General features: G+C 45.2%; 1 protein-coding gene across 1 annotated transcript; it reads left to right on the forward strand.

The window, feature by feature from the left end:
• Window positions 1–19,594: 19,594 nt before the first annotated feature.
• Window positions 19,595–95,763, forward strand: MMRN1 (multimerin 1). The gene is made up of 8 exons (XM_056855646.1): window positions 19,595–20,094; window positions 42,035–42,154; window positions 46,903–47,009; window positions 61,842–61,958; window positions 64,047–64,220; window positions 77,316–79,304; window positions 90,860–91,006; window positions 95,262–95,763. The coding sequence occupies exons 1-8, from the start codon at window positions 19,595–19,597 to the stop codon at window positions 95,684–95,686; spliced, it is 3,579 nt and encodes a 1,192-aa protein (XP_056711624.1). The 3' UTR covers window positions 95,687–95,763.
• Window positions 95,764–144,179: the final 48,416 nt, after the last annotated feature.

A 144,179-nucleotide genomic window follows, 5' to 3' on the forward strand; every position in this document is an offset into this window, starting at 1 on the left:
AACCAAACCCAGCACATATTTTGCTTTGGGTCTCGTAACGTTTCTCTATACAGAGCTTTACTGGAATTGGAAAGCATTTTATTTGGGAGCGGGGAAAGGGTTGTTTTCCTTCTATTTGACATCTCATCGTTAAATGTAGTTTCATTAAAGTGGCTCACTTGGAAAGGAATGCAGTTTTATGGGGGCTTTTCAGTTAATCCTGAGCATTACAGCTTGAGACAGATACGTGATAGATTTAGGTCATTCAACAATGTTCACACCGCACTCATTATTTTTCTGAAATGAGATTCCTGCAGAACATGGGCCAATTCTTGTGATTCGGCTATAGGGGAGAGGTCACATCAGAGGACCATACGACAGCCTTTTTTTATGCGCCACTCACATGACCCCCCATGTAGTATGCTTCCAGCTTATGCCACCACGCAGGCAGATCATTGATACGAAGCATTGATGCGGCCAGCAGTACGCAAAGGCCATTTCGATAACCTGTCACGTGGCAGCCATATTGTGAGAACTGGACCGTGCTGCCTTCACTCACATGACTTGGGGGTTCAACAGCGCAGATAGAGATGGACTAAATTAAAGCACAATTGTATGCCTCTTATTGGACAATACTGCACTGCAACTGGAAGACCATATACCTGAATACTTCCACATTTTTTTTAAAATCAGGGGTAAAGCCTTGAGCTTGATAGCGTAAAGGGAAGGGTTGCCAGGTCCCTCTTCGCCCCCAACGGGAAGTTTTTAGGATGAGGCCTGAGGAGGGCAGGGTTTGGGGAGGGGAGGGACTTCAATGCCTTAGAGTCCAATTGCCAAAGCAGCCATTTTCTCCAGGTGAACTGATCTCTATTGGCTGGAGAACGAAGTGATCATTCTATTGAGAAGAAAAAAACAACCAATTTGAAGAGGAAGATTTGAGTCCACTTGCACTTTAAAGACCAACGGAGTTTTTCCAGGGTATAAACTTTTGAGAGTCAAAGCTCTGTTGATGAAGGGAACTTTGATTCTCAAAAGCTTATACCCTGGAAAACCTTTGTCAGTCTTTAAGGTGCTAGTGGACTCAAATCTTGCTCTTGCCAGCATGGTGTAGTGGTTAAGAGCGGTGGTTTGGAGCGGTGGAGTCTGATCTGGAGAACCGGGTTTGATTTCCCACTCCTACACATGAAGCCAGCTGGGTGACGTTGGGTTAGTCTGTTAGAGCTCTCTCAGCCCCACTTACCTCACAGGGTGTCTGTTGTGGGGAGGGGAAGGGAAGATGATTGTAAGCCGGTTTGAGTCTTCCTTCAGTGACAGAGAAAGTCGGCATATAAAAACTAACTCTTCTTCTTCTTCTTCTTCTTCTTCTTCTTCTTCTTCTTCTTCTTCTTCTTCTTCTTCTTCCACCAATATGGCTACCCACTTGAAACAATCTTTTTGAACACACACACAGACTCTCTCTCTCTCTCTCACACACACACACACATACACATGCAAATTTAAGTCCATTGAGGATGTGATCCAATTTATTCTGCACCCATATTTACTGTTGCTTTCCAGGCTCACTTCCTTCTAGCTATGAACAAACAGAACAAACCTCACATCTTTATAGACTGACATGACTGTGACTGGAATTACATGAGTTTTCACTGAGGATAGGCTGTTGTAGTGGCAGGGTTATGTCACCTACTCAGACATATGAATCAATAAAAACCAACTCCTCCTCCTCCTCCTCCTTCTTCTTCGAGTAGGAGAACCAGCGTGGTGTAGTGGTTAAGAGCAATGGTTTGGAGCGGTGGCGTCTGATCTGGAGAACCGGGTTTGATTCCCCACTCCTACACATGAGCGGCGGAGCCTAATCTGGTGAACTGGATTTGTTTCCCCACTCCTGCATATGAAGCCAGCTGGGTGACCTTAGGCTAGTCACTCTCGGCCCCACCTAACTCATAGGGTGTCTGTTGTGGGGAGGGAAAGGGAAGGTGATTGTAAGCCGGTTTGATTCTTCCTCAAGTTGGCATATAAAAACCAACTGCTCCTCCTCCTCCTCCTTCTCCTTCTCCTTCTTCTTCTTCTTCTCCTCCTCCCCCAATATGGCTACCCACTTGAAACAATCTTTTTGAACACACACACAGACACACGCTCTCTCTCACACACATATGCATATTTAAGTCCATTGAGGATGTGATCCAATTTATTCTGCACCCATATTTACTGTTGCTTTCCAGGCTCACTTCCTTCTAGCTATGAACAAACCTCACATCTTTATGGACTGACATGACTGTGACTGGAATTACATGAGTTTTCACTGAGGAAAGGGCTGTTGTACTGGCAGGGTTATGTCACTTACTCAGACATATAAATCAAGGATAGCAGCCATAGCAGAGATTCTGAGGGCACTTTCACACATGCCGAAAAATGCACTTTCAATCCACTTTCAAGGTACTTTGCAGCTGGATTTTACTGTGTGAATGGCAAAATCCACTTGCAAATAATCATTAAAGTGGATTGAAAGTGCATTATTTGGCATGTGGGAAAGTGCCCAGGCTGTCTCTCAGAGGTTCCATATTTTATGGAAGTGCACTTCTTGCAATCATTTTAAAGCCAGGCAAAGAGGCTTTAAAATCAATATTTTTACCAGTGCGATCCTAAACAGAATCCCACTCTTCAAAACCCACTGAAGTCAATGGGCTTAGAAGGGTGTTACTCTGTTTAGGATTGCTCTATCCGTCTAGTGGGAAGCCTTGGTTACTTTTTTCTTACTACTTGTGCTGAATGCCATCTACTCAAGAGAACAACATATTAAGGTGTTATTTCAAAGCGTCAAGAGCACATCTCTTGGCGGAACTCGGCACCCTGAAGATAATGATGAATCATGGGACAACTGCTTGATGAATCAGGAGTTTGTGCTTTTCTTTCAAAATGCTGAAAGCAACAAGAGGCAGCAAATTGCCGGAAGAACTCATCCCCCGTCCACGGCCTCATAATCAAAAGTGTCTGGAAGATTGTCATGGAAAGATGCAGAGATGCTTTGACTGCTCAGCAGTGTGGTCCTAAGCACACTTACACCCTTCTAAGCCCTTTGACTTCCAGTGGATTTAGGAAGGTTTCACTCAGTTTAGGATTGCACTGTAAGGCTGAGAAATTCCTCGAGATTTGGTGGAGCAGCCTGGGGGGGGGGGAGTTTAGGGAGGGGAAGGATCTCAGCAGGGAATAATGTCCCAGATTTAATTCTCCAGAGTAGCCATTTTCTACAGAGCTCTGCCATCTGGAGTTCAATTGTAATTCCAGGAGATCTCCAGGCCCCATGTGGAAATTGGTAAACCTACTGCACTGTTAATGAATTTAGGCTAGGGTTGCCAACCTCCAGGTACTAGCTGGAGATCTGCTATTACAACTGATCTCCAGCCGACAGAGATCAATTCCCCTGGAGAAAACGGCTGCTTTGTCAATTGGACTCTATGGCATCGAAGCCCCTCCCCTCCCCAAACCCCGCCCTCCTCAGTCCCAAAAGCCCCCCAATGGTGGCAAAGAGGGACCTGGCAACTCTATCCCCTCTGGGGGTTTTTAAGGCAAGAGAATGCAATTTAATGGCACTCTCCAACACCAAGAACAGTCTGTCTTGCCAGTTTGTAAAACAAAAAAAGTAAGGTGATCAGAACTCTTTGTATTTTGCTGTCAGCATAGTTCAGCAACAGATGTTTCTGTGCTTAATGATACGCTACTTACAGACAAAAACTATTTGCAAGATTCAGACAAAAATGCTGAATGCGTAAGGAAACCAAAAATCTATATGCACGGGTTGAACTGAAGACTATTTCACTCCAAACGTTCTTCACATCATTGCGGAAAGCTGTCTAAAATGGCTTATATTTCCGCAACTGCTGTCAGGCTGCAACTAACAGGGATCTGGATTTCTCATCCCTACTGTTTTGATCTCCAGATCCCCACTTTGACCTTTGTTTCTGTCTTTTTGTAAGCTCTCTTTTTGTTCCCTTGCACTGAATTCTTCCCATAAAATGTGTGCATTTTCCAACGTGATTTATGCATCAATAAATCAGCATTATGTGCATATCATTCATATAAATGTTATACACTGTGATTTAAGTACCCTGTGAATTGCACATAAAAAGTGTATAGGGTGTGTAGAACGGCACAAACCAAGTGGAGAACCAAACCATTTAGGGGCTTATAAATGAATATAAACAGAAACGAAATAGGGAATATTTGTTCAGCTCTAACCACAGAGCAACTGCTAAAATTGCAGGAAGGCACAACAGTTCCCTTGTTTAAAAATTAAAGCATGTTTAATCTCACAATGGATCTGGTTGTGCTTATTATAGCACTGCTGCAAGTCAATCATATTCAGTAACTTTTACTATCCGGATAGACAGATCTCCTAACAACCACAAAATCGGCCTCCAAATGCAGAGACAGTGATTTTCGAGGAATAAGCACCTGAAAATGAAGACCGTCTCTGGTAAATAGGAACATGTTCTTCATGTACTAGCTCAACAATAACATTTTATTGTGATTTTTATTTGCCAGTCACCGGATAGTGCTAGTTAATCGTCCCTGCCACATTTTCCTCCAGTATGCCTTAGGCTAGTTCTACAGTCATTGTTGAGAGCCAGCATGGTGTATTGGTTAAGAGAGGCATACTCTAATCTAGAGAACCGGTTTGATTCCCCACTCTTCTACATGAAGCCTGCTGGGTGACCTTGGGCTAGTCACAGATCTCTCAGAACTCTCTCAGCCCGCATGGAGGCAGGCAATGGCAAACCACCTCTGAATGTCTCTTGCTTTGAAAACCCTACAGGGTCGCCACCATAAGTCAGCTGTGACTTGACGGCACTTCCCACCACCACCGCCTTTGTACAGCCCTGTGAGTTGGAGCATGGTGGCCCTTTAACTTAGTGGGAACGTTCCCTGGGGGCTGTTGCTCTGAGGACCACTGATGGCCAGGTGCAAGCTGAGCCAAGTGTCCCTTGTGGTGCCGGCAGTGCGCAGGATCCGTTCGGCTTGGATCCCTGTCCATGACAACGATTGCAGTGCTTGTGGCTCACCTAGGTCCAAGCCCAGGAGATCCACCTTGCTTCAGAGGTGCTTTAATGTCCCAGTTTGCTCCTGCAGTGAGACAGCAAAAGCCAGACTGCTTCCAGCTGCAGCCAGGTTTGCTTGTTTTCAGAAAAAGGATACAGGAGGGGCTAAGACTTGGAAGAATAATTTGAAAATGGATAATTGTTTGTGTAGGGTTTTTTGTTTTGTTTTTTGTTTTGTATGAATGACTAGGATAGTATAGTGGTCGGAATGACAGGCAAAGGGTCTGATTGGAGGATATGTTAAACATGTCCTGAGCAGACACATGGAAGAGCAGTAAGAGAAACAGCTCTCCTCCACTAACCTTTACAGCTAAGGAAAGTAAGTAGGGTGGAAGTAGGGTTGCCAACCTCCAGGTACTAGCTGGAGATCTCCTGCTATTACAACTGATCTGCAGCCAATAGAGATCAGTTCCCCTGGAGAAGATGGCCGCTTTGGCAATTGGACTCTATGGCATTGAAGTCCCTCCCCTCCCCAAACCCTGCCCTCCTCAGGTTCCATCCCAAAAACCTCCTGCTGGTGGCGAAGAGGGACCTGGCAACCCTAGGTGGAAGGGAGAGTGTTGGGTTTTGGATAGCGAGTTTCATTGTATTTCAGTCACTCAAGGGTTAAACTGTTTGTAACCAAGCTGACCAGATCAAAGGTGATGTAACCTACAGTATGTGTCAAGTACCTATTGGTTAAACAGGACAGTTGTAAAAGTATTTGCATACTAGGAGCTTCTTCTTTGTTTAGCAAGGAGAAGCCATTGCCATTATACTTTAGATTTGACCATGTGAAGATGTAAGCTATAGAACTCCCAGCTTCTGGGACGTGATAGGAAACTTAGAATGTAGTAAGAGATTTGTTATTTTACATCCAAGTTACCCTTCCTTGAAGTTAGTAAGTAAAGGTGATTTTACTAAGAGAAGAGACTGCGAGTCTTTATTGTGTGCGTGCAACCTTAATTAGCTTCTACCGCTGATTCCATTAATATTCAACGATCCATTTCCTCTAACAAGGGTAAAATTCCCATCAGAGGGAATGTGAAACTCCTCCTGCCGCTGTGCAGGCTTGGGAGTTGATTTGCCCCCCCCCACACACACACACACACAAACATGGTTCTCCCCATGTTTAACTTATTGTCTAATCATATCCTAGGATTTGGGAGACACAAGTTTGAATCCCCACTCACAGGGTAGAGTAGCCAACCACCAGGTACTAGCTGGAGGTCTCCTGCTATTACAACTGATCTCCAGCTGGCAGAGATCAGTTCACCTGGAGAAAATGGCCGCTTTGGCAATTGGACTCTATGGCATTGAAGTTCCTCCCCTCCCCAAACCCCACCCTCCTCAGACTCCGCCCCCAAAACCTCCCACCAGTGGCAAGGAGGGACCTGGCAACCCTATCACGGAGTACCTTGGGGCTTTTCAAGCCTTTTTAAATGTGTGTCTGTTCAGGGTTTTTTTCATGATTGTTGCCACCCAACAAGAGCCATCCCCAATAAGCTCAGCAGCCCCATCTCCTTTGCATCTTTCTGGCCATGAGCTTCTGGTGAAAAGGCCGAATGTATTCAAACCCAGCATTTATTTTCTCATGAAACATAATCATCGGGGGAAGGTCATGAATGAGGCACCTGCCCGAAGGAAGCTTCACAGTACATTTGCAACAAATCACAAGGTGAAAATTACAAAGGTGATAACTGGCTATTATGTCCATCTTATCTTTCACCTTCCAGACAGAGGCAACAGTAACTTGTTTTCTGTGAGGCTGATGGACTCTTCTAATTTATTGATGCTATTCATCTTCCTGCTCTTTGTGCCCTCCGTGCACTTCAGTGGTTTCAAGGAAAGTTAGTCTCGACTTATTTACAATGTTTGCCATTTTGAAAACCAGGTGGCACGAGCAAACCCTGGGAGACTGGAAGTGGATTTGGAATACAGCTGCCATTATGAGTTAGAAAACTCATATTCCAAACCGAGCAGCGAATGTCAGAGGCATCCCATTTCCCTTGTAATAGCTGACCACTCAGGAAGCACTAGAGCGACTCGCCTTTCTAACTTGCTCTCAGTTAAAGACACTGAGCTAACTTTTAAAATGGCCAAATTTGGATGGCGAATTATGAAGGCTAGACGAGCATGGGTCGACCCCAACGAATGAGTTTTAACTGTGTTCTAGTTACGCTTATGTTTTTAATAGTTCCCCTACGAATGTTTGATTATATATTTATTGATGTATTGATGTATATAACTACTATTTTTATTATGTAAAAATTTTTTATTGTTGGTCTGGGACTGTATTAAACATTTCGATCACTAGTAGGGTTGCCAACCTCCAGGTAATAGCTGGAGATTTCCTGCTATTACATCTGATCTCCAGCCAATAGAGATCACTCACAGGGTAGAGTAGCCAACCACCAGGTACTAGCTGGAGGTCTCCTGCTATTACAACTGATCTCCAGCTGGTAGAGATCAGTTCACCTGGAGAAAATGGCCACTTTGGCAATTGGACTCTATGGCATTGAAGTTCCTCCCCTCCCCAAACTCTATGGCATTGAAGTCCCTCCTCCTCAGGCTCCACCCCAAAAACCTCCTGCTGGTGGCAAAGAGGGACCTGGCAACCCTAATCACTAGGGAAAGCTTGGAACCACATATAGGAATTCCGCCACCATTATAAAAAATTCCCTTGAAATTCCTCAAACTCGTGAAGTTTATTTTATTTATTTAATTTTCAGATCTGCAGTCCGCCCTCTCCAGCAAGCCAGCTCAGGGCGGATAACAGCATTTAAAACCTAACAATCGTGTCATAATAACAATAAAACCATCAATAAAATCCAACCTTAAAAACAGTGATCAAAGAGGGCGCAAAAATCTTGCTCTACTATAACAGCCTGCACAGGCGGCTGCCCCTCAACTAAGCCGTTTCAAATACATGAAGGGGGAAGGGTGGGGAGGCCAGTACAGATGGTATTCGTGGCTGCCTTCAATTGTAGGCCTGGCGGAAAAGCTCTGTCTTCCATGTAAGGATGAGGCCAAATCTCAAAAGCTTGCTGGTTTGATTCAAATATTCTCCATCTGAATATCCCTTTTTGCTTCTCCCTTATGAGTAGACCCATAAATCTATAGTTCCGCACTTTCTATGTTCTCACAAATTTCCCCACAAAAGTATGCATTTTCAACATTTTTGGTCCATCAGTGGCATATGACTTTTACATAAATAGCTTAAAATAGTGTGTGTGTGTGTGTGTATAAATGGCTATAAAATGACGTTAAAAGAAACAATAACGGCAGTAATGGATACAAGGCAGATCAAAACTGATGACCACATACCGAATCCAAAAGAAACAAAAATGGCCGTTATCAGCTCATTCCACATTCTGTGACAGCTGTCAGATTTAAGATTAGGACCTCAACAGTAAGACGGAGCGAGCCATCCTCCAGGCGGGAGGCCAGAGGGAAGTGGCGAAGACAGGGTTCAGAGGAATGATCAGGTTCAGAGGCACCCAATGGCCGAGAACATGCAAGCAAACAAGTCAAACTGGGGAGGAAAATATGAATCTGCAAGTTCATCTCACTAGCAGGCATTGGTCAAACTGAGGAGTGGGCACAAGAGCCAGGTAGAGAAGTGCAGGTTCTCTGGCTTACCTGAACTAGTGCTGAATCATCTGGTGGTGTTTTCCATGCTCCCTGGCCTGGATGGCCAAGGCTAGCCCAATCTCATCAGATCTTGGAAGCTAAGCAGGGCCACCCCTTGTTAGTGATTGGATGGGAGACTCCCAAGGAAGTCCAGGGTTATTATGCAGAGGAAGGCAATGGCAAACCGACTTCTGTTGCCTTGAAAATCCTACAGAGTTGCCATAAGTCAGGTGCAACTTGATGGCCCTTTTCACCACCAGATGGCTTTTCTGGACATCACAGTCCAATGTCTTCTGTTGACTCACTGCCTTGTGGAAGTCAGATGCTGGAGCCTCATCATCAGCGCCCCCAGTTTGAGACCCCTGAAACTTTAAAGAGACCTACACATGTTCAAAACCCTTATGAGAAATGTTGCTAGCCTTATCCAAATCTTTCAGCTTCCCTCGAAATTCCTCTAATGGTTGGCTGAAGCAAATATTTCTAATTTTAATGCAAATGTTGTTTTAGGTGAAATCCTATCATTGTTCTAAAACACTTCAAGGTCCCAAAATCGCAGCAAGAAAGTTAAGAATGTGTTTAAATCTCTCTCTTTGGAATTAATAGGATTAAAAACTGAACAGCTTTTGGCTGGATTTGCCTCCTAACTTTAATAAGCAACCTATATGGCAAATAAAATCAATACAGAGTATTCATGCCAAGACGTAAAAAAAATATGTATTCTGTGTAATACTCTGAAGTGGTATCCAGAACATTCTTATTGTCATTTTGCAGCCTGTCCCTTAATGCAGGAATGTACTTAACTCTTATTAAATTGAATATTTATGGTCTTAATATTTGTGAGAACTGTCAGCTGCAATAATGCAATATACAGTGGCTCAACAGGGGGAAAAAGCCTTCATTGCAAAATAAGATGAAGAAAATATTGAGACATTAAGAGTAAGGGAAGTTGCAATTACAGACTGGCAGGCAATATCACAAACAACTGGTGAGTCGCAGAAGTTATGAATAGTGCGAAGAATGCTAGATATTGGTTGTAAGAAAGGTTATTTACACAGAAGTAGCAATACACCACTGAGGTTTCAGCCAAGCACAAAGTATAGCTTAAGCCCTTGATTTCAAGAGGCTTAACAATGCCATCCTAAGCAGGTCTTTGCAGAATCCTATTCAGGTCTATTCAATGGGGTTGATTCCCAGGAAAAGGTTCTTAGGATTACACTAACAGCGCATTCCTGAGCTGCTGGCGTGCGGGGACGGAGGGGAAGAGGCGCAGTTGCGCCTCCTCCTAACCCGTTTCCCACATGCCACCAGGATGAAAAAAGCCTTTTAAAGGCTTTTTTTCATTTTCACTGGGGCTAAAAGCCCCATTGAAAACAACAAGGCTGCGCCTGCTAAAAAGCAGGCGCAGCAACCTCGTCCTGACCACAGGCGTCCAGGGCCGAAAGGGCATAGGGAGCTGTCTAATGGCAGCTCCGCCCTTGGGAATGCCCCTCCATGCTGGTGCCACAAGTCTCCGCTGGCATTTACGCGGCAGGGAGACTGCGCCTGCTGAGGAGCTGCATGCAGCTCCGCGGCGCTCAGGCGCCGACTGAACTGCTTTCACCACCAGCATAAGTGCGTCTTGTGCCATGACTAGATGCACTTACGCTGGTGGTGAGGTCACACCTCCTCTTAAGGGGAATCGTCCCGAAGCCTCAGGAATGCACGGTAAGTGTACCTACTTATATGTTGCATTGTAATAAGAGTGGCCCCATCTCATACATAACTTGGAAGCCCATTACCCATGGATAGGAAAGTTACTTAAGGAAGACTAAAGTTTACTGAAAAATCTGAAATCTATAAAAAAAATACATTGGAACATTAAAAATCCCCAAAACAATAAAAACAATTGGTTCTTGTAGGTTATCTGGGCTGTGTAACCGTGGTCTTGGTATTTTCTTTCCTGACGTTTCGCCAGCAGCTGTGGCAGGCATCTACAGAGGAGTAACACTGAAGGACAGTGTCTCTCAGTATCAAGTGTGTAGGAAGAGTAATATATAGTCAGAAAGGGGTTGGGTTTGAGCTGAACAATTTCTGTAGTTTTAAGAAAAGAATGTCCACTGAGCTCTCAGTGGCCCTTTTGCTGGTTGCTAGGCAACCACAACAATATTGCTAAGCCTTCCAAACCTTGATTTCGGGGGGGGGGAAGCCATGGGTGGTAGCAGGGATGGACTTGGAGAGAAAACAGCCACCACCCCCACCCTTGTCATGTCCCAATGGAAAAAGTCCTGCCAGGAATTGTCAGAGGCTAGCTACCCACACCACTCAGCCTAGCCCAGTGGTGGTGGCCACCGCACAACTGGGTTGCCCTGGTAGTGACCAGCATGCAACTGGGCCTGGCCCAGCAACAGCAGCCACCCTGCAGCTAAGCCTGGATGGGCAGCCACCATGCAACTTGGCCAGATTTTTCTTGGGGAGAGTCTGCCAGGCGGAGGAAATAAGGGAAAGTGGAAGGCAAGAGAAAGATAAAGGTAGGTTGACTGATGACTGGGAAGAAAGCAGGAAATGGGGAGAAGCTATGGGGGCTGCCAGGAAAGGGAAACAGGAAATAGTGAGGGAGGAGATACAGGAGAAATGAAATGTCTCCTACTAGTCTTCGTGGGTCTCCTCCTTGTCTTTCCTCTAATAACGAGATTCCACTTTACATGTAGATGCTACTCTGTTAGAATTTTGCACGATTTCCCTTCAAATGTTGGAGGGTAGATGGTTAGGGGGAATACCTTTCATGCAAACATCTTGCATCATTTCTTTCCCGGAAGTCTGGCCTTAAGTTCTCTTTCTCAACCTGTAACTAAATAGTCTTAAGAAATCCTGTGCTTTTATTCTTCAAGTGTTGCAATGCTACAAGTCATACACCATATATTTTCCCAGCCTCTTGAATAAATTGAAAATTACTCACTTCTCTTTTCGTGGAACCGAAAAGGTCTACATCGTCTCAACACGTCATACTGCCACCAACTCCTAGTCGCAAAACTATCACTTTCCCATTTTCTTTGTCCTTGACATTGTGACATACAGTTTCCACTTTGCCTTCCTCGATCTTGTTTGGTTGCAAGTAAACACATGTTTGGTTACAAACAGTGAACGCGAGCCAAGTGCCAGAAGGTTTACCTTACAGATGAACAAGCCAAGGGTCATGGAGTAAAACTCTCCATCCCTGAGTGAACTCAGGTTGCTGCTTTTCCCAGAATGCATGCAAAGGGAGATGGGAGGCATGGCACCCTTGCTTGGGGTTGCCAATCTCCAGGTACTGTCTGGAGATCTCCTGCTATTACAACTGATCTCCAGCCGATAGAGATCACCTGGAGAAAATGGCCACTTTGGCAACTGGAGTCTAAGGCACTGAAGTCCCTCCCCTCCCCAAACCCTGCCTTCATCAGGCTCTGCCCCCAAAACCTCCCACCGGTGGCGAAGAGGGACCTGGCAACCCTACCCTTGCTCTCCACAAGGCAGGTTCTTCCTAACGGCAACCAAAAAAGGCAGCTGTGACCCAGCAGGAAGGGCTTCACGATCCACCTAAGGGTCCTCACCCATGTGCTGCAGACCACTGTGCAGGGCCACAGTTGTATACTGCAGCCACATGCTCTAACCACATTCAGACTTGATTTCTGCAATACGTTCAGTATGGGAGCTGACTTGGAACACTGAAAAATTACTGCAATGTGATTCAGCAAGGTCGTTAACCGCCAAAGTACATGGCTTGAATCCAGTGGAAGCTTTCCGCATGTGCTAAAGTCCTTGCACAGGCAGAAGTGTGAAAAAAAACATTGTTCTAAGTTAAACACAGATTATCTCAAACTTGCCTATCCAGTGGTGCAAATTCTAGGCGTGATAACGTACAGGTATTGCACAAGATGTGCAAGCAGAACTGTGCTACGTCTATTTCCGTTTGCTCATCGCTGGATCCAAGCCTATATTGCACCGGTCTTGAAGGAGTTAAAATGGTTGCCAATCTATTTTGAAGCACAGTTTGAAGTGCTAAAGCTTACAGATGTCTTAGATAGAAGAAGAAGAAGAAGAAGAAGAAGAAGAAGAAGAAGAAGAAGAAGAAGAAGAAGAAGAAGAAGAAGAAGAAGAGCTGGTTTTTATATGCCGACTTTCTCTACCACTTAAGGGAGACTCAAACCAGCTTACAATCACCTTCCCTTCCCCTCCCTACAACAGACACCCTGTGAGGTAGATGAGGCTGAGAGAGTTCTAACAGAGCTGTAACTTGCCCAAGGTCACCCAGCTGGCTCTGTGTGTAGGAGTGGGGAATCAAATCCAGTTCACCAGATTAGCCTCAGCCGCTCATGTGGAGGAGTGGAGAATCAAACTCGGTTCTCCAGATTAGAGTCCACTGCTCCAAAGATAGATATGACTTTCTACAATAGAAACCTGCCCACACATTAAAGTCAGGATTAGAGGTCCTGTAGATCACAGCATTTACAGAAGTGAGAATGTGTGGTGACACAGAGAACAGGGTAGTTTTGGTGGTGGTACTCCCACTGTGGAAATCCCTTCCTGGTGCCTTTGTAGTTCAATTTTAGGCAGCAAATAAAAAGCAGTCTCATTCTGCCAGTCTTCAACAATCAGTTTTATGGAGATACGATTCTTACTTCTTCGTTTAATTGCTTGAGATTTATTGCTTAATATTTTTCTACTGCTAATCTGAATTTGAGAGCTAGAGTGGTGTAGTGGTTAAGAGTGGGGGACTCTAATACGGAGAACCAAGTTCAATTCCCCACTCCTCCACAGGAACCCTACTGGGTGACCTTGGGCCAGTTACAGTTCTCTCAGAACTCTCTCAGCCCATGCGCAGCCAGGCAATGGCAAACCACTTTTGAACATTTCTTGCCTTTAAAACCCTACGAGGTTGACCTAAGTCAGTGGTGACTTGATGGCACTTTCCACCACCAATCTCAATATAAATTGCTGCTGTTTCTGTTTTGTAGAATCATAGAGTTGGAAGGGCCATCAAGTCCTACCCCCTGCTCAATACAGAAACAGCCTAGAGTATCCCTGACAAGTGTTCATCCAGCAGTTGTTTGAAGATGGCCAGAGAGCTCACCACCTCCCTAGGCAGCCGATTCCACTGCTGAACTACTCTTGCTCCCAAAAAATTTCCTAATGTCCAGCCAGTACCTTTCTGCCCATAATTTATACCAATTATTGTGACTCTTATCCTCTGCTGCCAACAGGAACAGCTCCCTGCCCTGCTCTAAGTGACAGCCTTTCAAATACTTAAAGAGAGCAATCATGTCCCCTCTCAACCTCCTCCAGACTAAACATCCCCAAGTCCCTCAGCCTTTCCTCGTAGTGCTTGGTCTCCAGGCCCTAATCTTCCTCATTGCTTCCCTCTGCACCTGCTCCATGCTATCCACATCCTTTTTGAAGTGAGGCCTCCAGAACTACACACAATACTCCAGGTGCAGCCTGACTAATGTGGTGTACAGCAGGACTATGATATCTTGTGATTTGGATGCTTTGTCTCTGTTGCTACACCCCAAGATCACATTAGCCTCTTTTGCCACTGCTTCACACTGCTCCTATTCAGCTTACAGTCCACCCGTACCCCTAGATCTTGTTCACGCACAGTGCTACCCAGAAGTGTATGCTCCATCCAGAATGCACGCTTCTCATTTTTGTTACCCAGATATAGAACTATGCACTTGTCCTTGTTGAATTGCATCTTGTTCACATCTGCCCACTTTCCCAGTGCATTCAGATCTCGTTGAATTCTATCTTTATCTTCCGGGGTGTTTGCTACTCCTCCCAATTTGGTGTCACCTGCAGATTTAATGAGTTGTCCCTCCACCCCCTCATCCAAATCATTTATAAAAATATTGAAAAGTACTGGGCCTAGAACTGAGCCCTGCAGCACCCCACTGGACACCTCCTTCCAATCAGATGAAATGCCATTGACAATGACAGCTACTCTTTGAGTGCAGTTCTCCAACCAGTTCCCTATCCATCTACTATCCTAGAGACTAGTCTGCAATGCTCCAGCGTACCTATCAGAACATCATGTGGAACACTTTCAAAAGCATCGTGCCCCTTGATCAACTAGCCAGCAGTACGAAGGAGACTTAGAGTAGGAGAGCCAGCACGGTGTAGTGGTTAAGAGCAATGGTTTGTAGCGGTGGACTCTGATCTGGAGAACCAGGTTTGATTCCCCACTCCTCCCCATGAGCGGCGGATGCTAATCTGGTGAACTGGATTGGTTTCCCCACTCCTGCATATGAAGCCAGCTGGGTGGCCTTGAGTCACTCTCAGCCCCACCTAACTCACAGGGTGTCTGTTGTGGGGAGGGGAAGGGAAGGTGATCGTAAGCCGGTTTGATTCTTCCTTAAGTTGGCATATAAAAACCAACTCTCTTCTTCTTCTTCTTCTTCTTCTTCTTCTTCTTCTTCTTCTTCTTCTTCTTCTTCTTCTTCTTCTTCTTCTTCTTCTTCTCACACAATATGCACTTGCTGTTCCAACAGATATGAAGGAACGGACAGCTTCCAAAATTATTGTTGATCTGCCATCCTTAAATACCAGTGTGGCTGGGCTCTGACTTGAGAGTTCCATTACGCACAGCTCTCTACTAGACAGCGGGGGCACCCTGTTTCTGTTACCTACATAGCAATTATCCTTTTTGTGGAGGTGTCTTTCAGGCTTGAAAACTGAAGCCCTTTGCTTTCGAAAGTACAGCGTAACAGAAACATAAGCAGCGTTGTACGTCTGGGTCATCTGACACCGCCTTGGCTTCCTTCCAGTTCTGCCCAGAACATTATTGACTGCTACAGCCTTAAGTTTGCACAGCAGCTCCGTCTGACTAATCTGAGTTGTTTATGTCTCCTACAGCATTTGCCTTCTCTTGAGGAGGGTCTCTAATGAGATGCTGTCAGCTTCAGAGATGTAGGGGATCTTTATGCTACCAGCAGATAAATCAGGAGGCTACTTGAGCAGCTGAGGAACTTACTCAGAGGAGATGTTCTTTTTTTCAGTTGCAATTAGTCAAAGGGCAGCAAGCAACATTTGGCAGAGCCACACACATATCCACACACACACATATCCATATACACCTCCTTCATTTTGTAGTTAGGATAAACATGGCTAACATTCAGTGTTTTCCCTTTTGGAGTTGCAGGCACCCCACTACATTGTGGAACCTGAGGCAGAAAATTTAGCTGGCACCCACACCACCACATGTACCCACAGATATAAAAACGTATACATGTGTTTCAACAAAAACGGGTGCAATCCAGAGGTCCCTCTGTGAAAAGGGCACCATTCGAATGTTGGGTAGAATGGCTGGGTAGAATGTTGGACTAGGATCTGGGATAGGGTTGCCAATCTCCAGGTGGGGCCTGGAGATCTCCTGGAATTATAACTGATCTCCAAACTACAGAGACCAGTTCCCTTGGAGAAAATGGCTGCTTTGGAGGGTGGAGTCTATGGCATTCACCTTGTTGAGATCCCTCCCTTCCCCAAACCCCACCATGCCCAGGCTCCACCTGTAAATCTCCAGGAATTTTCCAACTCAGCATGGGCAACCCTACTCTGGGAGACCCAGGTTCGAATACCCACTCTGCCATGGAAGTTTGCTTGGGCCCGTCACACACTGTTTCTGTGAGAATAAAATAGAGGTGGTGAGGACGGCGTAAACTGCGTTGTGTCCCCAGATAGGCAGGGTATTAATGAAGCAAATTAACAAAATAAAGTCATTTACTTCTGTGCTACACTTTCTCCACCAACTTATCAAAAACCAGAAAAAATTATAATCCAAAACCATGACATTTAGAGGAGCATGAGATCAGTTTTTGAAAACATTGTAATTGGACCCCAAATATGCCATCTCTCTGAGATGGCCTCTTCATGCTGCCTTAAGGTGAACAAAAAGTCAAAATGAAAAAAATCAAAGCTTAAGGCAGCCCCCCCACCCACTGGAGCCCTGGTGAGGTTCCCCTTGGGCTCCAATGGAGTCAATATTTTTCAGATTCCTGAAAAAAATTGAAAGAATCCCATACCGGTATGGGAATTTGGGAATATTTGGAAATTTTGGGCTCCAATATACCCGAATACGAATTTCCCCCCCAATTTTTTTTTTGTACACCCCTAGTCAACATATCTCAAAAAAAGGACATTGCAGAGCTGGAAAAAGTACAGAAGAGGACAACCAAGATGATTATGGGGTTGGAGGACCTTTCCTATGTATTTTTAGTATTTATTATTTATTTATTATGTTCTGCCAGGCTTAGTGCTGAGGGCAACATTCCTCCTTCTGTTGGGCAGATTGACTTATAACTCTCTGAGATCGTGCCCACTGGCTTACTATTTAGCACATTGTGTTTTATATGCTCCCTCCCTTGCGCTACGGTTGGCAACCATGTTTTTTCTTCTCTCCCCCATCATTTTCCCAAATGTTTGGGGAGCAGAATGTTCTCTGTTTGAAGGCTGCTTTGGCCTGTCCCATCAGATTGGCTGTACAGCTGCTTGCCTGAAATTGGATTTTAAATCTGGTTTTATTATTAATCTATGCTCAATTATTATGTATTGTTTTTCTTATGTATGCACTATGCATATTGGAACTTGTTGGAAGACACTCTGAGCCTCACTTGGTGGTAGTGGTGGGGGAACAGGATATAAAATGAATGAACAAATAAATAAATCTACTCCCTCTATTCTAGACTGTGGCGCACCCTGTCAAAAATAACACAGCAACCAAGTCAGAAAAAATGATATGGAACTCTGAAATTGGATTAAGCCATCTTACCATGACAATACACATAAGCAGCCATTATTATTTTGAAATGAATTCTTGCAGATGCTCAGGCACTTGTTCTGTGTGTCTGGAATTCAGCTGCTCTGAGCCTGGCCTTGGCTGGGGAGGGCGGGATAGAAATTTAGATGATAGATAGATAGATAGATAGATAGATAGATAGATAGATAGATAGATAGATAGACAGACAGACAGACAGACAGACAGACAGATGATGGATGGATAGACAGATAAATAATTCATAGATATTAACTGAGAGCCAGCATGGTGTAGTGGTTAAGAACAGTGGTTTGGAACGGTGGAGTCTGATCTGGAGAACCAGGTTTGATTCTCCACTCCTCCACATGAGCGGTAGAGGCTAATCTGGTGAACTGGATTTGTTTCCCCACTCCTACACACGAAGCCAGCTGGGTGACCTTGGGCAAGTTACAACTCTCTTAGAGCTCTCTCAGCCCCACCTACCTCACAAGATGTCTGTTGTGGGGAGGGGGAGGGAAGGTGATTGTAAGCCAGTTTGAGTCTCCCTTAAGTAGTAGAGAAAGTTGGCATATAAAAACCAACTCTTCTTCTTTTTCTTAACTTCTAATTTGCTACTGCTCACTGTGAGTGGTATCATCACTGAACGTCCTACAAGCCACAATTACAGAAACAAACAACCTGAGACATAAAATTAGCACTCTATACAAGGCAACAGCATAAGAGTGACAGAGGCCTCGGAATCATTTTGCTGCTGGTAAGTTTACCCCCCGTGGCACAGAGTGTTATGCCGCAGTACTGCAGTCAAAAGCTCTGCTCTTGAACTGAGTTCGATCCTGACGGAAGTCGGTTTCTGGTAGCCGGCTCAAGGTTGACTCAGCCTTCCATCCTTCCGAGGTCGGTAAAATGAGTACCCAGCTTGCTGGGGGTAAAGGGAAGATTACTGGGGAAGGCACTGGCAAACCACCCCGTAAACAAAGTCTGCCTAGTAAACATCGGGATGGGACGTCACCCCATGGGTCAGGAATGACCTGGTGCTTGCACAGGGGACCTTTTCCTTTAAGTTTACCCCCACACATGTACCCTGCTGGTTGCCAGAAGGCACCTGGCAACCCTATCTACAGGCCCCAACTGGAGGTTGGCAGCCCTAAAGACCTGTTCATACTAGGGCATGATACAGCAGCATCATATACCATGGAATGAATTTAGGAGCCATGACTTGTGGTTTCCTCTCAGTTCTCCTACACGTGGTGCCCAGTTTGGATTAGGCCCATGGTCATGGGGAGAAGGGGCTTCAGTCTCTCCTCCCCCCACCCACCATTTACATGCCTTAAATGGTCCCAGGGAGCTATTTGGGTTTCCCCAATGGCATGTGAGGATCAAGAGGAAATGCAACTCACATCTGACTGAGAGACCGGGGAGGGGAAGGGGGACCCAGACACAACCTCTGTAAACCCTAATATGTGGATCAGCCTGCGACAGTGACAGGAAGAGACAGGTGAAAACAGTAGACCCCATCCACTGATGCAGACAGGTCTATTCACATTGAAAAACACAACACTGACATGCTACAATATGAGCAGGGCTGCAGCAGAATCACCATGATACTGAGAAAGACACATAACAAACCATTAAAATATGTGTCATTCTGAAGTCGCCAACATAGTGACATAACTTTATGGCCTTATCCAAACAGATTTCGGTAACCAAGTGGCACATTTGACCGATCTCTCGTGTTCTCTGTTGCCGATCAACATGAAAAGGAAGTTACTCAGCGATTCTTCGTCCCCACCCATCCCCCTTGAGCTGCTTTCAGTGACAGTATATTTCCATGTTCACATTATGCCGTTATTCCCCATCCTGTAGCTTCCACAAAGACTCTTTGCTTCTCCCTAAGGCATTTTGGCTCCACATTTCCAAAAGGGCACAGGTCGCCGAGGGATCCGCAGAAACAGGAAACGAAGCTTCCTCGGTCCGGTTTGAAACCCTGAAACCTGTTTCCTTTCTCTGCCGCAGATAAAAATCACCGGCAAGCTGGGCACATTTCAGCAGGTTCCCTGCGAAAGCAGCAGCTGAAGGGGAAGAGACGGCACGAGCCTCCTATGAAGAATACATGAGAGACGTTGCCCAGCTCTTACTAACCATGAGAATGAGGGAGGTATACTTGGTGCTGTTTTTAATGTTCTTGGGATGGGGAAGCCCAGAAGCCAATACAACTATCCGGGCCGAAACGAGCCACCTTAGCTTGACTTCTACTGAAACGCAGAACTTCAGAGATGGAGTGGCAACCCCTGCCCTTCCCACCGCAGAAAATCCAGCCGCGTTGGCGAACACGAGCCACGAGGAGGGGGTAAGACCTCCGCTACCCACGAAGGAGTCTCCCGGATTACAAGCTCTGCCAGCGACACAGGAGAAGAATCCCTCGACCCCTACGAATCCCAAAAGAGGGATCAATGGTAGCGGCATCCCAAACGCTAAGACGCAAGCTCTCCTTAACAGTACAGGGATACCTGCGCAAAGCCAACCTAGGAAAGGCCCTCTTCAAGGCGAAGGTCCTAGAATCCAGAAAGGAGCTACAGGGAACAGATCTTCCAGGCAATCGGACTATAGCAGCAGCAAAACGCCCAGCTTTGAAACGACCAGAGGAAAGTAAGCAGAATCCCCTTTTTCTTTTACTGTTTATCTGCTCTTTGGCCTTAGGAACATTGTTCAGAGAAGTCCCTGGAAAACTCTTTTGGAGTTTAGAGAGGACTAGAATTCATGGGCGAAATGATCATCCCCCCACAAAGCCCTTCTCTCTCCTCCCTTCAGGGGGAGATGGTTCATAAGAAACCCTCAGGGGGCATTCAGTGGATGGAGGGACTGTTGTCTTCTTCCTCACCTCAGGCAAAATGGTTTTAAAAACAAGACTGCTGAAATTCCTCAGGATAGACAGGGAAGGAGAATTCCTCGCCAATATCATTTAGCCTAAAATCACCATCATGTACTTATCACCTTATCCTGATCTGGATGGCCCAGGCTAGCCTGATCTCATCAGATCTCAGAAGCTAAGCAGGGTCAGCCCTGCTTAGTATTTGGATGGGAGACCACCAAGGAAGTCCAGGGTTGCTGTGCAGAGGAAGGCACTGGCAAACCACCTCTGTTCGTCTCTTGCCTTGAAAACCCCATAAGGGGTCGCCATGAGTCGGCTGCGACTTGAAGGCACTTTACACACACATATACTTATCACCTTACTCAAGGCTTAGACTTTTACATCTCCCCAGTGGAGTGAAAGACAAGGCAGCTTCAGGTCATCTGACCTGTTCCCTCCCCAAACCTGCTTCTGCCACCGCTGGGAGGTTTTGGGGGCGGAGCCTGAGGAGGGTGGGGTTTGGGGAGGGGAGGGACTTCAATGCCATAGAGTCCAATTGCCAAAGCAGCCATTTTGTCCAGGTGAACTGATCTCTATTGGCTGGACATCAGTTGTAATAGCAGGAGATCTCCAGCTAGTACCTGGAGGTTGGCAACCCTATCCACCTCCCTTGGTGTGGCCCGCAGGGCCTAGTCTACAAATGACACAGAAATAAAGTGGCAGCATGCTGAGGCAGTGGAATGGACGGTACCGTTTCAGACTGCACAGGGGTGAGCACATTTTTGAATGCTTTCCCATGTTAACAGATCCTTGCAAATAGAAAAGACAGAAGGCAAAAAAGCCAGGCTAGAATTCTTTTCCCATTCAGTGCTAGTTTTCTGTTTGGAGGGAGTTGGTTTGTTTGTTTTGTATTTTAAACAAAAAATGACAAAGCATTGCAAGCCAGAATCCACCACCTGCACTCTGAAATTAAAACGCTTAGGGCTGTTTAGCTTGGAAAGAAGGCGGTTAAGGGGAGACATGATAGAGGTCTATACAATTATGCATGGTATGGAGAGAGTGGGCAGGGAGAAGCTTTTCTCCCTCTCTCATAATACTAGAATGTGGGGTCATATGCTGAAGCTGGAGGGTGAGAGATTCAAAGCAGATAAAAGGAAATATTTCTTCACACATCACACAGTTAAATTGTGGAACTCCCTGCTCCAGGATGTGGTGATGGCTGCCAACTTGCAAGGCTTTAAAAGGGGAGTGGACATGTTCATGGAAGAGAGGAGTATTCATGGCTACTAGTAAAAATGGATACTAGTCATGATGCATACCTATTCTCTCCAGGATCAGAGGAACATGCTGAATATATTGGGTGCTGTGGAACACAGGCAGGACAATGCTGCTGCAGTCGTCTTGTTTGTGGGCTTCCTAGAGGCACCTGGTTGGCCCCTGTGTGAACAGACTGCTGGACTTGATGGGCCTTGGTCTGATCCAGCATGGCTTTTCTTATGTTCTTATGTAAATGGTGTTGTCCATTCTGTCACCTTTCCTCTTTCTTTCTTTCTTTCTTTCTTTCTTTCTTTCTTTCTTTCTTTCTTTCTTTCTTTCTTTCTTTCTTTCTTTCTTTCTTTCTTTCTTTCTTTCTTTCTTTCTTTCTTTCTTTTCTTTCTTTCTTTCTTTCTTTCCCACCCTTCCCAGCCAAAGGCCAGGCTTAGAGCGGCTTTGTAGGGTGAGGCACTATAGCTATAGTGGAAAACCTCCTGTCCTGGGCCCTGCTGATCCTACTGCTGCTTGAGGGAGCATTGGGAGCAAATTCAGGGGTGAGGGGTCTCAGCTTCGTACCTTTGCTGCAATGTCCCTTCCAGAGAGAGCCTGAAAGAGCCATCACCATGTCAGGTTGATGCTCTAGGATTTACACACAGTGCTATGGTAAAAATATAGAAGTTGGGGTGAATCTTAGAGCATCACCCTGAAGTGGTGACATCACTTCCAGGTTCATGCTGGAAATGACGTAGTGGCATCAGCACAATATTGATTGTCAGGACTCCATTACCACCAGCCCTGCATATCCTGGGGGTTGCAAGTGCTGACCAGGCAACCTCATTCTCTGCTATGCGCACACCAAGATCTCAAGAGTGCTGCACAATAGATTGGGGGGGGGGAGAGGGGACAGAATAGGGGAGGAACAGGTGGAAAGTATGTCAGTTGCCTTTTCTCCCACCTCAGTAAAAAGATCCATGTTGACAGCCAGGTTACAAGGTGGTAACCTACTTCAAACTCATTACTACTGGATTTACTTTCCAAACAACTGCTCTTTAGAAAGCTATGAACTGGTTTGACACAGTCTTGTCCTTAACAGTGACAAGACTGAACTTATTTCCTTCTAGGGTTGTCAACCTCCAGGTGGTGGCTGGAGATCTCCTGCTATTACAAGTGACCTCCAAGAAGATTTCCTTCTGTTATTTTAAATGAGCCAAACTTTCTTTTCAATGTCTGTGTTCTTAATGAAGCTTTCCTGGACCACGACTGCAATCCTGAGTGCATGCTCTAGCAAATAAGCCCGAGGTTTACTTCCGAGTGACCATACGTAGGATCCATCTGTATGACATGAGAGGTCCCAAAGAAAAACCTTTGGAAACAATTATTCCAGTTGGCCACATTTGGAATACATTTTCCTAAATAAGATGAATGGCAACTAGGCGCCAGCATGTAGCACAAAATGACAGAATTAAGGTATTAGTTCAGATGGTGTGCACAGGGACAATTTGTACCAATTAAAAAGGCATTGAAATTCTCAGCTTCCCCCCACCCGTGCTGTTTTTCATGCTAAAGTCGTAACAATTGGCTAGCATGATATTGCAAAGATACATTATGAACTAAACTGAATAAAATGGGGATGGATATATATCAATTTTTTGGGGTGAGTGCTAGAGTGTTGCCTTGGTGTGATGCTGGGACTTCCGGGTCATGCCGGAAGTGACATTATCGCGTGGCAGTGACAACTTTTGCCCCCTCCCATGGTATATAACTATTTCCCCTAGAAATAAGGACTGTAGCTCTGTACAGATGACATTATGTGTGCTGAAATCAATACGCATTGAGGAAAATCAGGAATGAACACACCAGCCTGGCCCTCTGCCTACATGGGATTTAAATCACACATTGAGCTGTGCGTGCATTGAATGTAACATGAGAATTATTCAATGTAAAGAAAAATCAGGTGTACACGGTACACGGATTGTATGGGTGTTCACTGTACCCTGTGAACAGGGCTTCCGTCTTGAGTTCCATGGAAGAAAAGTGGGGTATAAGTGAAGTAAATAAGTCTCCCCCCCCCCCGTATTGTGCAACAAGAAATGTTATATAACTTGCAGCTGTTAAATCTGAACTTTAAATAAAGATGCTATCATGCTAATTGCTGAACATATAAACAGCAGCTTCATAAAAAAAACATCTAAGTACCAGCTTTCCAAAACACCCTCATGCAGGGAAGATTAGTAGGTATCATCATGACATTGTGTGTGGCTGTTCAGCATAGGAAACACGGCATCGAGAAGACTCTAAGTGGCCTCTCAGAACTCTCATTAGGAAGAAGGGGAGTCTGTGAATTATCATGGGAAATGTCTACTTTCTCGCTTTTGGGCCAACATTACCACTGTGGGGCTCGCATCACATGCTCGAGAGCTGCTGTCCTAATGGAGATTACATTTTGCTCTAGAATCTGCAGTCAATCTTCCTCCTCGTTTCAAAATGCTAATTATGTTGTTACTTATTGGCGGTTCTCTGAATGTCTGTGACATTTCAGTCACCACACAAAGATTAAGAAAACTTCAACCCCTCACATTATCCTTTCCACCTGCACAGATAAGCCTCTTGTGAACAAAGGGTCTTGCCGTGCTAGGAACCCGTTCCAAGGAGCTCTACCTAGCTCATAAAAGGTTGCACCTGCTCCATCTTGTCCCATTTGCGATAGATGGCACCTTACAGATGGAAATGTAATAAACGCTTCAGAAACTTAACGCGCATAAAGCCCTATGATAAACACAGCCAATAAAAAGGAAATTCGGTGAAGGGCCTTTCTTAGTTTCCGAGAAATGGCTTCTTAAATAAGATTGCCACCTATTGGGAAGCGAGAGCAATGGAGATAGTAATTTTCATGCCAAGGAGTCTTAAAACCTGCCTGCTTTCCTCAGTATGAGTGGTATGCCAATGCACAGACTCGATTCCAGGAGGCACTCTTAAGCCTGCTTCAAGTGTATGTACTTATCTCTTCAAGCAGCATTTGCTTACAACTCCCACATGAAATCCGGCAGTGCAGTAATTCACGGCTGTGCTGTTTACAGAAATCATTTCCCTTGGGTTTCAAACCACTGTGTGCTGTTCTCCTCAGCAGGGCCATAGCCAGTATGGAGCCAGTGGAAGCACAGTCCTACCTAGCACCCTGCTTTGCCGGATTGGAGCAATTTTCAAAATTTAGGCTTTTCAGCTGGTGAACACATGAACACATGAAGCTGCCTTATACTGAATGAGACCCTTGGTCCATCCAAGTCAGTATTGTCTACTCAGACTGGCAGCGGCTCTCCAGGGTCTCAGGCAGAGGTCTTTCATATCACCCACTTACTTAGTCCCTTTAACCGGAGATGCCAGGGATTGAACCTGGGACCTTCTGCATGCGATGGTGCCAAGACTACTTCAGTTTCAAGAATCAGAGCTTGTTTCGAGATTAAGATACTTCATCTTAAACTCTACCTCCAAATGTGATTTTGTGTGTGTGTGTTTTCCTGCCAAGAAATAGCTGTCTTATGGCGACCCGTTAGGGTTTTCAAGGCAAGAAATGTTCAGAGGTGGTTTCCTATGACACTGACCCTTGCTCATCCCTAGTTTTATCAAGCCTGCCCTTCATTATATACTTTATGTCAGAGTTTGTATGATTCTGCTTTTCTTTCACAAAAGAGAAAATCTGAGTGGTTCACAATATCAACTGTAAACAGAGGCCAGTGTCGGAGCATTGACGTCACTTCTGAAAGTAACATCATCACGTTGCCGATGACTGCACGGATGCTCTGGTATCTGGGCAAAAACTCTATAGCAGAAGCTGTTTTTACCATAGAGTTTTGCCCAGAGTGACCCTGTGGTAGTCAGTGACATGATGACATCACTTCCGGAAGTGATGCCTAGGCTGGCCTCCATTTATAGCTAGTAAGTTCCCCATGGACTGGCTGGATGGCGCTGGAGGGGAGCTCAGAGCAGGTTTCCCCTGCCCTCAGCGGGGGAAGGGCAACCCTACCATGAAGTACACTGAATGACTTTATGCCAGTAGTTTTCTCTCAGCCTGGCCTTTCTTATAGGGTTGTTACATGTATGGAGACGGGAAGAACCATGCACCCTTAAAGTACCCTTGAAAAGATTACGGAGATGCTGAATGTGAATCGTTTTGACCCCTGGCAATGCACTATAGGGCTGTTGGGGAAAAAAAATTCAGGAAAATTCGGGTTCGGGTTTATTGGCCTCCCCCCCCCCCCACGCAGGAAAACCTGAATGCCGAATTTCCTATACCGGTAAAGGTAGGAATTCGGCTTTAAATTCAGGATTCCCGAAAAATTCAGCCATTTAAACCCATTAAACCCAATTTGCAGTTTTTGTGGCTCCTGGGGGAACATTTTTGCAGGCAGAAGTCCCAGATTTTCAGGGTAGCTAGAATGGACTCTCCTTGCAAGAACCCCCAAGTCTGGTAAAGATTGGGTCAGGGGGTCCAGAGTTATGGGGTCTGGAAGGGGTCACCCCATCCTCCTCCACTGAAATGCATTGGCAAAGTGGCTGTGTTCAGATGCTTTAGTGTGATCTTTGCAATGTATCTCAATGGAGCAGCCGGGCTTTAAACGGTGGGAAAGTTTGCCCCGTGCCTCCATAGAGTCCCTTCTAGCTACCCTGAAAATTTGGGACCTCTACCTGCAAAAATGCCCCCCCAGGAGCCACGGAAAGATGTTCCTGAAAAAGCCAGCTTTTTATCTGGCTTTTTGAGGAATGGCAAATTCGGCTTTGCCAACCTCCTGGATTTTATGGCCTCAGTAAACCCGAACTCGAATTTTACAGAATTTGCATTTATTCTGTATTTTTCTGGTTCGCTTTTTTACCAAATCAACAGCCCTAATGCACTCTGAGAATACTGGATATTTGACTTGAAAAACTATCTGTAGCAACAACCTTAAAGTAGCAGTGAGGCCAAGGAGATGACCAAAGCCCCACTGTTGAGGATGAGATATCTGTAACCTCCAATTTAGCTCCCATAGCTGGCTGTTTTCCCAAGTCACCCTCCTCCCTATCCAAAGGTGGGGAAGAGGGAGCCCCCCCCCAAAAAAAAAGAACTATCAGGACTAACCCCAGGATCTTTTTCTTGGAGACTAGCCTGATCTTAACAGTCAAGGTACCACAATATGGTTTGGAAATAGCAAGGGAATGTGGCTAGTTCATAGTGATGCATTCATGGTAGGGAGAATACTGCCACAATGAGTCATAGGATCAAAAAAGAAAAACAAAGCTGGACATGAAAACCAAACAACTAACAGTCCAAAAATTATAGTACAAAGTGTCAAGGTCTCAGTTGCTGAAGAAAACAAATATTTTTCCTATTAGTCATGGTCAAATCTGTTTGGGGGCAAAAGACCATTCTCTCTTGGCAAGCCATACCTGAAATCTTACCCATAGCTAACTTTCAGGCTGTAAATGTTTGTCTGGATCACACATGAGTCGTAAAAACTTGTTACTGTTGCTCCCTGGGGCTTCCCTGTACCCATGTGATCAGGCATCATGCTGTGAGTGTTGGCAGAGTAATTACAGAGTAATTAAAGTGTAGATAAAGCTTTATTCAGGAACTAACATATTTGATAGTGAAGAGGAGAGAGAGAGAGTGCCCTAACTATATCACTAGCTGCAAGAGAGAGGCTAGTGTGGAACTTCTGAGAAGAAGCAGGAAATTCCCCTAAGAATAGCAATCTAGAGACAGACAAGAAGCAACACTTAAGGTGCCAACTTCCAGGTGGTAGCTGGAGATCTCCTGGGATTATAACTGATCTCCAGGTGATAAAGACCAGTTAACCTGGAGAAAATGGCCACTGTGAAAGGTGGCTTGTTTGGCATTATACCCCATTGAAGTCCCTCCCCAAACCCCACCCTTCTCAGGATCCACCCCCAAAATGTCCAGGTATTTCCCAACCCGGAGCAGGCAACCGAAACATAACAGGAGAGAAGGTGCTGACCTCACTATCCTATCTAATTGTCTTCTTGCTGCCCCCTGCAGGGTCTTCTCCTCTTCTTTACTGTACACCAGACAGGAACCTAATTTTATACCCCCCTTCTCCATAGAAAAGTATTGTAAACCCCCTGTCCCAAACATTACCAAATTTCGGGGTTCATGCAAGGAGTCCCTTGCACCTTCCCTGAAAATTTGGCAACTCCACCTCAAAAAATTCCCCCTCCAGAGCTCCTAAAAAGGGAAAAGCCTGGGGAAAGCAAAAAAAGAAAGGAAAAAAAGACAAATTAAACCTGAAAGAAGCCAAAATGGCCTTTTTCGGGTTTATTTTCAGTTCAGTAAACCCGATTTGCACAGCCCTAGTGGGAACCCAATTCCCAGGATCACATGGGCCCGGTTTGGATCAGAACTGTGGCAGGCAAGGGAAGGGACTGCAGTCTCAGTGTGGTGTAGTGGTTAAGAGCGGTGGTTTGGAGCAGAGGACTCTAATCTGGAGAACCGGCTGTGATTCCCCACTCCTCCACATGAGCGGCGGACGCTAATCTGGTGAACCGGGTTGGTTTCCCCACTGCAACGCATGAAGCCAGCTGGATGAACCTTGGGCTAGTTGCAGTTCTCTCTGAGCTCTCTCAGCCTCACCCACCTTACAGGGAGTCTGTTGTAGGGAGGGGAAGGGAAGGTGATTGTAAACTGGTTTGATTCTTCCTTAAGTGATAGAGAAAATTGGCATATAAAAGCCAACTCTTCTTCTTCCTCTTCCTCATGGGGGAGGCTATTAGCCTTACTCGGGGCTCCTTATGTAATTAATTTCCCCCAGTGGGGCAGACAGAGCCCTAGCCATTTCGGATCAGTAAAGCAGCGTAGGGGAAGATGGAAGTCTGTTCTCCTCGGTTTTGATCTAAATAGTGTTTCCAGCACTGGCTCAGCAAATGCTGGGGGATTTTGACTGCTATGTCTGGGGAGAACAGAATTTGAGAAGGATATTACACCATTTCCAGGAGATACGCTAGGAATTCCCCCTAGTTTCTATAGTGTTACCCAAAGAGGCTTTTATTTCACTAACAGGAAGGAAAATGTTTTAAAGGTTGAGCGGTTTTAGCAGAGAAAATGACAATTTTTCAGAATTAAAAAAGAATAAGAGCATTAGCAAAACATGAAAGAAAAGATTCTGAAGTGTAAGGATGTGTCACTGGCAACCAAGGTCAAGTTAATTCATGCTATAGTGTTCCTCATTACTGTGTATGGGTGTGAAAGTTGGACAATGAAGAAAGCTGATAGGAAGAAAGTAGAGTCCTTTGAAATGTGGTGTTGGAGGAAAGTTTTATGGATACCACAGACCACCAAAAAGACAAATCAGTGGGTTATAGATCAAATCAGGCCTGAACTCCCCCTAGAAGCTAAAATGACTAAACTGAAGCTATTGTACTTTGGTCACATTGTGAGAAGACAAGAGTCACTGGAAAAGACAATAATGCTAGGGAAAGTTGAAGGCAGCCGGAAAAGAGGGAGACCCAACATGAGATGGATTGTTGTGTCTCCCTGCAAGCATTTCAGCCCACAAGTCTATATTGGACTCAATCATCTCTGAGATTATGATGTTGCTACCAGGGGCCTTCCCAGATCTTAATTGGTTTGTTTGTTTTCTGACTTCCCAGTAAGGAACAGTTTTTAAAACAGTGCTGCGGGGCCCAATTCTGGTCAAGAAAACCATGGCACAGGGGGAAGAAAGGTGTAGTGGTTAAGAGCGGTGGTTTGGAGTGGTGGACTCTGATCTGGAGAACCCGGTGTGATTCCCCACTCCTCCACATGAGCGGCGGAGGCTAATCTGGTGAACTGGATTTGTTTCCGCACTCCTACACACGAAGCCAGCTGGGTGACCTTGGGCAAGTCACAGCTCTGTTAGAACTCCCTCAGCCTCACCTACCTCACATGGGTGTCTGTTGTGGGGAGGGGAAGGGAAGGTGATTGTAAGCCAGTTTGATTCTTCCTTAAGTTGTAAAGAAAGTCGGCATATAAAAACAACTCTTCTTATTATTCCTCTAACCCGAAACAGTGCTGAATGGCATTTTTTTGTCTATATATCCCAGTGCCATTTTGAGTCACCCTGGACCGTGGTGGTCCTGACCAAAACTGGGCCTCCACAGCACTGTTAAAAAGAATCACCCGGCAGTGAGTCCCCACGGTGGACTTGAGGACACAGTCTCATATAGTTTGGCACTGAGATCCACATCTTTGTGATTCTCTGATTAGGGAGCCACCAGGGCAATTGCCACTTGGGGCTTTCCCCATGGTCTTTCCAGCAGGGGCCCACACATATAAACCCATAAATTGCTTTTTCTATGGCAGGGCAATGAAGGGTGTTTGAAAGTCAGTTTGCCCTCACCCTGGGAACTGCGGCTGAGGATGTTAAGCAGCAGGCCTGTTCCCCATCACTTAAGGTCCAACCAGATGTGAAGGGGAGATCACAGATGTCCATCAATCTTTTAAAGACAAATTACAGCTGGATTACAGTGATAAGATCTTCCCAGCATCTTTTAAAGGCTAAATTATAGCTGTGCAGATCCTAACTTGGATCAGCGTCAAAGAAAAAGGTATAGGGGGTTTAACCCTTCCCTGCCTGCATGGCTCTAAATCCATTCCTCTGTACTGTTATTGGTCTTTTAAAGGGGAAAAAGACATCCATCTTTCGATTGCCTTTTTCCCCTTTAAAGGTCTCTAAGGGTGTGGGGGTTGGTCTGCAGAACTTTTGGTTTGCAGAACCTCCCGCCCTCTTATTTTATTTTTGTTTATTTATTTATTTTGGGATTTGTAGCCCGCCCTCCCCGGCCGAAGCCGGCTCAGGGCAGGTAACATCATACAAAATACATTAAATATAATCAATAATAAAAATTAACCAAAAAAAATCTAAGTTTAAACAATAAAATCCCAATTTAAAACTTAAAAACTACAAAAAACTACAGATGGCGCCTAAATACTACTCATGTTGCCGGGTATAAGCAGCAGGTTACCCCTCAGTTGAAATCAATAGTATACCAGGAGGGGGAAGGATAGGGAGGCCAGCAGATGATATTCACGGCTGTCCTCAACCATAGGCCTGGCGGAAAAGCTCTGTCTTGCAGGCCCTGCGGAACTTTTTAAGGTCCCGCAGGGCAGGCCGGTACCAGGGCCAAAAAGGTCCTGGCTCTTGTCAAGGACAGCTGCACACTCTTAGGGCCAGGGACCACCAGTAAGTTGTTATCTGATGACCGTAGAGGTATTCAGGGGGTATACCAGGAGAGGCAGAAGATATGGAAGGTCCCAGGCTGTGTACCAGTCCAAATCAGGTCCCTTGCAGCTGTGATAACGCTTAAAACGAGGCTGGGCAATCAGACTGTGGCTCTCCCAGTGTCTTATTTATTCTGCACCTTAGACGTTTGGCTTTAGGATTTAGGATTGCTTGTGCACCAGATGACAAACTGGCTTTTGGGTCTTTTGTTACTACTCGGTGCCGCTACCATTTGTTTTCATTCTTTCCCTTCCACTTGAAATGAGGCTTTTGTTTTGCAAAACAAAACAAAACAAAGCTTAATGATCTATGTAGGATCATTAGCAGTGTGATGAAAGTCCTATATAAATAAAATAAATGTACAATAAGGGGCAGATTTCCGCCAAGCTAAATTCAGATCTGAGAATCTGGGTCTCTGCCAAAGGGATGCAAAGCAGTGGGGTTTGGCCCCATTTGTGGCAGGTTGGAGGTACTTAACCCTTTCCTCACTCATTTCTTTTCCCTCTTCCAGCCCCGTTCCCCTTCTAAGAACAAATATAGAATCTGCTGTGGGCGGAGGGACATAAGGGCAAATTGGCTGGGTGGGGAAAGGTAAGCAGCCCCCTTCCACCTCCTGCTTCTCCAGTACAAATCACTCCTTCCTCCTACCTTTTCGCAGGTATTCAGACATCAACTTGTTATCCAGTTATTACTGTCTTGAGAATACCTTCTTATTTGTTTGGCAGTTGAAACAATGGCAGAAATTGGGTTTTTGCAAGGTTTGTGGAAATGCATGTGGGAAATCCATCGGATTTTGTATTTTGTGCCATTTGAAAGACTTCTCATGCATATTTCTGTCCCCATGCTGTGGGAAACAGTAATTCAAAAAGAGGAAGACAATTGTATGAACACAGTAGTATACCATTTGCCAGATGGCCGAAATGCTTGTGTTGGGAAATGGTGCCAGCTGCTGGCTGATATTGGTAATACATGAAGCATATCAAATAAATTGTCATTAAAAAAACTAGCATGCCTCCAGTGACTTTAATAGGAGGTGGACATGCAGGAATTAGGCTACTGAAGCTGTTCCCACCCATTACCCCCGTGCCACTGGCTAAATTTCACTGGGTTGGGTCGACTTATAGAAGGGATCGTCCACATATTCTCTGCGTGGCAAAGGTGGTGCAGAAATACTGTTTTTCGCATCCTTTGTAAAATGTAAAGCCTTCCAAATATCAGCTTGGATCCAAAGATGCCCTTCCATCGAAGCAACAATCTAACATTCACAGAAGGAGACTTCTGTTGATGGAAAGACTGCAAGCATGAATGGAAGGTGTCTTCCACTAAGTGGGGGAGACCCTTGATGAACGGAAGATCCTTTTGTGAATAGAAGACCACCTGGATCTTCAGAAGTTTATCTTTGGGTCAAACTACTATATTGTTTTCCCCTCGTGGAATTTTGTTTTCAGAGTGAATGCCTCCTCTGAATCTAAATGAACAAAGGAAATCATTGCTTAATCTTCCTCACAGAAGGCTGAAAAGAGTCTTAATGTTAGTGAAAATGTTAGCTAGTCCCCTGGACATCACGGACCTCTCCTGGAGAGCTAGCTGGCTCAGTATACTTTGCCACTTCAAGCAGGGTGGAGAGGTGGAGAATAATTTGGAAAGCCTTCCCCTCAAGCCCTTCCTAAGCTCTTATGGGGTTAAACATACTGATTCCCCCTCTTCCCTTTTATTAATGCTGGTCTTCAGGCTGATTTTACCACAAACTAAGTAGGCTGAGGCTGCTATTTGGGTTGCCAACTCTTTAAACTGGTCCTTTGGCGGTCCCTTTAATATCTGGTGAAGTTATGAAGCTGCCCTATACTGAATCAGACCATTGGTCCAGCACTGGTCCATCAAAGTCAGTATTGTCTACTCAGACTGGCAGTGGCTCTCCAGGGTCTCAGGTAGACATCACCTACTACCTGATCCTTTTGGGAGATGCTGGGAATTGAACCTGGGACTTTCTGCATGCCAAGCAGAGATGCTCTGCCACTGAGCCATGGCCACAAGTTCTTTAACTCCATTCCATGAAAAGCTTCAACTAAAGATTTGTGCATATTAAACCTCTATTAAAGAGACAGGGCATTTTTTCCCTGGCTAGCTAGCAACCTTAGAGCGGTGGACTCTGATCTGGAGGACTGGGTTTGATTCAACACTCCTCCACATGAGCTGCAGAGGCTAATCTGGTGAACAGGATTTGTTTCCCCACTAGGGCTGTCAAAAAAAAAATTCGGTACAGTTCGGATTCGGCCGAATTTGACCCTTGTGGGTTCGGTACGTGCCGAAGTCCGAACTCCCCCGCTTCGGATCCCCGGTAATTCGGGGGGATCCGGAGTTCGGGGGAAAATTCGGCCCCAGCGCGCCTTCAGAGGGATTCCCTGAAGGCGCGCGGGGGCCCTTTAAACTGATCTGAGCCTCCCACCTGGGAGGCGCAGATCAGTTTAAAGGGCAGCCCGCCCCCCTTCAGCGGGCTCCGCTGGAGAGGCTCGGGCTGCCCTTTAAACTGATCTGAGCCTCCCAGCTGGGAGGCGCAGGTCAGTTTAAAGAGCAGCCCGCCCCCCTTCAGCGGGCTCCGCTGGAGAGGCGCGGGCTGTCATTTAAACTCATCTGCGCCTCCCAGCTGGGAGGCTCAGATGAGTTTAAAGGGCAGCCCGCCCCCCTTCAGCGGGCTCCGCTGGAGAGGCTCGGGCTGCCCTTTAAACTGATCTGAGCCTCCCAGCTGGGAGGCTCAGATCAGTTTAAAGGGCAGCCCGCGCCTTTCAGCGGGCTCCCCTGAAGGGGGGCCGAATTGGCCGAATTTATTCGCGAACTCGCGAACTCGCTGAATTCGGCCCCCCCGGTTGCCCGCCAGTTTTGAGTTCGGATCCGTCCGAACAGAAAATCACCGAATCAGGGGAAATTCGGTTGATTTTCAGTTCAGACCGAACCGAATTGACAGCCCTATTCCCCACTCCTACACGCGAAGCCAGCTGGGTGACCTTGGGTTAGTCACAGCTCTGTTAGAGCTCTCAGCCCCACCTACCTCACAGGGTGTCAGTTGTGGGGAGGGGAAGGGAAGGTGATTGTAGACCGGTGTGAGTCTCCCCTAAGTGGTACAGAAAGACGGCATATAAAAACCAACTCTTCTTCTTCTTATGACTCCCTAGTAAGTTAGTGGAGGTTCCTGATATGCAGCTTTTATCTTCCTTGTAGAGACCATTCTGTTATTATTCCGTCTGTTAATATTCATAGCGATGGCTATATTGACAGCATATTTACTGTTTAACATCCCAATTTCGACTGACGTGCTGGATAGGATCTTTCTTTTAATCCATGTTAATCAAGCATTCCTGGCTCACAAGAGAAACTTGCGGGGGCAAAACTGTCAGCTGATGAGATCGGAATGACCTATTTTGGAATGAATCAAAGGGCAGAGTTCTCTCTGGATTAATATTCAGACATTTTAAAAACACTTTATTTGAAAATGGGCGATGTAACTGTTTCTTACTGCAATGAAACTGTTCCTTATTACATCTCTGTGTTTCAGTAACTGTGTCATTCCAGTTAGCTGTTTCAAATACAATTATGATAATCTCTGGATTTGCATTATGAATTTTAAAAAGTAGGTTACTTGTAAATCACTAAACTGGCCTTATTTCAAGCCTGATATAGATTTTGAAGGTTTATTGGGGAGGGTGGTATTTGTATCATGCCTTATTCTCAGTGCTTAATACATAATGTAATATTCTTAACCAGACTAAACTCTAAAAGATATGCAAAGTATCTATATCTTAAAAGTAAGTTTACACAGTCTGGCTGTGCCATAATAAGGTCTCTGAGCCGTGACTATAATGGGTTGCCATGGGTTAACATGCTGTTATGGAATGTTCACAAACATTTGGGCCCTGATCCAGAGTAATTTCCAATATGTTCAATGAGGCTTACTCCCAATTTTAGTGGCTTTGTTGGGAGTAAGTCCTGATGAATTTAATGAGGCTTAAATAGGTAAAGGTCCCCTGTGCAAAGCACCGGGTCATTCCTGACCCATGGGGTGACATCACATCCCAACGTTTACTAGGCAGACTTTGTTTGCAGGGTGGTTTGCCAGTGCCTTCCCCAAATGAGGCTTACATTTGAGCAAACATATATAAGATTGGACTGTGCATCTGTTGAAGCAGAACAATTTAGCTGAAACTCGCTCAAGTTTCAGTATTTTCTCAATGGAATTTACTCACAACTAACTTTAGCTAGAATGCAATAGGTCATGATGGGTAGTCGTGCTGGTCTGTCAATAGCAGTAGAAAAGAGCAGGAATCCAGTAGCACCTTAAAAAGGTAAAGGTAGTCCCCTGTACAAGCACCAGGTCATTCCTGACCATGGAGTGACATCACAGCCTGACATTTCCTAGGCAGACTATGTTTACAGGGTGGTTTGCCAGTGCCTTCCCCAGTTACCTACACTTTGCCCCCAGCAAACTGGGTACTGATTTTACCGACCTCAGGAGGATGGAAGGCTGAGTCAGCCTTGAGCCGGCTAACTGAAACTTCTGTCGGGATCGAACTCAGGTCGTGAGCAGAGCTTGGACTGCAGTACTGCAGCTTACCACTCTGCGTCATGGGGCAGCTTAAAGACAAACAAAATTTCGGGCAGGGTATGAGCTTTCATGAGCCACAGCTCACGTTTTCAGATAGCAGATATTCTTCAGGTATCTGAAGAAGTGAGCTATGGCTCATGAAAGCTCATACCTTGCCAGAAATTTTTTTAGTCTTTAAGGTGCTACAGGACTCTTCTTCTTTAGCTAGAATGGAATCTCTAGTCACTCAAGGTCAGAGAGGACAGCTTTGGTGTGGGACAGTTCCTTCAGGATGAACAACAACAACAAAAAACCCCTTAACACACAAGGAATCTAAGACCAAGAGGAACTGTATGGAAGAAGAAAGAGAAATGGAACATGGTGGCATTAGGCTGGGAGCTTAATGGGAAGAGGATCTTGGGCTGGGGAGCAAAGGACCAGGGTTCAGGCACCATGGAAGCTGAAGGAAGTGAGACAGAGGAAACCATGGGTGGGCAGCAGAGGAAGGACTGGTGGAAGGAGCAGATTCTGAGGAAATGAGGACCATTGGAGGCAGGAAACCGAGAACAGAAGAACCAATGAGAAGTGGGGGCAAAGACAAAAAATCATACAGGGCTTAGGGCGAGGAAAGAATCAGCTTGGGTGAACACAACTGTATTTTCCCACTTCTTTTCATTTAATGCATTGCTGGGAATATCATTTGCACCCTGCCCATTTTCTTTGGCAGATTTCCTGTTTTCAGTTGTGTTTTTGAAGGCATTTTTGTACCCTACACCACCTTAATATAGCATATGCCATTTATGTGCACAAAACAGCCATAGCAAATTTTGTTAACATGATTGGGGAAAGGGAAAATTGCAGTTTGGTCCAGAGTGCAGAGAAATCATAGAAGAAAGCTGAATTATTTCTTTCAGCAAAATCCCTAGATTGTCCAAACTTGGGAATTTTGGAAATGTAAGGACCGTAGGTGAGACAGCTTAGTGTTTAGCAACATCTCGAAGGCTTTAAGGGATGGGGATATGAGTTTCAAGGATTGATTTGATCTAACTGGGCTGCCTTTCAACAGTAAAAACAAGATGAAACAAAAGGTGCACAGAAAATCTTCCATATGTAAATGGAGTTTATTCAATGGTCATTGAGTAAAAACAAGATGAAATAAAAGGTGCGCAGAAAATCTTCATATGTGTGTGTTTGTTAAGTGCTGTCAAGTCTGTTCCGACTTATGGCGACCCTATGAATCAATGTCCTCCAAAATGTCCTATCTTTGACAGCCTTGCTCAGATTTCGCAAACTGAGGGCTGTCGCTTCCTTGATTGAGTCAATCCATCTCTTGTTGGGTCTTCCTCTTTTCCTGCTGCCCTCAACTTTTCCTAGCATGACTGTCTTTTCAAGTGACTCTTGTCTTCTCATAATGTGACCAACATACAATAGCCTCAGTTTAGTCATTTTAGCTTCTAGGGTCAGTTCAGGCTTGATTTGATCTATAACCCACTGATTTATTTTTTTGGCAGTCCAGGGTATTCGTAACACTCTCCTCCAACACCACATTTTAAAGGACTCTACTTTCTTCCTATCAGCTTTCTTCAATGTCCAGCTTTCACACCCATACATAGTAATAGGGAATACGATGGCATGAATTAATCTAGTCTTGGTGGCCAGTGACACATCCTTACACTTAAGAATCTTTTCTATCTCCTTCATGGCTGCCCTTCCCAATCTCAATCTCCTTCTGATTTCTTGGCTGCAGTCTCCCTTTTGGTTGATGATGGAACCAAGGAATAGAAAGTCTTCAACAATTTCAATTTCCTCATTGTCAACCTTAAAGTTGTGTAATTCTCCTGTAGTCATTATCTTTGTCTTCTTGATGTTCAGCTGTAGTCCTGCTTTGGCACTTTCTCTTTTAACTTTCAGCAGTAGTCGTTTCAAGTCTTCACTACTTCCTGCCAGTAATGTAGTATCATCGGCATATCTCAAATTGTTAATGTTCCTCCCTCCAATTTTCATTCCACCTTCATCTAAATCTAATCCAGCTTTCCTAATTATATGTTCTGCATATAGATTAAAGAGATAGGGAGATAAAATACATCCTTGTCTAACGCCTTCCATATGTAAACAGATTTTATTGATTGAATAAACTCGGTTTACATATGGAAGATATTCTGTGCACCTTTCGTTTTGTCTTGCTTTTACCTTTTCGGGTGCAGCTCAACTGTGCTGCCTTTCTACTGGATGTGTATTTAGTACAGAAATTTACACATCAGCTTCAGCAAAGAAAAATGTATGCATCCTATTCTCAAACTTCATGCATTCAAATACTTTTCAGAGCTCTTTCATTGCTTCTTTCCAAAGTCTGCTCTGGCCCCAATCGCCGACAATCCCTACTGTCTTTGTACAGTGTCTCCAATATCAACTGAACTTGGACACCAACATTATATCCTCCTGCCCCACCATCAAATCTGCAAACTGAAGATAATCCTACTTTGCCACCACACAGGTGCACAGTGGCACTCAGGCCGCTCCAGCGCCACTTGCTGTTTGCCAAAGAAAACTGGCCAACAGTGTTCTCATTTCATAAATCTTCACATGGCTGGCCGTGTGACGGGAACAGAGCAGAACAGTGGCACCTTGCCAGCGTCAACCAGGGTGGTCCAGAGAAGCTGGAGGAATTCATGCTGAGAACTGGCTGCTCCCAAACACATCCGCGCGCAACCAATTAGGGCCTGTGCTGCCAACGGCGCCGTATGTACAGAAGGTACCAAAGTCTGGCCAACCCCTTAAGCCAACAGACGACCCCCACCCCTGCATTACAGCCTCTGAGCCAAGGCTCCTAATATTCTCTTGCTAATGAGAGTTGGGTTTATCGCATTTTCAACCTGCAAGGATGCTCCCGGGGGGAAAAGGGCTGTGTGGTTTTTTCCTTCGATACCGTACTCCCCCTAATTATCAGGTCCGGCTTCAGAGGGCAGTGAGCTCGGGGGCTTACCAGGGTGCCCGAGACGGCTGCTCGCAAATATGTCAGCGTGTAATCAATTAGGGACCGTGCTGCCAACTGCGCCATATGTACAGGAGTCTGGCCAACCCAACGGGCTCAGCACATCAATAGTGTCATAATTCATAATTTGCGGTCACAAGCAGAGTCAGAGGATTCTACCCCAGGTCTCTCCCACGCTAGCTAGCTAGTTCACTGCTGAAGGAAGAAGAAGACGAGTTGGTTTTTATATGCCGACTCTCTCTACCACTTAAGGAAGAATCAAACTGGCTTACAATCGCCTTCCCTTCCCCTTCCCACAACAGACACCCGAGGTAGGTGGGGCTGAGAGAGCTCTAAGAGAGCTGTGACTAGCCCAAGGTCACCCAGCTGGCTTCATGGGTAAGAGTGGGGGAACCAACCCGGTTCACCAGATTAGCCTCCTCTGCTCATGTGGAGGAGCGGGGAATCAAACCCGGTTCTCCAGAACAGAGTCCGCTGATCCAAACCACCACTCTATACCACGCTGGCTCCTTTATCCTCCTTCCCTCAGCCCATAAGCACAGGACATTGGGTTTTTTTTTTTACAGGCTTTGACTGTTCGCTACAGTTGTCAACACGCCTGCAGAAAAAAATGACCTGTCCTTTAAGGAGAGGCTTAGCGTGTGGAAATTGACAGCAGCAGCTTTGTGTGGAATGGAGGTAATTAGCATCACCTTGTAAATTACATCCTGTGAGTTTGTGTGTGCATATGGCCTAGATATGTACGTAGGAAGGCAAAGTTAATTAGGAGGGCTCTTGACAATGTCGCCCAATCCTTAATTACATGTTTGTTAATTTTTATGGATTTTTCATTGTACATTTTTAAACTCTCATTGTAACCCACCTTAAGTTCCCTTTTGGAGAAAGGCACGCTAAAAATACTCGAAAGAGAACGCGTAACATGTATAAGGTCAGACCAATGGCCGAGAGGTTTCATAGTATCATTCTATGGCCTTTTACGCAGGGACGTTTCCCCGTGGTCACCCCCGCTGACTGCTTCCGGGCTTCCATTTGATTATGCCCGTCAGAGGATGCCTCGCTCTCCCCGCGCATTTTGTCCGCATTTTCCAGATTCTGACTAAAACAGCATGTGGAAAATGCGGGCAAAATGCTCTGGGAAAGCAAGGTGTCCTCTGACAGGAAGAAAAGGCATGCATAATCAAAAGGGGGTGACCGCGGGGATACGACCCTGCATAAAAGGCCTGTATCTGTATCAATTGGCCTCCCCTGTTGGACGCTACTAGAGATATATGTCCCCTGCTGTTAGTACTAGTCTTGGGAACTTTTACTCATATGAGGACGATTCCCCTTCTATGGGGAACAACAATATAAGAGGGAATTTTATTATGAGTGCGCCATCTTCGTCTAGGTTTTTAACTGTGTAATATGTATCTACATAGGTTTTATGATTGCTGTATATAATTATATTAATGTGTTCTTGTTAACCGCCCTGAGCCAGACTGATCTGGAAAGGGTGGGATAGAAATAAAATAAAGAAAGAAAGAAAGAAAACTTGCTGGACCTGTATGGATAGTGAAATGCGCAAGACCCATGGGTCAGAATCTCCTCCTGCTCAGGGGGTATGCCGAAAATGATGCCTTTCTGTAATAACCACATGGTTTGAAAAGAGGTCAAAAAAATCTGGTGAGATCTGAGAGGTTAAAAAATGGGATGAGACCTGAGCATGCTCCATAAGGGACAGAATGTTCAGAGCAGCGGAGTGAAATTAAATGGAAGAGTTGGGGAACAAATCAGTTCAAATTCCTGGTTTACTGAATCCTGGAAGGGGGGGATTTTGCAGGATGGCTTTTCCCTCCCCCCCTGCAGTTCTTTAGGGGCCCCCAGTTGTGTGGAATGATTTCACAGCCTCAAACTGAGGACTTCCTCAGTTCTTCTCCCAGACATCCTTTTAACTGGAAATGCTGGAGATTACACCCTGGGATTTATACCTGTAAAGCTGGGATTCTATCACTGAGTTGCAGCCTCGTCTTCCAGTAGAAGTAGGTACACCACCATGTAATTATTTTCCACTAGTTGTATACAGTTTCTCCATAAACTATGCACATTTATGGACATTATTTTTTTTTAATTTCAGAGAAATATATATCTGGATGTAGATTATTACTCTTAAAAAATGCCTAGTTTGCTGCAATCTTGGATTTTCTCTAAAATGCAACTCGGCAGTGCTATGAATTTTTATTATTATTACCACTAGCTCATCTTTATTTTATTCCAAGGCTTGAGTTGCTTCTTCTTACATCAGTGTAAGACACTCACATTCAAATCTCCAGTTTCTTATAGGGAAAGGATGTAAACAAAGCGCCATGCTGAATATTGATTGTTCCATACACATACCAATTAAAAAGAGTTATTGTCCTGCTGACGATCCCCTAGGGTTTGTGCAAAGAATGGAAGAAACATCAGATAAATTAAACAGGAAAAGACGTCTCGGACTCAGAACCCATTCTCTGACCGTTAGAAAGTGGGAGCGTTGCAATAAGGAGTCTTGCAAGGAGTCAGCAACATCTTTATATCTGCCCCATGAGCCAAAGCAGGTGATGGTTTTGGATTGGAAATGCATGATTAGCCACTTGGCAAAAACCCAGACTCTCTAATCCGTGCATGCTGGTGTTATCATGACATGCTGTTCCAGTCTGTGTCTGGCTGTCCAGGCTCTCTTTTTGGCACTGGCTGTTTTAACACATCACTTTATGCCAAGGGCAGGAAGAGAGGGGCTGTGCCTCAGTGGCAGAATGCTTGCTTTGCATGCAGAAGGTCCCAGGTTCCATCCCTGGCATCTCCAGTTAAAAGGATCAGGTAGGAGGTGATGTGAAAAGCCTCAATCTGAAACCTAGTCAGAGTAGACAATGTTGGTTTTGGTAGACTCATCGTTTTACTCACGTGTTATGTGCCATCAAGTCACTTCCAACTTATGGTGACCTTAGGAATTAATGGCCTCAAAAACATCCTATCACTAACAGCCTTTCTCAGGTCTTGCAAACTGAAGGCTGTGGCTTCCTTTATTGACTCAATCAATCTTGGGTCTTCCTCCTTCCTGTTGCCTTCAGCTTTCCTTAGCATTATTGTCTTTTCCGGTGAGTCATGTCTTCTGTTTATGTGACCAAAGTATGATAGCTTCAGTTCAGTCATTTTAGCTTCTAGGAAGAATTCAGGCTTGATTTTTTTTTGTCCTTTTGGTGGTCCACAGTATCCATAACACTCTCCTCCACACCCACAGTTCAAATAAATTAATTTTCTTCCTGTCCCCTTTCTTCATTTACTGTATTTTTATTGAATTGTGTAACCTTGTAATCCACATAGAGTTTTTTAAGAAAGAAAAGAAAAGAAAGAAAAGAAAAGAAAGAAAAGAAAGACCTGTTTAAATGTATGGATGTCTTACACTTACAGGATCAGGAAATTATATCTCTTTTATAGAAGGCACCATCAATAGAGAAGAAATAACTAGCACAAGTCATTAAGAAAACATTTTGCATAGTTAAGACAGAGGAACCAGATTTCTGTAGTTAGCCTAATGTTTTTCGGAAGATGCTTCCTGTCTTTCCCCCCATATTCTAATCATTTATGGTATCAATTGTATATAGACTTAAAAAAAGGTCTTCATTTGTTATTTTCTCTTGTTGCTTACACAGGAATTGGTGCGCTTACGTCCACACAAGGCTGCAGCCCACCATAGTGGTTGACAACGTGGAAAACTATGCATCGGGCAGAACCAAACCTTGTAGCTGGATTAGTGGACCCTGCGGATCAAGGTATATAACATGGTTTACAGCCCACGCGTGCTCTTGAACTGTGACCAGTTAAATTAAGGAAGAAGAGACTTGTGGGAATCTGCTGTAATTTTCCTACCATCTCTCATCATGGAAGTGCGCTATATGGTGAAAAGTGCTCCGGGATTGAAGTTAGGGCGTGGTGTTTGGTGTGCAGCTCAACTGTGGCTGACACCTTGCCTTCTTGCAGAGGGTAGTTAATTGCCCTTTCTCTAAGGAAGCAGAACCCAGAAACTCCCATGTGGCTTATATCGGGCTGCCAACCTCCAGGTTTGGCCTGGAGATCTCCCAGAATTACAGTTGCTCTCCAGGCGACATAGATCAGTTGTCCAGGAAAAAATGGCCGCTTCGGAGGGTGGCCTTTATTGCATCATACCCTGCTGAGGTCCCGCCCCTTGCCAAACCATGCCCTTCCCAGGCTCCATCCCCAAATCTCCAGGTATTTCCCAAGTGATGAGATTCTGACAAGATTGGGCTAGCCTGGGCCATCCAGGTTAAGGCACTAGAAATATACCTCTGTAATTTTGTTTCAGTTTGAGCCAATCAGAGTTACTATATCATGACCTCAGGAATATTGGCTAATGGCGGGAATAGAAATGGTCCCAATTCACAATAGTGTAATAACTTTCCAACAAATGCCAAAAGTCACATCATCCTGAGAACACAGCGAAATAGTAGGGCTGTGGCTCAGTGGTAGAGCATCTGCTTGGCATGCAGAAGGCCCCAGGTTCAATCCCCGGCATCTCCAGTTAAAGGGACTAGGCAAGTAGGTGATGTGAAAGACCTCTGCCTGAGACCCTGGAGAGCCTCAGTCGGTCTGAATAGACAATACTGACTTTGATGGACCAAGGGTCTGATTCAGTAGAAGGCAGCTTCAGGCGTGTTCACATTACAACAAATCAGCTCCTAGAAAAAATGGGACCATTGTGACAAAAAACAGGAGAATGCCGAATTCATGAAGACCCAGTCTGCAACCACTGTTATAACTCCATATACAAATGATGGTGATTGTCGACATTTGTGTAGCGTGGCACTGCTTCTGAGTCCTGGACCCTTATGATTTCAGAGGCAGGGCAGGATCTGTTAGGATTTTTCTGCTCAGAGTTTTACCATCTGGTTCTTCATTCTTGCACTGAAAACTTGGGCCCAGTGGAGATGGCTAGTTGAGCATGGGATGCCAAGTTTAGAAATAGTCTTTGCGCGCAGAACACAGTGGCCAGCTCTCAAATTCTATGGCAGAGAAGGAAAAATTTCCCCCAGTTCTTTCCCTACCTGTTCATTCAGCTTCCTGTTTCCCACTAGGTGGCAGGTTTGCACGCAGATAAAACATGATTGAAAGTCCAGGAGCAATTTAAAATCTAGTCCATCTCCTCTTATAAACCTCAAAACCTTTTCAATCTTCAACTCTCCTCTTTGGTCTGTGATATTCTTCAACCAAGATTAATAGAAAATTTGATTCCAGAGCCGTTCTGTGTTTGAACACGTCTGTTTCTCCGAACATTTTCTCCTTGGAGTTTATTAGTTTGAATGCCGATTTTAACTTATGGAGCTGGGGACGACAGATTTACAATCCATGGCAATCTAAGCGGCTTATTTATTCTTACAGGGCTGGATCTATATGTTAAAGGACTTTAAATGCTAATGAAGGAGGGAAATCCCACTGAAATACTGAGCTGGTAAAAGACTTATCTAAAAATGACATTTTTTTCCTTAGCGGCAAATGCAGTTGCTAAAGATGTGTATTAGCATAAAATATGTGTCACACACGATGCTAAATATATTATTTCCTACAACTGTCAGGACTTTCTATAACATGTGGTATAGTGGTTGAATGCCAGTGTAGTATAGGATTACCAACCTCCAGGTGGGGCCTAGAAATCTCCCAGTATTACAGTTGATTTCCAGACCACGGAGACCAGCTCCCCTTGAGAAAATGGCTGCTTTGGAGGGTGGACATTATGGCATTATATCCCACTGAGGTACCTTTCCTCCCCAAACCCCGCCCTCCACAGACTCCACCCCCAAATCTCCAGGAATTTCCCAACCCAGAGTTGGCAACCTTAGCAGTAGCAACATGCTTTCAAATTTCCATAGAGTTTTGGAGGCGATTGCTAGAGCTGAGGGTCAGTGGGGCCGCCTGGTGGATTGGGCTTTTGACCATCCCCACCGGGCAGTTGGCAAGCCTATTTTGAAGGCAAGAGATGTTCAAAGGCGGTTTGCCACTGCCTGCTTCTGCAGAGCAGCCCTGGACTTCCTTGGAGGTCTTCCATCCAAGTTCTGACCCTGCTTAGCTTCTGAGATCTGACGAGATCAGGCTAGCCTGGGCCATCCAGGTCAGGGCCACCACTTTAGCCTTGATATTTTAACCAGGGATGCCAGTGACTGAATCTGGAGCCTCCTACGTGCCAAGCAAATGCTCTACCTGGGCACCACCCTTTTTAAAAAATTTATGTCAAAAGAGGAACACCATTAGCTGGGCTTGGGGCGGAAAGAAGCTTGCCTCCCAGACCATCTAGGGAGTTAAGATGGTGAAAGGGTGGGGTTCTACTCCCCTCAGCTACATGATGTCAAAAGTCGCCCTTTTTAGATGGGAACGTGACATGGAACAAAGACGGCTTCCGCTGTCACATCTAATTTGGTCCTTCACTGTAATGATGCTCAGCGATGACTCATCTACATGTTGGAGAAGCTGATACACCATAACTGCACTCACTCTTCACCTGCGCTTTTGTGGCTTTTCTGAGGTCCGCACTTCAAAAAGGATGTGGACAGAATGGAGCGGGTGCAGAGGAGAGCGATGAGGATGATCAGGGGCCTGGAGACCGAGCCCTGCGAGGAAAGGCTGAGGGAGCTGGGAATGTTCAGTCTGGAGAAGAGGAGGTTGAAGGGGGGGGCATGATTGCTCTCTTTAAGTATTTGCAGGGCTGCCACTCAGAGGAGGACAGGGAGCTGTTCCTGTTAGCAGCAGAGGATAGGACTCGCAATAATGGGTTTAAATTGCGGGAGGAAAGGTATTGCTGGATATTAGTAGGGGAAATTTTTTTTTTTTACAGTAAGAGTTGTTTGACAGTGGAATCAGCTGCCTAGGGAGGTGGTGAGCTCCCCCTCATTGGCAGTCTTTAAGCAGAGGCTGGACAATCACTTGTCAGGGATGCTCTAGGCTGATCCTGCATTGAGCAGGGGGTTGGACTAGATGGCCTGTATGGCCCCTTCCAACTCTATGATTCTATTATTCTTTCTATGATTCTATGATAAGGAATAAGCCCTGAGTACAAGCAAAACCCTAGAAAGGAGGTCAGTTGTGCTGCTAATGATATGCAGCTCTGGAATCTGGAGTCGGCTTGTGGGGTTTCATTTGAGCAGGCGCGCCGAGTGGACATGAATATTTTGGAACCCAATTTCCTCTTCTTAATGACACACATTTGCCCAGCTACTTATTCACAGTCATGTCAACGCAGAAAGCATAATTGTAGCTACTTAAAAATGAATACTTACCCAGTTTGCTGTCACCCAAGGACACTCCTGCGCATGCATTTTTTCCATGTAGAGAGAAAAAAAATCACAATGCAAATAGTAAAAAAATCTTGTGCAAGGATACCAAGCAAGATGACTTTGTGTGTAATTTGTTTTGGTTAATTCAAGATATCATTTTCTCCCTCTAGTGTCTAATGAGATTTTTTTTCCAAGAAAAAATGAGCATAACCCTTTCCTGTGGTGCTTGTCACTGTCTACTCATTTCTCCTGCAAGCGTCTGCATTCTTCCCCACTGCACATCATAATTAGGGTTGCCAACCTCCAGGTACTAGCTGGAGATCTCCTGCTATTACAACTGATCTCCAGCCGATAGAGATCAGTTCACCTGGAGAAAATGGCTGCTTTGGCAATTGGACTCTATGGCATTGAAGTCCTTCCCCTCCCCAAACTGCACCCTCCTTAGGCTCCACCCCAAAAATCTACCACCGGTGGCATCATGCCTGTTTATTGCAAGCCTCCAAAACTACCCACAGTTATGAAAGACAGTGTCAACAAATGACTTGCGTGACATCGTGGCCAGAGTTTCAGATTAGGATCTGGGAGACCCAGGTTTGAATCCCCACTCTGCCATGGATGACCTTGCGGCAACCACTCCCTCTCAGCCTCTCATATCTCACAGGGGTGTTGTTAGGGTTGCCAACCTTCAAATGGTGGCTGGAGATCTCCTGCTATTACAACTGATCTCCAACCAATAGAGATCAGTACCCCTGGAGAAAATGGCTGCTTTGGCAACTGGACTCTATGGCATTGAAGTCCCACCCCTCTCCAAGCCCCGCCCTCCTCAGCCTCTGCCCCCAAAGTCTCCAGGTATTTCCCAACCCGGAGCTGGCAACCCAAGGTGTTATAAGGATAAAATGAAGGTGGGGAAAACATTGTAAGCCACTTTGGATCCCCGACCCGAAAGAAAATCAGGTTATAAACCACTAAACAAATGAATTAAATTTGACCAAGGTACGATTGCTTCCCTCCTTCCTGATATTAATTTCAGCCGTGCTCCTGAAGTCTTTATTTTCCCTTGCTTTGACATAAGGCTGTTCTGTACAAAGCATCGGCTTGTGGTCTTGTACGAGACGAAATCAATAGGACTTCAAAACTAATCCCTCTGTGGCCTATTACTGATGTATCATCCTATATCCCGTCCATTCATCTGAGACAGACCCCCACTAACATTTTGCCTTTCCCAAATCACCTTGCAGCTCTCACTCAAGGACTCACCAAGCTTACCGGATCAAACACATGATTGTGACTTCGCTGGAGTGGAAGTGCTGCCCTGGATACGGCGGGCCAACGTGCCAACCCAAAGGTATGTGAAACCCGAGAAACATTAACCCTTATTGATGAACAATCTGATGGGGGAGCGGGGCTGCAAGGAAAATATTCATCTAGTTCAGGTCTGTGGAGATGAAGCCAGGAAAACAATTAGTCACGTGGCCCCAGGGAAGTAGAGATGAATACTCTGCAATTAGTAGGGTTGCCAGGTCCCTCTTTGCCACCGGTGGGAGGTTTTGGGGCCGCGCCTGAGGAGGGAGGGGGTTTGGGGAGGGGAGGGACTTCAATGACATAGAGTCCAACTGCCATACCGGCCATTTTCTCCAGGGGAACTGATCTCTATCAGCTGGAGATAGGGTTGCCAACCTCCAGGTAGTTAAGACAATAGTCAGCACGAAGGCTCAAGAATCATTTACAGACTTAAATAATCGTTTATCTGTTTAATATACAATCTAAATGAAAAATACAAACGCATACCCAACCGGAAAAAAAGCAATAAAAAGTCTAGGCATTACTTTCATGCCTCTTTCCAAAATAACCTATGCTATTCTATCTAAACTAACTATCTATACAGATTACTTAATTTGTCAAAACGGAGCCAGTAAGTGTTACAAGAGAGCTGGAGGTTTGTAACCTCCAGGTAGTAGCTGGAGATCTCCTAATCTGTCCGCCCCACCCGCCTCCCAGCCAGCCGTCGGGGCGGGGAACGCCGGCTTGCGCCGTCCGGACGCGCACGCGCCCAGTTGGCTCTATGCGCTCTGCCCAGCAGTGCGACGGCGCAAGCCGGCATTCCCCACCCCAATGGCCAGCTGAGAGGCGGGCGGGGCACACAGAGCCGGCTGGGCGCGTGCGTGTCGGGACGGCGCAAGCCGGTGTTTCCCACCCCGCCTCCCAGCTGGCCGTCGGGGCAGGGAACGCCAGCTTGCGCCATCCTGACGCGCACGCGCCCAGCCGGCATTCGTTCTATAAGACGCATGGACATTTCCCCTCACTTTTGAGGAGGAAAAAAGTGCGTGTTATGGAGCGAAAAATACGGTAGTTCCTTACAAAGAGTACCAGTGAACATCCTAGGGGGATTTGGGGTTGAACCCTGACTACTCCTGATATATCAGGCTCCAGCAGGGGACCCAATTTGTTTGGAACCCAACTGTTCGGCTTTTCTAGTGTGCTGGGTAATGTGACCCTTCTGGTGAAAACCTGCCCAGTTCAAGGAATCGTTTAGTAAAGTAATTACTCGGGGGATATTAAATCACGGCCTCCTGAACGCGTCTTCTTTAAAAATTAATTCACCTATAACAGATTGACCCTTCTGACTTTTTAAGGTGCATCTTCTCTGAATATATTCCAGCCAGAGGGCATACTTTTCAACACGCCGCCCCGCTCCTGTTGAAGTCAAAGGCAATTTATGACTTCGCTTTCATTTGGAGTCAGATTGAGGCAGATGGCATAATGCCACCCAGGCTTCTCGTACCAACCTTGTGTAAAACATTGCCTCTTTGAGGCGTGGAGACCTGTATTTTACGATGGCCCCAGTGATCAAACATATGGAAAACACGCTATAGTTTAGCGTTGCGTATGACTGTGATGGCTTGCTCGTGGCCTTGAAAAATAAGATATGGCATCTACATGCATATTTTAAATGGATGAATATTACAAGAAATGCCATTAGCTGTGGTAGGGAACTCAATCACCAGCAGTAGGGAAGAGGCTGTGATTAAAAATTTATGTGCAGAAATGTAGAAAAGTCACTGCTGCTTTTATCCAAGGGGAGGGAAAGCTTAATACTGGCAGCACTGGAATCCCTGCGGAAAAGAGCCTTTCTTATACATGAGTGAGAGGTGGTGGGGTATTTTGGACTAACTTGAATAGAGTTCTGTTCATCAACCACACCTTTGCCTCTCTCAACTTAGCCAAAGTGAATCTAACAGGTTTTAGGATTTGTGTTTGGGGGTTAGCAATAGAAATACTAAAAGATGCAAAAGTGAAATGTATATGAAGGAGGTGAGTAACTACCACAGAATGAAGAATACACAAGCATCTGTGAAGTGAGGGGGAAATACTGGCTGATCGATAAATTCGACTTGGAGCAACAATCTAGAGACTGTTTTCTTGAAAAGCCAGTAGTAGGGAAGTTTATTTATTTATTTGAAGCACTGATATCCTGCCTTATCTCTGCAGACTCAAGGAGGCTAACAAACTTGCAAAGGAAACAAACATAACAGTCCTATTAACAAGATTTAAAATGCACAGAAGTAAAAAAAAAAAAGCATTGGATTTAAAATGATCAGAATTAAAAATTACAGCCAAATCTGCCAAACTGGTCTACCCTCCTCCAGAATTCTGTGTAATAAAACTCTTTTACCGTCTTCTTTAATATAGTGAGTGAAGGCAACCTCTGCACCCACTCTGGTAAGCAATTACAAAGGACTGGTCCTAGTATCTTAAAAGCCCATGACCTAGCTGTTTATTTATTTATTTAATTCATTTACACCCTGCTTTTCTCCCCAATGGGAACCCAAAGCAGCTTACATATTTCTGCTGCATGGACAGGCCTAAGAGAGGCTGTCTGAAGAATGCAGCTGGAGCATAGGAGCATATCAGGAGATGTATGTTGATAAGGAGGGGCTGTGACTCAGTGGCAGAGCATCTGCTTGGCATGCAGAAGGTTCAATCCCCGGCATCTCCAGGTAAAGGGACTAGGGAAGTAGGTGATGAGAAAAGACCTCTGCCTGAGACCCGGGAGAGACACTGCCGGCCTGAGTAGACAGTACTGACTACAACGAATAATGAAGCTCAAGACAATGTATTCTTCTGGATTGAATAGAGATCTGAGATGCCTGTCTCATTGTGTGTGTGTGTGAAATGCCGTCAAGTCGCAGCCGACTTATGGCAACCCCTTTTGGGGTTTTCATGGCAAGAGACTAACAGAGGTGGTTTGCCAGTGCCTTCCTCCGCACAGCAACCCTGGTATTCCTTGGTGGTCTCCCATCCAAATACTAACCAGGACTGACCCTGCTTAGCTTCTGAGATCTGACAAGATCAGGCTAGCCTGGGCCATCCAGGTCAGGGCGCCTGTCTCATTACCAATGCTAATTCCCCCCTACTATCCCTGATCATATGACACCTTATCCAGTCATACCTTTTTACAAGGCTGACACCTGCAAATGCCATTTACTGGCTTTTGACCTTTACATTGCCATTGTGGGTCTAATTCACTCTTCTCTACTTAAGGATAGATGGATTCACATTCTATCTGTATCTGAATAAGTGAGCTGTACGTCACCAAAGCTCATACCCTGCCAAAATTTTTGTTAGTCTTTAAGGTGCTACTGGACTTTTGCTCTTTTCTACAGCTTGTTTTTAGATCAGGAACATTTCTAAGTTGTGTGTTTTATCTTTAAATTCATGGCTGGTGTCCACAGAAGTCTTCAGAAGTGGTAGCATATCATGCACTTACCTAAACAATTCTACCAATGCAAGATTCCTCTTGGCTCAGGGTGGATTTTTCTGTGTGATCCTGGGGAAAAAATCCCCCTTTACCAGCTCTGACTCTGGCATAGAGCTTCAAAGGGCTAAAGAGACATTTAAGGAAATAATTTATTAAAGGAAGGTGTTCATTATGAGCAGGTCAAAGCTTCTGAATTTTTAAGTAAGAACTCTTCTTCAACTTATACATTCCCAGTGGCTAACAATTAATAAACTAAAATAGGCATGACTCCAGGGTTGGAGAAGTTATGTAGGAGGAAATCACTGACTTCTCGTCTATTTATTTGAAGCCCCACCTGGAAATGTGGCAGATGCATTTCCAAAGGAAGACTGGCTACAGTGCTGCCCTAAAACCAGGTATCTGTCAGAGCCAGTCCAGGCTAGTGAGTGGCCCCACTCAAACCAAGACCTGTGGTGATGTCTCAGGGGCAGACCCTGAAGCCATTCCAGTTTCGGAATCCCTGACAAAGTTCCTGAAGATGTGGAGAGTATCTTATTTTTCTTCTAACTTGAATGAACTTTATAATATTCCCTTCGGGTGGAAATCTCTATGTGCAGGAGTGTGAGCTAACTAAAGGTAAGAATGATTGATGAGAAAGGAGTCTTGAGGTAAGGTGATGCTCATACAATGTAGGCAACCAGATCTGTTGGCGTCTGCTTCCATTTGTATGGTAACGACCTTTTTTGGGATGCCAGGAAATTGTTATTTATGTTATGACTGTATTAATAATGGATGTTATACGGTTCGGGCTGTATTTTTATAGTTCAGAAACAGTACGGCGATGTTTCTTTCCGAGCATGTTGCTCACAAAATGCCAGGTCTCACAGTAATAGCAATGATGTTAAAAATAGCAGGACAGACTTATCAAGTTCAATGTAATGTGTGTTTGTGCATATACGGGTACAGGAGTAGATAGATTTATATTATATTTAGGGCTTGAACCTTAAATTTGATAATCAGCGACAACTTTAACTGGTAAATTTGTGGGACTTGTGAGTTTAAGACACTGTTACTGAAATGAAATACTATTCAAGATGGTAGTTCCTTCTTGCACAGGGGACTTTACCTTTACCTACAATGTTTTGACACAGTAGGCCTGAGAGTTTGCTTTTGGGTTCTTTTGTAAATCTGCAAACATACTTTTTTTCCCCACGGTTTGAGCAAACCTACAGCTTCAGCCTTGAGAAAGATAATTTATGAACCAATGGCTTTATGTCCGGAATAAATCCCAGAAGTAATGGAACAAAGTTTGCAATAGTAATTCTTTGGAATGCTAAGAGGTGTCTAACATCACACCTTTAGAGATAATGAATTAGATGGTTTAAGAAAGCAATGTGAGGCTGATGTAATTGTGTCAGTATAAAATAACCATACCCTTAATCCCTCACCATCTCAAATCTGGGTTGCCGTGAGACAATCTTACATTTTCTGAAAAGGCATGGTAAGAACTTTAGAAATTGAATTTTATCTTTAAATGCAGGATAGGTAGGAGAAGGGATGACTGTATGATTTTATTTATAATCTCATTTACATATGCTAGTGTTTTCTATATAATTGTGATTCTGGTTTATTTAATCTGTTCAAGAGTAACCGGGGAAACCAGCGGGAGGGCTGTTGGGGGCAGCATCCTAGGAGAGACAGAAAAAAAAAACCCTCATCTACACACAGGGAGTTCTTACCACAGAGCTCCTGGTGATTTCTAGAGCTACCCAGAAGTAAAAAGGATAGCTCTAGGAATCACCAGAAACTTGATGGTAAAACTGCAAGTTTCTAGTGATTCCTAGAGCTACCCTTTTCACTTCTGGGTAGCTCAAGGTATTGCCAAGCACTCCATGGTAAGAACTTCATGTTAGTAGATGGGGGCCTATTTTTTTTTCTCCCACTGCTGCTAGAATAAGTGGCAGGCAATGGTACCTGAGAGCAGGGGGTCCCCTGCCCCCACCGGGGACTTGGCAGTCCCAGTAACTACAGTGATTTTTAAAATAAAGTTCATAAAAGACAACATTGAGTGATAGTGGGCTGGAATGCAAGGTTTTCACCAAGTCTTGAAATAAATAAACTTCTGACTTCTTTCTAGTTAAAATACTGGTACCTGTGCTGAATGGTCATTGGAGAGAGTAATCCTTCTTCACACAGCCTTGTGGTTTAGCAGTTAATGTGTTGTTTTAAAACCATCAAAGAGACTTTCCGTTTCCATGAGCCTGTTTTAAGTAATGGAGTTACATCTACGGGTGGGAGTAACACAATAACACCACCACATTTAGCAACATGACACTCCAAAAATATATCACACTCTCTCCCTGGAAATATCTTAGAATTGGGGGTGGCAATTCAGTGGTACCCAATGGCTCATAAATCCAACTTTCTGAGTTGTTTATATGCCCAGTGTGACACCACATTCTTCTAAACGCAGGTTATTTTCCTTCTTCTTGTATTGTTCTTTGAAACATCTCTAAAACTGGCCATAAAATTACAGACAAGCGATTGCTTTGATCCGCATCTGCAATTTTGCCTTTGAGAACTATTGTTAGGAGTAGGGTTGCCAGGTCCCTCTTTGCCATCGGTGGGAGGTTTTTGGGGCAGAGCCTGAGGAGGGTGGGGATCTCCAGCTAGTACCTGGAGGTTGGCAACCCTAGTTCCCATTCCCTCCACAATGTTGTTAAAGGGGGATGTGGGAGAGCCAGTGTGGTATGGAGAGCTGGCATGGTGTAGTGGTTAAGAGTGGTGGTTTGGAGTGGTGGACTCTGATCTGAAGAACCAGGTTTGATTCCCCACTCCTCCACATGAGCGGCGGAGGCTAATCTGGTGAACTGGATTTGTTTCCCCACTCCTACACACAAAGCCAGCTGGGTGACCTTGGGCCAGTCACAGCTCTCTTAGGGCTCTCTCAGCCCCACCTACCTCACAGGGTGTCTGTTGTGGGGAGGGGGAGGGAAGGCGATTGTAAGCCGGTTTGAGTCTCCCTTAAGTGGTAGAGAAAGTCGGCATATAAAAACTCTTTTTCTTCTTCTTAATGAAGGGCATCAGGAGGTGATGGGAGGGACTGTGGTTCAGTGATAGAGCATCTGCTTGGCATGCAGGAGGTCGCAGGTTCAATCCCTGGCAACTCCAGTTAAAGGGACTAGGCAGGTAGGTGATGTGAAAGATACCTGCTGAGGCCCTGGAGAGCCGCTGCTGGTCTGAGTGGACAATACTGACTTTGATGGACCGAGGGTCTGATTCAGTATAAGGCAGCTTCATGTGTTCATGTGATGACATAGATGCTGCAGTCATGGCTGCAGTACCATGTACGCATGTAGCTACTGAATGGAGAGCGGCACTTGGATCTGGCAAGTAACGCCATTGCCTGCACCCATCTGAACATCTCTGAAACCAAACATATTGGGTAATTTCAGAGAAGCAAAAGAGAAGGCTCCATCTGAGCACCTATGCATGGTTCTGCTCTCTATTCAGTAGCTGTGTCTCTACATGGTGGGGTAGCTGCAGCCCCATAGCTAGGGTTGCCAACCTCCAGGTGGTGGCACGAGATCTCCTTCTATTACAACTGATCTCCAGCCGACAGAGATCAGTTCCCCCTGAGAAAATGGCTGCTTTGGCAATTGGAGTCAATGGCATTAAAGTCCTTCCCCTCCCCAAACCCCACCCTCCTCAGGCTCTGCCCCAAAAACCTCCCACCGGTGGCAAAGAGGGACCTGGCAACCCTAGCCATAGCCTCCATTGCTGCCTCCTGATGCCCTCTGGTAAGGGCACCACAATCCCCTCCCCCTTGCAGTTTAGTGGTAGGAGCAGGAATCCTCCTTGTCTCCAAAATACCAGCAGTTGATGGTATAGTTCTCCATGAATCATTATTCACTATAGCACCCAATTGTATTTCTCCATGGCAGACTCTGGGCAGTGCACAAAATGGCTCAAGGGGCCAAAATGAGTCTGAGAAGGAAACTCAAGAGGGTCGAAGCTGAACGGATTATGAAATTTGCAGCATGCCTCAAAATGAACCAGATAGTTGGTTTAATGGAAAAGGGGCAGCACGCGATAGATTGTCTGGAGGGTGCGGGGAGAACACCATCATAATGGCAGTGAATAAATTTGGGAACAAAAGAACGGTGAAAATCCATGGGGGATTTTCTTTATCGCAGGGAGAGTAACTGATTCCCCCATCACAGATTATAACGTCACATCACTGCTTGATAAATCCTTTATAATTAATTGGGAAGAATGCTTGCTTTCAACTTGTGTTGACAGCTATGGCCGTATAAAGATAACACGGCCGCTGGAACAGTGAGTGGCGCTTTCCTCTTACACTGTAGCCCTGCCTGCCACTCTGATAGGTTTGAAGGACAGCTAGGGCTCCCCCAGCCCCTATGGCGCACCTAATTGTTGCTTCCTAGAGTTATGGCATGTAGAACGTATTTGTATTATCTTCAAATGCCACTGTTCGTTCATCACAACTACTAATGGGCATGCATTTTGGATAGACCCATCAATCAGACACAAGTGAATACATGTCCTGACTGCTAACCCTGAGAGCTAGTGTGGCAGAGATAGAATCATAGAATCAAGAAAAAGAAGAGTTGGTTTTTATATGCCAACTTTCTCTACCACTTAAGGGAGACTCAACCGGCTTACAATCACCTTCCCTTCCCCTCCCCACAACAGACACCCTGTGAGGTGGGGATGAGAGAGCTCTAACAGAGCTGTGACTAGCCCAAGGTCACCCAGCTGGCTTCATGTGTAGGAGTGGGGAAACAAATCCAGTTCACCAGATTAGCCTCTGCTGCTCATGTGCAACCCTGCATCACCCTGGGGGTGGTGCCTGGAGAATTTGGGGAGGGAGATTAATCGGGATGTGATTTGGGCTGCCAGCTCTGGGTTGGGAAATAGCTGGAGATTTTTGGGGTGGGTCCTGAGGAGGGTAGGGTTTGGGAAGGGGAGGGACTTCAATGCCATAGAGTCCAATGGCCAAAGTGGCCATTTTCTCCAGGGGAACTGATCTCTATTGGGTGGTAATAGCAGGAGATGTAATAGCAGGAGATCTCCAACTAGTACCTGGAAGTTGGCAACCCTAAATGCATCACTCTATCTCATTGGCTCCCATGCAGACTGTGAAGGCAGCCTTAGAGCCTTTTAAATTTAATTTTCATGCTGTATTATTTCTGCCTCCTCCTGGACCACAGAAGCATTAACTCACTGTACACTGCCTTCCCCACTGATTGATGCCAGTCATTTACAAATTGGGTTACCCTCCTGACCAAGTTGCTTTGCGAAATTGTTACTACTATTAGCCTAGTACCTGGAGGCTGGGCAACCCTAGATGTGATTCTATAAAGTTTGGCCTCTGAAGCTGCCATTTCCTCCAGGGGAACTGATCTCTGTAGTCTGGAGATCTGTGATAACTCTTGGGAGGACTCCAGATCCCATCTGGAGGGAGGCAACCCTACCTCCTGCGGCAGTTCCATAGCTCTGGAGTTTTCATTGAAAAATAGGGATGCCTCTCACCCACATCCAGTACAAAGGCTCCTGCCAATCCTCTTTGGGTCTCCTGCCACTGCTTGAATGAGCAGTGGGAGAAAGTGGGGAGGGAAAATGGCATCGAGCAACACGCAACATCACTTCTGGCAAAAGAAGAAGAAGTGATGTTGTAGTGACACTCTAGGAACTTGGCAGTTTGGAGCGTAAGCTGAGGGTCTTCTTCTAATAGGAGCTTCTTTACCAAAAGCTCAACTGACTCTTCAGGGAATTTACCAAGTAGGGGGGAAATAAGCTTTGATCTAACTTCGTGGTAGAATGGGCAACATATCAGTGCATGTTCGATGGTTTCAATGTCCCCCGTTCCACACGGACATAACCTCTCTGATCTAGGGATCTTCTTATACTTTCCTTCTAAAACAGCTGATGGTAGGGCCTGGCATCTGGCGAGGGTAAAGGCCTTCCTATAATTAATAGACTCAAGATGATAAAAAAAATGGAGCAGGATTGGGCTAAACAAGCATATTTCTGACCGCCCGTCGAGCCACCTTGCCCCGTTTTACTCCAGCCCATTCGCAATCACGCTGGGGGGGGGGGAGAGTTTGCCCATCACCAATAATATCACAGTCAGCACTCTAGATAAGAATGGAGAATAATTAAATCTATATTGAGAGGTTACCCGAGGGGCATGCAAGAGAACCGTGTCATTTTTAATAACAAAGGAACAAAATTACACTCCAGATACTTGAGAGCTCTCTGAACTGATCTCCTAAGACAGGCACTTCCCACTAAGTACGAACAGTTGGAAATCTATAGGAAATTGCCACCATTTGCAGTGTGTTTTCTGTGGTACCAAAATGGGTTTCTATTTATTTGTGCGCGGGGTGTTATTGCGGGGTTACGCAGCACTTCTCCATATACAAAGGGTGCGGTGACACTGAGCTGCACTTAGCATTTCGATAATGCCTTTGAGCATTCAAAGTGCTTTGTATGAAATATCTCAGTAATTCTTAGAACAAGCCAGTAAGGCAGGACAGTTAGTCTAAGCCCCACAGGCCCAGCCTGCCAAGTATTTATTTATTTGTTTGTTTAATCACATTTATAATCCGCCCTCCCCAGCCTAGACCGGGCTCAGGGTGACTCACATAAAATAGATTTTAAAGTAAAAACATGTTAAAACAATTAAAACAATGGTTTAGAGAGCCAGCGTGGTGTAGTGGTTAAGAGCGGCGGTTTGGAGTGGTTGAGTCTGATCTGGAGAACCGGGTTTGATTCCCCACTCTTCCACATGAGCGGCGGAGGCTAATCTGGTGAACTGCATTTGTTTCCCCACTCCTACACATGAAGCCAGCTGGGTGACCTTGGGCTAGTCACAGCTCTCTTAGAGCTCTCTCAGCCCCACCTATCTCACAGGGTGTCTGTTGTGGGGAGGGGAAGGGAAGGTGATTGTAAGCCGGTTTGCGTCTCCCTTAAGTGGAGAAAGTTGGCATATAAAAACCAACTCTTCTTCTTCTTTAAAAAAAGCAGCTTTACAGTTTTACACAGTAACTAGGGTCGCCAGATCCCTCTTCGCTACTGTTTTTTTGGGTGGAGCCTGAGGAGGGTGGGGTTTGGGGAGGGAGGGACTTCAATGCCATAGAGTCCAATTGCCAAAGTGGACATTTTCTCCAGGGAAACTGATTTCTAGCGGCTGGAGAACAGTTGCAATAGTGGGAGATCTCCCACCAACCTCTAGGTGTGGCCTGGAGATCTCCCGGAATTACAACTGATCTCCAAATGACAGGGATAATTTCCCCTGGAGAAAATGGCTGCTTTGGAGGGTGGACTGTCTTGCATTATGCCCCAATGAAATCCCCCCTCCCCAAATCCTGCCCTTTCCAAATCTCCTCCTGCCAAATCTCCAGGAATTTCCCAACATGAGTTGGCAACTCTACTGAAAAGTTCTTGTTAGCCTGCCTGTTGTCTTTCTGTAAATTAAGCTGAAGCTCATGTTTTGTGGGTGCCAGGTGTTTTCCTCTTAGGCTGTGGCAAAAACAGGACTTTTATTGCATTCTTGGCTGGTGGGTTTTGTGGATACAGGCCTGGTATACCTAATGATTCAAATTGGCTGCATTAAAAGATGATTAAAGCAGCTTACAGTGAGGAAGGAGGGAAGGGGGGGGGGAGAAAACGCAGCATGGCTCTCAGCTATGACCTTAAACTGAATTTAAATGAAAAACCTTTCTTTAGATACAAAGGGATTAAGGAAAAGAGTTCAACTCTCTATTCCCTCCCACCCCTTATCTTGGTTTCCGCAGAACCACTGGGCACGCTGTTGTTTGCAGATAAATGCCTCGGGGGTCACAGGGTTGCCAGGAAGAAAGGAAAGAAGGAGCGGAGATTTGTCGTGCAGTTGACATGGCTTCTAACCCCTAAGGCTATTTTGTATAGAAAAGGTAGTCTAATATTGGGATCCAGTTCTACAATCTGGTCAGTCTTTATAACCTGATGGATCAAACAAGATTGAAGAGAATATAAAGGCTGGAGGCTGTAGCTTCTAGGGTGGATGCAGTAGATACTTTGCCACACCTTAATTTGCCACACCTAAGATTATTCCCCCGCCCAAATTGCAGTTTCTAAGAATGTATAGACTCTAAAATGTGTGTGGGTGTTCAGTGCCATCAAGTTGCTTCCAACTCATGGCGACCCTATGAATTAATGTCCTCCAAAATGTCCTATTTTTAACAGCCTTGCTCAAGTCTCGCAAATTGAGGGAACTAGCTTGTTCTCTGTTGCTCCAGAGACTAGACACGGAGTAATGGATTTAAACTAAGAGAAAAACGATTCCACCTAAACATTAGGAAGAACTTTCTGACGGTGAGGGCGGTTCGACGGTGGAATGCGCTGCCTGGGGGTGGGGATGGAGTCCCTGTCTTTGGAGGTCTTTAAGCAGAGGCTAGATGGCCATCTGTTGGGAGTGCTTTGATTGTGGGATCCTGCATGGCAGGAGATTGGACTGGATGGCCCTTGTGGTCTCTTCCAACCTTGTGTGATTTTGTGATTTGTGAGGGCCGTGGCTTCCTTTCGAGTGTCAATCCATCTCTTGTTGGGTCTTCCTCTTTTCCTTCTGCCTTCAACTTTTCCTAGCATGATCGTCTTTTCCAGTGACTCTTGTCTTCTCATAATGTGACCACAGCACAATAGCCTCAGTTTAGTCATTTTAGCTTCTAGGGTCAGTTCAGCCTTGATCTATAACTAGAGTTGCCAACCTCCAGGTACTAGCTGGAGATCTCCTGCTATTACAACTGATCTCCAGCCGATAGAGATCAGTTCCCCTGGAGAAAATGGCCGCTTTGGCCATTGGACTCTATGGCATTGAAGTCCCCTTTCCCCAAACCCTGCCCTCCTCAGGATCCGCCCCAAAAATCTCCAGGTATTTCCCAACCCAGAGCTGACAACCCAAATCACATCCCCATTAAGCTCCCTTCCCAAATTCTCCAGGCACCACCCCCACATTTCCAGGAATTTCTCAAGCTAGATTTTGTAACCCTAGTTGGCTGCACCCTGCCTTTCATATAATACAAAAAAATCTGAAGGTAATTCCCAACCCAGAGCTGGTAACCCTACTAGCTATTATGACCAATTGTTCAGAATTTATAAGACAACCCCAGGGCAACCCTGCAACCCTAGGGCAACCCTGCATCACCAAACTCACAGGGTTGTCGTAGCATGAATAAATGGAGGAGGGAAGAATGATTTTGTAAGGCACTTTGGGTCCCCATTGGGGAGGAAACTGTGGTATAAATATCTAAATAAATATAAATGAACTATAACACCTTGGGATTTGCTGCCTCATTCTCCTGCATGTGTGAACCAGGCCTAAGGGTACATAGAATTACACCTTTAATTATTCATTATTCAGATTTAGTATGCTCCTGCTCGAGTCAATGCCAACTCATTACATTAGTAGAAGTAAAAGGGGCGTTATTTGTTCTGCATTTTTCCATAGATTCAGTGAGAACCTTGGGGGTTTTGAATTAGACACAGGCATTTTAAGGACTCCAGCATAACCCCATTTTTAAAGTAAGCCATTTTGAGCTAGCATCTACAATCAGTATCAGTTTTATCATACCCAGATGCAAAACCCTGTTTCAGGAGACTTCAAAGGTTCTTTGTGATCTTTACATATTTAATGTACTTTATTTTACAGTGGGTAGCCGTGTTAGTCTGTCTGCAGTAGTAGAAAAGAGAGAGAGTCCAGTAGCACCTTAAAGACTAACAAAAATATTTTCTGGCAGGGTATGATCTTTTATTTTATCCATGTTTTATTTACAACATGTTTTATCCATGTTGTAAGCTGCCTTAAGCTTTGTAAGGAAGAAAGGCAACTAATAAATATTTTAAATAAATAAAATAAATATAAAATGTCACTGAAATTTCACCTGTCTGGAAAAATGTTTCTATCTATTTATTTTATTTTCCAAAATTTATATCCTACCTTCCTGTCCTCAGCAAGGCAGCTAACAAATTAAAACACGTAACAAAATCACCGCCCTGACCTGGATAGCCCTAGGCTAGCCTAATCTCCTCAGATCTCAGAAGTTAAGCAGGGTCGGCCCTGGCTAGTATTTGGAAGGCCCTGGCTAGTATTCCATCTCAATGGAATACCAGCATCCTGACGAGGAGGCAGGCAATGGCAAACCACCTCTGATTGTCTCTTGCCTTTAGGGTTGCCAGGACCCTCTTTGAGATCGGCGGGAGGTTTTTGGGGTGGAGCCTGAGGAGGGCGGAGTTTAGGGAGGGGAGGGACTTCAATGCCATAGAGTCCAATGGCCAAAGTGGCCATTTTCTCCAGGTGAACTGATCTCTATCGGCTGGAGATCAGTCGTAATAGCGGGAGATCTCCAGCTAGTACCTGGAGGTTGGCAACCCTACTTGCCTTGAAAACCCTACGGGGTCTCCATAAGTCAGATGCAACTTGTTGGCAAAAAGAAAAAGAAGAAGAGTTGGTTTTTATATGCCGACTTTCTCTACCGGTTAAGGGAGACTCAAACCAGCTTACAATCACCTTCCCTTCCCCTCCCCTCAACAGACACCCTGTGAGGTGGGTGGGGCTGAGAGAGCTCTAAGAGAGCTGTAACTTGCCCAAGGTCACCCAGCTGGCTTTGTGTGTAGGAGTGGGGAAACCAACCCGGTTCACCAGATTAGTGTCCACAGCTCATGTGGAGGAGTGGGGAATCAAACCTAGTTCTCCAGATTAGAGTCCACCGCTCCAACCACCACTCTTAACCTCTACACCAAGTGAAAATCTCTTCCCCCTGTGATTTCTCAGTGACATTTTCCAATGTGTTGCAGTTTTTTCAACGACCATCTCAAAATGATGCAGCAGAGTTTTGAGTTTTATGAAAGGGCAAAGTTGAAATCCTGATTGAAACCTTGCAAACCCCCATAGCGTCCCTAATACAAACCCATTCTGTGTATTAACTTTACCATTTCCCCCATAACCACCGAAACTGAGCATTAGCCATCCTTACTTATCATGCTAGGCTCGCTCGGTGCCCTTCTCTTAAGCCTCCACTCTGGCATTAACCTTGCTGCTCTCCAAATGTTCTTAATGATAAGGGCGGGTGAACCTGGCATTAGCATGAGCATCGGCAAATTGCCATCAATTGCAACCTGACAGAGACACAATCCTCAACGGTTAAGAATTAAAGCCGTTCACAATCCCTCTCCTTTCCAATATGGTAGCATAGCATGAGGTCCAGATGGGCAGAGCAGCTAACTCAGGAGTCAGCACAAATGATTAGGAGTCTGCTGAGTAAGAGGTACAGGGTGGGGGAACCTAGGAGCCGCAGCAACGATAGCTGAGTATCGGATGAATTAGTCACGCTGAATGTTTTGCTGGCTTTTATGTTCTTCCCCACTCTCTTCCAGCCCAAAAGGATCAATTGCTTATACACAGCAACCAGGCCGAAAGCAACGCCGCTGTCAACGGGGGAGCACTGGAAAACCGCCTGCCGTATCAGCAGCAGCAGGACCTCAGCAGCCCAGGTCAGCCCCTGTAATTGCTACAGTCTATAACGCAATCATTGTCAGCACTATTTATTAAAAACAGAACAAAAGAAATCCCCCTGGCCACCCAAAGCCATGTGATGAAGCACTGGAGGCTCTCGCAATCTTGTTTCTTTTGGGGGCTGCTCAGAAAGGTGAAGGGGGGGGGCAAAACAGGTTATTTATAGGTTTGTGCAAACACCACAGTGATTGATGGGCGAAAACGTCATATTCCCGGTCAACCTTCCCGCATTCACTAACTTCATTACAAAAGCAATAAGGTCAGGTGATCTGCCGGCCTATATGAAATTATTATTGATGTCCATTTTTATTCATTTCTGGCACTGTTCATATCAGGTAATCACATCTTTGCTGTGGTCGCCCACAACCTGGATTCCAGATGCAAACCTTTTAATCTCCTGCCGAAGCAGAAGATGAGGCAGAGGGGGTCCTCTCACCCCTTGCCTCCCTGATCTTGTACACCGCACTTCATCTTACCTGCTGCATGGTACACCTGGAGTTGTGTTCACTACAGTGGGTAATATAAGGCGATGGATGGCCAGTGGGGGACAAAACAGGAGGGAGGAGATGTACGGCTTTAGGAGAACACTTCATCCAGTTAGACCTTTAAAGATCTCCATATGGCATCCTGAAAGCAAGGTGGCAACCTTAAATTGGCAGGCTCTTCCATGTGGAACTTGGTCCTTTCACGTTGCTCTTCCTTCTCTCCTTTAAAGAGCACCTGAAGAAGCTTTTTAGAATTCGCTGTTGATTTCCTTCTAGTGTTTTGGTATTATTGTGTCCCCTATTACTACCTGCCCTGACCTGGATGGCCCAGGCTAGCCCAATCTTGTGAGATCTCAAAAGCTAAGTAGGGTCGGCCCTGGTTTGTACTTGGATGGGAGACGAAAAAGGAAGTCCAGGGTCACAATACAGAGACAGGCAAGGGCAAACCACCTCTGTTTGTCTCTTGTCTTGAAAACCATACTGGGTTGTCCTAAGTCCTAAGATGGCACTTGCTGCCGTTATTTTCAGGGCAAAGCAAAAGTTATACATGGAGGAATTAGAGGGAGGAGCGGGTGATTCATCTTACATGACATCCTGAGGCTTCATGATTGATTCTAGGACTGACATTGGTCCTTGTAGGGTTATCAGTTATAATTGTAAGAACACAAGAAGTTCCTTGCTGGTGCGGAGTAGAGTTGTTAATTTTGAGACAAAGTCCCTGCAAAGATGATATCCCCAAGATTTCTGGAGAAGCAAAACTACTAATTTCAGTAAGGCTAGTGAAATTTCCTAGGGCAGAGAGGGTTTCGCCCAGCTCCACTTGAGAGCCACAGAAAGCTTTAATGCAGGGAATCGATCAAGCTTTGCTGAGTAGGCGTCATCAGATACCTTGGGTATCTGGGACCAGAGAAGAGACTCTCCGTGCAGTGAGTAAAAATTTGTAAGGCCAGGGGCTCAAGATGCCTTTGAAATTTGCCAGAAGCACATTTTTGAAACAAAGGTTCATTTTGGGAAGAAGAATACAAAGAAATTGGAATAAAGCATAAAAAGAGAAGGCAAACAGAAGTGCAAAAGTTGGGTGCTCTGTATCTCCAGAGCACAGCCCTAATTGCCAGGGTTAAGTTATCCCTTTAAGCGTTCCAGAACAAGTTATCATTTGCACTATGGAACCTAAATGAATTCTTCACCTGTGGACGGGAGTATAATGAATTCATTTAAAAGGTAAAACTGAATCCTCCATAGGTAACTACTACATAGGGGGGAAGCTTCTCTTGTGCTCATTAATTTCTGCTAACTATTCAATATACTCTCCTGGAATTATAACTACTCTCTAATGAATATGGATTATTCAGCAATTATTTGCTGCTGTGCTTATATGGTTGTCACTCATAAGTCAAGATACATGACAAAAATCAAGTTCGTTCATTCCTATTAATAACCCCAGAAACTTTTTAGCTCCATTTCTGGCAGTCATTTGTTGAATTTTTTTCTGAGATTTTTTGCTTTTCCCATTGTGATTTAATTTGCTGACTTTTTTCTTTTGTTCCCTTCTTTTCTTTTTCTTTTCTTCCCCTTTCCTAGCAATTGCACAGAAAATGAATGAGCAGATTAGCAGCCAGGAGATGAAACTGACTTTGCTACAGAAGAAGGTTGACAACATTTCGGTCGTCATGAGTGATGTGAGCAAGACACTCTCCTCTCTGGAAGGCAAAATCAATGAAGATAAGGGCAGAGACTTGCAGGCTTTTCTAAAAGGTAAAAGAAAGAAATTAATGCAATCACTCACCCAGTTAAAAGTGCCAGGGAAAGAGAGGGGAGGAGAAAAAGAGAAAGGAACTGTTCACAACGGAGTGAAGAGTGCCTTTGCAATTATTTCACATTCTGCAAAGGGAAATGCATTCTTTTTTCACTTAGGTTTTTTTTTTTGAAAGAAGAAGACAGATGATTTTTGTCCCCACAAAAGGCAACATGCTATGCAGTGCAATCCTATACAGAGTAATACCCTTCTATGTAGGGTTGCCAACCTCCAGGTTCTAGCTGGAGATCTCCTGCTATTACAACTGATCTCCAGCCAATAAAGATCAGTTTACCTAGAGAAAATGGCCGCTTTGACAATTGGACTCTATGGCATTGAAGTCCCCTCTTTCCCAAACCCCGCCCTCCTCAGGCTTAGCCCCAAAAACCTGCCACCAGTGGCAAAGAGGGACCTGGCAGCCCTATTTCTATGCCCATTGAGGTTAATGGGCTTTGTGAGTCTCCTTAGGATTATTCCACTGAAAGCCATCAGCATCTATGCTGGGCTGTGTACTGTTCATTAAGATCGTAATTGGGGGCCTTTGTCTGGGTTTCCTTCTTCAGAAGCGAGGAAAGTGGTGACCAAGACAGGACCTCTTCTTGTCATGGTGCTGTGTTTGTAACACTTTCTTTAGGACGACCCACTGAGCATCTTTGTTGTTCGTATTCATCCCCCAGCAAAGAGATCCGGATTTTCTTGCGCCTTCATTAATTTCTGTTCTAGTTTTTCATTCTTCTGGTTTTTCTTTTTCTTTGGGTCATTTAAATTATGAGTTTTATTGTATTGCTTTGGTTTTATATTGTGATTTAATTTAGGGTTGTTTTTTTTTACTATCTTTATACTCTGCCTTTTCCACCCAAAACTCAAAACCCAAAAATCAACCATAGATCCAACAAAAATCATTTACAGTTGTCAAACCCTGTCTCTTGAGGGTCCAGGGTGGGCGCATCCTCTTTCTTTAGCATACCCCACATGCGTCTCAGCAAAGGAGAGGAAGGGGTTAGCCTTCTCTCCCCAACCTTTGGTCAACCCTCTGATTACTTAGGTGTGCCCAGACCTGTCCTCCCAGACTGCCTTGGGTTGAACGCACATGAACACATGGAGCTGCCTTTTACTGAATCAGACCCTTGGTCCCTCAAAGTCAGCATTGTCTACTCAGACTGGCAGTGGCTCTCCAAGGTCTCAGGTAGAGGTCTTTCACATCACCTACTTGCCTGGTTCCTTTAACGGGAGATGCCGGGGATTGAACCTGGGACCTTCTGCATGTCAAGCAGATGCTCTACCACTGAGCAACGGCCAGTCCCCAGGCCTTAATTAGGCATGAGTTCATGCCTAATAAAGGCCTACATGGAGGCTGGGCCACCCTGGGCTCTGCCAGTGCCCTCCAATTATGGGTGAGGCCTGGCTCACTCCCAGTTTCGGGGCCAATACGCCTACCTCTGTCCTTCCCTCCTCCATAGGCCCAGTTGATCTGAGGCTTCAAAATAACCTCCTGCTGGCTGGTGCTGCTCCCAGGAAGTTACCATCCCCTGCTCCACCTGACTGAAGGCCCCTCGTGTGGCTTCTGCCCCCAGCCCTCTCCAGCCCCCGTTGCCTGTGGTAGGGTTGCCAACTTCCAACTGAGGCCTGGAGAATCTCCCAGAATTACAACTGATCCCCAGATGACAGATAACAGTTCCCCTGGAGAAAGTGGCTGCTTCAGAGGGTGGATTCTACTGCTTTATACCCTGCTGAGGTCCTTCCTCTCCCAAACTCTTCACTCCCCAGGCTCCACCCCCAAATCTCCAGGAATTTCCTAACCCAAAGTTGGCAACCCTATTGTGGTGGTTGTGTCACCCTGGCTTGCTGTCCCTCATGTGTTGGTGAGGCCTCCTTCCTACTCCCCCTCAAGGCTGCTCCTGGCAGGTGTGTCTGCCTTGGCTTACCCTGCCTGCCTTCTTTGGCTGCTTCTGACGCAGCATACTGTTCTGCCAGGCCATATGGGTGTGGGGAGGACTTTTCTTGCCTCGCCAATGTTGCTGCAGCCACCCAGCCCGGTCCTGGTACTGATGGTGGGCATAGGGGGTGGGCTCCATCAGCCCTGATTTTGCCACAACCTCATGGCCAGCCGCCAGAGTCACAGGTAACTGCGTGGAGAGCTGTGCCACACCTGGACAACAAACTTTCAACAAACATGAAAAATCACCAGAACAGCCCATTCATAGAAATTCCATCCTGAAAGATCTGTTTTATATATATGCTACAGAATGATACTCATGCGTAGGGTTGCTAGCTCTGGGTTGGGAAATTCCTGGAGATTTTCAGGGTGGAGCCTGAGGAGGGCGGGGTTTGGGGAGGGGAGAGACTTCAATGGGGTATAATGCCATACAGTCCACCTTCCAAAATGGCCATTTTCTCCAGGGGAACTGATCTCTGTCGCCTGGAGATCAGTTGCAATCACAGAAGATCTCCAGCCACTGCCTGGAGGTTGGTAACCCTACCCATGCGGGAGCCTTCCTGACCTCATCAGATAAGTTCTTCTGCTAGCTGGACTGTTTCAGTTCTCTTTCATAACTTGTGGTTTTTATTGTGAACAGGTATAACAAGCTGCTTTGATCACTTTTTAAAAACCAGGGTATAAATATTTCATAACAACAGTAATATAAATGCAGTAGGTTGGATCCAGCCAGCTTTTTCACTCACTCTCATTCAATTCCCCTTCTTAGTGCAGCCTCCACCCCACATGGCTTTTCCCCATGCAGTTTCCATGATCCCCAGCATAGCCAAAGAGGACCCCGTTTTTATTAACAGAAAAGATGGATGGGGGAATGCCTATATCTGGTAAACTGGGCTGTGCAAAACCCATTTGACCAGAGATAATATAGGGGGACCTGAGAATCGAGTTATATATGTAACAGACTGTAATGCCCCTTTCACACCAGAATCAGCTCATAGTCTTGAGGATCACATGAAGTTACCATGACAGCAGCAACTTTGCCGGTGAGATGGTGCGGAAGATTTGCGCATTACTGTACCACATGATAAGCCACAGTTTGCCTTACACAGCAGCATGGTGAAAACATCTTGCAGTGCTCTAGCAAGCTGCCTTCATTCAGCGAGTGGGATATGCTGACAGCCCCTAAGTAATGCGAAGAACGTTTTGTTCCATTCATCTAGATTTGCAATAGTTTTGTTTCTAGTTCATAGAATTTTTCCCCGAGTCTTTATTTTGCCACAGGTCATGCTCTGGTGTCCTTGGCCATTTAGATACTGACAAAGTTCGATTAAAAGTGTGCCTTTGGATCTCTAAAAACTACTGAAGACACCTTCATTTATTACAGCTCCATTCCTTGTTTGCCTCTGGAGTTTTAAGCTCTCCAAAATGATTACTATACGCACAGCCATATTTCTACCTCCACTCCCATCTACCCTGTCCTGTGCATTTTATTGCTTTGTGGCACGATTGACCCTTGGGTGTACATTCAATATGTTATGGAACATTTTCCATTTCCCCTCTGCTTCCTTTCCCCTTTCTGTGTTCCCTTCTATTTAATCTGTCTCTTCCACACACATCCAAGATATGCTTTGGTAGAACTGGCATTCGAGTACCTCCCAGCCCTTTGCTGAATTCTGGATTCCCTTAACTTATCAGCACACATTACGATCACAAATAAAACTAGCCAAGATTGCAGTCATCGTGTGAAGCCTTGTCTACACCATCAAGTGAGAAAAGTGATGCTAGATCCGCAATCTCACCTAATGCAGCTAGGGTTGCCAGTTCAATCTTCATTAGCAGCTGGAGGTTTTTGGGGCAGAGCCTGAGGAGGGTGGGCTTTGGGGAGGGGAGGGACTTCAATGCCATAGAGTCCAATTGCCAAAGGGGCCATTTTCTCCAGGTGAACAGGAGAAAATTTATATCGGCTGGAGATCAGTTGTAATAGCAGGAGATCTCCAGCTAGTACCTGGAGGTTGGCAACCGTAAATGCATTACTCTATCTCACTGGCTCCCATGCAGACTGGGAAGGCAGCCTTAGAGCCTTTTTAATTTAATTTCCATGCTGTATTATTTCTGCCTCCTCCTGGACCACACGAGCATTTACTCACTGTACACTGCCTTCCCCACTGATTGATGCCAGTCATTTACAAATTGGGTTACCCTCCTGACCAAGTTGCTTTGCGAAATTGCTACTATTAGCCTCTTTTATTAGCTTTTCATTATGGGGCTAGGGAATAGACAGGGCTTGACCCTTCCAAGAAGTTGAGACTGTGTGCGTTTGTGAGTTGAGATGGGCTACTGGAAAAGCATTTTATCTCTCTCTTGCTTTCCCTCCCCTCTGCTGCTGCATAAGGCCTCGGGAAGAACCCCCTGCTCTCTGGGGTGTATGACTGTATTTTTTTCTATATTGTTCTGACAACCCTGTGAAGGGCACTGTCATCAAAACAAAAATTGATACCCAGCCTCGACATCCTTTTCTACCTACCTCTCTTGTCCCCAAAAGGAAGGTGATTCCCATTTCTCTGCAGTCTTCTCTCTCCCGCCCCCGCGCCCGTCTCAGCCAGCTCAAGAAGAATCCCTTTATACTATTTTCCCCCTCATCTGCTGAGGTCTTACAAAGCCGTATGATAAAGCAAATGAAAGGAAAGGAGGAGGGTAGGCTTCGAGGAAAGGAGGCTTTAACAGAGACATATTGGCGAAAATGTTATGATTAGTAAATACTAATGAATTGCATTGCTCACCAAATGTTGGGAACATTTGTGAAAATGTGACTGTAAATACAAGTTGCTACTGAGTGAGTGAGCGAATGCCAACACACCCTTTCTTATTGAGTAGCTGCATGTTACCTTTCTATCTCTTGGCCCTTGCTGTGTCCTACTTTCGATCCACCCAGAGCCTCACCTTGCCTGCTTCTCTGAGTCTTGCATTATCTGTCACATTGTATTGCCAAAGCTGAGCTATGGCATTCTTCACCACCTTCATGTACCCACATACCATTGTAACCCTTTTCTCCCAGGCCAGTTAAGCAGGGCAGTCCTTGGCCATTTTCATAGGGGGAGGTATGTAGATTGCTGGGCATGCAAATAGGTCTGAGAGTGATGATTAGGGTTGCCAACCTCCAGGTACCAGCAGAAGATCTCCTGCTATTACAACTGATCTCCAGCTAATAGAGATCAGTTCACCTGGAGAACATGGCCACTTTGGCAATTGGACGCTATGGCATTGAAGTCCCTCACTGCTCCAAACCCCACCCTTCTCAGGCTCCACCAAAAAACCTCCTGCCAGTGGCGAAGAGGGACCTGGCAACCTTAGTGTTGATTTGAGTAATGGCTGCTGAATCAATGAAGAGATAAAACTGGCTTGTTAGCAGTCCATTGGTCCATTTCTCCCTCTGACAAGCAATGGTTCTTCTAGGTCAGGGGTCGGCAAACTCATTAGTCAAAAGAGCCAAATATCAACAGTACAACGATTGAGATTTCTTTTGAGAGCCAAATTTCTTAAACTTAAACTATATAGGTAGGTACACTGTTTATTAACTTAATAAACTTTAATTAAAGTTTTAAGTCTTAATTAAACTGTAGGTACACTGAATAAAACTTGATATCATACTTAATAGTGATCTTATTTTTGATAAAAATTAAATTGTAAGTCCCTGCCATTTTCCCCTCCCCGTCCGGAGTCCTCGTCTGGAGGCCTGGTCTACCGCCATAAAAGCTTATTGGTACACCTGGCCTCCGGCTGAGTCCCATTGGGAGGCCAGGTCTACCCATTGGCTTTCTTGGCAGTAGACCTGGCCTCCGGAGGCCCATAGAAGCCAATTGGTAGACCTGGCCTCTGAAGGGGGACTTTTTCCCCTCCTCGGAGTCCAGGTCTACCGCCAAGAAAGCCAGTGGGTAGACATGGCCTCCCAATAGGACTCAGCCGGAGGCCAGGTCTACCAAAGGAAGCCCGCACCGCCCAACAGTTGAGCGGGCGCAAGAGCAGGGGCTCTGAACCAAGTTCGGAGAGCCGCACTCAACGGGCCAAAGAGCCGCATGCGGCTCTGGAGCCGCAGTTTTGAGACCCCTGTTCTAGGTCTTTCCTAGCCTTGCAACCCAATAGCCTTTTAACTGGAAATGTCAGGAACTGAGTTTCTGGTCTAATTAATGCAAAATATATGCTATACCTCAAACGAATGGGTCCTCCCCAATAATTTTTGATGTTGTGCCATTAGCACTGATACTTCCACAAACTCATTATTTTATTCATTTTTTCTTTATGTGAGTGAGTGTTATGTTCTTTTAAAGTTTCTTTTATATCGCAGTTTTTACTCATTTTAAATCTGCTCTGATCCTTTTTATTGAGAGTGGATTTGTCATGTGCCATGTGCACGCATACAAACTTGGAATGATACTTAGAAGATTAGCTTGGAGTAGATTTGCCACAGGTTAAAACAAATGATCCTGAACTGTAGTGCTTAGTATATAATCAAGTCGTTTAGCATACAGTCCAATCACTTAAGCTCTTGTATCTTCCATTGATTTCAATGGGAATGTTTTATGCACTTAACTTTCCCCCATTTAAGTCAATGAAATTTATTAACTGCTAAATCTGGCTGGGATTTCAGAAATAGACAGATGATGCAGGTAATCATGTTTGTCTAGAACAAAATCCCAAAACAAAAGTCACATGACACCTTTGGTTAAGACCAAAATAACAACAACAAGAATATTGTGCAAACTCCTGAGTTCTTCAGAACTTTTCATCAGGCTGGATGTTAAGAAACGAAGAAACGGGGAGGGGAGAAAATTCAAGACATTATTTTAAGGACATGATTCTCTTGCCTGCATCCTGAATGTCTTTTTCTCCACCCTTTTTTAAAAGCATCCAGCCCAATTAACAAGTTTTGGTAAAAATCAAAAGCTTGCACACTGATTGTATTATTTATTCATTATGTGACTTGTGTTTTGTTTTTTCTGGAATCCGTCTTTAAGAATCTATCTTATTCAATTTACATCTTTCCCTTTAAGTCTGTTTGCTCTCACCCATCTGCTCTACATTTCTGTTTCCAGATTGTCTCTCCCTCCCTCCAAATCACATTACTTATTGGACTTACTAATTGGTACATCATGGCTCCAACAATTTTTAAAGCTGGCCCGTCATGCATTATGTCTCTCTTCTTTTGTTTCTGAGGGTGGCAAATGCTGCCTTGGGCCTTCCTGATTTCTGTCCCCATATGCGATTTGGGCCATACGTCCTCCCTTGAGATCTGTCCCGCCTTTTGCATTTCTTTGTGCAACCCCCAACTGTATTTTCAAAGATGACCTTTTCGTTGCATAATAGGACCTTTGAACTGTCCTCATCCCTCTTCTCCCCCCCCTACTGCCCATTAAAAATCAAATACAGAAAAGCAAGGGAGGGGGGGAGACGCCTTCTGGGGAAGAGGATGAATGCCCATCTGTGACGGGCTTCCATTAAACTCAATGAAGATACATAGCTGGCAGAATGGATTGCTGGGGTTGGTAATGGCTGCGAGGGTCATGGAAGCTGGACCTAAAGTCTCTCGTGTTTTCTTGGAAAAGAAGCGGTGCTCCTGGCAGTTTAGAAATATATTCAACATTTGATTTCCCTTTCTGTGGAAATCTAGTTAAAGGTAGAATCTGTTTTGATTTTTTCTCTGATTATTTTATTATTTCATAGGTTAAGCAATTTAAGAATACCTCTGTGATCCATAGAGCAGGACAAGGGTTTACGGCCAAGGGTGAGGCAAAGCTCACTGGGTGACCTTGAGCCCAGTGACTAACTCTCCGTTTTGCCTGCCTGGTGTGAAAAAACCAGGGCTTTAATTAATTAAAGTTAAAAAGAAAGGGGGGAAATTCAGTGAGGGGGTGAGTTTTGAAAGAAGGAGGTTAGAAAAGTTGAGGGCAGCAGGAAAAGAGGAAGACCCAACAAGAGATGGATGGACTCAATAAAGGAAGCCACGGCCTTCAATTGGCAGGATCTGAGCAAGGCTGTCAAAGATAGGACATTTTGGAGGACTTTCACTCATAGGGTAATGACAATGAAGCCACGGCCCTCAATATGCAAGATCTGAGCAAGGCTGTCAAAGATAGGACATTTGGGAGGACTTTCATTCATAGGGTAATGACAATGAAGCCACGGCCCTCATTTTGCAAGATCTGAGCAAGGCTGTCAAAGATAGGACGTTTTGGAGGACTTTCATTCATAGGGTCGCCATGAGTCGGAAGCGACTTGACGGCACTGAACACACACACACACAGAACCGAAACGGAATTATTGACTGCTTAGCTTGCCTGTGATTGGTCAGGTTTGTAAGTGGTTTGCCTTGATTGGTGGAATTTTGAAAATTATAAGGCTGGAGAGGGTCTGTTATAGTCAGTTTGTGGCAGTTGGGGAAAGGCAAGGAAGAAGAGCAGACTAAGGGAAAACTCTGTTGAGAAAATAGCAATGCTCTCCTAAGCAGGTCTACTCAGAATCCTCCTCAGGTCTCTTCTATGGGTCCCCCTCTCCCCTCTTCTACACCAACCCAATTTATCTGCCCTACTGGTGGAGAACAAGGCACTGGCAGGTGCGAAAAGAGCAAATCCTTGCACTCATCCCTTCATCTTTCTTTATTCTTCCGCTTCCTTCCCCCCAGTGCATTCTGGGAATTGTAGCTCCCAGAACAAGGGAAAAGAAAGTGGAGGATTAAAGAAAAGTGGAACTAAGATTCGGAAAGCTTGCCTGTTTCTAGCTGCAGCTTGCATTTGGGCCCTGCTGAGTCACAGTAGATAGGGACCATCGCCCCTTTAGTCCAGCCCTGAGAGCAACGTTGCTCTCAGGGCTGGACATCTGAATCCTCCCCATCTCATAGGTAGGGTTGCCAACCTCCAGGAACTAGCTGGTAATCTCCTGCTATTACAACTGCTCTCCAGCCGACTGAGATCAGTTCACCTGGAGAAAATGGCTCCTTTGGCAATTGGACTCTATGGCATTGACGTTCCTCCCCTCCCCAAACCCCGCCCTCCTCAGGCTCCGCCCCAGAAACCTCCTGGCAGTGGCAAAGAGGGACCTGGCAACCCTACTCATAGGGGAGCATGACAACCAGTTGTAGATGGAGGGAGTTGGGGGCGTGAGGGGACTGCCATCAGCCCTCTCTAAGAATCGCCAAAAAATTTCCAGCAAATTCCTAGAGAGGACTGAATCATTTCCCAGATCTTCCCAGAAGTGATGTCACAATGTTAAGTTGACAGACGTTTTTTGTTTCTTTTCACCCATGGCCACTCAAAGCAGCAGTGGGAAAGAGGAGCTGGGGACAGGGAGTCTCCCACCCTAACATGGGGCTTGGCAGCACTACCATCACATCTGGATGGTTTTTGTGAGGAAGTCCATGTTTTTCATCTCAACCCAATTGAAAACTCCACAGGTTGCCTTAGGCAAAAGCCATTATTTGATCAGCCTCAGTCCTACTACCCTTAATAAGGCAATAGCATTGGCCTACACAGCTGCTGTGGGAGCTAGCATGGTGTAGTGGTTAAGGTGTTGGACTAGGACCTGGAAAACCTAAGTTCAAATCCCCACCTGTGCCATTGACGCTTGCTGGGTGACCTTGGGCTAGTCACACACTCTCAGACCTGACCCTGGCTAGTATTTGGATGGGAGACCTCCAAGGAACACAGGGTTGTGATGTGGAGGCAGGCAATGGCAAACCAGCTCTGAATGTCTCTCACCTTGAAAACCCTATGGGGTCACCATAAGTCAGCTGCTGTAAAGGATGCTGAGGTAATGTGAGTGAAGCACTTTTGAACAGAGTAAAACTTGATGAAAAATTTCCAGCTTTCCTTTGCATTCTTGTCAGTTAAAATATCAGCTATTTTGGGGTTAATGTCTTAAAAATAAGGGGATTTTGGTAGATGTTATAGCAGTGTCTATTAAGCACTGTGTACTTTGTTACAGGGTCACAGCAGGGCAAGTATGCAAATACAAACCTGTGTTGTTCTACCCATGTTTTCCTAGGCTTTGTGTCTTGATACAGCCCCGCAGACCTATAATCTGCTGAGGAGATTATTTTATTTTTTGTTTGAGGTTGGTTTTACCCTATTAAACAATTAGGGATTGCTTAAGTTTCTTTAGCCAATTAGTACTCATTTAAGATTTGGCAAAAGATGAGGGAATTCTTTAATTGACCCCCACAGGATGAGTCTTTGCTCAGCTACCATGTGGCCCACATGCAGTTTCTGTCAAATGCTTACTTACATCCCGATTGGTAAAACCTTCTCTTCTCTCCCCCCTTCATTTATTCTATTAGGTGAAGAGAAAGTTTGTGCTTTTGTGATATGGTTATACCAATAATTAGGCTAGACTGATTGGTTCTTGTAGGTTATCCGGGCTGTGTAACCGTGGTCTTGGAATTTTCTTTCCTGACTTTTCGCCAGCAACTGTGGCAGGCATCTTCAGAGGATCTTCAGAGGATGCCTGCCACAAGTTGCTGGCGAAACGTCAGGAAAGAAAATTCCAAGACCACGGTTACATAGCCCGGATAACCTACAAGAACCAATGAACTCTGACCGTGAAAGCCTTCGACAATATTTAGGCTAGATTGAATTTTGACAGGATCAACCTAGTGTAGTTTGTCGATGTGTGTGTTGTCACAGATAGAACATACAATTATGTGTATTGTTTTATAGTATCTGATGCTTGATACAACATTATAAAGCTTTCATTCATCTATGTGTGCGTGTGTAAAGTGCCGTCAAGTCGCAGCTGACTTACGGCGACCCCTTTTGGGGTTTTCATGGCAAGAGACTAACAGAGGTGGTTTGCCAGTGCCTTCCTCTGCACAGCAACCCTGGACTTCCTTGGTGGTCTCCCATCCAAATACTAACCAGGGCTGACCCTGCGTAGCTTCTGAGATCTGAAGAGATCAGCCTGGGCCATCCAGGTCAGGGCTCCATTTATCCATAGTGCAACCTTAATCAATAAAGATTAAAGATGTAGTTGAAAAGACTAAATTCGGATGCCTTGTTTAATAAAATAAAATTCATCTAAATTACACTTGTTCATTACATATCCTAATATTCACTTAAGCTGTGGATTCTTAGGCATGGGTGGATTAAAAGTCCAAACAACTAAGAGTCTAAATAATATGCAAACCACTTCTAGTTGGGATTTAGCTGAATTTGTACCATACAGTTATGATTTCCTTTCAGATTCGATTTATTATTAGTTTAGATCAGAGTGTGCAAGATGGCTGCAGTTATGGTACCAGTTTCTGCCTGAACTTTCAGTCGGGCAGCTCATTTCTGAAGGAGGAGTGGATGTGTGGCAGCCTGGGGCAGCGCAGCCATGGCGCCTCCACAGAGGCTTCATGGCTGCCACGGAGAAAATAAAACAATTTAAAATGTAAAATGGGGAAAATGCCCCCATAGAAAACAATGAGGCTGCACCACCAAAAAAGGTGGCGTAGCAACAATGCAACTCGAGGGGGCTTTCCCGGGGTGAAAGGGGTTAGGATGCTGCCTAAAGGCAGCTTCATCCCCTGGAATGCTTCCCCCACATGCCGGCACGGGCTCCTACTTCCAGGATTTCACTTCCAGTGTGGCTGCACCAGTGGCGGAGCCCCGCACAGTGGCGTGGCCTACTGGCGCCAGCGTGAATGCCCCCATGCCAGCATAAGTGTCCCTTATCCCAGGATAAATGGGCACTTATGTCAGTGTGGGGGCAAGCCAGCTTCTATGCCAATATGCCCCTTCTCCCTTCAAGATTGTGCTCAAAATCTAGTCAAGTAACAGTGCCAGTTCTTTTATTTGCATGCACACACACACACACAAAAGCCCTGAATGGTGCAAACCTAATATTGGCTGTTACCGCACTTGTATTCCCAGCGATGTATTAAGAGTTTGAAAACGTTATAAAAAATACTGTTCGCACTTTGTTTGGCCCCTTTAGCTGTGAAGAAGTCTTCCAACCGTTTATTAGCTGTGGTATCCAAAAACCCTTTTAAAGTGATGTTTTTTACAACATTTTCAAACTCTTAATACATCGCTGGGAATACAAAGTGCGGTAACCCCCTCTGTTTAGGACTGAAATGTAATATCGAGGGATTCTGAGAAGGCTCTGTTTTGAGAATTTGGGTCATCACAACTTACGCCTTCAAAATTGCCATCACGTTGTTGACTGATAAAGGAATAACTTTGTTCCTATCACTGTTGCTTCATAGTCCTTTTCCTTGTGGAAAGCCAGAAGATACATAATACATGATTGTTACGTAATCCCTTTCCCCACAACCATCCAGTCTGCCAGCCCATCAATAAAGTGTGCTGTTTTTAGGCAGAAACATCTTGTAACAAAAGCAGTAAGTCCGTGATGACTTTACGATGTCACAAACTTGGGTAGCCGGGAATGCCCTTCATCAGAGTCATCTTACAAGGTGGATTCAAGGCTATAAAAGCTTAGGCCACAATAAAAAACAACAACATTAATCTTTCAGCCCACACTGACCTGTTATTTTTTCCCCTTTTAAAAAATGTCACTGTCTCCCCCCTATGGCTCCCCAACCAGGCTAACTCTGATAAAAGATGTGCTTTCTTATCTGCCAAATAACAAATCCCATATTGTTTTTCTAATGGCTGAGAATTAAAATGTTTTCAATACTTCTTCTGTCCCATGACAATCCAGCCTTTCCCCCCAGCAAGATAACTGTATGCCTAATAGAGTGGAAAGGTCTTTTAAACATTTGGTCTCTGATGCTAGAAACCTTGGTTATGTATTCCACTTAGTGATAGTTGTCTATAATTGCAGCAAGTAGCACATTATGGCTCCTCCCACAGGACAACAAAACTGATTAAAAGAATAAGAGTGAATAGAGAAAGTGCTATTGAAACTCAGAAACCGCTGAGAATCAGCAAAGGAAATCATCCATAGTGAAAGAGATGGCGAAGACATGATTACAAAATCCATTTCCCTTCCCTCCACCAAACAGAGGCAGAAGTATGAGTTCTAAAATGAAGGGCAAAAAGATATGTTTGCTTAAATACGTACTGGATGTATTTTTTTTAGCCTTGCTGTTTGTTGATGTGATATGTATGTCTTTCCACTGTAGGTCTCAAGTCCAAAAGCATTGATGAGCTAATGAAAGAGACTGTAAAAGAGCAGTTCAAAGTCTTCCAAAACGACATGCAAGAGACTCTAGCCCAGATTTTCAAGATGATGTCTGATCTATCTGAAAATCTTGAGAGTACCAAAGCAATGGTCAAAGGTTTGAACGCATCTCAACAAAAATTTACCTTGGAAATAGAAAATAGACCTGTAAAGACGGAAATCCTAGAGATAAAGACCCAGATCCTGCACATTGAGGAGGAGATAAGCATTACATGTGATCAGCCAATCAAAGATTTGCAGGAAAAGCAGAAGGCTATGGGGGTTGCCTTGGAGCATCAAAGTTCAAAGAGTGACATTTACTATGAATCCCTGAACAAGACTCTGAGCCAAATGAAAGAAGTTCACAAGCAGCTGTTATCTGCTGAAAGGGTCTCAGATCAAAACATCCCAACAGCAACAGAAGGTAAATCGGTGAGCGATAACATTACAGATTACATGATTGGTCTGCACGAGAAAGTGAAAACCCAGAGTCTGGTGGTTCTGCAGTTGTATGATGATCTCAGAGTCCAAGACAGCAAGATCAACAACCTCACTCTAGCTCTGGAGATCCAGAAAGACTCCTTACCGGGAGCATTTGATGACATATTGTCTGAGTGCCGGAAGGAATTCCAAACACAACTGAAGGGAGCAGAAGAGAGCATGCTTACTTTAAACAGAACAATGACAAACCTTGTGTTTCCTTTGGATGAGAAGATGGACAGAATGACAGAGCAGATTAATGACCTCTGTTACGATATGGAGATCCTCCAGCCTTTGATTGAGCAAGGAATGCCTTTTAGCCTTCCGTCAGAGGATGAGCAGCAGATCGAAAGAGCGGCTATAAACCAGAAGCTGGAAAATTTAACCAGTGCTGTGACGGGGTTGAGTTCCACCATCAAGGATCTCGCCAAAAGCCAAAAGGAGCTTAAAACTGAAGCTCAAGCTCATGAGGAAGAATCTGAGAGACGAATTAATGAATGTTTTGTTTTAATGGAAGATGGCTTAAACAAGACCATGATGGTGATCAACAGTGCCATTGACTCTATTCAGGATAACTATGTAATGAAGGAAGCATTGGATACCTTCAGAAACGAAACAACAGCTTGCTGCCGCGGAGCAGAGAACATGGAAAGCATATTGACATGGATACCTCAGTTCCAAGTAATGAACGAATCCCTTCAGATACTAGTCAATGAGAATCAGAAACATGGCTTTGTTACCAGAAGGACTGTGCCTTTTTCGGATTCTTCATCAGGTGAACAGACCAGAATAAGGCTCCCTGATCTTAACCAAGTCCATCAAGTTTGGAACACAACATTGTTGAATACACAAGAGCATCACCGAGTCACTGGTCACCAGGAAGAGAGGCTCTTGCACCCAGCACCGGAGCCTGAAGATCATGAAGTACGCCTTCGGGCCGTGGAAGCAAAAGTAGCCAAGTTTTTGGCAAACAGCTGTGTCTCAGTACGAAATGTCAAAGCCGCTTTATCCGAAAAGGACAAAGTGATCTCTGGTCAGTTTCAGGCCCTGAGTTCCAGAATCAGAGCACTGGAAGCCAAATCCATCCGTGTTTCTGTGAGCCTTCCGCTCTTAAACAAGACTGCTTATGAAGCCAGGAGCTTGTGTCAAGACGTGTCTGGAAGAATCCAGGAGGTCAATGCCAGCATTCCCATGTTAATGCAAGTTGCTCACCCAGATATTGTGCTGTTTCAGAAAGGCTTGCAAGAGTTCACTGAATCTGTGCTGGAGATAAAAGCAGGAGTGATCCTATCTAATCTAACTGGCTATATAGATAAGTGCCTTACTGATGCCGTATATAATATTACCAAACGTCTGAAGCCAGCTCCTCCCGTTGTAAAAAAGCCGGGAACTGTAAAAAAGATGGCAGCAAACACTACCACAAACCAGTCTGGACGGAGTCAGAGAAACACAGATACTGCTTTAGATACAGGTAATGGATTTTAATAATATTCCTTCTGTTACTACTATTATGAAAGAGCCTTGTGTTCTAACAGGCACTGTAGAGCAAAAGAAGAGTTGGTTTTTATATGCCGACTTTCTCTACCACTTAAGGGAGAATCAAACCGGCTTACAATCACCTTCCCTTCCCCTCCCCACAACAGACACTCTGTGAGGTAGGTGGGGCTGAGAGAGCTCCAACAGAGCTGTAACTTGCCCAAGGTCACCCAGCTGGCTTCGTGTGTAGGAGTGGGAAAACAAATCCAGTTCACCAGATTAGCCTCTGCCGCTCATGTGGAGGAGTGGGGAATCATACCGGGTTCTCCAGATCAAACTCCACTGCTCCAAACCACCACTCTTAACTACTATACCACGCTGGTAACAAATCTCTGCCTTGTGTTCTAACCAGTACTGTTGAGCAAAAGAGTAACAAATCTCTGTCTACCATTCATGATCTATTTTGAAAAAACATACAAAAGGATGCAAAGGGAAAGCACTAAAATAATTAGAAGTAGTAGAAAAGGGAACGTTCAGGAGAGATGGAAGTTTTTGTCAATTGCCCAATGCAGAGATTAGTGCCCAAGCAAGTTAGTGGTGGCAGGCCACAGGGGATGGGACTGAATTTTGATTCAACCAGGATCCGGGCTGGAACCACACTTTCAAGTTGATATTGTAAGTATGTTGGAGCTGGAACCCACTTGTTTTGGCAAGTTTGAGGCCCATTACGGAAACATGCGAGAACATGGATACAGTATGGCATTGCTGAGCTGTCATTAAGTCAGGGGTGGAAGCCTGCTCCCTGTATAGATGACTGCACCTGAGCCTCCCCATGTTGGCTGTGATGCTGACTAACAGGAACCTCCATTTGCAGCAGCAGTAAATCTCTTGACACCAGGTGTAAGGGGCAACATCTGGGGAAGACCTTGCCATCGATGCCCTGTTTATTGGTCCTCCAGGGCAACTGGCTGGCCACTGTGTGAAGCACGATGCTGGGCTGCTCTGATTTAGTAGGGCTTTTCTAGTCTCTGTTGAGATACTGGGAATTTTTTCCCCAAGTTATAATAATAATTCACATTTTATTTTCAATATACTTTAGTGTGCTCCACATGTTGTCACCGTTACAATAACCCACAGAGACCAGTTTTATTATCGGCATATAGAAGATGGAGAGAGGGACTGAGGCAAAGTGGTCTGTCTAAGATGAACATACATGAAGCCGCCTTATACTGAATCAGACCCTTGGTCCATCAAAGTCAGTATTGTCTACTCAGACCGGAAGCGGCTCTCCAGGGTCTCAGGCAGGGGTCTTTCACATCACCTGCTCGCCTAGTCCCTTTAACTGGAGATGCCAGGGATTGAACCTGGGACCTTCTGCATGCCAAGCAGATGCTCTACCACTGAACCACAGCCCCTCCCCAATCACCTAGTATGTTTGCAACAGAGGAAAGATTTGAACTGGGAACCTCTGGATCTCAGCTCTGGCCACTGTGCTGAATAGCTCCCTGGTAGGTTTGCTATTACGGTGCCTAATCTGGGGTGGCAGGGAATTTCAGTGCAGTTTGCTCCAAACCTACAACAAATCTGAAACCCAAGACAGATCAGTCCAAACTGGTGCTGACCGTTATTCTGAGCCAGCAATGCAAGATCACACTTAAAACGACCTTTTGAAAGAAATAGTTGTGACAAAATGTCATTGTTTCTGACACAATGAGGTAAATTGGTGAATAGTAAGGCCATTTTCATTCTTTCCTCTTTTTCGCCCCCCCCCCCATCATCTTTTTCTTTATTTCCATTCCTTCCACCTCGGCGCACACGCTCAAGGCAAACCTAAAGTCAAGTGCTTGCAGTTCATCTGATAATCAAGCACGCAAGAAGTTTAAAGTGGATTCGGGCTTCAATAATATTTTCCACTTTATTTCATATCTGGCTGCTTACTCATTCTGCCTTAAACCCCTGGAAGCATCTTCTGTGCAGCAGTGAAACAACGCCAGTCAGCAGCAGCACGGATGAAGGGCTGGGGTCTTTTTGCAAGGCTGTATTTCATCTTGCAGAATGAAGCCTGACTGCGTTTCAGCCGGAGCTGCTCAATCACAATTGGCAGCTTTGCAATCAGCATCTGGTTGGCAAAAATTTTCAGGAGGCTGGAAAGAATAGGTAGATTGCTGCACTGCTAAGGAGCGTGCTGTTCTCTTGTGCCAGGGGAAAAGAAAGGCCCCCTCCCCGCAGTTTCTTGTAGAACTTGCTAGTTGCTAATGAACAATAAGTGTTTCCTTAATGGGCAGTAATGGCCTGTCACGCCAGGCCTAGTTTGGAAGGAAGTATACCTACCTGTAAAGCTGAGGGCTGAAAGGAACAGCTTGTGCAGGTCTGAATCTGGGCGGCAATCCTGGTCCTACGAGGAAACGGACTCTGCAAAACTGCCCTGGAGCTTCTTATAGATGGGAGGGGGGGGGGTTAGGTATGGTCCAGATTTTCAGGGTGTTACCTCTTCCTTTCAGGATCTGAAGAGAATAGCTAAACTTCAGGATGATTTCAGGGTCCATTCCCATCCTTTGCTCCGCATCCCAAACCAGAAGTCCCAAACATGGTGCCTGTGGGCGCCATGGTTACTGCTGACACCTTTCCTGGCACCTGCCGTTTTTTAGAAAGTGGGGGAAGGGGTTCAGATGGGGCTTTTGTCTAGGCTGCTTCTCACTGGCTGAGCAGGTTTTTTAAAATGTTGCTTTGGGAGCAGCGGCCACCCCGGCACAAGGATCTTCACTGACGGACTGAAAGGAAGCAGTGTATATCTGCAAGAAAAATACTGCAAAGCAGTTGCCCCCACCACCCAGTTTCTGAATTCCAAAGGCACCCGTGGATTCAAAAAGTTTGGGGGCCCTGGTTTTTTTTTTTTTCTTCTTCCAAATTTATAGCCCGACCTTGTCCCCAGCAAGCCAGGCTCAGGGCAGGTAACAACAATTAAAAACATAAAACATTATAAAATACATAAAACCGTCAACATAATTAAAACTATAATCTCAATAAATCACTTATACGCAGATGGCCAAAAATGTACCTAGGGGCCACAGTGCAATGGAATATCAGAAGTTCTGCCCCCCACAGATTTCAAGAGCGGGGGGTGGGATGGGGAGGCCAGCAAAGATGGATCCTCTCGCGGCTGTCCTCGGTTATAGGCCGGGCGGAGTAAATCTGTTTTGCAGGCCCTGCGGAACTCCTTAAGATACCGCAGGGCCCTGATGTTATAAAGTGTAAATTGTCACCATTCCCCAGCATGTTCTCCCAGTCTTATTTACTCTTTTCTATGGAGGAGGGGAAATGAGAGATGGGCCCTAACATGGACAAAATAAACCTATTGGAAAGTACAGCAGAGAATAATGCTTTTGCCCTGGAAACCAGTTATGAGAAATGTGACATCTCTTTTTAAAGAGACCAACTGCCTTTGGTCTTCATCCCTTGCTCTGACAGGCACCACCCCTGAGTTGGTAGGACCTAACCCATGCGTCAGAATCTGATTCTTAGGCGACCTGGCAATCTTACTGGGGGGAAACAGGGACCACAGAATAACGTATTAGCTTTAAACGTACATTCTAACAAATACTGTCCAAGACACCAAGACTCTCTGTTGTTGCTTTGCCGTTCAGTGCCGAAGTACCTCTTTGAATATGCTTTGCACTTTGTGTTTTTAATTGCAAGTGATTGATCGTTATCCTAATTCAGTTTGACTCTTCATGCTTCAACTTTGCATATTTAGTGTGATAGGACAGGAGACAGATGAAAGCGGGTTTTGTTGTTGTTTGTAATTTAGCGTAGTGGGAAGGACTGCAGACTGACACTGTCTAATAGAGAACTAAGCTGTTACAAGTGCAGTAGATCCTTAGTGGTGCAGAATCACCAGGCCTTCCAAACTTGACCTCTGGTTAGAGAGAACAATATGGGTACTCTGCTCCTGGAGTCCTCCAGTCCCATTAGGTGAGGGACAAAAATACCTAGTTAGGTAGAAGAAGAGTTGGTTTTTATATGCTGACTTTCTCTGCCACTTAAGGGAGAATCAAACCGGCTTACAGTCACCTTCCCTCCCCCTCCCCACAACAGACACCCTGTGATGTAGGTGAGGCTGAGAGAGAATGACTTGCCCAAGGTCACCCAGCTGGCTTCGTGTGTAGGAGTGGGGAAACAAACCCAGTTCACCAGATTAGCCTCCGCAGTTCATGTGGAGGAGTGGCGAATCAAGCCCAGATCAGACTCCACCGCTCCAAACCACTACACCACGCTGGCTCTCTAGGTCATCTGAAAGCATCAGTAGACTGAAATACCTTTAATCATTGGCTCCCAATGAGATTACTGAGAAGGAAGCAACACAGACATTTTATTTATAAACTGGTCTATGGGTCACTATTGTATTTCTTTTGATTGATTGGTCCTGTTCTCTTTAGCCCTTTCCATACTCTCCAGTACAGTGAATGCATGAGGGGGATAGAGGGGTCACAGCATTGAGCTCTGTCCCCCAGATATGTTCTCTGGAATATGTGTAAAGAGCCATAAGCATATACAGGCTCTCTTCATGTGACTGGGAACCAAAGAAAGAACATGCATTATAGATGCATAGGCTATCATTCCAGTGAACATGCATAGCTCAGGAGAAGAGCTTGCCACCATTATCCTTCTCTCTCTAATTCTCATATTCAGTTTGCTCCCAAAGAAAGTCTGAAAAGGGCTTGTGTTGTGTATAGGTATGACATGCAATTTAGAGAAAAATAAGGTCAGTTGAAATCAAAGGGACTGCCACATTGATGGAGAAAAGAAACTAGAGTTGGTACTATGCATATATTTACACATGCCTGGCTTAGGGCCAAACTACACATTACCCTTCACATGAGTTTACCGCAGAGACTTGCAACCATACTGTAGCTGCAAATCCTTGGTGGAAAGTCCTGTATAAAAGTACACCAAGGGTCCACTTCACATTGAAACCATGGTGTGGAGGGAAGGAGAGGCTCCTGCCTTCCATCCCACAACCTGTTCATCCCCTCCCCACTGCTGGGACTCACTAAGCTTGAAATGAGGTCTGGTGCCCTGATGTAGACCAATGGCATCAATGCACTGATGTGCCAGGAGAGTAAGCTGTCATCGCTACTGCAGAGTATCCTGTTGGAAGAGAGGTGGACTGGCTTATTTTCTTCCTCATACAGTAACCACACTTTAGGGTTGCCAACTCTAGGTTGGGAAATTCCTGGAGATTTTCGGGGTGAAGCCTGGGGAAGGCAGAGTTTTGGGAGGGACCTGAGTAGGGTATCATGCCATAGAGTCCCACCTCCAAAGCAGCCATTTTCTCCAGGGACACTGACCTCTATGACCTGGAGATCAGTTGTAATTCTAGGAGATTTCTGGACCCCACTTGGAGGTTGGCAGCCCTACCTACTCCTCAAGGTGGGCCCCAGAGTTCTCCTAGAATTACAAGTGATCTCCAACCTACAGAGACCAGTTCCTGCCATGGAAAGGACAGCTTCAGATGGTGGATTCTGCTGTGGCATCATTTCCCTGCTGAGCTCCCGCCCCAAACACCACTCTTCCCGGGCACTGCCCCCAATTCTCCAGGAAGTTCCCAAGCGATAACTGGCAACCCTAAATTCCTCATCAGTAGCAACAGCTGGGCCTCTGTGCCAGGCCAGGTAAATTGACATGGGTCAAATATGTAAGGAACAGAAGAGTGAAAAACAACAACAGTGGTATAAATCCTCCAGACATTCTTTTGCACAAAGACCTATGCAAGGTACGGAACAGGGACCCAATGCAGCAAAAAGCTGTTATGAATTCATCTCTCTCTTCCACAGGAAATCACAAGGGAAAGCAGCAAGTACACAAAAACGCACAGGGGGTACTTCCCAGTGATTAAATGATTGATTGGATGATTGATTGATTATACTCCACAGATGTTGAGGCTGCCAGTGCTCCTGCAGGGCTTTCAACATTAAAAACTTCACATGGCCACATACCCTCCAGTATTTCCGAAACAAAAAGGTTATAATCCCCTGTCTCTTGCACTGAGGGCATGGACTGCATTTCTTCTCCCACCAACACTCACAGCAATTACAAATTGCTGAAGGCTCCTCTGCTGGCTGAATGCTGTATTCATTTACTCGGCAATAGCCTATTGATTTACCAGGATCCACTGTAGGTCTTGTTTCCAGGAGAAAAGCAAGGGAAAGTTTTTTTCAAATAAATCCTGAAACAAAAGCAGATTAAAATGTATTTGAGCAGCACAAGCGTCCTGCAATACATTATCAACAATCCAAAGTATACCTCTGCAGATCAGCTAGGGTTGCCAACCTCCAGGTGGTGGCTGGAGATCTCATGGGATTACAACTGATCTCCAGGAGACAAAGATCAGTTCACCTGGAGCAAATGACTGCTTTGGAAGGTGGAATCTATGGCATTCTACCCCACTGAGGTCCCTCCCCTCCCCAAACCCCACCCTTCTCAGGCTCCACCCGCAACATTTCCAGGTATTTCCCATCCTGGAGCTGGCAACCCTAAGCTCAGCTAAATAGCAGGCCGTACACTACCACAGTATTCATGCTTGTGTGTTTACACACATAAGCACTTAAGTCAAGATGCACTTATTCCCCACTCAGAGATTTAGCTTCTATGGACCTCAGGAGGGAACTGAACCCTGAAGAATGACAGTGCTAGCAACATACACTAATAAGTTTTTTTTACAAGGCTTCCCCCAAAGGCGAAAATAGACTGCCCCTATTATCAGGTAATTCACAGTGGGTAGCCGTGTTAGTTTGTTTGCAGTAGTCAAAAAGGGCAAGAGTCCAGTAGCACCTTAAAGACTAACAAAAATATTTTCTGGCAGGGTATGAGCTTTCTGAAGAAGTGAGCTGTGGCTCACGAAAGCTCATACCCTACCAGAAAATATTTTTGTTAGTCTTTAAGGTGCTACTGGACTTTTGCCCTTTTTGCCTATTATCAGGGACAGTTACAGCATATGATATCACAAGACAATAACTAGAAATATAAAATCTACACCATAATTTTACAAGGCCAGCATGTTAAAAATGCACGCCAAACGAAATAATGAATCCGGAAATAACACACACCCTTCCTGAACAAGAAAGGTGGTCTCTTAAAACTTTCAAGAGTAGGCCTCCCATTTACCGGCCCAGGGTGGGGAATCACCAGCCCCGATTTCTTGCCCTTGAGTAATTGAGGAGTGGGCGAAGAGTGACCTCCACATAGTGACTCTCTAGAACAGGGGTGTCAAACATAAGGCCCGAGGGCTGGATCAGGCCCCTCGAGAGCTAATATCCGGCCCACGAGACAAGTGAGGCAGCCACCACCCCAGCTCTTAATTTGGGCTGGCGAGGCATGGCCTGCCGCCCAAGTGACATTTATGTCATATCCGGCCCTTGTAACAATTGAGTTTTGACGCCCCTGCTCTAGAATTTCTTCTTGGACTTCCAAGAGGCTTTTGTCAAGTTACCTCACCAGACTCATGGTAGTTTCAGAGGGTAGCTGTGTTGGTCTGCAGTAGAAGTAGGGTTGCCAACCACCAGGTACTAGCTGGAGATGTCCTGCTATTACAACTGATCTCCAGCCGATAGAGATCAGTTCACCTGGAGAAAATGGCCACTTTGGCAATTGGACTCTATGGCATTGAGGTCCCTCCCCAAGTCCCACTCTCCTCAGGCTCCACCCCAAAAACCTCTCGCCAGTGCAAAGAGGGACCTGGCAACCCTAACTAGAAGTGCTAGATTCAAGTCCAGTAGCCACTTAAAGACAAGATTTTGAGGGTATGAGCTTTTCAAGGGGAGGTTACAAAATGATACTGCAAAACTTGAGTTCATTCACAAATTCAGAACAAGGGACTCCCCAAGGCTGAATAGGGACATAGGATTATTACAGTTGCAAGTTTTCTGCCCCAAAGCATTTCTCCTCTGCTCTAATTCGTATGATTACATTTTGCATCATACTTCTGCATCCTGACTTCTTTCTTTGCCGCGCCCCTCCCACCTTCACAATGGGATATAAGGACTCCGGGATCTCCATTCCTACTTGTATCTGACAAAGGAAGTGTTTCCTCTTGAAAGCTCATACCCCCCCCCCCAAATCTTCTTGATCTCTAAGGTGCTACTGGACTTGAATGACTCCTGAGTTACTTTTGAAATTATGGGATAAGAAGATGGGTACATTTACAGAAAAGGATTGTATCAAGAAGAAACGTTCAAGCCTAACCTTCTCCCTGAGCCAGCATGGTTAAGAGCGGTGGTTTGGAGCACTAGAGTCTGATCTGGAGAACTGGGTTTGATTCCCCACTCCTCCACATGAGTGGTGGAGGCTAATCTGGTGAACTGGATTTGTTTCCCCACTCCTACACACGAAGCCAACTGGATGACCTTGGGCTAGTCACACTCTCTCAGCCTCACCTACCTCACAGGGTGTCTGTTGTGAGGAGGGGAAGGGAAGATGATTGTAAGTTGGTTTGATTATCCCTTAAGTGTCAGAGCAAGTCGGCATGTAAAAACCAACCCTCCTTCTTCTTACTTGCTAGATCCTTTTATTCTTTTGTGCAATCAGTCACATGAGTCTTTTTGGAGTCTGAATGATACAGCCCAGACACAACTGTGTCCATAGGAGAAATAGGCCACAATCTGTGCCGGCATCTGGAGGTTTGCATGTTCTTTTTTTAGCTGTTGACAAACCCTAGTTGTAACACAAAGCAAGCCAGCGTTTCTCCTCCTGTTCTGGGCATTTGAACTTTACTCTTGCGTCGCTGCATCCGGGCCTTATTGTGATCGATGAAATGTGATGCGGAGAGAAAATAATTACTTAAGTCATACAGAAACTTCTCGTGTTTCAGTCCATAAACCTCATCAGTCTAAACTCTGGATGGGGGAGGTGGGGGCTGTGCTTTGCACAAAGAGCACAAAGCTTTGCATTCAGGCAGGCGAACTCAGATTCATCACTGCCGGAGTGCAACGGCATCTGAAATGACTGGGCTGGAAATTAAAGATAGTTCAGAGCACCGGCGAAGTGCTTGTGAAAAGAGGCAATTCCACACATCTGCCAGCAATCAGCACTTATTCTGAAACATCCTTTTCATCAACCACACCTACCTACCTCTTGAGCACTTGTGCGCTATTCTTTCGAGACTCAGGGGCCGTCCCACTCACAGTCTGGTTGGAAGAACATGCCACTGTCTTATTGTAAAGGGTTTTTAGGAGTTTTAAGGGCTGAGCTTATTGAAGCGCCTCTGGTAATTCAATTTGTCTAATCCTGAGATGATAGAAAACAGTGCTTTGCAAAGGACAGTTCAAGGGGTTGGTGTGTGTGTGTGTGGGGGGGAGATTCCCAGTTGCCACTGCCTCTTGCTTCTAACCTTGTACAAGAAAACAAAATGTTCATGCTCTTTTACAGAATAAGATATACCGGTAAGATTTCTAATGCAGCTTAGCATTTTGTTCTGTTTCAACAGTCCAGATCTGTTAAAGCCAACATTTCTTCACAACTGTATTTCCGAAGCAAGGGAAGATTTGACTTGCTGATAGGAAACTATTGCTCAGTCTTCTTTTTAATATAGGTTGTTCATACACAACTAAGGTTACCATTTTGTGGGTAAATCCCTGGTGGCACACGCCATCCCCCACTGGTGGTCAGTGGAGCAGCAGTAGGGTTGCCAACCTCCAGGTACTAGCTGGAGATCTCCTACTATTACAACTGATCTCCAGCCGATAGAGATCAGTTCAGCTGGAGAAAATGGTGGCTTTGGCCATTGGACTCTATGGCATTGAAGTGCCTCCCCAAAAAACCATCCTCCTCAGGCTCTGCCCTAAAAACCTCCCACTGGTGGCCAAGAGGGCCCTGGCAACCCTAAGCGGCAGAGGGGGGAGAATTGGGAAACAGCATCACTTAATGCTGTGACATCACTTTTGTCTGGAACTCAGAAGTGACAAGGGTGCAACACATCAACGCTTAGGAATTTCTATGGTTTTTCACCATAGAGATCAGGGGAAATCCTAGAGCATCACTTCTGGGTTCCTTGTGGGAAGTGACATCATGGCATCATGCAATGATGTTTTGAAGTCGTCCCCCACACACACACACACATGCTCTCAGTGCAATTCAGAGCTGGGCTGGAAACTTTATGCACAATTGTATGGAGAAGGCATTAGCTGGTTTTAGATAATGTAATGGCATCCAAAGTACACCCCAGTCTGACCTAGAATGGAGAGAGACCATGGCTCAGGGGTAGAGCATCTACTTTGCATGCAGAAGGTCCCTGCTTTCCCCAGTTAAAAGCATCAGATAGAAGCTGATGTGAAAGACCTCTGCCAGAGTCCTTGAACAGCCAGTCACAGTACACAATGTTGACCTTAATAAACCAATGGCAGTTGCATGGATTCGATCTCATCTTGAGTTTGGCATCCGACTCAGATGCTGACACAAAGATCCTGTTTCTATATCAGAGGGCCAGGCTGGCCCTTCACTGAATGATCTCCCCACTCTTTTTTTTTTTAAGTAGGATATTCTGACAGTTCAGACCACTGCACTTACAGAGGGCTACATGGAACATCCACACCTCACATTAAGAGAGTAATTGGGTGTGGGGAGGTCACTACAATATAACTCTTTGAATTTTCAGCCCTGGACTAATTGGGCAACTCGGTCACTTAAATGCAGGGCTCAACTCACACATTCTCTCCACCCCCCCCCCATTTATCTTAAACAATATTTTTTCTTTAGCAAATGCAGCCTCCGGTAATGTTTGATTAAGGAAGAGAACAGCGGCGGGTGTGTGTGTGTGTTTAACCCTTTCTTCTCCTGCTGTTTCTTATAGAGGAGCTGCTTTTTCCCTTGCTGGGGGTGGGGGGAAATACAGGTACCCGTTAAGTTTTCCTCAAAGGAGTAAAAGCAGCCCAGGCTGTCTTTTTCCAGAAAGAAAAAAAAATCCCTCCCTCCCCCTTCCCCTCCCCATGTTCCTGCTTGATCAAACAATCCCCCCTGGGGGGCAGGCTGCATTTGCTAAAGAAGAAAAAATGTAGTTTAAAATAAAAAATGGGGGGGGGGAGCATAACATGTAATTGAGCCCACTGTACATATTCCCACCTGTAAAAGGGGAGCCGGACTATTCAAGCACTAAGAGGTATATAAATGATTAATAAAATATGATTTGACAATATGTTGAAGCACGCAGGCACAGGCTGAGTGTTTCCCTTGTGCCTTAGATGGGCAGAAATGAGGAATGATTAGCTACACAAGACCTGATACCATCAGAACCGCAGCGACTAAACTCCCCAGTGGCAAATAATATTTGGGAAACAAAGTGGGGAATCTTGGAAAGCAGCAGAATTTGTATGCCAATAAACAATGATTTGGTGTCTTCTCTCCCTCCCCCATTAAGAAAGGGGTCACCCTTAATGTGGGGAGGATTTTCAACCTGGTTTGGAATGACGAAGCCCAGAGTTTCTGCCGAGCTTTACGGCAGCTTCCTTATGTACGTGAAATTCAACAGGAACTCATGTCCTTCTTTTGATTTCAATGCAGATGCTTATTTGAGCTGCGGTAGTTTCCCTTGCCAAAATGGAGGGACCTGCGTCAACGAAAGGAAGGGCTTTGTCTGCGCTTGCCGCTACCCCTTTGGAGGAGCCACCTGCAGTACAAAGATGATGGAGGAAAACTCCGCCGCCATAGGCAAGTATATGCCGAATCAAACGATCTTTTCCCCTGCCTCTCTTACCTATGGTCCAGGGATTAAGGGCCACTGGCTTCCCTGAACAAAAGTACCACTTTAGTCTGAACAGCAGCGTCGTTTTTAAAGCGCTCGGCTCCCAAGGACATGCCACCATCTCCTGTTTTGATGTGTCTGTCCTGCATTGCAAAGTGTAAAATTTGATCTCTTTCACTGGCCTCCCCGTAAAAAAAAAAAAAGATAACACGCTGGCCTGTGGCGGATGGAGCAGGATGGTTGTTAGCGGAGGTGTACTATCATAAATAGGCCAGAGCAGGCTGGCAATTTTTTGATACAAAAGCTGTGGAGATTGCATTATTGGGAAATTACATGTGCAACTAAAGCTGCTCCTTCCATTTTACAAAAACTCCGCTCAGAGAGGATTGTGCTCACGGTTATAGCATTTGGGCAACATTTACCAGGATTGATTTTTTTTTCCACCTAGAGAACTGTTCTCTTTATCTGTGATACACTGGGGCAACGGTTTTCAAACCATGCTCCCAAGCATCATGGAATTCCTCAGAATACAGCTTCTTAATGAGGAGGTTGGTAATGGTGGACATGTATTCGAGAAAGCAAGTTTTTCAAAGGTCCACCACTATCAGTCTCCTTTCTAAGGAGCAGGTCTCGCTGGAAAGTGTTGAAGACACGTCAGGACACTCTCTCAGGCCATGCAAGTCAACAAGGATGCCCTAGCCAGCGCCCCAGACAAACTGAGTCTATGCTTTATACAATGTATCCAAGCTCTCTGCATTGGACCAGGTTTCCCTGGAAGAATTTCAGGGGTACCTCTGGGGTTGCCAGCTCCAGGTTGGGTAATTCTTGGAGATTTGGGGGTGAAGCTTGGGGTGGTGTTTGGGGAAGGGAGGGATTGAGCTCAGTGGGGTATAATGCTGTAGAGTCCACATTCCAAAACAGCTATTTTTTCTCCAGGGAAACTGATCTCTGTTGTCTGGAGATCAGCTGTAATTCCAGGAAATCTCCAGGCCCCAGCTGGAGGTTGGCAATCCTCTATTCCTCAGTAGATGAAATCAGTGTGGGCTAGGATCTCGCAGGAAGTATGTTGGAAAGTACTACTGGCTGTGACCACCCCTCCCTGTGTTATACTATTTACATGTCATGATTTCCCTCCAGTTAGAGACAAGTTTGCTATCTGTTATGTCACAGAAGAGCAATGAAAGCTAGTGCAGTATACTAGTAAGAGTGGAGGACTAGGCTCTTGGAAACCCAGGATCAAATCCCCATTTAAAAAATGAAAATCACTTGATGACTTTTTTGAGTCAGTCACTCTCTCTCAGCCTAGCCTGCCCTATCCAATTGTTGTAAGGATGAAATAGAGAAGGGTGAATAACGTACCCTAATAAAAATGCGCTAGATAGATAGCTGGGCTAGTAATTACTATATTAGATAGATAGAAGGGACTGAGCATGGTAGCCCACCCAACCCAGTGGTTCCTTATGAGCCTGGAGACTTTGATGTGCATACAGAATTCAACCATTTGCAAAAGTGTTCCCACCCACCTCAAAAAAGAGGAAAGCTCCCCCCCCCCATGGATCTTGCAGAAAAGTGAATGGGGAAACCTGAAGGAGTGAGATCTCTGTGTGCTGAGAAGAAATCCCAGGAAGTACTTTCCTTTCGTTCTGGGACTCCTTGTCCAACACTGATGACATTGGTTCCCTCACCATCTGCATAGTTCACTGCCTGATGTCTGTCTTTAGTTTCTGTCGTAGCTTTAGATTTTTCAGAGCCTTTTTCTGCTCCCATTGGTGCATGTTACATGCACCCAAGAGAGGAGAGGGTTGTCGGACAATGTCACTGAGCACAATGGTAGAGGGGAGGGAATTATGGGGGGCAATCAACCCTTTCCTCACTACCCCTTCCCATTGTTCATCAGCCACCCCTCACTCACCGAGTTCCTGTCCTCTGTGCACACAAACTTTAGAAATGTGCCTCTGCGTTTAAGGTGCCACAGGATTCTTTGATGGTTTTGCTACAGTAAGCTTAGGCAATGTTCTTTTGGCATCAGCGTGGTGTAGTGGTTGAGAGTGGTGTTTCGGAGCGGTGGACTTTGATCTGGAGACCTGGGTTTGATTCCTCGCTTTTCCACATGAGCGGCAGAGGCTAAACTACCATTGTGCTCAGTGACAGTGTCTGACAACCCTCTCCATTAATTAATAGCATCCCATTAAAGCTTCTGTTAAAGGGGCAGGATTTTTTCTCTCTTGGCTGTTGGAAACCCTATACACGCAGCACAAAGAAGGGGGTTACGAGAACCCATCTATTTCCCCCCATGCAGAAAAATCTCCATCCATGGGGGAATTTGAGCAGAGGGGCAGCTGGCCCTTTGTCAGTCTTTCACTCCATTTGAAGGACTCACTGGCATGATATGACATAACACGAAAAAATGGTTTGTTTCAACTATGGTTAATCTGTAAAACTAGGTTCTTGTAGGTTATCCGGGCTGTGTGACCGTGGTCTTGGTATTTTGGTCACACATCCCGGGTAACCTACAAGAACCAATGAACTCTGACCGTGAAAGCCTTCGACAATATATTGTAAAACTAGGATTCATCTTGCAGATGGTAACTCAAGCAAATACTCATGTCATTGCTTTTATTGTGTAGTCAGAGAGGGCAGCGCCTGGGAACAAGCCAGGATTCAACCAGAGTGTCTACATTCATACATTACACGGAAGCACAGTTAAGACTAAATGTGATTAATAAACCAACTTCAGACCATGGTTTTGGACCAGGGTTGACTCACCTTAACTAATGGTGTTCACACAACCGCGCCAATGAAAATTAGTTTAATTAAAATGTGGTTCATTTGATGTCTGAACTGAGCAACTGCTACTTGGGAAAATAGTCATGAATAACAGGCAACATATAGGTTGTCCTGTAGTGTTCACCAAAAAGCGTATTATGTGAAAAGCCCCTTAAAATGCAAAGTTTGCTGCAGCAACAACAAAAAATTGATGAGGAATTTCAATCTGGGTTTTAGCCCTGATACTCACATAGACTTTTCTCTGCTGAGAATTTCATTTCAGCTGTAACTGTCATGGTGATACTTGCCATAAAAATGAATAAACTAAGATTTGCATCCAGAATATATGAAATGTGTGTTTTATGCCTCTTTCAGCCACTATTTCAGTATTTCTCAATCATTTTTACAGCGGTGAAGGCATCGGTTTATATGCGAAGGGTGAGGGGAAAGAAAAAAAGAATGTTTTCATTTCCCCATTCATTATGAAGCTTTCTAAACCACTCCAGTATTTGTTAAGAGCTTGCAAGCACAATTCTAGGCTACACGACACACACATGTTACATTTGTAGAAATCTGTGATACTGACACAGGGGGTGAGGCATGAGAGCTTTTCTTACTAACAATGCAGCACAGTCAAGACTGAAATTTTCTTGCTGTTTCTGAAGAAAAGCTTTTTGTTGGTGGTGGTGCATTTGATGCTAATTGTGGAGAAAATTACTTTCTGTGCAGTAGTTAAGAATTCATTCCGCTTTTCTTCTGTCGCTTCCAGAAAACTTGTCAGGGGGCCTGGGTTTGTGCGGGGGGGGGGGGGAGTTTGTAACTGCCCCATGTCTGCTATGCAGAATTGATCCTGTTTAAATCTGCAACAACCAATGAGGCATTTGGGTTGCCAGTCTCCAGGTGGTGGCTGGAGATCTCCCAGAATTACAGCTGGTCTCTCGGTTACAGAGATCAGTTCCCCTGTAGAAAATGACTGCTTTGGAAAGGTGGACTCTATGGTATCCTACTCCAATGAAGCCCCTCCCCTCCCCAAACCCCACCCTCCCCAGGCTCAACCCACAAAATCTCCAGGAATTTCCCAACCCAAAACTGGCAATCCTGTGAGGGATAGAAGACAAATGGTGGATCTAGATGTTACAATAGCACATGGTTGCTGCTGAAAATAGTAGCCTGATGACTGCCTCTCCCTCTCCTCCCCGTAATAAGTTAAATTCACCTTGCTGACATGACATCTTCATTCTATGAGTTTCCCTATCCACACTGTTGGCTGCTGGCAGATGGGGAGGTGATGGCATCATGGCATGAGGTAAATTTGATCAAACATTACAGGGAAAGGGGAAAGAACTAGACACAGGCATGCCATTTTCAGTGGTAGAACCGTGTCAATGATAGCAGCTAGTTTTGCCCAAATAGATTAGAAGATTGACTTCTCCTTAACTGTTCTTTCCTCTGCAGATTTCTCAAAGGGATCTTACAGGTATGCACCCATGGTGGCCTTTTTTGCTTCGCACACCTACGGGATGAACACTCCTGGCCCTATTCGGTTTAACAATCTGGACGTCAACTATGGTTCCTCCTATGTCCCATCAAATGGAAAGTTCCGTGTGCCGTACCTTGGCGTTTATGTTTTTGAATATACTATTGAGTCACGCAGCCCACGCCTCTCTGGCTACCTCGTGGTTGACGGGACAGACAAGCTGACTTTCCAGTCTGAAAACACAAATGATGAGAAGAAGTACACGGACAGGGTGGTTACCGGGTATGCCTTACTGGAACTGAACTATGGTCAAGAAGTCTGGCTCAGGCTGGTGACAGGATCCATTCCAGCCACATATCCACCTGTAACTACATTTACTGGGTACTTATTGTACCGTACATAAACCAGTTGCACATAAAAGCTTTCCTCCATAAAGGAAGCCCTTTCCTTTTGCTTCCAAGTTCTCCTTCTACCACAGCAATCTCAGAGTTGCCCCATTCCCCTCAAAATGGCGCTTGTGTTTTCAAACGGCAGAAAATAGAAATGCAGAATCTTCCCCATCACCGTAATTCCATGAAGGGGGGGGGGGAGCTTTCTATCCTCCTGCAGTTATGAAAAGCCAAGGAGCCCAAGTGTCAACCCTTATCTCATTAGATACAGCTCAAACTTCCAAATTTCCCAGCTATACCAACTTATCTTCCACTGAATCATTGGAAGTCTTTATAAATAGCTCTTCTGCCTACCCAGGCCTCTCATTAGTTAGATGTATATCCACAACCTTACCTAGATGTTTGCACCAGTACCAAAAAAGTGCTGCAGTTTATTAATATCAGCATTGTAAGGTGAATGTGATTTCAGTAGCTGACACTACTCAGCAATAATGTGATCTAGGGTGCTCACACACTGCTCAGACCAGGTTGCCTTTTATTCCCATTTCTGGAGACAGTTATGGAGAAATCGAGGGCCCTTTGAGATCAGCCTTGCCCGCACGAACGGACTGTTCACATAACATCACGAGTTTTGCATCATAGCGAGCTTCTCCTGTGCCACTGAAAGCCTACTGAGGTTTGGACTGGAGTAACTGTATTAGAATTGCTGTGCTAGGATAACTTTAATTTTGTGCCCAGTATTTAAAACCCCTGCTCTCATTTTGCTATTGTCGCTTTTGTTATTGGTTATGCATACAAAGGACGCAAAGTCTCCCTTTTAAACACTGGAGTTTTAAGGGGTAAAAACCTCTCACTCACTAGACTTTTTTTTTCATTGAATGGCCTCCATTTAACAGATTAATAAATTAATCACCTTGCTAAAGTAAGGGTGACACTTGAGGGTACTGAAAGATGATAATTTCTCTTGACTTTTTAAAAGAAAAGCATGGACGAGGGGAAAAAACATCCTGAATGCATTATGTAATTCAAGGGAAATATATGGGTTGCTTGTCGTCAACATGCTGTACCCTTCACATGGGAGAGCTTTGATGAAAATCTGATTAAAAATCCATGTATTTAATCTGCAGTTAGTAAATTAGACAATTAATAGCATCAATTAAAGGATGAACACTTTCATCCCGCTGTCAGTCCTGCAGGACTGAATGTTACTGTTGCTTGAGAAGGCATTTGTGATGCTTAAAATGCCAAGCAGAAAACAAAAGGAAAAGGAAAGCCATCTGCCGACCACTTCTTTCTGTCCATTCCACGTTTTTAAGATTTTTGTCTGCAGTTTATAACACTAATCTTCAACACACCAGGAACCCTGAGTGTATACATCCTAGCCCCTTCTCCCACTGACGTTCCGTATCGTCTCGTAAATACGTGAATTCCCTGATTTGTCACTAATCTATCCTTGCATATCGTTGAATTTTATCAAATGTCTTGCCCACGTGGCCAAATCCCTCTCCACTGCTTGTATGACTTTGTCAGCTTAATAACCTGTTTAGTCCTCTTTATTCCTGCTACGGATAGGGCTAAATGGCGTGGAAATTATTCTGCAGATGAAATTCAAATGACCCACCAGAGACAGCCTCTCTCTCTTTAAATATGACTTTCTTTGCCCTTGCTGCCCTACCGATTAAATCCTTCCAGCCAGGTCTCCATGTTCGGGGAGGCTAATTGTTTTTTCCCAAATGCAGAATCCTGATAGGCTTTTTGTTTATTTTTCCTGTTTCAAAAATAAAACATCATCTCTCTAGAGCAGACCTCTGACCTGCGGGCCTTTCAAAGCAATATGTTGGGGAGGGGGGAATCTATAGCTATCCAGGATGCACTGATCATAAAAAAACACACCCAGTTTGCTTATAAAAGTAATACTTGCATGCACACACGAAGTCTCTATATTTATTATTCCCCCTGAGGCTTGTGGGTTAAGTATAACCATGTTACTGGTGGGTTTTTGTGGATTTGATATTCTATGGGTTAAGATAGGTGTAACATTTTAAGAGGGCTGGATATGCCCTGAGGGCCATTGCTGTTGTTAAAATAATCATAACAACTATCGCTGTTGTTCAAACTAGAGAGCCAGTGTGGTGTAGTGGTTAAGAGCAAAGGTTTGGAGCAGCGGACTCTGATCTAGAGAACCGGGTTTGATTCCCCACTCCTCCACATGAGCTGTGGATGCTATCCTGGTGAACCGGGTTGGTTTCCCCACTTCTGCACATGATGCCAGCTGGGTGACCTAGGGTTAGTCACAGCTCTTAGAGCTCTCTCAGCCCCACCTACCTCACAGGATGTCTGTTGTTGGGAGGGGAAGGTGATTTTAAGCCGCTTTGATTCTTCCTTAAGCGGTAGAGAAAGTCGGCATATAAAAACCATCTTTTTTTCTTCTTTCTGTTCTGGGCAAGTCCAAATAAAAGAACTTCCTTAAGTTTTTGGAATAGTTCATTTTGAACTGAGGAAAAGCTAATCCTGCAAGTTATTGGTTATTGGTAAGTTATTGGTTCTTGCGGTGACATCCTCAACATACCTCCTCTTTTCCATTCCAAGACCAATTTTGCTACTCCTTTAACACTTTTTGTACGATGAAGCATGGTTGCATAGATAAATAAATTTATATCTGCCACATAATACAAACATGACTATTGCCTGCCTGGTGCAAATGATGGAGGGCTGATGCCTCTTTGGCATGGTATAGATTGCTAGTCCAGCAACTGACTGGATGGCATGCATTTCTGTAGCACAAAGTGCAAAGCCTGATGTGTTTGTTCTTACTACGTTATGCTTTTCACCACAATATTATAAGCCACTGTTTTGCACCCTTTTATTTGAAATATTGTGTGATATGTTTCTTACTACCCAAGAATGGTTTTGTAATGATGAGAACTTTCATTAATAAAGTAAAAGGAAAATATGTGGGACTTTATGTGTTTTTAAGCCGATTACTTCAGTTTGAGTGCCATGCTAGTATGTAGTCATTTTTAAAGTTCTGTTTGTAGAGGGTGGAAGATCTTTAGCATGCCCTCTTCTCATCCTGCTTCCCCTAAACACAACCCTCCACATGTTTTTGAAGATATGCCACTGCTAGGCCTCATCCAGTCATGGAGAAAGAGTAATTGACAATGGAACCAATTAATTTAGGACATCCTTCCGTTGGGAATGCTGTAGCTTTGGATTTGTTGTGTTTAGTGGTTAGTTGGACTAAATGGCCGTCTGATACTATGGAAATGGCTCTTGGTGTTATAGGGTCAGTCCCAACTGCGGTGCCAAGCATACCTTGCTGTTCCCAAATGGCACAAGTTATGACTTTGCATCTCTAAGGTTGCCATCCTCAAGGTGAGGTCTGAAGATCTCCTGGATTTACAACTTTTCTCCAGACTACAGCAATCAGTCCTGGAGGAAAAGGCTGCTTTGGATGCTTTGGATGTAGGGTTGCTAGGTCCCTCTTCACCACCGGTGGGAGGTTTTTGGGGTGGAGCCTGAGGAGGGTGGGGTTTGGGAAGTAGAGGGACTTCAGTGCCATACAGTCCAATTGCCAAAGTGATCATTTTCTCCAGGTGAACTGATCGGCTGGAGATCAGTTGTAATAGCAGATCTCCAGCTAGTACCTGGATGTTGGCAACCCTATTTGGATAGGGGACTTTATGGTATTATACCCCGCTGAAGCCCCTCCCTTCCCCAAACCCTGCTTCCCCATGCTTCACCCCAAAATCTTCAAGAATTTCCCAAACAAGAGTCGGCAACCCTTTGCTCACATACATGATCCTGCACATTCATTTTCTACTGCAGTTCCTCTAGGAAAGGGGCACTAGGCTATCGGCTGCTTGATCTAATGAAGCATTCGACTGAACATAACTGCCGATCAATGCAATCAGTAAGCTGAACCATTATGCAGAAGAGAGTGAAATCAATCACTCCAGGCTCCTGCGGATCACTTTCTCCTCCGTCCGTGCTCCTCACGGCTGCGTTCATCAAGAATATGTACAAACAGCATCTCCAGCAGCACCTTCCTTTTTATTCCCCCCCCCACGATAATCCAAGACCGAGCGCTTATCTCTACCCCAACGTTCAAAAAGGTATCGAAGTCCTGTGCACAATATATAGCATCGTAGAGTCTCCTCTGTATATTTGGAAAGCCCAATTACCATGGCAACATTTTTATCGGCTTGGCTTTGACAAGCCCATCCAATTTATTGCGGGGCTCTGCACTATCATTTTCTCGCTGATGCCAAGCGAGCCCTCCTGGAATGCATTTGCCAGCACTTCACCTTGTGAGATATTACATTGCAATTGGCAAGTTTTGGGACAAGCCAGGTAGCCCCTTCGCCTGGCTCAAGAGCATCAGCTGTGCACTCCCCCGTACAAATCCATGATTGTAAAAATGAAAAGGAATTACTATCCTTGATCATCCAATCATTTACACAGGACTCTTAACTTCACCACCCCAAAATGAATGGCGAAATGAGTGCAACTGCTTACTGTAAGAGGAAACACAATAACCAAGGCTTAGCTAAGCTCCTTCATGAGTGTCTGGAGAATCAAATTTCGTAAGCAGTAGATGTTTTCTTTGTGTTCTGAATTTTCACGAGAAACTTCTTTGGGGTTTATTGACCATAATTTAAGCCACCACTGCCTCCACCAATCACACATGGCAGATGCTGTGCTTCTCACTTAGTCCTACAGCTCATATGTAGCCCAACCACATGAAGCTGCCTTACACTGACAAAGCCGGCAGCGGGGATGCTGCAGACAAAGGCGGGGAGGGAGGGACAGGGTGGCGCTGGGGCCGGTGCCGGGGTGCAGGAGAGGCCGGGGTTCAGCTGGCCTGCTCAGGGAGAGAGAGGCCCGCCCAGGCTGGAGAGGAGAGCGCAGGTTGGGGCAGCCCGGCCGGCACGCTCGCCCGCCGCCCGCGGCCACGTGGGCCTTTCCCCGCAAAACCCCGCCCTGCCCACGCGGCCCGCCACCTGCGCTGAGCTGGGGCGGCGAAGGGCCCCAGCCCCCCTGAGGGAACGTGGCTGAGAAAACCCCCACGGGGCTCGGAGGCCAGCCCCGCTCCGGGGATTCTGCATGGGGAGCCCAGGGCCGGCTGGCCTCCCCAGTTGGGGTAGAGCTCCACAAGCGACAACCAGCGAGCGGGAAGCGGAGGCGCGCAGATTTGTCGCAGAGCCGCACTCAAGGGGCCAAAGAGCCGCATGCGGCTCATGAGCCGCAGTTTGCCGACCACTGCTTTAACCTAAGGATGCCGGCCTCCAGGTGGGAACTGGGGATCCTCTGGAATTACAGCTCATCTCCAGACTACAGAGATCAGTTCCCCTGGAGAAAATGGATGTTTGGAGGGTGGACTCTATGGCATTGTACCCCAGTGAGGTCCATGTCCTCCCCACACTCCATCCTCAAATCTCCAGAAGTTTCCCAACCAGGATCCGGCAACCGTACCCCCCCCCCATCACCCACCTGTGGCCAGGGGAGACCAGGCAACCCTACTTTAACCAGAGATGCTGGGGATGGGACTTGGGACCTTCTCCATGTAAAGCAGATGTCCCATCACTGAGCCACATCTCCTCTTATACTGACATATTACAGAATCCATGGAACCTCCTTCACAGAACATAAGAAAGGCCATGCTGGATCAGACCAAGGTCCCTCAAGTCCAGCAGTCTGTTCACACAGTGGCCAACCAGGTGCCTCTAGGAAGCCCACAAACAAGACGACAATTCTGCAGCAGAATTGTCCTGCCTGTGTTCCACAGCACCTAATATAATTGGCATGCTCATCTGATCCTGGAGAGAATAGATATGCATCAAGACTAGTATTCATTTTGACTAGCAGCCATGAATATCCCTCTCCTCCATGAACATGTCTACTCCTCTCTTAAAGTCTTCCAAGTTGGCAGCCATCACCACATCCTGGGGCAGGGAGTTCCACAATTTAACTATGCGTTGCAACATAACAATGGGCAGGTCCTTGCCCTGAGGACCTTACAATCTGAATCACAATAGGCCAACAATACAGGAAAGGGAGCAGCAACAGATACGCATCAATGGTTTTGTATTCCCCCTAAAGTACATGGCATGAAGCTTGAAGGTCTATCCATCAAAGCTATGTCATTATAAAGATCCATTGCATCCATCAGTTCCCAAATTGAGTCCCTCAGATCTAAGACAGAGTGGGGGTGCTTGTTCTGGTTGAAGGAGTAGTGATTTGAGCACCTAGACACCACATCAGCTTACCAGATGCAAGGACCATTAGTTATTGCGACCTGCCATCTAATCTGGTTACTTTCTATATGATTATCCTGCCAGACAAGAGTTAATTTCTCAGGATTTGAAGTAAGGTATTCTAGCATGGGGGTGGGGGAGCTACTCAAGACCTCCTTTCTTTGTGAATGCATTTCAAGGCATCTGTAGCTTCTGGTGAAGTTGAACATTTGCTGAAGTGGCCACGGTAGCAATTTTTTTAGAGACCACTGCTGCATGGATATTCTCCATCCTTTCTCCATCATTTCTGTCTCCACCAACTGTTCCTTGTTGCAATGTTCCTCTTCACCTCCGGAGATGTCCTGTTTCTCCTCTGAGAGTATAACAACATGAAAAATAGGGACATGTAAAATTGATTAGTGTTCATCTAGGTTCCCATTCTAAACCCTGACAAACTTGCTGGCGCATATCATGAGTTCGTATTAAAAGCACTGACTGATCTGGAGTGTTTGACTAAGACCTGGGAGACACACACATGAACACATGAAACTGCCATATACTGAATCAGACCCCTGGTCCATCGAAGTCAGTATTGTCTACTCAGACCGGCAGCGGCTCTCCAGGGTCTCAGGCAGAGGTCTTTCACATCACCTATTTTCCTAGTCCCTTTAACTGGTGATGCCGAGGATTGAACCTGGGACCTTCTGCATGCTAAGCAGATGCTCTATGACTGAGCCACAGCCCCTCCCCAATTGCATATGTTCAAATGCCTGCTCGCTGAATGACCTTGTGTCAGTTTCATTCTTTCTGACTAACCTACCTCACAGGGTTGTTGTGAGGCCAAAATAGGATCCCTGGTCCTTGACAGCAGGGTGGAATAAAATAGATATAGCTAGATCCTTCATGTCAGCATATGCCCTCAAATATGTAGGTAAAGGGGACCGTGTGAAGTGGCCCCTTCCTTAGGCTTCTGGATCACTAAGAGAAATCTGGTTCTATATGTGGTCAAATGAATGCTTCAGAAGAAAACATGCCCTAAATACAAATGTGTACCCAGGAAAACCATAGATTTTCTCAAGCGAGCCCTGGAACTCGTTGCACACAACAAAGCTCCAACAGGAAAATAAAAAAGTAGCAAGTATTATATTAGCATTGTTAATTATGTGCTGACAGGGTACTTTGCATTTTACAAGACAAAGATAAAGACGCGGTTCCTGGCCTGATGAGCTTGTAATGTAAAAATCAAACTCTCATCGACTGATCATACCATGAATGTATCACCCAGTTACCTAGCAACTTCAGAGACCTGATTAACCCTTTTTTTAAGGGTGTCAAATGTACAACACTTTGGAGAGTGAATTCCCAGATGTTTTTTTTTTTTTTTGCCTAATCTTATGCACGTCAGCTTCAAGCGTTCCCCTATATTCAGCCAATTGTTAACAGGAATGATCCCTGACAGTTACTCAGAGCGTGCTATTAACATCCCTGCTGCTGGTACAAATCAGTTGAAAATAAAGCTAATTTGATTTTTTTTTTTTAGAACAAAAAGTCTTTTAATATGGCTTATATAAGGAAATTTAGTAAGCTTTGCAATCTTTGGATGCAACTTTCTGGAGCCCAATTTAAACATTAATTTTGCAACACAGTAGCACACACCCCATTTTCGGCTTGCTTCTTTAACACCTGAAGTTTGGCATCATATTTATTTATATAAATTACACTTCTCCCCTACCTTCTTCTACTGTAGAACTCAAGACAGCATATATAGGGGCTTGGATTGTGGAAAATCGAAGCTAGTGGAAGGTGTTTCCTTCAAATGGAGCGGGACTTCCTCATTTCCTCCCTTTGCAGCCCCCAAATCCCCATAAAATGCCATTCCTAAACATCCCCCAGGAACAGCAGGAGGAGGGAGTCAGAGGTCAACAACAGGAAGGGGGAAATCCACAAAAACTGCCCCCTTTCATCAGCAGAATTTTTTTGTGTGGGATCCAACTCATGGCTGCCTAGAGATCATCAAACCAGGCCACTGACCAGATCCAGAACCAGTAAATTCCCTTCATGTACCTTTCAACCAGTCTCAAGCCATTAGAATAATTCCCAGCATCAGCAGCTTCAAGAGGAATAGTGGAAGAATTTGCATGATGTACTTCAGACATTAGCCACGTCATGTGGGAAGAAGAAGAAGAAGAAGAAGAGTTGGATTTTATACTCCACTTTTCTCTACAGTAAGGAGTCTCAAAGCAGCTTACAATCACCTTCCCTTCCCCTCCTCACAACAAACATCTCGTGAGGTAGGTAGGGCTGAGAGAGTTCTGAGAGAACTGTGACTAGCCCAAGGTCACCCAGCAGGCTTCATGTGGAGGAGTGGGAAATCAAAGCTCCCTTCCCCCACAGCTACTGGACTTCATTCTCACTGTTTTACTACAGATCAACACAGCTAACCCTCCAAAACTATTTTACAAGTACGGTTGCCAACCTCCAGGTACTAGCTGGAGATCTCCTGCTGTTGCAACTGATCTCCAGCCAATAGAGATCAGTTCACCTGGAGAAAATGGCCTCTTTGGTAATTGAACTCCATGGCATTGAAGTCCCTCCCCTCCCCAAACCCCGCCCTCCTCATGCTCCACCCCAAAAACCTCCCGCCGGTGGCAAAGAGGGACCTGACAACCCTATTTACAAGCTGGAACTGATACTGAGAGATCATTTCTCTTATGAAGTTACATAGGACTGTGACTGAAGCTAGGCTGGTCTACAAGTTACTTTCATCACACGGAAGAAGTTAGGCTTTGTGGGAAGCCACTTTGAAAGGAAGGAATCCATGCCTTGAGGGGAAGACTTGTACCCTCATTTTCAATAAAGGGCAAATCCATTTAAATGCTGGTCCTCACTGGCTCTCTGTGCTTATGGCAAAAAAAGAACTATGGGTTACTAAGGTGCACATGCATGAGCAGAGACTGCTCCATTCACATTGTGTGGGCAGGTAATCTGCCTCATCCATAAGGCATGGCTATTTTCAGAGAACGGTGAGCACAAATACTGAGTATACGTGTGCGAAGGATACCACCACATTGAAGGGCATACAGCAGCCGCTGCTCATGAGTATTCATCAAAATTCACGGCATGCACAGTGGAACAGGGCAAAATTGGGTTGTTTGCCAAAGAGCATTAATTCAATAAACATTAGCAAAATGCAATATCGTGGCTCTGTAGAAGCAAGCTTCTCCAAGCGCAATTTTCATCTACTGAAGGGGGAAATGATGTCTTGTCAATCATGGCCAGAACCATCACCTGTATTGTAACCAAGCAGATATGCTAATCTCCATCAGTGGAAGGTCAGGTGTTGTTTATGAAGTCATGTTAAAACAAACAGCCAGCAAGGATACGTGTGTTTACCCAAAACATAGAAGGCATGCCAGTCCGCTTGTTATCCCACAGGATCTGAGAGCTAACATATGTCAGACGTCCCCAAGAACACAAATTCTTGGCAAATCCCAGAAGTCTTCAGAAAGGTCTGTGCACATGCCACGAAAGATGAGGGCATTTCCGTTCAGCTGTGGCCACAGAAAATGTTTTGCCGCCAATGAAATTGACATGGCATTTGGTGTACATGTAGGGTTGCCAGGTCCCTTTTTGCAACCGGCGGGAGGTTTTTGGGGCGGAGCCTGAGGAAGGCGGGGTTTCAGGAGGGGAGGGACTTCAGTGCCATAGAGTCCAATGGCCAAAGTGGCCATTTTCTCCAGGGGAACTCATCTCTATTGGCTGGAGATCAGTTATGATAGCAGGAGATCTCCAGCTATTACCTGGTAGTTGGCAACCCTATCTACGTGGGCTGGATTGTATGTTACCTTCGTCACAGATAACAGACCCTGCTGGGAACAATAAAGTTGCCACATGGAAACATCTACAGGGAGAGGCAATACTTCAGGTTCAGCGAGGAGGTTGGAAGCTGAAACCCCTGTCACCTAGCAGACATTTTTCAATGCACTGGCACAAAGGAATGCCTGCGCCAGGCTTAGGAGGCAACGCAGCGGCGCTGCCTCCTAAGGAGGTTTGGGCCCTGCCAAAACCTCTTCCTGGCGCAAAAAATCAGTGCAACCTTCATAGAGTTGCACAAGAGATACGCCACCTAAAAGGTGCCGTATCTCAGCTGGGAAAAAAGGAGGCTTTCCCAAGCCGTAACAGCTCAGGAGGCTGCCTAATGGCAGCCCCGTCCCCTGGCCAGTGCCACGACACCCTGGGAACACCTCCCGGGACGATGACGCGGCCTTTGCCGGTGTCCGGACGCCGGCAGCAGGCTCCGTTGGTGTTCGGGCCTGGTGCTGCTGCGGCAGCGGCCAGCAACTGGCAGCCGGCCCTGCACGCTGGGGCCACAAACGCTGACGTGCGCCACCCGGATGCTGGCGCTGTGGGCCCTTGCGCCAGCATAGGCCTTCGCCGGCCTCCAAAGGCCTTTGGTGAGGGCCACTGGCGCATGGCAGGAATGGACTGTAAGGTAGTTTCACTACCCTACTTGTTCATCTGATGACTGAAGCCCTTTTCAGACATTACATTCACGCATTCCAGGAGGCTATCAACTATACATACTGGAAGCATGTGCAACCTGCCTCCCTCCTTGTATATGTAGTCACCATGTTGTATAAATAGAGGAAATGCCTGTATTTACTATTTGCATTCAGCCTTGGCACGCATGAAAAATCCAGCACTACTAGGAAGTGCTAGTGGTGGTTTGGAGGGGTGGACTCTAATCTGGAGAACCAGGTTGGTTTCCCCACTCCTATGCATGAAGCCAGCTGGGTGACCTTGGGCTAGTCACACTCTCAGCCCCACCTACCTCACAGGGTGTCTGTTGTGGGGAGGGGAAGGGAAGGTGATTGTAAGCTGGTTTGATTCTTCCTTAAGTGGTAGAGAAAGTCGGCATATAAAAACCAGCTCTTCTTCTTCCAAAATGAAATCCCTCACAACTGAAAAGAAATGTGTAAGCAGCAGCCTCCCACCTTGATTTCTTGAGGCGAAGCCTGGAGAGATAGCAATTAAAAACCTATATGGCAAAACTGATAGACGGTTAGAGAGAGAAAGAGAATCACTCTCTGCTCCTCCTAAACAATCTGACCTCTGTAAATTGCCTTGCAAGGGGAAGAAAAGAGTTCAGTGACCCATTACTCTGGTCCTTATCTCTTTTTTATCATGTAGAAGGCCACAAACATGAGGGAAGGTTATTTATGATGATTATTACTGTCAGGGATAGTGCCATTACCTGCTTATATACTACCCAAAGGCAACACCTATTAAGCCTCTGGATACAGGGCTAAATCCTAATTTAGTACAGCAAGCAACTTGTCTGTTTAGCTGAAGCAGAGAATATTCAGCATGGGTTTAGGTGGGTTATGCCTGGTTGGTTGACTCTTATCAACAGGCCATTCTTTGAAAGCACAGTGTATCTCCTTCAGCAACTGCCCTTTTGTAACAGCAGGTCATCTAATTGTTTCTGAATTATATTTTAGGCCAGAACGGCTTGCTATAGAAAAACCTGTCCGACAGAACAGCCATCCAAGAGAGGAATCAAAGCACAGACTCCATGTCAAGCAGGACATTCCTGGAAAGGAGGACACCCCAGCTGGGGTGCTTCTGCATGGCCGGCTGTTTTTTATCACTCCTTTTTATCATGCCTTCTGAGACCCAGTGTGGTATAGTGGTTAAGAGCGGTGGTTGTTTGGAGTGGTGGATCTGGTCTGGAGAACTTGGTTTGATTCCCCACTCCTCCACATGAGCGGTGGACTCTAATCTGGTGAACTGGATTTGTTTCCCCACTCCTACACATGAAGCCAGATCAGTGACCTTGGGCAAGTCACAGTTCTCTTAGAGCTCTCTCAGCCCCACCTACCTCACAGGGTGTCTGTTGTGGGGAGGGGAAGGGAAGGCGATTGTAAGCCGGTTTGAGTCTCCCTTAAGTGGTAGAGAAAGTCGGCATATAAAAACCAACTCTTCTTCTGTCAGTCATCAAGAGCTGTACATGCATGTGGGAATTATCATTGCGCTAATCTGGTGAACCGGGTTGGTTTCCCTACACATGAAGCCAACTGGGTGACCTTGGGCTAGTCACACTTTCTTAGCCCCACCTACCTCACAGTGTGTCTGTTGTTGGGAGGGGAAGGGAAGGTGACTGTAAACCGGTTTGATTCTTCCTTAAATGGTAGAGAAAGTCAGCATATAAAAACTAACTCTTCTTCTTCTGTCAGTCATCAAGAGCTGTACATGCATGTGAGAATTATCATTGAGCAAGCATGAGACCCACATGGACTTGTGGGGGGCATCGCATTCCCCCCCTCTACTATTTCCTCTTTCCCTTCCGATATTGCATGGTTTGGAAATATTGATGTTGTCCATGCTGCGTGAAGCGGTGCTCAGATTTCTTGGCTGAATTACTGGAGGATGCTATTTGATACGAGCACAACCTGATAATATGTTAATGCCCGAGTCTTGTTCTCTGCTTTTGGCACAGTGATGTCTCATACTTTGAGAAGAATCTGGCTTGAAAACAGTGAGCAGAACCTGATGATTTTCTGGTAAGGATGAGTGGACGTTTCTTGTCTCTGTATTTTTAGATTCATTAATATTTTTATCAACTGTTTCAGATCTCTGCTTTTTGCAGTGGGCTTTGTAGACTCATTTGCATAATGTATTCATGTATACTTTTATATGCAGTTTATATGGTATTCATATATCCAGTGTACATCATTTATATATGCAATACATGTAAGGCTGATTTATTGACACACAAATAATGTTGGGAAATGTATGCTTTTTAGCAGAAGAAATTGGCATAAGAAAACGGAATCATGGTTTTCGTTTTTCGCAAAAGAGAAAAAAAATCAAAATGGAAATTTTCAAGTCAAAAGGTTAGAGGAGAAATTCTAAACCAACCATGATTTCTGGCTGTTTCTGTGAACCTATAGTTTTATGATGCAGTACTGCATAGGTTTATGTTTTACAGTGAAACTGAATATCACCAAAATTCACTTTACGTCCGTATTCCGATGCATCCCAGATACCTCAGCGGAATCTCACCCTTTCAGTAAAAATATTTTTTGTGAAAAAACCTTAAGATTAAAATCCACATTATTTGCCTGCCTGTAATTATTTACCTTTTTTATTTACTTCTTTAATAGCACAGCCGAGGTGAGATGAATAACGTGAAAGGTGGCATTAGGATGTCAACAAGAGGCACCTCAAGGAACTGATAGAAAACAACAGATTAGTCAACAAGCGTGAAATTCTGTTTCCTTATGCCAGGTTTTTTTCTGGTAAAAACTTTTGTTAGACACTGAATAAAAACACTGAAATAGAAAAGAAAATTATCATTCTACACATGAATTCAATGGGTTTTGTTTTTTTCTAAATCTGGATTTTATTTCTCCTTCCTTCCTTCTTTTTTTGGTTTTGTTTTCCTCGTGACAAGACATGGATGGCTGAGGAGACATGTGGTGCTTTTATCCGGAAAAGAAGAAGCTATGAAGAGAGAAATGTTAACTTCTTTTGTAGAGTAAGAAACAAGCATTTCTGACAGCATATTTCTTGACAAGCCAGAAAAAACCCTTCCCCCCCTTTTTTTTTTGCTGGTGGACTATAAATCTGGAAAGGAGTAAAAATCAGTAACAGCCTATTGCATTGTAGGTAGAGTGCAAAGGTAATTGGGTAATCCTGGCAATCCATTAATTGAGCAAAGTGTATCATACAGTTTATATATCTGACCCTAGATTCTTCTTAAATTTGGGTTGCTATATTTTGTTCTAGCAGTCCTCCTGTGCATTTAATAGCTAAAAAGACTATTGGTGCAACATTGCACAAGGGATCTCCCCCCCAGATAAGTACATAAGACACAGAAGTATGAGTTTAAGTGCATCATCTACATCTGGGGTCCTCAATGTGCTGCCTGGGGGCCCCATGGCATTCATCAATACCTTTCCTGGTGCCTGACAAGTATCTTTACAAAGTGGGTGGGGCCCGATGGGGCTTTTGCCCAGCAAGGCTTAAGATTGCTCTCTGGAGGTTTGACTGGTTGTGTGTGTGCGTTAAGTGCCATCAAGTCGCTTCCGACTCATGGCGACCCTATCAATGAAAGTCCTCCAAAAATGTCCTAACTTTGACAGCCCTGCTCAGATCTTGCAAATTGAAGGCTGTGGCTTCCTTTATTGAGTCAATCCATCTCTTGCTGGGTCTTCCTCTTCTCCTGCTGCCCTCAACTTTTCCTAGCATGACTGTCTTTTCCAGTGACTCTTGTTGTCTCATGACGTGACTGGTTGTACAAATTTTCAAAAACATTGCTTTGACAGCAGTTGCCACCACAGCACAATGATCTTCACTGTGTGACTTTAAATATGCTGCAACATCCATTTTGTGGCTGGCTCTGCCACTTGTGACAGCCATTTTGTGGTAGACATCTTGTGCTGTGCCCACTACACTGTCTTAGAATTACAAATGTGCTCACTGGCTCAAAAAGGTTGGGGATCCCTGATCTACATCATAATCCATTAAAATGTCCTAACATATTTGAAGTAGTGGCCTGCACTCAGCTGCCATTCTTTAGGCAAACCCACTCAGGATCCAACTTTGGCCAGAGGTTATGCCAGTCACATAGGCTTGCCAACATCCAGGTACTAGCTGGAGATCTCCTGCTATTACAACTGATCTCCAGCCAATAGAGATAAGTTCACCTTGAGAAAATGGTCACTTGGGCAATTGGACTCTATGACATTGAAGTCCCTCCCCAAACCCCGCCCTCCTCAGGCTCCACCCCAAAAACCTCCCACCGATGGCGAAGAGGGACCTGGCAACCCTACTTCTGACCAGAAAATGATTACATGGAGGTTAGGAGAAGAGACAGAACCCAGTTTCCATGTGCCTCTGGGGCAGCCTACTGGGAGTGGGGTGTCAATTATCCTGTTGGTGAAGAGGGATCTGGCAACCCTAGCTCTGGGCATTCATTTCAAGGGCATAATGGAATCCACACAAGACTACACTGTGTGCATGGGGCTCTTTCCACATAGTTATAAACCCTGGGATTAGGGTTGCCAGGTTCCCCCTGGCCACTGGTGGGGAATGGGGGGGGGAAGGGTTGCCAGATCCAGCTTGGGAAACTCCTGGAGATTTGGGGGTGGAGCCTGGGAAGAAGAGGGACCTCAGTGGGGTACAATGCCACCGAGTCTGCCCTCCAAAGTATCCATTTCCTCCAGAGGGACTGATTTCTGTTGCCTGTAGATGAGCTGTAATTCCGGGGGATCCCCAGGTCCCACCTGGAGGCTGGCAGCCCTGTATGTAGGGTTGCCAGGTGGGTGATATTGGCAGGCAATTGCCCGCCAATCCACCGAGCCGCTCCAGAGCTGGGGCTGTGTGCACACGTAGGCACACACATGCAATGATGGCACTTCCGGTTTTACTTCTGGAAGCGCCGCATCGCTGTGGCTCTTTTAACACTCAAACCCACAAAATTTGGGGGGGGGGTGGTTGAGTGTTAAATTGGCTGCAGCGATGCGGCACTTCCGAAAGTAAAACCGAAAGTGCCATCATCACGTGTGCATGCACACAGTCACCACAGCCCCGCCCCCTAAAACCTCCTGCGATTGAGAGGGGGCACCTGGCAACCCTACCTGCATGGAATATACAGTCGTTCAGAAAAAAAGCCCTATGTGTATGCAGATGTATGCCGAATGGCTCCATTCTAGGGTTGCCAACCTCCAGGTACTAGCTGGTGATCCCCTGCTATTACAACTGATCGCCAGCCGATAGAGATCAGTTCACCTGGAGAAAATGGCTGCTTTGCCAATTGGACTCCATGGCATTGAAGCCCCTCCCCTCCACAAACCCCACTCTCCTCAGGCCACACCCCATGGCAAAGAGGGACCTGGCAACCCTACTCCATTCTGACCAGAAAATGAATACATGGAGGTTAGCAGAAGAGACAGAACCCAGTTTCCATGTGCCTCTTGGGCAGCCTACTGGGAGGGGGATCAATTATCCTTTTTGCTACTAACCCACTTCCCTTTTTGTCATCCCTGTAGGCCAATAACAAGCGTGAATGGAGTAAGTATTTGGCTGGCCCACAACACAGAGCTGGTGAACAGTAGGGTTGCCAACCTCCAGGCACTAGCTGGAGATCTGCTATTACAACTGATCTCCAGCTGATAGAGATCAGTCCACCTGGAGAAAATGGCCACTTTGGCAATTGGACTCTAGGGCATTGAAGTCCTTCCCCTCCCCTCCCCAAACCCCACCCTCCTCAGGCTCTGCCCCAAAAACCTCCCTCTGGTGGAGAGGGGGGGGGACCTGGCAACCCTTGTGTTCAGTTGGGGGCTCTCAAGCTGTGTGGGCCTGCCTTAATTGACTGGGTTTCCCTGTTTTGATGGTGTTTCCATGTCGGCAAGGCAAAATCAAGAGCAATAATAGATAGTAACTATGCAAATGTCAGGATGACACTGTTAAATAGGCCCATTTATGCAAACTTAGATTTCTCTTAATGGGTTCGATGATGGCTGCCCCCATTTAGAAACATGAAATTGTCTCATGTTATTATCTAAAGGGAAAGAGAACGAGAGTGATAAAATATGGGCTTGCACACACAAAGCGCAAAGCTACCAGAGTAGAAGAAGCTGATGACTTGCAGCAATTTTTTATATATATATCTTTTTGGGGGGAAAGACATCTAATTTGCTGCTCTTCTAGTTAAGATCATTGGAAAAATGCTGACAATGACAGCCCAGAAACAAAGCAGCTTCTCAACTAACAACCTTAATGAGAAATTTTCTGTCTGGGATTTGATCTGCCCCCAGCATGATGGCTGCCCTTTTGCAGAGTTGCATTCCGATCATGAGCTCATGTATGCTGATAACAGCATGCAGCCTGCCGGTAATATTATGGGGCCTGTCTATTGACAGTGACGGTATTGATTGTAGGAACAGTTTCTTCCGTAAGCCTTGATATTGCCTAAAAGCAGTGGAGGGAATCTATTATTTTGTGCAGCTCGTATAGATTTTTGCTCATAAGTCCTTTCCCCGTTTATGAGGGTGTCGCAAGCAGGACCTGTTTTCTGCAACCACAGTTCCGAGACTGCAAAGTTTGTATTAGAGGGCGTTTCACATTACTTTGTGTTATGGCCTTTGGTGTGAAGGTCTTCCAAAAACGCATTCCTCCTAATGTTGTCCCGGGGACAAGATCTCCAAAAAAATCTACAGCTCAGGACTGCATGTACTACTAACTGAACGAACATGTGTACGACTGTGGTTTCACAGAAGTCCTTTTCAGATGTGCCATGCGTACTGGGAGTCCACCAACCATGCATAATAGCAGCACACACTACCCAAGATCCTCCCAATAAACATAGCTTCCATGTTCGGCCCCGGCCTTGGTGGAATGCTCTGCCTGGTAACATCAGGGCCCTGCGGGAGAATGATTTGTCGCACTCTTTATTTTCTCTTTATCTCGGCGGAGTACAGAGTTTTATGTAAGCCCTGAATGAAGTTTGAGTGACCTTTGTAAGTACTTTGCAGAACAGTCTTAAGCAGAGTTACACCCTTCTAAGTCCACTCACTTCATGGGGCTTAGAAGAGTTTAGGATTGCACTATCATTCTCATATCTCCATTGCCTATATTATACAGAGAAAACATCATTATTGTCCATGACCTAAAGTTCACCTTCCAACAAAGCTTGTAAAGAATCATACAATTCTTGGAATAGTTGATGAGAGAAACAAAGCAGGTAAGCAATACCTTTTACTGAACATATAAAAACAGGGAAATTGATTCAATAAGAGGTATCTCCTTACCTGCTTTATGTTTCCCTTTCCCCCCCTGGGATCCGACACACTAATAAGAAGTCTGCACGAAACAAGAAAGAGCGGAAAACAGATGTAGGAGGAGAGGGAGCGAGCCAACAGATGAAAAGGAAAGCCACCGTACTGTGCTGAACGTTGCACACATTCGACAGAATCACACATGCAAAACAGGAAGTGACAGAGGAAAAGCCAGATCTGGCAGCTCCCCGCAAACCACACGACAAACAGGAGAAGAATATGGGATGCCACAGGGGAAAAACAGAAACACAGGAAACATAAAGAAAGCTGACTAAAGGCGATGCTTAGCTGGCAAGGATTTCTACCCCCTCAACCCTTCTGAAAAGACCCCTGCTTTTCCCACCGTACATATTGTTTGCCTTAATGAGTCACACCCGAAGGTCCCTTTATCCCAGCATCCTGTCTCTATCTGTGCCCTGTTCCAGGTGCTCCAAAGGAAATGTACAAGTCACTGAGCACTTCCAGTACTTTTTCAAGGGTTGCGTTGCGAGCCATTGACTTAGAAGGGGGTAACTCGGCTTAGAACTGCAATGTTCATTCCTGATCTCCAGCAAGAGTGGGCAGTTCTAAAAGATAAATCAATCGATTTATCTTTTAATGTACTTAATGCTGTTATACCATCGACACTGGCCTGAGAAAAAGTCCCTCTGAATTTCGATGAATGCGCACAGTGGCTTGCTGTTCGCTCTGTTGTAAGAAGTCTGGACTGTATGTAGAAACTGTCTCCCTCTTTGGGTTTTCTTCTAGGATGTGTTTCATACCTCTTCACTGACAAATATGTATTCATTTGTACATGTGCATCTTTTATTTTTGTTCTCATTTACTTTGCAGTCCTAACCAGAGTTATACCCTTCTAAATCCACTGAACAGGCTTAGAAGAGTGAAACTCTGCTCAGGATTGCACGGCTGGTAGTTCTTTTGTGAGACTGTGATTTTTGTTAGTTGCCCTGTGCATGCCAATAAAAAGATGGGATGTCATGTTTGTTAATAAATGTATAACTTGTGCACTCTGGGGAATTTATTATGTTATTTATTTAAAATATTTTCCTCCGACCTTTCACACAATGATCAAGATGGACCCCAAAAGAATACCTTCTGGCATCCCTAATAACAATTAAAAAAACACACACACAAATTCTAATAACAATAACATACCACTCAATCTGCCATTGTTGGTGGTGGAAAGTGCAGTCAAGTCACAGCCTGTTTATGGTGACCCCATAGGGTTTTCAAGGCAAGTGACATTCAGAGATGGCTAGCTATTGCCTGCCTCTGCATAGCGACCCTAGTACTTCTTGGTGGTCTCCCATCCAAAGACCCTGCTTAGCTTCCAAGTAGGGTTGCCAGGTCCCTCTTCGCCACTGGCGGGAGGTTTTTGGGGCAGAGCCTGATGAGGGCAGGGTTTGGGGAGGGGAGGGACTTCAATGCCATGGAGTCCAGTTGCCAAAGCGGCCATTTTCTCCAGGTGAACTGATCTCTATCGGCTGGAGATCAGTTGTGATAGCAGGAGATCTCCTGCTAGTACCTGGAGGTTGGCAACCCTACTTCCAAGACCTGACGAGATTTGGCTAGCCTGGGCCATCCAGGTCAGGGAGATCTGCCCTTAAGAACCCCAAAGACACACCAACCTACACCACACACTCTTATTCTTCAGCCATTTACCCAAAACCATCATTGGAGAGCCCAAGTAAGTAACACAGCTTTACAACTCTTTTGAAAAGTCACCAGTAAAGAAGTACTTCGTGCCTCTTCTAGCATACCCTTCGACAACAGCGGTGCTGCAACCCAGATGGCGCAGGCTCAATCAGAGCAGGATCATGTCCTTCCAGGAGGGGGAAGGGAACCCCAACCAATAGTCTGTTAAAGAATGCTAAGTATGCTTAAGCCCACTTGAAATCAAATTTGTGAAATGTCCATTTGTGACACGTAATGCAAAAAACAGCCGATATTCCCCAGACATGGAGCCCTTTAATTCAAATTACCTTGGCTATGCTTATGTTTCTGTTTATGTGAACTGACATGGTCTTTAAAATGGATATGATCTGTTATTGGTTGCCTGCCAAGTTTGCCACAGAGGAACATAAATTCTAGGCACTCCTCTTCAGGCTGCCCTTTAGCAGACAGGGAAACAATGGGTGGGGCATTTAAGAGACCCCAAATATGAACATTTGAACCTGAACAATGCAAGGTTGCTTTGACGCCTTTCTGCAAATGTCAAAAACGTACAACTTCTAAAGATTCCTTGTGAAAGCAACCCAGAAACCCAAGCTGTTTCTGAAATATTCAGATTTTTCAAATTATTCAACCTGAAATCTCAGAGCGGAAAACATAAAAATAAAACCATATTGGTATAGTCAGATCTGAGAGCTAGCATTAATGTAGCAATTAATATTTTGAAAGGACTAGTAAAAAATTATTTTAGGGAAAAATAGTCATTTATTTCATTTATGAATGCTGATATCCATGAGCAATCAGCTCAGCACTAATCTTTTGAGTTGGATTTATACAAGAAATGTATTTTGTATTCATTGCTATAATAATTATCTGGGGGGAATCAATAAAAAGTTATTTTTTTCTGAAAACCAAGAGCATGAAATATCTAGTAAATATAAAATACAACATCAAAACAAAATTATCCCATTGAGCCTTAGGCTATGTAGAAAACGGGAGACTACCCTGGAAACATGACCTTCCCAGTTGTTCCTTCTTTCTCTCTTGAGTACTATCCAGAAAAAACACACAATTCATGTCACAACCTTAATGTACTCTGAGTCTTCCTGTACCTGCAGCTGCAGCCAATGAAGTGAAGCAAGTGCAGGGAAATTAAGCATGTGAAACATCACATCTCATCTTTTGTTTTATTGTGTGTTTATAGGGTTGCCAACCTCCAGGTAGAAGAAGAAGAAGAGTGGGTTTTTATATGCTGACTTTCTCTACCACTTAAGGAAGAATCAAAGCAGCTTACAATCACCTTCCCTTCCCCTCCCCACAACAGATACCCTGTGAGGTAGGTGGAGCTGAGAGAGGGTGACTAGCCCATGGTCACCCAGCTGGCTTCATGTGTAGGAGTGGGGAAACCAACCCGATTCACCAGATTAGAGTCTGCTGCTCATGTGTAGGAGTGGGGAAACCAACCCGGTTCACCAGATTAGCCTCCGCCACTCATGTGGAGGAGTGGGGAATCAAACCGGGTTCTCCAGATCAGAGTCCACTGCTCCAAACCACTGCTTTTAACAACTACACCACGCTAGTAGTAGTAGTTGGAGATCTCCTGCTATTACAACTGATGTCCAGCCGATAGAGATCAGTTCACCTGGAGAAAATGGCTGCTTTGGCCATTGGACTCATTAGCCATTGGCATTGCTCCAGCCGATGGAGATCAGTTCACTTGGAGAAAATTGCCGCTTTGGCCGTTGGACTCTATGGCACTGAAGTCCCTCCCCTCCCCAAACCCTGCCCTCGTCAGGTTCCACCCCCCAAATCTTCAGGTATTGCCCAACCCAGAGCTGGCACCATAAACTCAGAGGGAGGAGCAGTAGCTAAAGCTAAACTTTGCATACTGAACTCTCTCAAACCTCTGTCTGGAATGGGGTCTGCTCTGGAACCAGACCTCCTTTTTATTAGGATTGTCAGCTCCAGGTTGGGAAATACCTGGAGATTTTTGGGGTGGAACAGGAGATCTCCAGCGAGTACCTGGAGGTTGGCAACCCTACTTTTTATGCTCTTTGGCCAAGCACAGAAAAATTTGAAAGGAAATTTGAAAGAAATACTGCCCCCCTCCAAAAAAACAGTGTTGTCCCTAACCTGAAATCATATTGGCCACTCTAACTTTCTGCCCCCACTTTCACCTTCCCCTCTCTAGGTAGGGTGTTGCAATCCAGGTAGACTGCAACAGCATAGCAAAAATGCAATGCAAAATCATTGCAGCCATTGAGTTTTCCTATTTGTTCCTGCAAAATGCCTCCCTCCCTCCTGCTGCCCTGGAAACCAGCCAAGGGGCAGCTGGAGGGCAACAGGAGATTGCTCCTTCCTGAACAATTTAGTAAAGGGGGGGGGGCACCTTTCCCAGCTCAGAAAAGCCCACATGGAAGCCCAGCAGAGCACCAGCCAAGGTATGTTTAAGGGAGGGGGAGTTGAAATTTAAAGCCCAATCACCAGCCTTGCAAATGGGCTTAAATTTCCCCCCATGGCATTCCATGGACCATGGGAAAGCTGAAAAAAGCCGAATATTTTTCGGCTTTTGGCTATTCAGCTTAGTATGGATTTGTGGTTTTAATTTTCAGTTCAGCTTTATCCGAATTCACAGCCCTAGTCGCAGCACAGAGGCAGCAATGGCAAACCACAGCTGAACATTTCTTGCCTTGAAAACCCTAAGGGTCACCATAAGTCAGCTGTGACAATGATGACTCTTTCCACCACCATTCCCCCTTTCTCTTGCAGCTCCTTTACACTGGTATGCCCTTTTTGCCAAAACAAAGTCTGTCTTTGTTTGTTTTTACATTCAAATGTGCCCTGAAAGTACAACCCATAGTTAACTGGTAGAAGTCACTGCAACAGGATGGGATGATGTCTGCTACCTTAAAGGGCTTTCAAAGGAATTCAATGAATTTATGGAGGCCTGGTCCCTCCATGGTTTTTAGCCATGATGACAAAATGAGATCTCCGTGGAGGCTACATATCTGTGAATGCCAGTTGCTAGGGGGCAACAAGAGGATATTTGGGCCTCTGGACCCTGCTCATCGGCCCTTTAGGCCCTCTGGTTGGCCACTGTGAGAACCAGGATGCTAGACTGAATGGCCATTGATCGGATACAAAAAGTCTCTTCTTCTTTTCTTGTCCAATCGATTTTACTTTCCTTAATCGAACCTCCTTCCCTTTGAGTTTTCTTTCTTCTCTAGTGTGTCTTGTTTTACCTTAACATTTTTAAAATTTTGAATTTTACACAGTGTATGTATAATCATCATGGCCATCATACTGGCTGAAACCTTCTGGTGGAGATTCCTTTCAGTCGTTTCCAGCATAGTATCATAATCACTGGGAGAAGATGCCATCTGGACAGAGCCTCACGTGAGCCAGACCCAAGCCTTTCATGAGTCTACCTTGAATTTTGGCTAGAAGGCCATAAGGAACCAGCAAAGATGCCGAAGCCTGGGTGTAATGAATCCTCAGTGCTTCCCATACAAATGTGAAATCACCATAATGAACAGGTGTTAAAATAAACAGACAAATGGTAGAAAAATTAAAAGACATATATAGTCATTTATCTTCTGGTAGCTGGAGCCAAGTTGGAGCCTGCGCCAATTAAATGAACTGAAGCTGTAACAGTGACTTTTGTACTGCTTGAATTAACAAAATCAATCCTCATAAATTAAAGTATCATTGATCTATGATACAATTAAGTCCTATAATCCCTCCACAGGAAAAAAAAAACTATTATCGGCATACACAGCATCACCCAGCAAGTTCCAACACTGAATTTTAACCAACATTTGGCTACTTTCTCTCACCACTCTGTGTAAAACTCCCATCTGGCACATGAGAGGCTCACATTAGGATACAGTCTCTCTCTCTCTCTCTCTCTTTCTCTTGCCCCCCATTTTTCAATTTAGGCTGACATCTGCTGGCCTAAGCTAATGGTTAGGCAAACAATGCTGAACGTAACCCAGTTCCAGGAGGCAATTTTTCCCCTTTGTCGTTTCCGCAGCGCTTTGAAAGCCCCAACCAAACCACTTAATTACGTAGGAAATTCGCCTGGAATAATAATTTGGGGGGAGTGGGGAAGGCAAGGGATGAACAATACAGGCAGATGAAAATGACTTTGACATAATAAATTATATGCATTGCGACCACGGTGCGCCACATTCTTAATACAAAGAGTCAATAGGAATAATCGTCTATTGGCCAATTAAGCCTATACAGAAAGGGGGCCATTCAATGGTACCACACTGCGGGATCATAATGGGGCGTTGGTGTGCACGCCCCGTCTTTTAACCTTGCAGTAGAATTAAGGGAGGGGGAGTGGTCTCGTGGCTGGTAATGACCTGTAGAGGTTTGATCTATAAAAGGTAATTTAGGACAAATATTTGTCTTTCATTGGAGTGCATGAGACACTTCCATTAATTAGAGTCAGTCTGGAGGAAGAACTATAAGGCTTCTCATAGCAAGCGGAGGGGTGGATTCATTTTTGATCAGTACTGCAAAAGCTCAAGAGAGATTACAGTGAAGGCAAAAATCCCACCCACCCCCAAAATAGAGTGCATAAAATTCCAAAATGAAAACTGTATAATGCTATGACAAACAAGATAAGCATGGCCAGTAGCCTAAGTCCTGGAACCAGGAACACCTGGGATTTCCTGGTGGCTTCACATGTTGAAATAATCATGTGAGAAGAACTTCCAACAGCTCCTGTCAAGCTAAATCCAAGCAATCAATGTGATCTCCTTTTTTAACATATCCACAATAGCTTTACATTTGAATACAAATTAAACATGGTCCACTTATTCAGACTATTGGTCCATCGAGCTCAAAACTGTGCTTTGACTGGCAGCAGCTAACCATGGTTTCCCCACCCTTAAGACCAAAACAGAAAGACTAGCCCAAGGACAACCTGTGAGCTCCATGGCCCAAGCAGCAATTTGAACCTACATCTACCACACTGGCTGATTCCTAATGCATGCACTCCTCCCTGTGCTTTAACTGGCAGCAGCTAACCATGGTCGCAGGCAGAGGCTTTTCCCACCCTTAAGACAAAATCCGAAAGACTAGCCCAAGGACAACCTGTGAGCTTCATAGCCCAAGCAGCAATTTGAACCTAGGTTTACCACACTGGCTCATTAGTAATGCATGCACTCCTCCCCTGAGTGATGGCCAATTTCCTACTAGGCAGTTACACAGAATAAATGCAATGCCTAGAGCAACACCTTCTGACTCCCCTACCATTCCTTGCTTGGTTAGCCATGAATGGGCAGCTGAGCAGGCACTGTGAATGCCCCCGCAATGCAACAACATGCAAAAATGAGCAGGATGTATTTCAGGCACATTATTGTCTCTGGGAATGGCAGACAACAAATGTCTTGGAACAGGCCCCTCTGCTTGTGGCTTGGCAGTTTGCAAATGATGTTTATGCTGACAGTGATAAGGGGAATCTTCTTTTTCCCAAAAAATGCCACTGTATATGCCTGCCCTTGGAAAAGATCATGTTATCTAAGGACAGGCTGACTACAGTCTGAAAACTGTGTAGACCGTTTTTGACAGATACTGCCACCAGTAAACATCTGCATGATTCAGTTTCTATAAGTAGGGTTGCCAACCTCCTGGTGATGGCTGGAGATCTCTCGCTATTACAACTGACCTCCAGGTGATAGAGTTCAGTTCACCTGGAGAAAATGGTAGGTTGTCTCTATAGGATGACACCCCATTGAAGTCCCTTCCCTCCCCAAACCCTGCCATCCTCAGGCTCCCCCCCAAAATCTCCAGGTTTTTCCCCAACCCAGAATTGGCAACCCTATCTATAAGTATAATCTAGTAAGAAAGAAGCAGAGAAATGTCTAAACCAGTGGTTCCCAACATTTTTTGACCAGGGACCACTAGGACTTTTTTGTTCGGTGCAGGGACCCCAAGGTTCAAAATAAAAATTCAGAGAATTTGAAAATAAACTTTAATCATAACTGTTAGTTAAACATTAAACTTAGAATAATATTTGAATATATATTTTTTATAATAGAGAACTTTTAATTGTAAATCAATGTGATTTTTGAGCTTGCATCCTTTTTACAATGGGCAATTCTGGGGCTAATACTGTTGCTCAGAGCTACACGAATATCATCACTTGCTTCTAATCAATTTCTTGTTGTGTTCTTAATTATAAGCAAAGCAGAAAACCCTTGTTCGCATAAATAAGTTGTGGAGAAGAGCATAAGATATTGCAAGGCGAATCCCCAAACTGTAGGATATGAAATTGCTTTTTTACACCAGAACTCTTCAAGAGAAACTGATTCAAACGCATCCTTACAGTGCCTAACATTTTGGAATTCAATGAGCTCTTCCTGGATTTCTTCTGCAACCTCTTCAACAGCAGTACCAAAAGGATTGCGATTCAGCTTTTGGGTATCGTTTGATTCTGTCTGGTTATATTCTGGGAAGTAATGGTGGAATTCATCGACCAGCATTTGCAGATGACTTCTGATGTTGTCTTGTATATTTGCGGTGATCATGTCATCTTTACTATCATCGACCAGTGCTTTTAATGTCACAAACGCAGAATAATTGTTTTCGCCTACCCATAATTGAAGTTTGCAAATAAAGGCACGCAGTTTATCTTCAAACATAAAAATGTTTCCCACTCCTGCTAAATTTATGTTTCCAGAACCTTGCAACTGTAAGTTTAGTTTATTCAAATGTGAGAAAATATCCGCAAGATAAGCCAAATACATCTGACTTTTCGAATCAGAAAACAGCTCTGGTAAATCTTTAATTTTCTTCTCGGATAGAAACAGCTCAACCTCTTTTCTTAGTTCAAATAACCTTCCCAGCATATTGCCTTTCGATAGCCAACAAACTTTGGTGTGGAAAAGAAGAGTCTCATGATCGGAGTCCATTTCAGTGCACAGTTTTTTAAAAAGGCGTGTATTTAAGGCGCTGCTTTTAATAACATTGACCACTTTTATGGCCATTTCCATGGTATTAACAAGGCTTTTAGGAAAAGTCTTGGAAGCGAACGCCTGACGATGTATGATAAAATGAGTTGTTATTGCTGAAGGATTCTTCTGTTTTATTAATGTTGCTAGACCGGAGCTTGAGCCTAACATGGCTGGAGCGCCATCCGTAAAGAAGCCGGCGAGCTTTTCCCACATAATGCTATGTTTCTCAAAATATTCCGCTATTATATTCATGCCGTCGATACCTTTTGATGTCGTTTCCAGTTTCCACGAAATCAATAATTCCTCAATAGTGTTGTCATCGTCTAAAAAGCGGACAAATACGAGCAACTGACTGCAATTAGAAACGTCTGTCGATTCATCACACTGCAAAGCGAAACATGGCGAATTTTTTATTTTCGAAACAAGCTACTCCTCGATGTCATTTGACATAATTTCAATTCAAGCTTTTACCGTGTTGTTCGATAGAGGTATTTCTTGTATTTTCTTTTTGGCTTCCATCCCTAAAACCTCTTCGACAGCTATCATCAAACAAGGTTTGACGAGTGTTTCTCCTATTGTGTGTGGTTGTGTGAGGCTCACTTGCACCCTCCTCTGGCCTCCCCACCCCCACATGTTCCTTACTTGTCGCGCGCCGCTCCCGCGAGTCACCACCGCACGCCGCTGCACTCTGAGCCCGCGAGCCGCCACCATGCCGCCAGTGTAAATGTTAATTTATTATGGGTTTATAACTTTGTTTCGCGGACCCCTGGTTTAGTTCTCGTGGACCCCTGGTTGGGAACCAGGGGTCTAAACCAACAGCCTTAGCATAGCCATAATCTGGTACAGGAAATGTACAGTGCAGTTCTAATCAGGGCAATCCTAATTTACAAATTCATTTAAATCATTGGATTTAGAAGAGTGTAACTCTGCACATACTGTCAGTTATGTATTTGGCCAGCATTTGCAAACTGGGAGCAGAGGGGGTGTTAAAAGACATTTTAAAAAATGAAACAGATACTTTTGACAGGTTCAAGGAGGTTGTACTTTTTATTGTTTTATGTATAGATGGGTTGTTAATTGTGTTCTAGCAATGTAGTTGTTGACCTGCAGTGAATGACCAATTTTGTTGTAATAATCTTAAGGTTCTTCTAGTGGGAAGTTTTGTTCCAGCAAGTAAATTCTTATATGTTGCGATGTATTCAATAGGGATGCCTGAACTCCTGTGTGTTCAATTTGTGTCATAATTGCCTGTGATTGCCAATCATGAATATTCCCCACACTGATAGAAGATTTGAAGGAGTAATCGCTGAACTATTCTTCAGAATTCGCTGGGCGACTGCATGCCTAGTACACAATCGCCCATGCATGCACAATCAGCTTTCGTGCATTTGTGCTGGTCTATCAAGGTCAATACGGTTTACTTGGAAGGGAAACAACTCTCCAGAGTCTCAAGCAGAGATCTTTGACATCACCTATTACTTGATTATTTTAACTGGAGATGACAGGGATTGAACCTGAGACCCTTCTGCAGGCAAAGTAGATGTTCTATCACTGGTCCATGGCTATTTCACCAGCTGTAACTGGCCCTACAACAGAGGTGGAAGCAAATGCCATTGGCAGAGCCTCAGGCTCTGGCATGGCATTTCTGATGCTTCTATGGCCGACAGACGAATGCTGTTCATAGAATCTTAGACTTGGAAGGGATAACCATGGTCATCTAGTCCAACCTTCTGCACAATGCAGGAAATTCACAACTACCTCCTCCCACATCCCCAGTGACCCCTACTCCAGATAGCCAAGATGCCTTCCCTCTCAAGGTCATAGAATCAGCATTGCTGACAGATGGCCATCTAGCCTCTGCTTAAAAACCTCCAGGGAAGGACAGCTTACCACCTCCCAAGGAAGCCTGTTCCACTGAGGAACCACTCTAACTGTTAGAAAATTCTTCCTAATGTCAAGACGGAAACTCTTTTGATTTAATTTCAACCTGTTGGTTCTGGTCCGACCTTCTGGGGCAACAGAAAACAACTCAGCACCATCCCCTATATGATATCCCTTCAGGTACTTGAAGATGGTTATCATATCACCTCTCTGTCTTCTCCTTTTCAGGCTAAACATACCCAGCTCCTTCAGCCTTTCCTCATAGGACTTTGTCTCCAGACCCCTCACCATCTTTTTTGCCCTCTACCACTCTGACTGGAATGTTCTCACCATGATAACTGCCCTGGTACCCTGCTGCTATTATTGCAGATTCCATATTTCTTGCCTACCATTTTTGATGCATCTCTTCTGTTTATGGGTTACGTTGGGTTTCATGATTGCTCTCTGTCGCTGCTTTGGATTACTGACTGCTGTGGCTGTTTGCTATTCTTCACTGTTGTATTGTGTTGTATGAATAAGGCTACTGGTTAGATCCCAAAACACTGGAGATGGCATTGCTGGAGGTGATGGTAGTGGTTTCACAACAATAACTTCTGGAAGGATGCCGCTTAACAGCAGCCAACATGACTCTTCTGCACATGTCCGTCTGCTGAGGATGGATCGCTTTCATCCATTAGCAACATTTCCCCAGGTGGTGCGTTTATGGAGTCTGTTTGGATGAAACATTTGCAAGAATTTGGAGGGATGTTTAACATTTTTAATAAGATTAGCAATGTTCCTTGGGGGAGCGGGCTCATGCAACTCTAGAATATTTTCTCTGTTTCAAAGCCCATCACATAAATATCTATCTTTGGTAGCCTTTATGTAGTAGCCGGTGTATGATTCATGGGTATCTTTCCACAGGTTAAAGACTTCCCTATTATCTATGAATTAGAGTCCAATCAATCTCTAGAGTCACTTTATGCAAATAGCTCTATTTGCTGCTCACTTCTCATCTTTCCCCACTGGTTTTCATTTTTCTCTTGATGTCTTACTTCTCTCAGAGGATTAATATTAATCCCAGTGTACTGCCTGGCATGAAACTACTTGGGACTCCCAATGAGCAGAATTAATATCAGTATAAAGAGGGACTTGCTCTGTTGCTAGTACTTGAGAGACACGGTAGGTTGTTGATGAGCGTAGTACTGGGTTCCATCCTAGTATGCCTGTGCTGCCATTTATGTTCGGTCTGAAGTCGGGTGGGCAGAGAAACACCTCTGGTAGTTGTGTGACTTTGCAGCCAGGTCCTTAAAAGCAACGTTTTTTTCTGCAACATCCACGCTGAGCAGAATTCTTAGTGCTTTTCAATTTCATACCAAAAAAGTACAAAAGCTTTTAACACCAGCATAGGTCAAATTACAAACAAGGCTTTTCTACATCCTTTCTGGATTAGCAGAATTGGACAGGATCTGAAGCGGGAATCTTCAATCTCTGTTAGGGTACCACATAGTGCCAGAGTCAGAGTGACCAAACCCCACAGGGAGTGGGGATCCCATGCTCCTAGCTCTTGTATCCTACTGCCACAGCTGCAGCCAGTGGGCAAAAACTAACCTAAAAAAATCACTGTTGGTAAGATTGTGAGGTCACTTCTGAGAAAAACCTGGAAGTGATGTCATTCCTCTCTAGGCCAGGTTTTTCCAGGAAGTGATGTCACACCATTGCTAGGGTTGCCAACCTCCAGGTACTAGCTGGAGATCTCCTGCTATTACAACTGATCTCCAGCCGATAGAGATCAGTTCCCCTGGATAAAATGGCCCCTTTGGTAATTGGACTTTATGGCATTCAAGTCCCTCCCCTCCCCAAACCCTGCCCTCCTCAGGCTCCACCCCAAAAACTTCCCGCTGGTGGCAAAGAGGGACCTGGCAACCCTGACCATTGCCAATGATCTGGAGAACTGGGTTTGATTCCCCACTCCTCCACATGAGCAGGGGAGGCTAATCTGGTGAATTGGATTTGTTTCCCCACTCCTCCACATAAAGCCAGCTGGGTGACTTTGGGCTAGTCACAGTTCTTTTAGAGCTCTTTCAGCCCCACCTACCTCACAGGGTGTCTGTTGTGAGGAGGGGAAGGGAAGGTGATTGTAAGCCAGGTTGATTCTTCCTTAAGTGGTAGGGAAAGTTGGCATATAAAAACCAACTCCTCCTCCTCCTCCTCCTCTTCCTCTTCTTCTTCTTCTTCTTCTCCTTCTTCTCCACTGAAAACAAAACAAAAAATGCAACAGGATAGCCCCTCAGCTGCTGTGCCTACTTTATGGGCACAGGGAAAGATGAAAAACTCAAGATGAGGATGGAAGAGCTGATAAGGAACTTGATGGGTTGAGGAATATTCAGAAATACCTGAGGGGAATGAGCAGCAAGTGGCTAATTGCTAAAATTATGAAGACAAATTAAATTAAAATTGTCTAGGCTTTTAAAAATGATGTAAGAAATAAAGAGGTCTATCAATTATTTAATGAATTTCTACTCCACCCCTGTTACAAAAAAATCCAGAAAAGGCTTCCTGGAGTTACCACAGCCTCCCAGGCCACAATTTCCTCTGGACCCCCTTTCACACCACCCAGACCCCACCCAAAGATCATATGAAGACAAATTACATGTCTGCAGTATGCCCCCCAGGGTGTACAGGGCCCATTGAATTTTGCACCCTCTAACCCTCTCAGGAGTCAGAGCAGTACTGAGTCATGAAGGGCACTGTGAAATGCAGAAAAAGGACAATTATGTGCAAGGTGTCATCTATGTGGACTCTCAATGCATGCTGCTATCAGTGCTGGATCATTGGCAGCTGAAGGATCTCCATCAGTCAATAAAAGGGAGATTCTGTGTGCACACAGCCCCATCGGGGATCAGGGTTATGTGGGAAGGTAGAGAGGATCTAACTTTTTCAGTCTCCACTCAGTTTCCCAAATCAGAACTGGCCTCCCTGTGCTTTTAATTACAATTTCAAGGAGGAACAGGGTGGCCAAGCTCCTGGTGGTGGCGGGAGATGTCCCGCTATTATAACTGATCTCCAGGCGACAGAGATCAATCCCCCTGGAGAAAATGGCCACTTAATTGGACTCTTTGGCATTGAGGTCCCACCCCTTCCTCCTCAGGCTCCATCCACAAAATCTCCAGGTATTTCCCAACCCGGAGCTGGCAACTCTAAGGAGGAAATATGGTATTTTCTAAAAAAATTAAATGAAAAAATTAAGCAGCTGCTTTTTGTGTTGGCCTTTTACATTCCACTAGCTCTGGCTAAACAGTCATAGAGTCACAAAGTTGGAAGGGGCCCTACAGGCCATGTAGGCAGCACTAATGGTGGCTACCTAGGTGGAGTGAGGGGTGGCATGAAATTTTGTTTTGGGAGATACTAAGCACCACTGTAATGCATTACAACCCAGGTTATGAAAATGCTCAATTCCTCTGAGCCTTTCAGCATTTATGGATGAGGAACCCTTAACAGTGAGTTCCTGAGGGGAATGCCTGCACTGAGCTTAGGAGGCAACACGGCGGCGCTGCCTCCTAAGGAGGTTTCCGCCCCGCCAGAACCTCCACTCATAGGGTTGCATGGGAGATACGCCACCTAAAAGGTGGTGTATCTCACTGAAAATAAAAAGGGGCGTTCCCGGGCTGGAACGTCTTAGGAGGCCATCTAACGGCGCCCCGGCCCCCAGGCCAGCCCCGGGATGCCTCCTGGGATGCCAGGACGCCCCGGGAATGCCTCCCGGGTTGCCCCTTTGAGGATCGTGGAAAACTACACTGTCACAACACAGTAGTGGCCGATCCAGAAGAACGTCACAGCATTTTTTCTTCAGAATAACCTTTTTGACTTGGAAGTCTGGACACTAAAACATAAGGACTTTGGCACCAAGTAACAATTTAGAATAAGTAGAAAAATTGTTTGTTATTGTGTGTGTGTATGATTTAGGATGTGGTGATAAGCAGTGACAATATAACTGCATAAACCTTTGGCATTTTGCTGCTGGTATTTTGTTTAAATAAACGCTGCGGCCTTTGCCAGCATCCGTACGCCGGCGGAAGGCTCCGTCGGTGTCCCGGCTGGCGCTGTTGCAGCAGCAGCCATCGACCAGTGTCTGGGACTTCATGCCGGCGTTGGGGCCACAAATACTGGCGTATGTGGCCAGGAAGCCGGCGCTGTGGGCTCTTACGCCGGCGCAGGCCTTGGCCAGGCCTCCAGAGCACCTTTCGTCCTGGCCGCTGGCGCGGCTCAGGAACGCATGGTTAGTATAAGGATTACTGTATTCAAGGTACATTATGCACAAGGATGTGACTTTATCCTGTATTCAAGATATTAAAGCATGGTGTGGGTTTTAAGAGCCCCCCAAATGTAGTGCCAAGCATAGATTTGAGGTGTCAATTAAAAAAAGAGGTCACTTGCTGTGTAAAAATAATACAAGGGATCTTGAAATAGACAAAATATCTTTTCCCCAGAATGCAGGCAGGATATTTTGTGGCAACCCAGGGAAAAGGCGGGTTGTGAAATCCCTAATTGATCCATGTGTGCAGAGACTACAGAACCACATTAACACTTCTGAAGTTACCATGGGAATGAAATTGGGAGTTAAACAATAAGTCGTGTGTGTGTGTGTGTGTGTGTGTGTGTGTGTATCCCCCCCCTCAGATTTACTTCATCCTTTTAAAAGGCAGAGGGGATCTTGCTAATCCATCCATCAAATAGATGTAGTTAGCTGTCTGTCTGACAAGGCCATAAAAGAAATGCCACATGTAAGATGATCCTTTGTCCATTTACACTGTGTAGTCCCATGGACATGGATGTACTTATTATCAATCGGAGGGCAATACTCATTAAAAGGTTTTTACCCGTATACTTGTTGGTATAACACATCATACCATAATCCGAGATGACTGTCACTGATTTGCATATATGACCAATTTTCACTTCCCGCCAGCTTTCTCACGCAATTATTATAATACTGAAATTAATCTGGGCCCCCACCTTCAGCCTGCGCCATCTCCAGATGCCGTTAGGATGGATTCCAGTGTCAAATATTTGAAATTTCAATGTTTGATATTTGACATTTGGCATCCAATATTTGACATAGCCAACATTTGACAGTCTGTATTTGCTATTCTATAGTTGACATTTGACATCCTGTGTTGACATTCAGCATATGATAATCTTGGGAAACTCTATTCAGATCGATTCCACGGAAATGTTATGTAGGGCAAACACGGAAGGATGAGCGGTTTGCATCTTCTGTGAGAAGTGGATTTAAAATGTTTATGAAAGCCTTACCACCTCAAAAAAAATAACTTTTAACATGTTAACAATGGAGTCCTAAGCAGAGTTGTACCCTTGTAAATCCATTAAAGTCAAGGTGTTTACAAGGGGGTATATCTGTTTAGGATATAAGTCTTCTCACGGATTACATTTTTACATACAACATTGGGCATGAGAAGTGATGTCCAGTAGAACTTTCATATGAAAGAATCACAGTCTTCAAACCAATAGTTTCAAGAAAGCCAGTAGAAGGCAGTGATTGGTAAACCTTCCTCCACTTGAATAGTATAATTATTAGTTTCTTCCATAAACAATTTTTTAAAAGATCAATCTGTTGACAAGTTTTACATTAGCATCTAATGTGCATTCTTGAAATGTTTGACCAGACATACAGCTGTGTACTGCCTAAATCACCAAAGAGTGCTTCAGGTATGTCATTCGTCACAACAGTGTGACAGTTTCATTGTATGCTGGAACATGTTCATGGCCTTTTATGCAGGGATGTTTCCTCACAGTCACCCCTGCCGACCGCTTTGGGGCTTTCTTTTGATTATATATGCCTTTCTTGACCATCAGAGGTTGCCTCACTCTCCCCAAGTGTTTCTGCGCATTTTGCCCGTGTTTTCCAGATGCTATTTTATCTGGAAAATGCAGGCAAAACACGCAGAAATGCGCAGGGAGAGCAAGGAGACCTCTGATGGTCGGGAAAGGCATGCATAATCAAAAGGAAGCCCTGAAGCAGTCGGCGGGGGTGACTGTGGAGAAACACCCCTGCATAAACGGCCCATGTTTATAAAAACAGCCACCAAAAATGGAGTAGCCCACAGCATCAGTCACTCCATGGGCACTGAAATTGGTGGCAAGCAGGACGGCAGTTACAACCTTGCGTGGCTGTCACTCTAGAGTAGGTATATACCCAATGGCATGCATTCTATGCTCCTCCCCATTAGTCTTCCACCTTGTATGGAGGTTGAACCTGATGCCTTCATTGCTTGCAAAACTTTTGTGCCAGGTTAAAAAAAAAATCTGCCCGCCCAACACCCAATAAGTCCTGAGCATGCGCATTTGGACTGCCTGGTCTGGTGAATGCCTGTAGTGCAGGGGAAAAGCGGGACATAACTTTGCAATAAGTCTCATTAGTAATTATTAATAGAAAATTGATTGGATGGTAAGGGTACTCCTGTTATGAACCCAAAGTTTACTTTTCTGGCTTTGTCGGCATCACTATGCAAAATTCCGAAGACAAATTTTCCCTTAAACCCCTTTTGCTAGTGTCAGGACCACAGATTTCTATGAACAGTTCATCTGATCCATCAGATTTCAATCAGAACAATCTGTGCAGCTATCTTGTTAAGTCCGTGTGGGGGAACACACGAGGCCAGAGACAGAGTACCAACAGCAACCGCTTTATTGTATGAACAAGAACAGAACTAACGACAGTGACCAAACCCCTGCTTATATGCTCACTTGGCTGCCTGCGGCCACTCCCCCCACAACCGTGATTGGGGTGGGGGGAACCCCAGTAGCTAATGGGAACATACGGTTCAGGAGCCTTGGGGAACTCCAAGCTGCCCAGGGTTTCCCCTGATGCAATTACAAGGAGCTTCATTCCCTTGATTCAATCACACACACACACATGCTTGCATACATAACACGTATTTCCTTTATTTATCTTTGTTTATTTTACTTACAGATCCTTATAGGCTGGGACACACAGCATTGATGCTCGCTGTTAGCCGCTACACTGCATTGGCTCAGAGGAAAAAACACTTTATAAACATTTGCAAAGAAAACTCATCAATGTTGAGTGAATTCCAAACCAAGAGTTCTTATGCAATGGGGCTTACACCCAGGTAAGTAAGCATAGGATTGCAGCCTTACCTGCCAAAGAGCACTTTTCTGGAAGTAAGCCTCATAAGAACATAAGAAAGGCCGTACTGGATCAGACCAAGGCCAATCAAGTCCAGCAGTCTGTTCACCCAGTGGCAACCAGGTGCCTCTAGGAAGCCACAAACAAGATGACTGCAGCAGCACCATCCTGCCTGTGTTCCACAGCACCTAATATAATAGGCATGCTCCTCTGATACGAGAGCGAATAGGCATGCAGCATGACTAGTATCCATTCTAACTAATAGCCATGAATACCCCTTTCCTCCATGAACATGTCCACTCCCCTCTTAAAGCCTTCCAAGTTGGCAGCCATCACCACATCCCGGGGCAGGGAGTTCCACAATTTAACTATGCGTTGTGTGAAAAAATACTTCCTTTTATCTGTTTTGAATCTGTCACCCTCCAGCTTCAACAGATGACCTCACGTTCTAGTATTATGGGAGAGGAAGAAAAGCTTCTCCCTGTCCACTCTCTCCAAACCATGCATAATTTTATAGACCTCTATCATGTCACCCCTTAGCCGCCTTCTTTCCAAGCTAAACAGCCCTAAGCATCTTAACCGCTCCCATAGGACAGTTGCTCTAGTCCCCCAATAATTTTGGTTGCTCTTTTCTGCACCTTCTCAAGCTCTGTAATATCCTTTTTTAGGTGCGGTGGCCAGAACTGTACACAGTATTCCACGTGTGGTCTCACCATAGATTTGTACAAGGGCAGTATGATATCAGCAGTTTTATTCTCTATTCCTCGTCTAATTATGGCCAGCATGGAATTTGCCTTTTTCACAGCAGCTGCACACAATTGATTGACACCTTCACTGAGCTATCCACTACCACCCCAAGATCTCTTTCTTGATCTGTCGCTGCCAGCACAGATCTCATCAGTGTATATGTGAAGTTGGGATTTTTTGCCCCAATATGCATCACTTTACACTTGCTCACATAGAAAGAAAGAAAGAAAGAAAGAAAGAAAGAAAGAAAGAAAGAAAGAAAGAAAGAAAGAAAGAAAGAAAGAAAGAAAGAAAGAGAGAGAGAGAGAGATTAATAAAATAAAAATGAAAACATTTTAAAACATCTGAAAGATCTGAATCAGCAGTCAGCTTCAGAATAAAAGCCTGCAGAACAAGTTATTGTTAAATAATAATAGTAGTATTGCAGGAATACCATTCATTTCAGTGAAAAGGATTAATTGCGTGATCAACAGGATTGCAGTGAGAGCTTCATTTATTCCTGGGGAGGTGGCGAAAGATGAACTACGCTTAATATTGTGTTCAATTGACACTTGTTCATTTGACCCGAGCCAGGATTTATAGTGTGAATCATAAAGACCCTAAGCAGCTTGATTTGGGGAGAAAGAGAGATCATAGAGGCTGTTCCAGAGAGCTGATGCGCTCCCAGAAAGATGCCATTGTCTCAGCGAACGCCCTCTGACCCCCGCATTAGCTCTCCATTTGCTACCAGCAAAGCCGGGTTGATTGTGGGCGCGTGTGGCTCGCCAGCGGCAGGCCCACAGTGGGGAAACAGGCCGAGACGAGGCAGAAAGGCGAGAGATTTCCAATTAAAAGCGCCAGCCTGCAACAGCTGCCCTGCTTTTCCTGGCCTTCACAACTTCACAGGAGTGAAAGAAACAGTGGGGTTTTCCCTGGCGCAGTTGCCGAGATCACGCGACTCTCTTGACACTGAAGCATTGGCGGGGCCTCGCTCTTTTATAAACGACACCCCGAACAATTATAAAAAAAGGCCTTAAGATCAGGTAGATCTTTTCTACTGTAAATATCAATGCAATTTTCTCCCGGGCACGTAGAGCGAGGCAGCCTTTCAACCCTCCGTCCCTGCTCTGAGGCTGGGTGTCCTGTTTAATTGCTCGCTGAAAGACGGCCAGCGCTCACATTCCCGAGGATTTGATGCCTTTTAGGCTTAAAACCTCCCATAGCCCCCCCACCCCAAACAATTCACACAAACATTTAATTTACAGAACTGACACATCAGCTTCCACTGGCCGGAGAGAATAAATGAATAACGCTATATGTTCGTTTGCTGCACAACGGCAACATTTTTTCAAAGATTGTTTTTAATTGAAACCATTCATCATGTTGAATGTAGGATGTATTCATTAGAAAGCTGCATCTCCGAAAGGGATGGGAGGCTGAGGAGATCACCCGTAATAGGAAATGAAGGCCCGCCTCACATCGTTACTTCCTCCAACATGGAGATTAATACACATGATGGGAAAGTGTGTAAAATCTAATGTGTTCACAGCTGCCTGACTATATCTATTTTACTCTGAGGACAGGCATCAGGGAACCAGCTGAGAGAGAAAAGGGGCAGATTGACAGCAGTTGGGATAGTGTCCCATGCAAACAATGGGAAAGCTGATTCATAAAGGTTGCTTGCATTTTGAATAAAATTACATCAACTGTACCTATTTAGAAACCTCTCAGTATTCCATGTAAATACGATACATTTGTTTATTTATATATACCCCACTTTTCCCCAAAAGGGGACCTGACATGACCCACAAAATCATTCTCCCTCTGTTTTATTCTTGCATCAACCCTGAGAGTAGGGTTGCTAGGTCCCTCTTCGCCACCGGCGGGAGGTTTTTGTGCCTGAGCCGGAGGAGGGCGGGGTTTCAGGAGGGGAGGGACTTCAGTGCCATAGAGTCCAACGGCCAAAGCGGCCGGTTTCTCCAGGTGAACTGATCTCTATCGGCTGGAGATCAGTTGTAATAGCAGGAGATCTCTAGCTACTTCCTGGAGATCGTCAACCCTACCTGACAGGTAGGTTAGAATGACAGAGTGAGAAAGAAAGAGTGACTTGCCCAAGGTCGCCCAGTGGATTTCCATAGTGAAGTAGGGATTCGAACCTCAGTCTTCCAGACCCAAAGCTGACAGTCGAAGACTGGTTGAAATAAGGTGAACACTGTGCAAGTCCTCTTTTTAAAAAGCCCATCACTTTCTGTTTCTACAACATAGGCGCAGTTCAGGCCAATAGTGCACCCCCACACACACACGCAATGCAATTGTTTGTGAGCCTGCGTAAGACTGTTCATAACTTGACAACCCCACACAATCTCTGCCATGGGAAGGGGGATTTGGGATGGTGGTGGAGTGATGGGGAGGGCTCAGCAAATTTATGATTACATTTAGAACTTGTGGAAAAAGTGTATTTCCCCCGAAAGAGTTTTCTACTGTCGTTTGTAATTTGCTAGACCATTTCTAGTGCAAGCCTGGGGAAATTCTCTTGTTAGTGTACTGACTGCTTGAATAAGGCATAATAACATGTCAAGCAGAACAAAGAGCAACATACAAAAATCTTTTCTGGTGCTCTCACTGGATCCCATGATATCTGTTGATTCAGATTCCACTTGTGTTATTTTATACAAATTGTAATATTGCTGAATGCCAAGCTGTGATAATTGTTTTTAGGGAGTTGTTAGAAATTTGGGTAGGCAACCCTGTTATTGCCAGAAAACTTAAATGTGACAGCTCCCATTTCAAAGATGCTTTTCATCCCTTATGCAGCTCACAAGAAACGAGGGCATTTCCACTCCCCCAGCTCTTCTTCCTCTTTCCAACCTTATTCAGATTGTGTGTCTAGTGTCTCCTATCTCTTAGGTTTCCTTCCATGGAAAGAAGAGATTCTCCCACTAGAACAGAGTATTTGCAACCATCACATGACATCCAATTTTGAGCTCAACCCGAATACACATTCCCTAGTTCAACTGCTTGTTTTAAATGGTAAAGGTAAAGGTAGTTCCCTGTGCAAGCACCGGGTCATTACTGACCCATGGGGTGACATCACATCTCAATGTTTACTAGGCAGGCTATGTTTATGGGATGGTTTGCCATTGCCTTCCCCAGTCATCTACACTTTACCCCCAGCGAGCTGGATACTCCTTTTACCGACCTCAGAAGGATGGAAGGCTGAGTCAACCTCAAGCCGGCTACCTGAAACCGACTTCCATCGGGATCAAACTCAGGTCGTGAGCAAAGCTTTTAACTGCAGTACTGCAGCTTACCACTCTGAGCTGCAGGGCTCTCTTGTTTTAAATGATATCCACACTTAAATCCCTATCAAAGATCTTAATTGTTCTTAACATTCGTATAGATGTTTTGCTCGGATAGGAAACTCTAGATTCTGCTCCACATTCAGTTTACTACAAATTGGGTGGCAATTTTAATAATGAAAATGCTTTTTAATGTCAATATGTACCGTATATACTCGTGTATAAGCCGAGTTTTTCAGCCCAAAAAAAAGGCTGAAAAAGCCGAACTCGGCTTATACACGGGTCAATACGGTAGGAGAGGGGAGGGGGGAGGAGGGAGGAGGGAGGAACTTACCGCTGCCATCGCCGCCTCGCCCGGGAGCCTTTCTCCTGCCTGGAGGGGCCGGCAGGAGGTCCCTGCTGGCCGCTCCGCCACCGCCCGGGCGCCTTTCTTCTGCCTGCAGGGTTCTTCCTTGGCCGGCAGAAGGTCCCTGCCGGCCGCTCTGCCGCCGCCCAGGCGCCCAGGACCCTTTCTCCTGCCGGCAGGGTCCTGGAGGAGCCGGCAGGAGGTCCCTGCTGGCTGCTCCGCCGCCGCCAAGGCGCCTGGGCGCCTTTCTTCTGCCGGCAGGGACCTTCCTGGGCCGGCAGGAGGCCCCTGCCGGCTGCGCAGCCGCCACCCACGCGCCCAAGCGCCTTCCTCCGGCCGGCAGGGGCCTGGAAAGGCCTCCTGCCGGCCCAGGAAGGCCACGCCGCCGATTCGCCGCGTCTCCCGGTAAGTAGGGGGTTCAGGGGCTCTTCCCCCTCCCCCCCTTGGATGGCACTGGGGGTGGGGTGGGGCGGGAGGGCCTGGGAGGCCGGCGGGAGGGCGACCTGGGGCAGGGGCCCTGCGCTCTAAAATGGCGGCCGCCATTTTAGAGCGCAGCATTGCCGGTAAAGGGAATTTCTTATTGACCCTCGGCTTATACGCGGATCAATAAGAAATTCCCTTTTCTGGCCTCAAATTTGGGGGGTCGGCTTATACTCGGGTCAGCTTATACCCGAGTATATACGGTAGAAGAGGGGAGAAAAATAGTAAGAGACAGATTGGTCCATCCCCAAGACCTAAAACACTAATATCAATTTAAATAAATACTAACAGTGCGGAGCCGCTGGCTAACGTACACCCAAGTGATAAATGTGAAGCACTCCTTCAGGGTTACTAAAGAAGTGCACTGTGTGAATTGTCTGTATGCAATTCATCATGTCAATGAACAGCAAAGAGCCACTTACATTGAAGCTTGTCACGCCGCATAGTAGACACCAGACACTGATGAACCATTCCGACGTGTCTTAAACAAAACATATCATATTGAGGATTCCTGTCATAATATTCTCTGCCAAAGAACTTTAGTTTCACAATACAATCCTACACAAAGTGTCCACATTCAGATGACGTTCATCAACTAAGGCAACCAGCACCGCCTCCATCCTGTAGCCTGGCTTGAAGCCATACTAAAAGGAGTCTTGGGCAAATGAGTTATTTACCAAGACCTGGATTTGCTGTGCTATTGCTCTTTCTATCATCTTGCCCTGGAAAGGCAAATTAGAGGAGGAGGAGGAAGAGGAGGAAAGTTGGTTTTATATGACAACTTTCTCTACCACTTAAAGAAGAATCAAACCGGCTTACAATAATCTTCCCTTCCCCTCCCTACAACAGACACCCTGTGAGGTAGGTGAGGCTAGGAGAGGGTGACTAGCCCAACCTACCTTTTATCTGCCCCACATCTTCAGCTATATTTATTATTTATTTACTTCATTTATACTCCACCTTTCCCCACAATGGGGACCCAAAACAACTTACATAATTCTCCTGCCTTCCAATTTATCCTCACAACCACCACGGGAAGTAGGTCAGGCTGAGTGTGCATGACTTGCCCAACACCTAGTGAGCTTCCATGGCAGACAGGGAATTCAAACTTGAGTCACCCAGATCATAGTCTGAAACACTAACCACTATGCCACAGTGGATTTCATGGCATTGCTATTGAACAGTAGCAAGCAGCCAGGGTTGGGGGAGTCATACAATTCAGGTGGTAGGCCTGGTGGTTGCTGCCAGGCCTGGCCCCAATGAGTCCTCCCTCAAAGACCAAAAGAGCCCCTCCCCCTGCTTTTTACAACGTTTTTTTACTGACAGAAATCAAGTCTTGAATGCTGGCAATACTGCTATGGCTACCTAGCAATGGCCACAGGAGTCATTCATTTCTTAAAGCTACAGATGCTGCTTCTATTATTTGGGGGGTTCATTCCCAATGCATTGTTTGTAAAGATTTCAGACTTTTCTGCAAACATGGTTTCCCTCCCAGGTTTGTACAAAGATCTGTTTTGTCTGTTCATGGCTCCTATCTCCAGATTTAAGTATCCACAGGTTTGACCACAAAGAAGAGTTGATTTTTATATGCTGGCTTTCTCTACCACTTAAGAAAGAATCAAATCACCTTCCTTTCCCCTCCCCACAACAGACACCCTGTGAGGTAGGTGGGGCTGAGAGAGCTCTAAGAGGCATCCCAGCTGGCTTCATGTGAAGGAGTGGGGAAACCAACCTGATTCAATAGATTAGTGTCCGCCGCTCATGTGGAGGAGTGGAGACTCAAACCAGGCATTTGTACGCCTTCAGCCAGGCCTAAGCATTACACACATGCTCCAATTTCCAGTAGAACACATGGCCCAAGCCAGTAGGCAATTACATACCTGACAATCCTTATTTATTTATACCCCATATTCTCCAAACTACAACCCTGTGAGGTGAATTAGATTAAGAAAGAGTGACTGGCCCAACATCACCCAGTGAGCTTCCATGGCCGAGAGAGGGGATTCTATCCTGCCTGTCCCAGATGATGAAGAAGAGTTGGCTTTTATACCCTGATTTTCTCTACCTTTTTAAAGGCGACTCCAACCGGCTTACAATCGCCTTCCCTTCCTCTCCCCGCAACAGGCACCTTGAGAGGTAGGTGGGGCTGAGAGAGTTCTGAAAGAACTGTGACTAGCCCAAGGTCACCCAGCAGGCTTCATGTGTAGGAGTGGGGAAACAAATCCAGTTCACCAGATTAGAGTCTGCTGCTCATGTGGAGGCGTGGGGAATCAAACCCGGTTGTCCAGATTAGAGTCCACCCCTGTTAACCACTACACCACTCAGGCTCTCAGATCCTAGTCAGGCCCATGGACCATGCTGGCTGTCCTATTTGAGCCTGCCACCTGTACCTTATTTCAAGGAGCAGTAATTTATTTAGTATTAACCAAACTATTCACAGAAAAGAAGAGATGAACCATAAGTTTGTAAAGCAATTTTAATTGAATACATAACAAGGATGATAAATTCTCATGAAGTACTGTTAACATCCTGACGCACGCAACACCTCATTTTTCTTATGGTCTCACCAGGTGCTCCTTATTTTGGAGCTCTTCAGGTGGCAACACTAATGATATTGCGTAGGGAAACACATGTGCGCTTTCAATATCCCTGTTTCTCGCATCATTGCCTGAGCTCTTTCATTCTGTGTCGCTGGAGGCTCTTTTCTGTTTTATTCATTCAGTTTGTAACAGCCAGTCCTGCCTTGATCAGGGAATGTTTCTTCTTTGGGCTAAAGACATAACCGAAAAAATCACGGCTGTCCTGTCATTCATTATCAACAATCCAAAACGCTGCAGTGTGTGCAACGGTGGTCTGTGTGCTATGCAATGCCTTAGTGGTCATGTTCATTTATGTGCATGTGCACTACATGCAAGAGGCATCTGTCTCCTGCTCAGAGACTAGGGCCTGATTTTAAATGTGACACTGATAGTGCAAAGGAACATACCTGTGCACATCTGCACAAGCCTGGCATCTCATTTAAACTGGGCTGCTACCCATGCAAAGGAAGAGATATGCGCGTTGTTAACATGCCTAAGAAATCCCACCAGGCTGTGTATCCATAGAACGCTATTTATGTATTTACTTTAAAAAAAATTATGCTGCCTATGAACATAAGAACATAAGGAAAGCCATGCTGGATCAGACCAAGGTCCATCACGTCCAACAGTCTGTTCACACAGTGGGCCAACCAGGTGCTTCTAGGAAGCCCACAAACAGGACAACTGCAGCAGCAGCATCCTGCCTGTGTTCCACAGCACCTAAGAAAATAGGCACGCTCCGGTGATCCCGGAGATAATAGGTATGCATCATGACTTGTATCCATTTTTACTAGTAGCCACGAATACCCCTCTCCTCCATGAACATGTCCACTCCCTTCTTAAAGCCTTCCAAGTTGGAAGCCATCACCACATCCTTGGGAAGGGAGTTCCACAATTTATCTATGCATTGTGTGAAGAAATACTTCCTTTTATCTGTGTTGAATTTCTCACCCTCCAGTTTCAGCAGGTGACCCCGCGTTCTGGTATTATGAGAGAGGGAGAAAAGCTACCACCTCCACACTTGGCCACCTCATTCCGCTGTCTGTGTAGACCATGTTTCAACTTCTAAGAGTTCTAGGAAGGGGAGCTGAAGTCTAAAGAAAGGCAATGCTAACAACACTCAAACTCTCTCTTTTTTTAAATGCATCCAAAAGGCAGAAGAGAGACAATGACTTATGAGGAATAGGTGCAACAAAATTGGAGTAGTCCCTGGTAAACAGGTGGCGCATGCAACTAGCTGTTTGAATAGTTAAAAGCTGCCACTTGGGACTTTGTAAATAGCCACTGCCAGGTAAAATGGCCATTTGTAACCACCATAAACCACCTTTGGCCTTAAAATAAATATAGGACGCGTAGTTATTTATGCCTTTTCTGCAGAAGAGCACACTACAGAATTGAACAGGAAATTAGGATATTGATGCAACGAGGAAATTGTTCTTCTCTGTGTCAGATCTCTCCCTCCCTCTCTCTGCCTCTCTCTCTCTTAAAAAGGCAAAACAGAAGAGGCTGACGTTCCTGCATACTTTGATCATAAATGTGAGCTCAACAAGCAGTAATAAATAACACTCATCCTTCCTCAGATACGTTTGTTGCTGAAGCATTCTCAGGCATTTTGCCATACAGTGACTACACTGGATTGCCGCAATGGCAGGAGAGGAGCTGTTGACCTCCACAACCTCAGCTAATTGGCCATTCACAGCAGCGTTTCAGATTTGGATAAAAAGTCAGCCGAGGCATCCTCATTAAAAACAGAAAAGCCGCTCAGGCACCGTACGCTCTAAACATCCAAACATGGCTCCAGCGGCCGGCCCTTGATGATGAAAGAGAAAGGGAAATCAGATGCGGCAGAGGAGGCATCTCGAGGCTGTCGGTAAGGGAAGCGTTTACAAGGGTACCATCCGAGAGACATACGGCAGGTTCCTCTAAGCGCATCCGAGCGAACAGATCAAAGTGCTCAGGCAGCCTACAAAAGCAGTCGAGGGGGCAAAAGCAGAAACGAAAGCTAGAGAGTGTGACTACAAACCCCAAAGAAGAGAAACGATTACAGGGTGGGGCAAGGGCTTTCCTTTTAAAAACCTTTTCATGGCTTTGATTCTCTCCTTACACGTCAGGGACATGTGAAAAAGTGCTCCTTCTTGGAACACAAAAGGCATCTCCCTCTACACCAAAAGCTGGCATGGCTAGTCTGCCTGCCTCTAACTGTGATCACCAGACTGACATCCCTATTCAGAAGAAGAAGAAGGGTTGGTTTTTATATGCCGACTTTCTCTATCACTTAAGGGAGAATCAAACCGGCTTACAATCACCTTCCCTTCCCCTCCCCGCAACAGACACCCTGTGAGGTAGGTGGAGCTGAAAGTGTGTGACTAGTGACTAGCCCTAGGTCACCCAGCTGGCTTCATGTGGAGGAGTGGGGAATCAAATCCGGGCCTCCAGATTAGAGTCCACCGCTCCAAACCACCACTCTTAACCACTACACCATGCTGTCCTACCATCTATTTCCAGCAACAGAAGAAGAGCAGGAGAAGGTAATTTCCTCTAGCTTCACCCTCCCACTGTGGAGCTTCATGTTGTTCATGAGGGCCTGCTGACCCCTAGGAACATTTAGGGATAGGGTTGTCAGCTCTAGGTTGGGAAACACCTGGAAATTTTGGGGGTGGAGCCTGAGGAAGGGAGGGACTTCAATGGGATATAATGCCATAGAGTCCACATTCCAAAGCAGCCATTTTGTTCCAGGTGAACTGATCTCGGTTGTCTAGAGATCAATTGCAATCCGAGAAGATCTCCAGCCACCACCCAGAGGTTAAGTATACAATACCAGAAGGGGAGTGGTACCTGGAACACACATATATATAAAGTACCACTGATGCCCTGAATATAATGGTTTATGTTTGGGGAGGGGCTGTGGCTTAGTGGTAGAGCTTCTGCTTGGTGTACAGAAGGTCCCAGGTTCAATCCCCAGCATCTCCAGTTAAAGGGACTAGGCAAGTAGGTGATGTGCCTGAGACCCTGGAGAGCCACTGCCAGTCTGAGTAGACAATACTGACTTTGATGGACCAAGGGTCTGATTCAGTTTATGGCAGCTTCATGTATATTCATGTATGTAATTTCGAAAACGTGATTTCCAACAAATGATTCAAATTATGCAACAAAGCAATATATACAAGTTGCAATAAAACAATCTATGGAAGGTCAAGTTTACAAGGTTTCGCGAATCTTATCCTTGTTTCGCTAATTCCATTAGCTTCATCAGAAGTCTGTTGCTGCTGTACAGGAAAATGTTGACTTTCTGATTTTGCTCCTGTTGCCAAGCAGATTAATTGCATTCTGATTAAGCTAATGCAATTAGCGAAACAAGGATAAGATTCGCGAAACCTTGTAAACTTCAACTTGCATAGATTGCTTTGATGCAACTTGTATAGATTGCTTTGTTGCATAACTTGAATCATTTGTTGGAAATCACGTTTTTGAAATTACATAAACCACCCAGAGGTTGGCAAACCTATCGGTGGGGGGGGGGGGCTTGGTAGGTCTCACTCACTAACTCCACTCTACTCATGGACCTCGTAGGATACAAGCCAAATCTTTAATCATATTTAGCAAAGCAGGGGTCAAAATTCCATCCACTAGTGAGATGTACAATAGAGTAGACAAGGAGAGTAGACAAGGAGACCTGGATTCAAAGGCCAATTCAACCATGGTTGTCTTGTGCAAATCATGGTCATCCGGTCTTCTCTACATCACAGGATTGTGGTATAGCTACCAAGCTATTCTGGAATACAAATATCAAAATTCAATCATATAAATTCTGTACTCAGAACTCTGAAACCCGCTAGCATGGCCAAGAAAAAGAACCCGGGGGGGGGGGGAGGGCTATGCAGACTCAGCAGTTGGAAATAACTCAGAGAGGCAATTTAACCCTCGCTTCCTATGCACGCTTTAACTTCTTCCCATACAGCTGAATGATTGACATTAGGGATATATGAAATATGTATTTTTTGTCATTTATTGCAATTTTTGTGCATGGTCAGGAAGATCATTTTTGTCCTGCCTATTTTCTTCGGCAAATGTCCTGATTCTGTTTGCTTTTCTTATAGTACTTGTATGCCCTTTATATGCAATTGATGCAACAACTGGCATCAGTTTTCATGGTGATATTTCAACTACAATTTGTTAATATGTCTGGGAAAAGAATGCCACCATCTTGTTTTCCAGACTGTTATGAACAAAACGCTGTAGAAATAGTCAAACAGACTGAGTAGACTGCAGTTGCATCCTGAGTGTGAAGAAACCATGAAAGAAACTCAAATCAAACCAGAGTTGCCACAAAATTTGTAAACTCCTTAGTGGACATTCAAGCCTAGGGGGAAAAGTTAGAACACTGCACTCTTGGGGACAATGTTGTGGTGAATACCCACCCCACTGATAACGAGACCCACTGAGAGGTATACCTCAGGGGAGTGTAACGTGCAGATCCTTCAGATATCCTTAGTGTTGCCAACCACCAGGTACTAGCTGGAGATCTCCTACTATTACAACTGATCTCCAGCCAACAGAGATAAATTCACCTGGAGAAAATGGCCACTTTGGCAATTGGACTCATTGTTTAAAATTACCGCTTTTTGTCTCAATGAAATAATATTTTAGAGAGACACAAAAAGAACGTAAACGAAAACAAAATTTAGTCACCCAGGAAGAATGGGTTGCTCAAAGAAGGAAGGAATTTATAGTAAAGCTGCTTAAAAAGCCAAGTTATTAAAGCAAAAGATAATTCATGAGACAATTATAGCCAGAAGCCCCCTGCTGCCTGGTGCCTGCAAGCTAGGAAAGGTAAAACCGAGCTCTGGTGACCCAATGGCCTTGCCTCCCCTGAAAACGCCTCACACTCCTGTGCTTTGGGTGTCTCTATTTGCATTTTTCATTTGCTTCCCATCAGGATTCCTGTAGAGATCAATAAATACATTACATGTCAGGAGGGAAAGCACTAGAGTCTAGCTTGGGTGTGGGACCCTCCCCCCCACCACTTCAGCTTGAAAAACCTGTACAGATAGAAAGGTAGGAAGTAGCACAGTGGCAAATTTACAGCAACAACAACAAAATATTCCAGCTTTGGACAAGTCTTGAATTCTTCAAGAAAGAGGCTTCGATAAGGGCAGTGAAGGAACTGAAGGAGATCAAGAGGTCTTGAAACCAGTTCTCCATACAAAGGAAAAGCAAAATCTGAGCTTCTTCTGGTGAATAACTCTATTCCAGGCAAGCTGAACTCAGAAAAATTGAAGGCCTAGTGGGGAGGGGAAGTAGGGTACGCGCTTTGCATGCAGAAGGTCC

The sequence above is a fragment of the Euleptes europaea genome, chromosome 9 (genome assembly GCF_029931775.1).
Source record: "Euleptes europaea isolate rEulEur1 chromosome 9, rEulEur1.hap1, whole genome shotgun sequence".
NCBI classification, from domain to species: Eukaryota; Metazoa; Chordata; class Lepidosauria; order Squamata; family Sphaerodactylidae; genus Euleptes; species Euleptes europaea.

What these genes read in the sequence shown, in the direction of transcription:
- MMRN1 (XM_056855646.1), top strand. Translation starts at nt 19,595, where the DNA reads ATGAGGGAGGTATACTTGGTGCTGTTTTTAATGTTCTTGGGATGGGGA. An exon ending in GCCAACGTGCCAACCCAAAG is followed by an intron (nt 47,010 to 61,841) that starts GTATGTGAAACC and finishes ACTCTCTTCCAG; the next exon opens with CCCAAAAGGATCAATTGCTT. An exon ending in GCAGGACCTCAGCAGCCCAG is followed by an intron (nt 61,959 to 64,046) that starts GTCAGCCCCTGT and finishes CCCCTTTCCTAG; the next exon opens with CAATTGCACAGAAAATGAAT.